General features: G+C 42.5%; 1 protein-coding gene and 1 long non-coding RNA gene across 3 annotated transcripts; one reads left to right on the top strand and one right to left on the bottom strand.

Annotated features, from left to right (window-relative positions):
- Positions 1–6582: 6582 nt before the first annotated feature.
- On the bottom strand, positions 6583–9229 carry LOC113617811 (uncharacterized). The gene is made up of 3 exons (XR_003431777.1): positions 9101–9229; positions 8955–8989; positions 6583–8611 (listed from the first exon to the last, which is right to left on the bottom strand). It is a non-coding gene; the product is annotated as an uncharacterized LOC113617811 (long non-coding RNA).
- A 1178-nt stretch (positions 9230–10407) lies between these two features.
- On the top strand, positions 10408–111675 carry UBE2H (ubiquitin conjugating enzyme E2 H). Of its 2 annotated transcripts, none has more exons than XM_027101940.1 (7): positions 10408–10898; positions 67356–67432; positions 68018–68092; positions 85063–85102; positions 86411–86463; positions 101062–101190; positions 111149–111675. In XM_027101940.1, exons 1-7 carry the CDS (start codon positions 10846–10848, stop codon positions 111349–111351), a joined length of 630 nt encoding a protein of 209 aa, XP_026957741.1. In that variant the 5' UTR covers positions 10408–10845; the 3' UTR covers positions 111352–111675. The 2 variants fall into 2 exon arrangements, with proteins under 2 accessions (XP_026957741.1, XP_026957742.1); XM_027101941.1 differs by lacking the exon at positions 111149–111675 and adding an exon at positions 106087–110350 and having other exon boundaries at positions 10411–10898.
- Positions 111676–144179: the final 32504 nt, after the last annotated feature.

Consider the following 144179-nt stretch of genomic DNA (forward strand, 5'->3'; position numbering starts at 1 on the left):
GAAGCCAGAGGTTCCTGGAGGCCAGCTGGGTTGGACTTGGATGCTGTGCCCTGGCTCCCTTGGGGCAGTTGAGGTCACACCTGACAGGACAGCACAAGGACAGCAGCTGTGACTGCAGGGCTGCAGAAAGAAGCCAGCACCTCTCTAGCTGGGAGGCAGGGCAAGACGAGGCAAGATGAGACTGAAGAAAAGGTGGGACTTAGCCAATCTAGGAAGGTATATAAACTGGGTCCAGACAGTAACTCAGGAAAAAACTGTCTTTGATTCTGAAATTGCTCAGGCCCTTGATGCTCTGGGCAGTCAGATGTCTTTTGACTGCAACTCTGGTAAGCGCTGGTTGAAAAAAAGGATGTGCTCTCTCCTCATGATGAAATGATGCAACTGTCTGCAAGGGCCCAGAGGCCTTGCAAATTAGAGCTGGGCCTGCAACCCCAGAGAAGCCTGGACCATTGTTCTAATCGCTGACCCGACAGCCAAAAACATGGCATTGGAACAGCATCAGTTTTATTTTTTTATGTGTGTTGTGTCTTCGTTGCTGCGCGTGGGCTTTCTCTAGCTGCGGTGAGCGGGGCTACTCTTCGCTGCGGTGCACAGGCTTCTCACTGCGGTGGCTTCTCTTGCTGCAGAGCACGGGCTCTAGGCACGCGGGCTTCAGTAGTTGTGTGGTGCACAGGCTTAGTTGCTCCGCGGCATGTGGGATGGAGCAGCATCAATTTTAACTTATTTATCTCAAGCTATATATGGTTTTATTATATTTTTAGATATAATTCACGTACTTTAAAATTAATTCTTTTTTTTAATGATGTTGGGAGACTTTTTGTTTGTTTGTTTATTTATTTGTTTATTTTTTGGCTGCGTTGGTTCTTTGTTGCTGCACGCGGGTTTTCTCTAGTTGCAGCGAGCAGGGGCTACTCTTGGTTGCAGTGCGCAGGCTTCTCATTGCAGTGGCTTCTCTTGTTGCAGAGCACGGGCTCTAGATGTGTGGGCTTCAGTAGTTGTGGCACATGGGCTCAGTAGTTGTGGCACACGGGCTCAATAGTTGTGGCGCATAGGCTGAGTTGCTCCACAGCATGTGAGATCTTCCCGGACCAGGGCTCGAACCCATGTCCCCTGCATTGGCAGACAGATTCTTAACCATTGCACCACCAGGGAAGCCCCTAAAATTAATTCTTTTAAAATATACAGTTCAGTGGTTTTAGATCATTCACAAGATTTTGCAACGAGCAGCACGATTAATTTTAGAACATTACCATTAACCCCAAAAGAAATCCCATACCCATTAGCAGTCACTTTCCATTTCCCATTTCCCATTTCCCCCAGGAAATCACTAACTGACTTTCTTTCTCTGTGAATTTGCCTATTCTGTATGTTTCATATGAGTGGGATCATACAATATGTGGCCTGTTGTGACCGGCCTCTTTTGTTCAGCCTGTTTTCAAGGTTCATCCACGTTGTGGCATGTATCAGAACTTCAGTCCTTTTTGATGGCTGATTAATAGTCCACTGTATGGATATGTCACATTTATTTTTCCGCTCATCAATTAATGGACCTTTAGGTTGTTTACACTTTTTGGCTCTTATGAGTAGTGCTGCTATGAACATGCATATACAAGCTTTTTGTGTTTTAATTTCTCATGGGTACATACCTAAAAATGGAATTGCTGGGTCATACATTAACTACACGTTGAACTTTTTGAGGAAATGCCAGACTGTTTTCCAAGTGGTTGTACCATTTTACTTTCCAACTGGCAATCTCTGAGGCTTCTAATTTCTGCATATCCTCACCAATACTTATTGGTTGTCTTTTTTTTTTTTGCAGTACGCGGGCCTCTCACTGTTGTGGCCTCTCCCGTTGCGGAGCACAGGCTCCGGACGCGCAGGCTCAGCGGCCATGACTCACTGGCCTAGCTGCTCCGCGGCATGTGGGATCTTCCCGGACCGGGGCACGAACCCGTGTCCCCTGCATCGGCAGGCAGACTCTCAACCACTGTGCCACCAGGGAAGCCCTTGCCTGTCTTTTTGATGATAGCCACCCAAGCGTGTGAGAAGTGATACTGCACTGTGGTTTTGATTTGCATTTTCCTAATGACAAATAATGTCGAACATCTCTTCACGTGCTTAGTGGCCATGGAGAAATTTCTGTTCAAATCATTTTCCCATTTTTTGCTGTACACCTGAAACTAACACAACATTGTCAATCAACTATACTCCAGTATAAAACAAAAAGTTAAAAAAAATCATTTTCCCATTCTTAAATTGGGTTATTTGTCTCTGTATTGTTGAATTGTAAGAATTCTTTATATATTCTGGATAGTGTTTATGTCAGATACGTTTGCAAATACTTTCTCCACTCTCTGGGTTGTCCTTTCGCTTTCTTGATATGTCCTTTGAAGTACAAAACTTTTAAATCAAAAAACATATGTTGGGCTTCCCTGGTGGCGCAGTGGTTGAGAGTCCGCTTGCCGATGCAGGGGACACGGGTTCATGCCCCGATCCGGGAAGATCCCACATGCCACGGAGCGGCTGGGCCCGTGAGCCATGGCCGCTGAGCCTGTGAGCCATGGCCGCTGAGCCTGTGCTCCACAAAGGGAGAGGCCACAACAGTGAGAGGCCTGCGTACCGCAAAAAAAAAAAAAAAAAACCATATGTTGATGCATATCTTTTTATTACTTTATGTATGTATATATCAATGTGTACTGTTTAAAACTGAGTTATAATTGACATAGCATTATATTCACTTCAGATGTACAACATAGTGATTTGATATATGTATATATTTTGAAATGTTCATTTTAACCAAGAAGAATGTGATTAAATCAAAGCTATCATGGTAGAGTTTGGTAACATCCCTCCCCACCTTCTGCCATTGTGGGCCAGTCAGCTGAGGGCACATTTCCTGGACCCTTTGCCATTTGACCACTGGAGTAAGGCCAAGGCAGCCAGAGCGCCCTAGGGAAAACCAAACTGCTTCCTGAGACATTGGGAGAAAGTCAGAGGAGGGATATTTAGAAAGGAAAAGGGAACAGGAGCCCCATTTGCTCACTTTTTTCTTTTTCTTTGCTCAACTAAGCAAATTCATACACCTCACTTTCCCCTAATGCAACTTCTTCATTTCTCCCCCTGCATAGCAAAAGAGACTTGGCAGGCATTGAGAGGAATAAGAAAAAAATGGCTAAGTCTTTTCAGACTTAACCAAAAAATTTTAAGGTCCTGACTCAATGTAAAGTATCCCATGTGTAACCTTCCTGGTATTAGGCAGTTTTCCCCACAGTCTATTGGGGGCGAGCTGATGAGTTCCCCAGGTGCCCCATGAGAGCTGGGATTGGAATTCAGAACCCCAGATTTTGAGGCCATCTGCCTTAGGGCCAGAGCCTCTCCCTCCCTTCCCAGAGAGCCAGATCGGGGCGCTGCGTGTGGAAGCCTGGACTCCACACATTCTGCCTTTTTTAAGAGCAAATGTCTGTTTTAGGCACAGAAAATACAAAGAGGAATAAGACAGCTCTTACCCACAGGGCAGTAGGGAAGCTGCACCAGAAACAAGTAGCCACTCCAACCACGTGACACACATGAAATAGAAGTGCTGGGTACACATGGGCCCTGGCAAGCCTGCCTGTGACTCCAGCAGGTGGCCTCAGATGGGCAGCTGTGTCTGCCCTTGAAGGGGACCTGGACGTGCTGCAGCCCCACAAGCTGCAGGAAAGGGCTAGCCCCACATTTGTTGGGGCAAAATGGGGTGTCTGCCCCAGAGAGGGTAAAGTAAGACATTTAGTGAAAAGAAAAGTTGTGGCTCTTCAAGGAGAGGAGAGAACAGAGGGTGCGAAAAGATGGGAGAGGAGGGAAGAGGATGTTTGGTCAACAGTTGTTCCTGCTGTGACTCGGAGCAACAAGGAAGAGTAGGACTTTTTTTTTAATAATACTTTTATTGAGCTATAATTCATATACCATAAAATCCACTCTAAGTGCACAATTCAATGTTTTTTAGTATATTCACAGAGTTGTGCAACCATCACCAGAATTTTAGAACATTTTCATCACCTTGAAAAGACACCTGTGCCCCTTAGTGGTAACCCCGCCCCCCACTCTGCCTATTCCCCCAGCCCTAGACAAATACCGATTTACTTTCTGTCTCTATACATAGTTCTATTCTGCACATTTGACATAAAAGAAATGATACAATGTGGTCTTTTGTGACTGGCTTATTTCTCTTTGCATAATATTTTCAAGGTTCATCCAGGGTGAATCAATATTTCATTTCTCTTCACTGCTAAATAATATGTCACTGTACGGTTACACCACATTTTATTTATCCATTCATCAGTTGATGGACATTTGGGTTGTTTCCACTTGGCATCATGAATAATGGTGCTTATAAACGTTCGTGTACAAGTTTTTATATGGAGGAGTAGGACTTTCCAGTTAGTCCTTATCAATTATTTATTAACTGCCTCTTGTGTATATAGCACAGTGATAGGTGTAGGGGTGAGGGAAAGGATGTAGGAGGGCCGAGACCCAAAGAACTATAAATATAATTCCCCAACTGTCCTCTGACTAAAGAGATATAAAATCAAAATACATTAGGTGAACCTTCAGTGGATTCTGGCTCAAAAAAAAAATACCGTAGAGGGGACAGTTAAAAACATCTGATTGTGGACTGGAAATTAGATGACATTAGGGAATCATTGCTCATTTTCATATGTGTGCTAATGATATGGTTATAAAGGAGAATGTCCTGATTTGCAGGGTATGCATGCTGAAGAAGTATGTAGGGTTGAAGTGTCATGGTGTCTGAAGGTTATTTTCAAAAATTTAGCAAAAAAAAAAAAAAAAAAAAAAGGTACACACTTGACTACATGCAAGTAAAACAAATATGGCAAAATGTTACCAGTTGTTATATCTGGATGGTGGGTATTTGGGTGGTCATTGTACTATTTTCTCAAATTTTCAGCGTATTTGAACATTTCCAAAATAAAAATCTAAAAAAATTACAAAGCAAAAAAAACTGAAAGCAAGGTAAGGACATAAAAGTAAGTGGCGTATCTTTTAAAACAAGGTAGTCGGGGAAGGCCTCTGAAGGCAGGACATTTGAATAAATGCAGGAAGGAGGGAGTTGGCCATGAGGACCCAGGGGAAGGGCATTCCAGGAAGAGGGAACAGACATCTCAGGGGCCCTGAAGTGGAAACGGGCTTGGTGTATCCCTGGACACAAGCACTGAGAGAGGCTGAGGGGATGTGAGGGAGGCAGGAGATGAGGTTGAAAAGGTAACCTAAATCCAGATTACACAGCATCATAGAATTAAGATTTTAGTTTAAGGAGGACCTACTAAAGGACCATGAGTGGAGAGTTACTTGGGTCAAATTATATTTTAAAACATCTCTCTGGTTCCTGGGTGGAGAATAGGCTGTGAGGTGAGGGTGGGGGTCATAGTGGACAAGAGTGGAAACAGAGAGGCTGATAAACAGGACTTGTTGCAGATGAGCGTGGCGTCACAGATTAGGTGATGGCACAGGGAGAAGGGCTTAGTTTTGGCAAATATGTCCCAGAAGGGGAGTTCTCACGGAGTTTGTTGATGGACTGGGTGTGGGAATGAGGGGAAAAAACAGTCAAAGGAGACTCCAAGGACAGTCTGAGCATCTGGCCAAATGGTGGCGCCATTTGCTGAGACAGGGAACTCTGGAGGGGAGGCACAGGCTTTTCCTTTCTAGAGGAACATTACTTTGGTTTAGAATGGCCTGGAAGTCTTTGTCGTCATGGAGGAGCTGGAATTGGGGTTGGGCCTTCAAAATAAGTTCATCAATGTCAACACATTAAGGTTTTCATGTGAGTTAACAAACAGGGTGGCACAGCAGGTTTGAATCCCGATGCTGCCACTTACTGGCTATGTGACCCTGAACAAATTACTTAACTTCTTTGAACCTGAGGTTCCTCATCCATAAAATAGGCAAAATAACAACTGTCCTGCCAGGTTGTTAGGTTGTAACACACCTTGGCACAGCGCCTGGCACAGAGTAGGTGCTCAACATATAAGGTTTCCTGCTACTCTATAGAGACCATTAGGAAGAACTAACTTTCTGAGCACCCAAAGTACTGCTTTAAGCTGTTTATCTTTTGTTGCCTTTTCAGCTAGAGTCGTCCTTTCTTCCTTTTAGTCGTGTGGTATTTGAGTATTTACTGTGCAGTTCTAGCATTTACCACGTGCAGTTCTAGGCATTGGATGTATTGCAGTGAATGAAACAGACAAAACCTCTGCCTTCATAGAGTTTACATTCTGGTGGAGGGAGAAGACAAACATAGCTAAGTAATATACAGCATGTAATATATGAGATGGTGATAAGTCTTAGGGAGAAAAGCAAAACAGGGGAGGGGAAGAGGAGGCACTGTGGTGGAGCCGGGACTGCAATTTTTTAAAAGTATTTATTTATTTATTATTTATTTTATTTATTTTGGCTGCGCTGGGTCTTCGTTACGGCATGCGGGATCTTTTAGGCATGCGGGATCTTTTAGTCGCGGCATGTGGACTCTTAGTTGTGGCATGCATGTGGGCTCTAGCTCCCCGACCAGGGATCGAACCCAGTCCCCGTGCATTGGGAGTGCGGAGTCTTACCCACTGGACCACCAGGGAAGTCCCTGGGATTTCAATTTTAAATCGGGTGCCCAGAGAAGGCTCTACAGAGAAGGTGACATCTCTGCAAAGACCTAAAGGAGAGAAGGGAGGAAGCCATGTTTTTAATCTAAGTGAAGAATGTTTCAGACTGAGTGGCAAGTACAAAGGCCCTGGGGCAGGAGCATACTTGGTATATCTGAGGAACAGCTAGAAGGCCAGTGTGGCTAGAAAGCTGTGAGTCAGGGAAGAGGGTAGGGGCAGCTCCTATAGGACCTGGGAAGCCCGCAATGGCTTTGGCTTTAACATAGAGTGAAATGGGAAGTCCTTGGAGAGTTTTGAATAGTGGGGATCTGATTTATGGTTTAAAAGGATCACTGGTTTCTATCTGAGTGAATTCAGGGATTAAAGAGAGGAGGCCTGTTGGAAAGTGAGTGTATATAGTAATGATAATGGCTTAGTAGAGGTGGTGGGGAAAAGATTGTGGATATATTTGATAGCAGAGCCAACAGGATTTCCTGATAGATTCAAGGTACAGAATTAGAGAGAGGGGTCAAGGATTGTAAAGTCTAAGGCCTTTGGCCTGAGCAGCTGGAAGGAGGTATTTGGTTGAACCAAATGATGTTGCTGATACTTGACTGTTCTTGACCTTAAAAAAAAAAAAAAGGTTATTTCATATATTCTAACTTAATAGTGGCCATTTACTGAGAAGGGGAAAACTATGCGAGGAAGAGGTGGGGAGATTATCAGAAGTTTATTTTTGGTCATGAGAAGATGTTGAATAGTCAGCTGTATATACATGTCTGGAGTTCAGGAGCAAGGCCCCAGTCAGCAATGTATATTAGGGAGTCAGAGCATAGAGGGCAGTTAAAGCTCTGAGACTGGATGAGATCACTTAGGAATTAAATGTAGATAAAGAAGAACAGAGGCCTGGAGACCAAGCCTGGAGCCTCTAGCATTTCCAGATCACGGAAATGAGGAAGCAGGAAGCCACGACTGGCAAAACAAGGGTTCCAAACAGGGGTGCTGGCCCCGAAGAATAATGTAGGTGTGAAAAATTTCCCCAGCCTTGCTCTCTCCTTGAGCCTTGGCATTAGAGTATGTGTGTGTGTGTGTGTGTGTGTGTGTGTGTGTGTGTGTGCGGGCACCTGTGTAAGGGGGACATGATAATATCTTATCCATGACTAGATCTTTAGAAATTGCAACATCTCTTCTCCTATTTGATCTAAGCAAGGGTAATGTAGGTGCTATCATCCCATTTTACAGATGAGTAAACTGGGACACAAAGGTTAGGTTACTTGCCCAAGTTACAACAATAACAGGTAGCAGCAGATCTGGGACTATGAGGGGGCATCTGTCTCCAAGTTCCACACTCTCATTGAATCACACTTGTTTGGGGGAGGTTGGTGCTTCCTCAGGGGGCCAGCTGCCAGAGGGAGCAAGCAAAGAATCCCATGGGAATGATAGCAGTGAAGGAGATACAATCTTTCCATCCTTTCTGTACAATCTTTCCATCCTTTCTGCTGCTGGCTGTTCTTGCACCCCACTGACTGCTTCTATGGGGAAAAATTATAACAGGGTTACATGGAGATGACTTGAAATGAGTTTTAAGCTTTTATTTCTTGGCAGCAAGGAAACTGCTGATATTATTGCCCTCTTGAGGGGTCTGGACCTGTGATCTCAGATACCAAGAGCTCCGGATTTAAAATGAACCTATTTCTCAACAGAAATGGTCAAATGGAATCAGGAAGCCTTATTTGGGGGACTTTCACATTTGGCGGGGATACTGATAAATTCACTTTAGTTTTAGAGCCATTGGGTTAATAGGGACCTTTCAGAGATAGAGCAGCTTCTGGGCTGGGCTCTTCGACTCACTCCACCGAATGATGGGTTTCATCTTACTCCCTCTTAGTGTCTTGCTCAAAGCAATATATTCTCTGCAAACTTGTTTTCTTGCCTTTGAGAAGCTGCTCCTGAGATCAGAGGCTCCATTGGTCAAGCTTGGCCCTGCCCTGGGGAGAGATAAACAGGCCTGAATACATTTCCCAGATTGCAACACTGACGCGTCAGGCAAGGCTTGACAGCTGTTCCCTCACAGGGCCCCTGGTTGTCCCCGATAAGGAAGAACATGGCTCATTCCAGGGTACTGCCTTGTGTGCACACATATAAACAGACACTCCCAGGTCCCGGTGTTGTTTTAGAGCAAATTATTGACATTCTGAGTGGCTGAGACACTGGGGGGAAAGGTAAGCACAAACTGACTCCGCTCAAGGGAAGTTCCAGGTCCATAAGCAAAAAATAAGTCAAACCAAGACTGTCATTTGGCACCACTTTGGAGCCACTTTTTGAACCTACCTGGTCAAGGGCAGGCTCAGGAGTCCTCTGAAGCTCTGGAAAGAGGAGGAAAGGGGGAGGAAGTCAGAATAAGGGAGGTGGATTTATGAAGGAGCAGACGTCGAAATGCCCAGAGAGAAAAGTGTCTGGTAAAAATGTGAACATACCTTCACCACAAAGATCGACACTGTGACGTCTTTAAAAAAATACCAAAAATGGGAATTCCCTGGTGGTCCAGTGGTTAGGACTCTGCTCTTCCACTGCAGGGGGGCACAGGTTCGATCACTGGTTGGGGGAACTGAGATCCTGCATGTCGTGTGGCACAGCCAAAAAAAAAAAAAATTAAATTAAAAATACCCTCCCCCCCAAAAGTGAATGCTCTTCTTCTTAAATGACATACAAGTGTATAAGGGGTGGGGCAAATGGGGGATTAATATTAATAATACCATCAGTAATATCATCACACCTTGTAATCAACACTTCACGTTGTCTTCATAAAAAGCAATTTATAGTTTACAAGGGGCTTTCACATTCATCTTTTCCATTTATTCCATCAACCCACTCAAGTGGGTAGGGCATTATAAGCCACATTTTACAGATGAGAAAACTGAGGCTTGGGAGGATATAAGCAATTAACTGAGGCATAATTAAGAGCTGGGGAGGAGCAGGTTTGTCCTAAGTAACCCAGGGCTAAGATACTTACTAGGAAGGGTGATTCCTTTTCAATGACTGCTCAGAGGCTAAATCACCATGGCATTCTTAAATAGAGCAGCCTCACCTTCCCCAGTGTGGTCCAGAACAAGTCTCTCTAACTAAACACTCCTCTGATGATTTTTGCTTAGTACTTAGACCACAGCATCATAACATCTGTGAAGATTAAAGCATCACGGGAAAATCTCTATATCCACCCTATGCCCTTCTTTCTCAAGTGTCCCATCCTTGACCAGCTCTTTCTGTTCTGGAAAAAATAGCTTCAGATCCTTTAAGTCTGCTACCTTGGTCTCAGGTGGGGAGGAAACGTCCTTATTTTCATAGGACATTATGGAAGCACAGGACCCACCTGGAGCGGTCAGGCAGGTGTTTTGAAAGTGCTGATGCCTACTGGAATCTTCCAGCAGTGGTTCTCAAACTTTGGCCTGCATCAGAATCATCTGGGGAGCTTGTTAAAGACTTGGATGTCCAAGGCCCACCCCAGACCTTCTGAATCAGAATCTCCTACCCTAAAACACATGAATATAATAATACTTCCATTCTTTAACCATTATCGTTTATGATGATGATAACAACACTGGCAGTTGAGCTATTAAATGAGTGGGGGAGTTGGGGGAGGGGGCAGAGAGCTGGGAGGGCAGGAGAAAGAGGAACTACAACTCCCAGAATCCCTCGAGAAAGCCCACGCTACGGCCGCGGCGGCCCACCCCTTTCGACAGCTGGGCCCGCCCCCTCCGATGACGTCACAGAGGTGACGTCACGGCGCCCAGAGCGAGGCTGGGGTAGAGAGGCCGACTGAGCTGGAGTCGTCCGCTTGTCGTGGGGGCTGCTAGGGAGCCGGCGAGAGGGTGAGCGGGCGAGCAGGCGAGTGAGCTAGCGCAGGCAGGAGGGAGAGTCGCGCGGCGCAGAGGAGCGCCGGGGCCGGGCAGCGGAGACTCACAGCCAAAGAGGGGCAGCCCGAGCCGGGCGCCGCGGGGTCCCCACCCCCACTCGGCCGGACGGTGCCCGGTGTTCCCCCGTGCGGGGGGCGGCGGCGGCGGCTGACGGGACCGGTCAGGACCGCGGGGGTGTTGCCACCTCCACCGAGGAACCGGCGCGGCCGCGGGCTCCTCAGAGCCGGGGCCCGGGGCCCGTGACAGACGGGCCGAGGAAGGGAGAGAGGCGGCGGCGGCGCAGGCGACGGGGAGGCAGCGGCGACACCATGTCATCCCCTAGTCCGGGAAAGAGGCGGATGGACACGGACGTGGTCAAGCTGTATCCTTCGTGGACTGGGAATTCGGGCTGTACGTGGGGGGCGGTTTGGGGATGCCCAGGGCACCCCCTGAAACCTAAGCAGGGGCCCAGGGGCACTCCAGGCCACTGTCCGAGGCTCCCTCCCCCATCTCCCTCCCCCTAGTGCCTACGGAGGCTCCTTGGCACCTCCCAGGAGCCGAGAGCCTTCTCAGCTCCCCCTTTATCTGCAGCACCCCGAAATGTGCGTTGTTCCACGCTCTTTCCTCACCCCCAGTGCCCATGACTTTTCTTCACGACGTTTGGACTCCCAAGTAGGCCTCCCCCCCCCCCCCCCCCCAGGACCAGCCGCCTCTCTTCACCACCGAGCCCACCTTCTTTTTCCTGTTTGCTCGCTCTGGATTTAGGGACTCGAGGTAGAAATTCCCGAGAGCGAAGAATTCCCTTTCTCCTTTTCTTGAGATGCCTCCACTCCCTCCACTCACAATGCTTCTTGAACTGGGGTAACTCAAGTGACCTCCTTTATCCCTAATTCCTTTCTATATTAGGAAGAGAGTAGTCTGCTCAGTGCCCCCTCTTGTAATAAAGAGCTCTGAGTGTTTTAAACCAGAGACCCCTATTAAGCTTTCTGGTTCTTAGAAGAACCCCACTGTTTTTCTTCCTACCGACAAAGCCTCCCACCCATAGTTGTATATGGTGAGGACCCCCAGTCTCTCCAGCAAGCCACCCTCCATATTGTGGCTATGACAGCTGAGGGGGAAGGAGAGAAAGAGGATCTCCTTGACCAAATAGCCCCTGTACTAGCCACTTAAGCAAACTCTCCATATGAGAATAAGGTTCTTGGGGAATAATTGCTCTGATCTTGCCAAGTGACACCCTCTATTTTTCTACTCCTCCCCCGCCCCCCCTCCCCAACTTTATGTACTTTGAAGGTAGCAGTGGGAAAGCTATAACTGATAAGAGTCCTTCAGGCAGTGGTTTTGGTTGGAGTCCAGGCTGATTATTTCATGACTAGCTTGAGAAATTCGCGAAGGTTCCTGTGACAAATCGAGACATTTTTGGAGGGGTAATTTAGAGAGTGGGGGGAGAGAGGAAATGAGCCCAGTGTTCTGAACAACTAATCCCTGGGGAGAGGGGGACCCGGGGGTGGGGAGTGGTAGTGTGTGAAACGCAGTTAAAAAGTCCTGTCTCCTGCTTCTGTCTCTCCCTCACCCCCATCCCCCCACCATTTCCCCCTGTTGCAGGGTTTTGTTTATATAACTCAAGTTGTTTGGCTAGATTCTTCAGGTGAATTCCTTCTTTATTCCTTTTATTGTTGCTGTTTTTGATTGGATGTTTTACCTGTTTGTAGAGATCAGTGATTATTGTTAGATACTCAGTTATGGAATTCGCTGAAGTTTTTAAAAAGTAGATTTTGCATTTGGTTTGGAAGTGGGGGATGGGAGGGAAGTTGCCTGGGCAAGTGATTTTTTTTTTTCCCCCACCATAATCTTTTCAGGAATAAGGTGTTTTTCTCCTCACTCAGCAAAACTTGATTAGAAATTAGGAACAGTAGATGAACTTCTAAGTTTTAGGGTTTGAAGTTGAGAATTTTGGGGAGGTGGGAGTGGGGATTAGAGAGAAGAGCAAGTAATAAAGTATATATTATGTACCAAATATATGTCTAGGCACAAGTGAAATTGACTCTTTATGAGCTGTTTGTGGCTGTGATTGAGTTTTGTCAATGTGTGAATGATACCAGTAACATTGGCTTTTCATAAGGTGGCAGGATAACTTGTAACTATGGCTGTGTGTACAGTTTACACAAAGCAATATCGGGTTTTATTTTTGTTTAGAAACTAGGAAATGACATGGTGGCAGAATCTGAGTTATTTTTATCTTGAATTGAGACTTGCTGTCACACCTAATGCAAATTTCTACCTAATGTTTAATTGGGATGGGGCTGGGAGAGAGAATTCCAGCTGTCTTTGATCAATGTCAGGTTCTCAAATTGTAGACCTATATATTTTTTAGAAGACTGAGGATAAAGGGTGAGGCCTAACTTGACCTGATGCCTTTTCCATACAGTGCCTTTTGTTCATTTAGTAGTTGAGGCATCTAGAATGATTACCGTATTTAGGAGTCTGGGTGGGGGGGGGTGGAGAGGGAGAGGAAAACAGACAAAGAACAGCAGGGTGTCTCTTTTTTTTCTTTCCCTAAGTGGCTTATTTCATAGCTTATTTTTAGTAGAAGATGAAGAAAGGCATAGATGCATTGGCCTTCTGTGCTTCCCCACCTTCCTCCTTTCTGACAAAAGAAAGCAGAGGCGCTTTAAAATCATAGATGTCTGAGGTAGGAGGGCAACAGTCTCGGGATTTAAAAGCCAGGGGTTATCTTTGTTTCGTGTTTGTTATTTTCTTGTCTAAGTTCAATTTTTTGTATTTCCTTTTGTGTGTGCATGTGTGTTGTGGGCGTGAGAGATTTTCTGGCCTCCTTTCTCTGTTGAATTCACATTAGTAGGCCCAAATGGAGACAACAATTTTTGAGCAAGGTACACTTACCACAGAATTTAAGCAACACACTACTAAAATGAATACAATGGTGTGAAAGGGCTGAGGGTTGAAAATGAAGGAAGGTGTAGAGGAAGTAGAAAAGGTCTGAAGGAATGTACTTGCTTTTTGCCCCTCAGTGCCCCTTGATTTCTTTGGTGTGGAGGCTGATAGCTGGTTTCCTTGCAGTCTCCTGTTTCAGCCCATTTTTGGATGTCTCCTGAGTGTAATTATGCCACCACGATTTACAGCCTGGCAGGGAACCTGTATAGTAGGAAGGTAGTGGTGTGGGGGGTAGGGAGAAAAGAGGATGTGTAACTAATTGGCCACCGCCTTCCACCACCTCGTTAGGTTCTTTTGGTCTCTGGTTGTTGTTTGGAGTCGGTGATATTTCTTTTGTGACGGGTTGGTGGGAGGAGAGCTGACTTCCAAGTTATGGAGGGAGTGAGTGTTTTGCACCGATGCACTTAATAATCTGCTGGGCGAATATGTTCTGAAACTCTGACTCATTCATTGTTTCTCTTCTGATCCTTTGCTGAGGGTTGTGCAAACCTCAAACTGAGGTACATGACTTGGGCCCTGTAGGAATGTGTCCCAATCAAGAAACTTGCAGTGAGCCCAAATCCTGTGGAATGGTGGTTGAATAGTGTTGCCAGTTGTTTGCAGAGTGAGGTAGATTGGTGATAACTGTGCTGTTCCCACCCTGGCAAGCTTTGGGGTTTCCATCTAGAACCCGGCTGATTATTTAGATTGTCTGAGAACTGGGACTCTGGTGACCTTAAAGCGTGATTTGCCCTAAAGGAATATCGGTTTAAGTTCTCCTGGGTGGAGGAACAAACAGCTCAGATTACACGGGTTTCCTTGTTGGTGGGGGTTACTCGTCTCACCCTGTTGCACAGCCTGGTGATCCTTTTATCTGTGAACCAGTGGCCCCTGCTGAAGGCTGGAGCTGCTTGTTTTGGAAAAGCGTATGCAGGCAAAAGGCCGCAGGCACAGCTCCTCACAGCTCATTGGCTGCTCTGTTACTACCCGGAAAAGGAGGAGGGGCGGAGCTACCAAACAGCTGATGGAGTGTGTGACCAGAGTGTGTTTATATACAAAAGAAGCAGGGGCTGGGGAGGCCTTGTGAGTGGTGTTACAGGATCAAGTGTGTTTTCAAGGGGTAAAAAGAGGAGAGGAAAACCTGACCTGTTAGAGTACAAGAAATGTTCAAGGTTAAATCAGAAAAGTGGATCTGATAGTAATGGGGACTTGGCATACACTGTATTTGTTATTGGTGTGAGATATTGGAACTTATTTTTATAATACCAAGAGTTTTCAAAGAGTCCCTTTTTTAGAGGGAGTGTGGTAACTTAAACCTGGATGGCTACCAATTTAAATTTATTTAACTGACTCCTGCAGGAATTCAAAAGTATGGTAGAAATGTAAGCTTCCCCTACAAAAGCTTTAAGAGTAATAATGGTCGGGAAAGGGCAGTGTCTTATACTAAATTCATTAACAGCGTTAGTGAATCTTACAGAATGCTGGTTGTCTGCCTTAGGGTTTCAGAAGCTTTCAGTAGTAAGTTCATCCCCTCAGACGTTTCCGTGCCCTCTTTGTGCCAGGCTTGGGGCTAGATGCTGGGGGTTTAGTAGTGAAAAATTTGGTGTGTGCTTATGTAACTAGTTAAACAATTTTTGAAAAAATCAGAGTACAGACTGTGTTTATAGCAGGTGAGCACTGTATGTATCACCTTGCCTTTTGAATAACTTGTATTTACTTTCAGAATTGACTTCAAGAAATAGAAAGTTTAAAGTGACTTTTATGTTGATGGGATGTATGGGGATCTATATTTCTGTTCTTTAAAAGATTGATGTTAAAAACTGAAACAAAAACAAACATTAAAAAGTGTAGCCATTTGTCTTTGACTTCAGCTTTGGTATTTTGCTGTTAATCAGTAGTTTAGTAACTATCCCTAAATTAGTAGTCTTTGTTGCTCTTTAATTTGTGCTCAAAGTGTAGACTGTTCTGTTATCTTTTAACTAGCTCCAGTGTCAATTGGGAACCTGTGGTTTGCCTTTTATTTCCTGTGGTCTCTGTTTTACTGAGATGATGAGATGGAAGGTAGAACAGTTTTATGGTCTTCAAGCTAAAAGTTAAAGCTTTGTCAACTCCCAGTGTTCTGAATTTGTCTTCTCTGCCTAGATTTTGGTGACAAATATAACATACTGGTACTTATTTTGGTTAAGCAGGAACCTACATGAGTAAGCGTTCACAGGTTCAGAACATCTGATTCCTGCAGTACAGTTCTAGTAAACTACACACAAGCCTAAAAATTCAGCTTTTAGGGGAAAACAATCTTTGCAGATGTGACCCATAAAAATCCCTTACCCTGTGTGTGTGTGTGTGTTTTAGAAGAACCTGGATTTGTTGATTTTCTAGTATTGTGCAGTTTCCCCAGCACCTTGACCTGCATGTTATATCTATATATTAAATGTATATATAATTATATATATAATTTGGTATCTTATCTCAGTCTTACCAGATTTGATGTTTCCAAGAATCATGGGAGTTTTAGGCATGCAATTCAGACCTGCAAAAGTGCTTACGGTGTAATAGCTTTTTAACTGTAGACCTACAGTGTACATTTTAGTAAAGTACTTTAATGAAAAACTTAATTGGATTGTACAAGTAGTAAGATAATTGAGGAAAATATAAGTTACAAATATAGGTTCCCCCCAGGATGTATTATTGTCAACCTGTTGATCATACTGTATGTGCCCTGTTTTTGCTTAATATTTTTGCAACTATTTTTCCCATTTAAAAATATCAGATTTAATAAATAGCTCATGTAATATGCCATTCCATGCCTGTGCCATTGATTTAATTCTTTGCCATTTTTCTGTGATAAATAAGATTGAAATTAACATCTTGTGCATAAGGCTTTTCTTGCCATTTTGGATTATTTCTATTTCCCAGAAATGGGATTCTAGATCAAAGAAGGTAAGCTTTTGAATTAAAATATTTAATTAAAAATCTTGGGGCCCCACACTCAGTGGGCTCTCACTTTGTTGTGTTTTAGTTGGTCATTTCAACACTGAAGCAGTCAGCCTGGCGTGGTGATGAAAGATGAGTTCTGATCTCTATTTATTTTCACGTTTTTTTGTGATAATAGTGATTTTTGAATTAGGGATACTTTTGTACTTCTCAGAGTGCCTACTGTGAGTTGGTAGGTTAGACATAATACATTCATAAGCAGATAGATCTGACTGGCAAGAGCTGTAGAATTAGTTTTGGTGACTTGATTTTTTTTTTTTTTTTTTGCTTTTGTCTTTTATTGAAGTATAATTTGGTAAGTTTTGACATAAGTAGCACCCATGAAGCCTATCACCACAATCAAGATAGTGAACATATTCATTTTCCCGAAGTTTCTCTTGCCCCTAGGTAGTCTTTCCCTACACCCGCCCCCATCAGATCAGTGATCTGATTTTTGTCACTGTAGATTATTTTGCATTTTCTAGAATTTTATATAAATGGAATCATACAGTATATACTCTTTTTGTGTGAATTCTTTCCTTTGTGTGAATTTTTTAGATCCACCCATGTTGTTACCATGTAGTTCTTTCTTTTTTACTGCTGAGTAGTATTTCATTGTATGGCTGTACCACGATTTGTTTATACATTCACTTCTGTGGACATTTGGGTTATTTTCTGTTTGGGGCTATTACAAATAAAGCTGCTGTGGATATATGCTTTCTTTTCTTTGGGGTAAATATATAGGAGTGGAATAGCTGGATCATGTGATAGGTGTAGGTTTAACTTTTTAACAGGTAGCTTGAATTTAACTTTTACTGATGATGGTCTCTATTTCAAACACAATTATGTTGTGACATTGAATTCCTGTTTCAATTGTGTGTTTTAAAGGAATCCCATTAAATAGCATGATCCTAAGCACTGATTTCTAACCTAACTGTCAAAGCTAGTTTTGTGGATGCTCTTCCATTTCCCCCATTCAAAATTACTGAATTAAATTTTCATTGTGAAATATTTTTGTTTTGTGGCCCTTTGAAGTGGTACTTCAAGAATTATGGTCACAAATAACTTTTATTTTTGCATTTGCTAGTAAGACTATACTTTCTTGGAAAGGTAAGCACACTTTTTGTTGATGGTACCCTTTTCTTGCTTTTTGTAGAGTATTGATAAGAATTTTTTAACATTAGTTTTACTTAGCACCTCCAGTTACATTTACAGCAGTTTAAAAATATTTACATAGGACTCTGTTAAGGTCTGAATAGTATCTTCAATTTTCATATGGACTAAACTCGGGTAAAAGGAACCCACAGCGACTCAGTGGCAGAACTGGAAACAGATTCTAAGAGGGCATCCCTTAATATGTATTCCTGGAATCTTTTTTAAAGTTAATATTTAACAAAATGGTGGAGCTTTTTGTTTTGCTTTTTTACTTTTTGGCATCCTATGTAAATTATTTTATAAGTTAATTATTAGACATCACCATAATGAAAAATTAGACATTGCTTTGCAAAACTTGTTACTGTCACATTCTTATAAATTACAAACATTTGAATTTAGATATAGGAGTTTACATGCATGTTGCTTAAAAAGTTAGGAGTTTACATGCATGTTGCTTAAAAAGTTAACATCTTATTACTGACAACTGGAATTTTTAGCTTGGTTAACAAGAAGAAAGACAACCTGTTTAATGTTGGAGTCAGTGACAGTTTATTCGGTGGGTAGACTTTGGTTCAGTCCTCAAACACGAGGATGGTGCTCTGAGCATATATATATTAGAGTGTATTATTTCCAGATTGCTGAAGTGTAATTCAAGTGCAATGTAGAAATCTTTGAAAACACAGAGAAGTCACTGTGTACTTTTGAGAGGCTGTTGTTACTTTAGTGATTCTCAGGTGGGGTATGAGAGGAATTGTTATACTTTTATGGGGGTGCTAAGGTTATTAAGGTTTCTTCTCGTACCTCATCAGATGCTTGGGAAAGGTGGCTGGTTGTTTGCAGACTGGTGCTTGTGGGGGCACCTGCCCAAGCCTGGCAGAACCCAAATCCTCAAGAGCCTGTGGAAAGCCCCACAGGGCAGTTCTGTGCACATGAGGGATGAAGGATCCTTTCCGCCTTCCGGTGCATTTTAGGTGTCTAGGGCATTGGGTAGGTGGTTTGAATAGGTGCTACTGATCTTTTGACCTGGCCCTGCAGTGAAGTGAGGGAGGAGTAGGAAACCCATGTGAAGTGGAGAGGCTTGACTGGACTTTGTCATTATCAGGACAGGCATGGCTGGTGGGTCTGTCTTTGGGTTCACAAAAGGTACCTGGGCTGTAGCACTTGGAGGGACCATATTTAGGGATCAGGGAATGGAATCTTTATGTCTTTATGTTCAGATTCGTGGAGGCATTATGTATCAAAGTAAGAGATATTCCCTACATGTGAAATTGTTATTAATGTTGTAAATTATGCATTTTCTTTTTAGTCTTAGGCAAAGTATTTCTTTTTTCATGTATTATGTTTTTATCATGCACACTTTTCAAGGTTTCTTGGATTATGAAATCTTAGTTGATATAATATAAATAGAAAATTAGATACAGTGTGTGCCTGGTTCTTGTTACTTCATAAGCAATTGGGTTACTACTCAGCTTAGTGAATATAGATTTAGTTGTTTTGTTCAAATGGTCCAGTATAACTTTGGTTATCTGAATATTGCTTTTTAATCAGTTGACTTTCTACTGTGTAGACAGTTGATTAATTCAAAAATTCGGGTAAACATTTCCATTGTAGTGTCTATCTGTAGAACGTTGAGTCGGTTAGACTTGTGTTCATAAGAGATCACCAGGCGTGATATAGTTAGATATATTGTTTTATGGTCTTATAGACTACTGAATGTTTAGTACCCTTTGGCTAATCTATTTATCTAAATCTGTAAATAAATTAGTAAGTCTCCTTGGCAACAAAGCTTGAAACTAGATCACACTTTTTGTTTCACTCCAAAGGAAAGAAACTGGATTGGCTTTTTTTCATTAACAAATGGTCACCTTAAGAGTCTCACAGCTGGGAATTGGTACTTGGTCAGTTCACTAATCCACACTAAGGCTCCTACAATGAAATCATCCCATGATGATTTCTTGGGCATTTTGGATCTTTATTACAAATTATATTTACATTGAAATGGATGAACACAGGAGGGAAATGCATTTTAAATGCTCGTGGCGTTTTCTGACAAGAGGAGTTTTAACTGTTTATCTTAATTTGGTCGCTGATCTCAATGTTGCTTTAGAGTATATTTAAGTAAGTATATTAAAATATAGAACATAATGTATATTTGATCACAGAATTACTGATCTTGGCAACACAATTTTGACATTATTAGCATCTGTTGATTTTGCCAACTAATTCATTCAATTCACCAGAGCTGCCATCTTGATGATAATAAGAAAAAAAAACCCAAAAAACCCTGCATTTTGCCTTTCTATTCATTTGTATCCTTAGAGACTAAAAAAAAACAAGGTACTTTTAAATCAGGTTTGTTTTATGAGTGGAAGAAGGAGAGGAAGTACACCTTTGAGTGTGTTCTTTTTTTTTTAACAACTTTATTGGAGTATAATTGCTTTACAGTGCTATATAACAAAGTGAATCAGCTATACGTATACGTATATCCCCATATCCCCTCCCTCTTGTGCCTTCCTCCCACCCTCCCTATCCCACCCCTCCAGGTGGTCTCAAAGCACCGACTGATCTCCCTGTGCTATGCAGCTGCTTCCCACTAGCTATCTGTTTTACATTTGGTAGTGTGTGTGTTCTTTAGTCTCATTATCTGGATTGCTGCTCTTGAATGCTGGCTTTGATTATCAAATGACATATATTTGAGTATACCTATATTGAGTCATTCACCTTTTTGTGAATACTTAACTTGCTTTTCTCTTTCTACAGGCTCTTGGGTTAGAATAGTTATTAGGTACCAGATTCTATCTGTCTTTGAGTAATTAATGTGGCTTTTCCTTTGAGACTTAGCTAAGAGTTTTGTAACATGTTAACAGTTATATATCAGGAAGACTATATTGGTGGCTCATAAAGACTAATTTCTTTTCATATATTTCAGTCTGTATGTCTTTTTTCTATTAGTGTGCCTAGCTTATACTTTGACTAATTTCTAGAAATCAAACAAGAGAGTTAAAATTACTGGCAGGAAAGTACACAAATAAACCTTTGGAGAGAAAGTGTTTCCTTAATTAAAAGTAGTAGTGAGGTCCGGTTCTTTTTCCTAGAAGTTTGAAAATCAGACTATACTTGGCCTATTTCACTTTGTGCAATTTGGCAATTATATATCAAACTTGAACTTACTTATGCTAAAAATGTATAGTAGCTTACAACTTTGGTATCCATTCTCTGAATGTAAAAATAGGCTATGCCTTAGATTTGTCTTAACTCTCTGTTCAGTGAAGTGAGACATGATGGACCTTGGCACCTGAATCTTGCATTCTTACACTTTAAAGGCCCTTGTCTCTCATTGCCTCCGAAGAATTATGTTTTTCTAAGCTGAATTTATACAGTCTAGCCAGTGTTTCTGAGATTCAGGAGCTGCTAACTGACTGTATTTAAGTCTTCAAGGTGGGAAATCTAGAGGTCTCTCTCACTCAGCATTCTCCTGTGCTCTTCAGGCAAGGTAGATAGGAGCAGTCCCCTGCCCCATGGGAGCTTATTCCTGGGATTAAGTTTTAGCCCCTTTGCCTCTTTTTCTTTTCTTTTGGCCACGCTGCATGGCATGCAGGACCTTATTTGCCCAAACAGGAATCAAGCCCGTGCCCTCTGCAGTGGAAACGTGGAGTCCCAACCACTGGACCGCCAGGGAGTCCCCTCCTTTGCATCTTGTAATTCAGAGAATGACTAACGAAATACCACATCTGCTTGTGCTTACTCTCCATTTTGCGGGGTGATCCGGTATATATGCTCAAGCCTTTGAACTAGATTATCTTAATTGACAGAGATACATGTCTTATCTTTCTATTTGCTTAGTGAAAAATAGAGTTAGAAATCCTATTTTTTATAGAATCAAAAGTTAGTGTATGATTTATGCTTTTAAATCAGGGCTTATTACTCATTTGAAAGAATTGGGTAAAGCGTAATGGCTTTAGTCTGTCAGTTCTGGCTGGTTTATTTCTTAAATGTCATTCCTATAGTGTTTTGCCAGCTCTGTTGAAGTTCTGATGACATTTTATTATTTGAAGTTAAATTTTAGTAGGTATTACACTTTCATAGATTTTTAGCATGTTTTTCTACTTGGAGAAAACCTGGAATGCAGATAATAGTATTATAAAGCAATGGTTGCTTTCTGAATATAAGGGCTCCTTGAGTTGAAATTAATAATTATATTCTTTTTAGGCAATATCGTTTGTGGCCTCAAGTAACAGTTTGAGAAATACTAATGCTTGGCTGTACTGCTTCAGATTAGGAGACTAAACTCTGGTAACTTTGTTTTCATTATTGATAGAAAAAATAGAAGCCAAAGTTGAAATAAGGAGTCTGCTTTTCATCTGTGACTTATAAAATCAGTTTTACTTCTTAGTAATCACATTTGTTATGTGAAAAATAGAATAAAAGCAGTATATAGCCTAATGCCTTAGTTAATTCTATTTATGAATGTGTCATAAAGAAAAAATAAAAATGACTTTAATAGGTTTTAATATAAATGTTATGTTTTCTCTTTACAACAGTAGATTAGATGGCATTGCATTTGGTATTCTTGAGATGTCTGAATTATATATGCCCTGTCAATAATTTTTAAATAAAGTAAGCCTTGTAAAAGTGCCTGATTTATGAAAGCTTTTATCAGGATAGAATGGCAGCATGCTGTTCTTTCAAAATTTTATGTATTTAATTACCTAAATTATATTTTGGTTTTTAAAAGGTAAAGTTAGGGAATGTGAGTATAATTGAGTAAAAGAATATGCCCAGAACCAGTGAAGGATCCTATCGGAGTTTGAAACAGTTTGGTACTTAAGCATCTAAATATTTTTTACCTTTGTCCTTTTTTTCCCCCCTAGATCATATTTTAAATTTTGACATAGAGATATTTCTGTTATAATGCCACAAATGCATTACTAAAATATCTTGCATTCTGCAAAGTCATGAAGTGGAAATAATAGTGCTTATAGATACCTTATATCTTCTAATACTCTCCAGATATTTAAAATACATCTTTTGAAGAAAATTTAGTTGCCTACATTTTTATTGATATTTAAACTGAGTGTCTCTAGTGGATCAGTTTTGCTTTGTGTTATGGTAATTTTAATTATTAGTCTCAAGACAGCCAAACATGTACTTTAGATGCTTAGTTTCTTAAAAGTTGAGATGATTTTTATAACAGAAAGCTTGGGATATAAGCTGCCCTGCCTTTTTTCTACTGTTTTTGCCTTAATATTTTGATAACTTTTTACTTTTTTTAGGTAAACTTTTAATTTTAGATTTACAGAGACATTGCAAAGACGATAGAGTTCTTGTACCCCACCCAGTTCTGTTCACCCCTGTTATTTATATTACTGAGATGTGTTTCAAAACTAAGAAACCAACATTGGTATGTTACTATAAACTAAACTCCAGGCTTTGTTCAGGTTTCACCAGTTTTTCCATGAATGTGTTTTTTTTCTGTTCCAGGCTTCCATGTAGGATAACACATTAGTTAGTGGTCATGTCTCCTTAGCTTTCTCTAGTCTGTGTCAGTGTCTCACTCTTTCCTTGTTTTGCATGACATTGACAGTTTTGGAGTACTGGTCGGGTATTTTTTGGAGTGTTCAGTTTCAGTTTATCTGATTTTTTTCCCCTCATGATTAGACCTCATAATAGCGAGGTATTAAAATTTAGCCAAGGGACTTCCCTGGTAGTGCAGTGGTTACGAATCTGCCTGCAGGACACACAGGTTCGAGCCCTGGTCCGGGAAGATCCCACATGCCACGGAGCAACTAAGCCCGTGCGCCACAACTACTGAGCCTGTGCTCTAGAGCCTGTGAGCCACAACTACTGAGCCTGCGTGCCACAGCTGCTGAAGCCTGTGCACCTAGAGCCTGTGCTCCTCAACAAGAGAAGCCACCGCAGTGAGAAGCCCGCGCACCGCAACGAACAGTAGCCCCTGCTTGCTGCAACTAGAGAAAAGCCTGCGCGCAGCAACGAAGACCCAACACAGCCAAAAAAAAATTTAGCCAAACTCATTGTGGGTTTTGGAAAGAGTACTGCAGAGGTGAAGCGCTCTTCTTATCACAAGTCGGGTGTGTGTGTGGGGGTTACCTGTGTCCTCATGACGTTACTGGTGATGTTAACTTTGATCCACTTGGTTTAGGTGGCACTTGCCAAGTTTCTCCACTGTAAAGTTACTATTTTTCCCTTCTGTATTCTATTCTTTGGAAGCTAGTCACTAAGTGTACCTGACACTCAAGGGGGCCAGAGGAGTTAGGCTCCACCTCCTGGAGGGAGTAATTGTTTTTGACTTTTTTTTTTTTTTTTTTTTTTTTTTTTTTTTTGCTGTACGCGGGCCTCTCACTGTTGTGGCCTCTCCCGTTGTGGAGCACAGGCTCCGGACGCACAGGCTCTGCGGCATGTGGGATCTTCCCGGACCGGGGCACGAACCCGTGTCCCCTGCATCGGCAGGCGGACTCTCAACCACTGCGCCACCAGGGAAGCCCTGTTTTTGACTTTTGATCATAACGTAATAGTGCATTAATCTTAGTTATTAGTGGATTTTGTACAGAACTTACACTTGATTTTGAATGAAGTGTAAATTGGTACTGCCTTTTTTGAAATAAAATGGGATGTAAAAATATGAGGATGTGGTCTAGGAGCACACAGATTTGATGGGTTGGTTTGTTTAGCAGTTTGCATGCAAATTTAACTTTCAGCATTTGGCTGATTTTAGATCTATAATAACATGTGAAAATGAAGATAAACTTAAGATGAGTTGCAAAAATATTAGTTAAAAGCCTTATAACTCAAGGAATTCTATCATCTTGAAGAGTTTTAGATCAGAAAGAATTTGGGAATGGGGTAGTGATAAAATGCCATTACATTCTGTATACCTTCTTAACTAGTTATATAGTTAACTTAGAAGAATATGTTATTAGCTGTGAATTCTAGCAAAGGGTCATTATTTTGGCCCATAGACACGTTTTATTCTATCTTAAAGGAGCATATTTTTCACCATTTTGATATCTGGTTGTTTTTTCTTTGTTTTTGGCAGTTCTATTTGTAGTTTCAGTGAAAACCTTGACATAATTGTAGTTGGCGATATTAACCAGAAATTCAATTATTATGGGAAGATTAACTGTGTAGAACTTCACTTTTTCTTCAGAATTTTCTAAGCAATTGAAGCTTACTCCTTTAAATGAGAAAACTTGTTTACTTTGACAGTTTTTGGTGTGTTTTTATTTTGGCTGATTTTTTTCTCCTTTCTCCCTGGGATAACACTAACTGATTTTCATATGATGAAAGTCTTAAAGTATATATAAAACATTGTTTTCTTGAGCAGAGTATATTTATAGTTGAGGTTATTGGGTAAGTGACCTCTGAAGAAGTATTAGAGGTTAAAATTTGGCCAAACCCATTTGGTTTCTAGGCTAAAAACTTAAGCCAAATTATTTATGTCTCAGGGGAGTCCTTGAAAATAGTGAGGAAATTGTGGTAGCAAGGTAGCAAGAATTACTATCTTGCTAGTAGTAATATATTCTTTAAGACTGTAGAGAATAGTTCAGAATTTATGAATAGTTCAGTATTTATCAACTCATGGGGACACCTGGGTTTTTGTGTGGTATGTGAGTCAGGTGTTTGTAACCAGCTGTTTACTGGTTTAGTGACCCTGGTGGTGCATTTTTAGACCTTTGACCTTAAATAATGCGAGCACCTGGATGTCATGTCAGTGCTAAGAGTCAATAGTGTGGCACTTAGTGCCATCTTACTGGCGTTATGACTCTGGGCAGATGTTCAGCTGGTTCTTTTGTATCCCTGTTTCCTTTGCTCACTTTCTTAAGTTTGAGTGCCCTGGATGGCTTTTTTTAAATTAAGACTGTTTCTTTAGAGCAGTTTTAGGTTCACAGCAAAATTGAAGGAAAGGTACAAAGATTTCCTATATCCCCTTGCCCCACTCATGAACAGCCTCCCCCATTATCAGTATCCCCCACCAGAGTAGGGTGTTTGTTACAGATGATGAACCTACACTGACACATCATTATCACCCAGAGTCCACAGTTCACATTAGGGTGCACTCTTAGTGTTGTACATCTGTGGGTTTGGACATATGTGTAATGACATGTATCCATCATTATGGTATCATACAGAGTATTTTCACTGCCCTAAAAATTCTCTGTGCTCTACCTATTCATTCCTCCTTACCCCACCCCCTGGCAAGTACTGATCTTTTTACTGTCTCCATAGTTTTACCTTTTCAGAATCATACAGTTTGTGACCTTTTCAGATTGGCTTCTTTCACTTAGTAATTTGCATTTAAATTTCCTTCCTGTCTTTTTTTTTGGCTCATTTCTTTTTAGAGGTGAATAATACTCCATTGTCTGGATGTACCACAGTTTGTCCATTCACCTTGGTGAGCCATTTTTTTGTGAACAGAGCTAATAACTCTTTTAGTGGTTTCTCATTTTTCCAGATTAGCCTTTGTACTTAAAAAAAAAAAATCTCTTAGTAGCAAGTAGCTGAATTTTATACTGCTGCCCCATTCTATCGTCAGTTCTACCTTTCTTATCCCATTATACTTGTTCTGTAATGTGCTACTTCTCATTCTAATATATTTCACATTTATTCTGGTACAATCCTTGCTTTGAGATATTACGACTCACTTTATGTAAATAAGAAACCTGAGTTACAGAGATTGGTTGAAAGTGCTGAGATCACAGAGTTAAGTCCTCCTTGTGATGGGTCTGGAGCCTATGAGAGTTTCTCATGCTTTTGTCCCTTCTAGCACATATTTATCTTTGCATATGAAGTAGGTGTTCAGGAAACACCTGTTAAATGAATTTTGATAAATAATATACCACAGGTTTCCACCAAGTCCTTGGATCAGTTTTAGACTGAATTTTGTTTCTGTATAGAAACAATATGGAAACCTCACAGGAGAGAGGCAGATCTTCCTTATATGATAAGAACTTCAGTTCTTTTATGTGCAGATGCCATTTGCCATTTCACATACACTGTTCATTTTTCCACATGTGACGTGTATTTGTGTTCTGAAATTGTCCTAAATGCTAGTACTTTAGTTTATCAAATGCCATTTTCAGAGGAGTTCTTTTTAAAGATTCCTTGATTGCTGGTTTTATTTAAGATCAAAGGAAATTATTAAGATTGGGGATTGGGGAAAGAAACAGCTGAAACTTTTGTTACTTCACTTGTAAAATAGAATACCTTAAACTCATCAAATCATTTAGCTTACTAGTACTCTATTTTGTACTTTGTAAAGTGTCTCAAGTCCCCCCTTACAAATTAGTGGTTCTGAAGGTGACTTTTACTAGCTTAATATTTGGTACTATGAACTTCTTGGTTTGTATAGGATTTTATTGAGGACCTTACTTTATTTTGTGTTTATTTTTACCTTTTACCCATACTCTGTGAGGAAAGGAGATTTAAGAAATGCTTTAACAGCTCACACCTGCTATAAAAATTATATGCCGTCTATTTTTAGTTACTCAGAATAATGCGGGAAATGTAATAGCCAGATATTTAAAAATAATTTTTTTTTAATCGAAGTATTAGTTGATTTACAATGTTGTGTTAGTTTCTGGTATACAGCAAAGTGATTCAGTTACGTATATATACACACACACATATATATGAGTGTGTGTGTATATATGTATATTCTTTTTCAGATTCTTTTCCATTATGGTTTGTTACAGGATATTGAATGCAGTTCCCTGTGCTATACAGTTGCTGTACAGGACCTTGTTGTTTATCCATTTTATATATAATAGCTAATCCCCAACTCCTAATTTATCCCTCCCCCACCCCCTTTCCCCTTTGGTAACCTTGTTTTCTATGTCTGTGAGTCTGTTTCTGTTTTGTAAATAAATTCATTTGTGTCACATTTTAGATCCCACATATAAGTGATATCATGTATTTGTCTTTCTGACTTACTTCACTTAGTATAATCTCTAGGTTCATCCATGTTGTTGCAGATGGCATTATTTCATTCTTTTTAATGGCTGAGTAGTATTCTATTGTATATATGTACCACATCCTCTTTATCCATTCATCTGTCATTGGACATTTAGGTTGCTTCCATGTCTTTGTAACAGTGAGATATTTAAAATCTCATTTTACAGATGCAAAACTTGAGGTTTAGTGATATATTTAAACTGTATAGACACGAGTATATTTTTTTTCTTTCTGTGTGCGTGCACAGGCTCTTAGGAAAGAACAAATTTTTGCTCCTTAGGTTTTTGGTAAGTTCTTCAGTCATTTGAACCCTCTAACAAAGGTTGGAGGTTCCAAAGTTGCCTGCAGACCACTGGGGATCCCCAGGATACTTTCAGGGAGACGGTAAGGTCAAAACTTGTTTCATAGTTACATTAATTAATTTTTTTGCCTTTTTTGTTTATTCTGTAGTGACATTTGTACTGATGGTGCAAAGGCCAAAACCAACAATGGATAAAACTATCAAAGCTTTGGGAGTTCTCTGGCGGTCCAGTGGTTAAGACTCCACACTTCCACTGCAGGGGGCAAGGAACTAAGATCCTGCATGCCTCGTGGCCAGAAAAAAAAAAACCACACACACACACAAAACTCTCAAAGCCTTAGCACATCAAAACCTTATTAATAGTCATTCTTCATCACAACACATGTAGAGTTTTTTAAAAAGACAGTTTCAGTTGAACATGCTCTTGATAAGGAGTAATGACAATAACTTTTGACCCTCAAGTACGTCTCTTTACTCTTCTGTGTGTTGAAATGGGGAGCACCTTTCCTGCATACTGAAAGTATGGTGGTGGTTTCCAGAAAAAGCACTTAGGGCAACCAGCTGTTTGTTTGTTTTTAATTGAATGCCATTTGAACTTGAAAGTATGACTGACTGACAAACTATGGTTATTCAGACTTGGATGTTTGTCAGACATTTTCTCAGAAGGGAACAAAGTGAGCCCATCACTTTAAGGAAAACTGATAGTGTGTGTTGCTGATGATAATATACAAACTTTAAAGTGAAAATCAGAATTTGGGAAAACTTGTATCTGCCACCACATGCTTGACAGTTGTCTAATACTTAGACATTTCTGATGAGATCAGTGGTGATATTAACATAATTTTTTGATATTGTGTGATGAAATGTGCCAGTGTTTGGAAGATCTGTATAAGTCAGTGAACCAGTATTTTCTGAACAGCTAATGCATGATAGAAAAATCATGCTTGGATAAAAGATCTGTTTAAAATACAAGGTGGACTAGTGGATTTTAATGTAACAATATGAAAATTTCATTGGTACTATTTCAGATGCCACATTGCAGTTAGCTTTTAGGAATCTACCACTTGTCAAGTTTTGGTGTAATATCAGTGAAGAACGTCCAGAATTTTCTGAAAAGTCTGTTGAAGTATTCTTCTCTTTCCTAACTACATTCAAAACATATTGTACCAGATTGAATGCAGAAGCAAATTTGAGAATCCAGCTCACTTCTATTAAGCCAGACATCAAAGAGATTTGTGAAATTGTTTTTTCTTTTGGAAATTAAGTTATTTTTTCATAAAGATGATATGTTAACGTGTAAGATTTATTAGTACTTTGTAAAAATATTTATTTCTTTATTTACTTATTTGGCTCCGCCGATTCGTAGTTGTGGCAGGAAGGATCTTCGCTGCGGCGCACAGGATCTTTTTTTTTTTTTTTTTTTTTTTTGCGGTACGTGGGCCTCTCACTGTTGTGGCCTCTCCCGTTGCGGAGCGCAGGCTCTGGACGCACAGGCTCAGCGGCCATGGCTCACGGGCCCAGCCGCTCCGTGGCATGTGGGATCTTCCCGGACCGGGGCACGAACCCGTGTCCCCTGCATCGGCAGGCGGACTCTCAACCACTGCACCACCAGGGAAGCCCGCACAGGATCTTTTAGTCACGGCATGCGGGATCTAGTTCCCTGACCAGGGGTCAAACCTGGGCCCCCTGCATTGGGAGCGCAGATTCTTAACCGCTGGACCACCAGGGAAGTCCCTTATTAGTACTTTTAAGTGAATTAATGTTTTAAATTTTTTACGTGGTAAATATCAATAGATATTTCCACATAAAGAAGCTCTTTGGGGTCATCAATTTTATAAGTGAAAAGGGTGCTAAGACCAAAAAGTTCGAGAACTGCTACTCTAACAAATGTGTGTCAGTTGAGAGGTTGTCATGTTGTTATGAAGTCTAAGATGCACTTTATTTGTATATAGCATAGTGTTGGCAAAATAGTAGGTTCTCTAATAACATATTTGAATCAGATTGAATTGTACAGTAAACCATGTAAATACATATTTAGCCAAGAAGGAAAATTGATGTGTGAAGATGGCAAGTGATTTTATGATAGTAAAGAATGTCAGGTTTACATCATATTTCACAGATTCTAAGACATTTTTTCCCTTAACGTCTTTGAAACTGAGAAGTCTTAGAATTGGTCGTGAGTCGGTTTGATTGTCAGCTGTTTTCTTTCTTGGTGTGTCGTAGATGTGATGAAATAAGGTAGTGCTTGTTGTGTGGAGATGAGGAGGAAACACATTGGATAGCAGTTTACTTCTTGGGCTACAGTATATGCTGCATTAAATGTTTTTGTCAGGCACTGAGTTGACTATGGGCAGTTGACAGTGGGCCCATTGTCAGAATATTCCATTCATAAAGCAGTTATCTTTATTCCAAGCTGGAAGACTAGACTCTAATGCTGGAATTCAGGCTTTTAAGATAAAACGTAGAATATGATATAAATTTGGGGGTTTTTTATATTTAAATTTTTTGTTTTTCTATTTAATCATATTGTTGATGGACCATAATGGTGAGTATTGAGTTATTCCCATTTCTGTTGTAAAGCAGGCTTTGGAAGGTTTTACTGTGTAGCTCTTAGAAAATGAATGAAGAAGAGTAGCAGAATTAAATTTTTTAAATTCTTTTGATTAAAAAAATTTTAAATCTATTAATACTTTACTGAAGCTTGAGGAATTCACAAGTTCACTTTTGGCGTCTGTTATTCTGAATCTGAACGCTGTTAATATTTATTCTGCATGGTTTTATCAGGACCTGGGAGGTACAGATGCTCATTTCTTCATCTTTAGAGCTTTTTCTGTTCTCTTGAATAGGTCTAGTAAATGATAAGTTACTGGGTTCTATTATTAACCTTGTGCCTCTGTTTAATTCTATAAAAAAAAGAATAGGACCATAATACGAAGATTAAAAGATACTGTACAAATAAATAACAAAGGCATCCTTAAAAATAAGTTTAAGGCTTCCCTGGTGGTGCAGTGGTTAAGAATCCGCCTGCCAGTGCAGGGGACACGGGTTCGAACCCTGGTCCGGGAAGATCCCACGTGCCACGGAGCAACTAAGCCCATGCACCACAACTACTGAGCCTGCGCTCTAGAGCCCACAAGCCACAACTACTGAGCCCGCGTGCCACAGCTACTGAAACCTACGTGCCTAGAGCCCATGCTCCTCAACAAAAGAAGCCACCACAATGAGAAGCCCACGCACCACAACGAAGAGCAGCCCTCACTCACTGCAACTAGAGAAGGCCTGCACGTAGCAACGAAGACCCAATGCAGCCAAAAATAAATTAATTAAAAAAAAAAAAGTTTAAAAAGAGGGTAGGAGCTTGGAAAAGTAAGGAGTTGAGTCTATTCAAGAAGGCTTCTGGAGGAAGCTGAATTTCATAGAGACAGGAGGTAAGTAAGCAAAAAGGTACCTGTGGGGATGGCAGGTGGTTGGTGGCTTAGACTGATGAAAGGATCAGAGGTTGTAAATTATTTGTCACTGTAAGTATGTATGTACTAGAGTGCAGTGTGTGTGACCATGATTACGTGGGTTGCTGTAAGGTGAACAGGCTGAGTCTTGTTGCTTTTTATCATCTAATGGACACTCTGGAACCAGTAGGGCCACACCTGTTATTTGCTGGAGGTATGATCTCTCATCTTTAGTCAACCAAAGAAGGACTCTTGGTAAAGAATTTACTCACATAGGTTGTTGAAATCTGGTCATGGATTGGCAGGATTTTAATGGTGTTAGTAGAAGGGAATGCATGGATTTTATGGCAAGTTATATAAGAATGATTAAGATAGTATTTTGAAATGCATATACTTTTTTTTTTTCTTTTCGTGATACGCAGGCCTCTCACTGTTGTGGCCTCTCCCGTTGTGGAGCACAGGCTCCGGAAGCGTAGGCTCAGCGGCCATGGCTCACGGGCCTAGCCTCTCCGCGGCATGTGGGATCTTCCCAGATCGAGGCACGAACTCGTGTCCCCTGCATCGGCAGGCGGACTCTCAACCACTGCGCCACCAGAGAAGCCCCTAAGCTCAGCTTTTAAATTAGAGTTTAAATTAGCTGTTACAGCTGCACATCTTTTAAAAATTCAGCACTTAGGGCTTCCCTGGTGGCGCAGTGGTTAAGAATCCATCTGCCAATGCAGGGGACGCGAGTTCGAGCCCTGGTCCGGGAAGATCCCACATGCCGCAGAGCAGCTAAGCCCGTGCGCCACAACTACTGAGCCTGTGCTCTAGAGCCCACGAGCCACAACTACTGAAGCCTATATGCCTAGAGCCCAGGCTCTGCAACAAGAGAAGCCACTGCAATGAGAAGCCCGCGCACCTCAGCAAAGAGTAGCCCCCGCTCGCCGCAACTAGAGAAAGCCCGCGTGCAGCAATGAAGACCCAACACAGCCAAAAGTAAAATAAATGAAATAAATAAATTTTTTAAAAAATTTAGCAGTTTACATAGAATTAACTTGAAGTGTACCCCCATATTCATTGAATTGATTTTTTAAAGCAAGGTGACCAAATGGAGCCTAGATTAGCATTCATTGTATATGTATTTTTTTTTTACACAAACTGCAAAGGTAGGATACATTTTAGTAAAATTTCAGCTGGATGTGATTTTGGAATAGATTCTTTGGATTAACTGAAAATTGAGCAGAAGAAACCCTTTTGATTTGAATCTATATTAAAATCTTTTAAAAATAGATTAATCCATTTTCTGCCCTCAGAAAATGTGGAATGGTAAATACAATTGGACCCTCAAGATTAAAGACCAGAGGCAGTGATATAGTCATCCTAATAGAAAAATGATAGTGGCTGCCACAGAGGCTGTTGAATCAATTAAGTGAGACTGTGTACCTAGAGCTTAACACAGTGTCTGATATGTAAGCATTTCAAATGTTAGCTTTAAATAAAAATGTGTACGTATTGATTTGGAGCTATAGACACCAGGACATTTGCAAGATTACTTTTTTTTTCTTTTGATTTATTCTAGTTATTTACTCATTTAGAATGTTTTTAAAATGACGAATTATTTTGAGCACCACAACAAATATGAGGAGTAAGATAATGATAGTAAAAGAGGTTTTGTCAGGTCTTAACATATTGCCTTATTTGCTTCAGAGAATTCATTTTTTTTTTTTTTTGCCGTACGCGGGCCTCTCACTGCTGTGGCCTCTCCCGTTGCGGAGCACAGGCTCCGGACGCGCAGGCTCAGCAGCCATGGCCCACGGGCCCAGCCGCTCCGCGGCACGTGGAATCCTCCCGGACCAGGGCACGAAACCGTGTCCCCTGCATCGGCAGGTGGACTCTCAACCACTGCACCACCAGGGAAGCCCCAGAGAATTCATTTTTAAAAAGAAGTAAGACCTGAAGTTACATTGAATCCCCCTGTGAAATACTCCCAGATTCTACTTCCTTCCCTCGCTTATGAAATAGAGGTAGCTACTATGTTGAGTTATCTTTCCAACCATTTTAAAAGACTTTCTTATATATGTACATATCCATAAATATGTAGCATTGTCTTGCATGGTTAAATAAATGATAGCATACATTTTAGTTCAGTATTACTTTTGAGATTTGATGTTGATAGAAGTAGATCTACTTCATTTGTAACTCATTTTTTTTTCCATTATACCGTTTATTACAAATCATCATTCTTGTTGGTACTCTTATTGCTGTCGTGATGGTCAGGGGGAGCCATGCATCTCTGGTGGTCTCCATTTGTAACTCATTTTTAATTCGTTTGTAAAAGTTACATGCATATACCATATTTTACTTATCCATTTTGTTAATTTTCATTTAGGTTATTTCCTGATTTTCACCATTATATATAGTGCTGTAAAGAACATTTTTGAATGTCTTTTTGAGCGCATATGTGTTTCTCTACGACAGTGTTTTTAGACTTTTTTGTTCATTGGACACAATAAGAAATATACTTTACAGTGAGACACAGCATATGTATATATATATATATATATACACACACACCATATATATATATGTATATATATATATATATACACACACACACACACAGAAATTTTACTTTTGTAATAATATTTACTCTGAAAAAAAGTTTAGGCATACACCCTTGGGATATCTCTCTGAAAAAATGCTAATCATGCTCTACTTTTGACAAATAATGGCCCAGTGTATTTAACCTGAAGTAGAATTGCTGGTCTTAATGGTGCACATCTTCAGCTTTGCTAGAGATGAAAACATTACTCTTCGAAGTGGTCGTACCAGGCTTTACGTTTCAGCAGCATGTGAGACTTTCTGTTTACTCATATCCACACCAGCACTTGTCTAGCTTTCTAATGTTTGCCAGTCTAATGAATGTGATATGGTATCCTAATGTTTTCTCAGCCTGTTTCTAATCAAATATTTTGAGTGCCTTTTCTCTGTCAGACCTTCTGCAAAGCAGGAAAGATGCTACCAAGACAAGTGAGACATGGCTTCTCTGTTCTAGGAGAGAGAGGTGAACTTTGTCGATCTATGAGTAGCAGAGGGACACAGAGGAAGGGGCAATTTGCAGCCCACTTGGGTATTTTTGTTGCGAGGGATGAAGCTTGACCTTGGTCTTGAAAGGTGAGTAGGCATTTTCAGACAGCACATAACAGTTGAAGGACATTACACGTGGAGAGGAGGGAACTAGGCAAAGGAATAGAGCTGTAAAACCACATCATTCAAAGAACTTAGTGTTAATGACTGTGCGTAGAGTCCCAGCATTGGGAGGCCAAGGGAGAGGCAGAGGAGAATCTGCAGACGTATGGGCAGGCTGAAGGAGTTAAGTACTGCAGGCATCCATAGTCACTGGTGAAAGTTTTAAGCGCAGGGTATTAGCAGGAGATTTTTTTAAGTCTAGAAATGAATTTGTGTATTTTAAAAGTTAATCTAGTTTTTGTTTTAATTTCAGTTTCAAACTCATTAGCTTGTCTCTTTTTTTTTTTAAGATCTTTATTGGAGTATAATTGCTTTACAATGTTGTGTTAGTTTCTGCTGTATAACAAAGTGAATCAGCTATATGTATACATATATCCCGATAACTCCTCCCTCTTGCGTCTCCCTCCCACCCTCCTTATCCTACCCCTCTAGGTGGTCACAAAGCACGGAGCTGATCTCCCTGTGCTATGTGGCTGCTTCCCACCAGCTATCTATTTTACATTTGGTGGTGTATATATGTCTATGCCACTCTCTCACTTCTTCCCAGCTTACCCTTCCCCCTCCCCGTGTCCTCGAGTCCATTCTCTATGTCTGCGCCTTTATTCCTGTCCTGCCCTTAGGTTCTCCAGAACCACATTTTTTTTTTTTTTTTTTTTTTTAGATTCCATATATATGTGTTAGCATATGGTATTTGTTTTTCTCTTTCTGACTTACTTCATTCTGTATGACAGACTCTAGGTCCATCCATCTCACTACAGATAACTCAATTTCGTTTCTTTTTATGGCTGAGTAAAGTTCCATTGTATATATTTGTGCCCCACCTTCTTTATCCATTCATGTGTCAATGGACACTTAGGTTGCTTCCATGTCCTGGCTATTGTAAATAGTGCTGCAATGAACATTGTGGTACATGACTCCTTTTGAATTATGGTTTTCTCAGGGTATATGCCCAGTAGTGGGATTGCTGGGTCATATGGTAGTTCTATTTTTAGTTTTTTAAGGAACCTGCATGCTGTTCTCCATAGTGGCTGTATCAATTTACATTCCCACCCACAGTGCAAGAGGGTTTCCTTTTCTCCACACCCTCGCCAGCATTTATTGTTTGTAGATTTTTTTGATGATGGCCATTCTGACCGGTGTGAGGTGATACCTCATTGTAGTTTTGGTTTGCATTTCTCTAATGATGAGTGATGTTGAGCATCCTTTCATGTGTTTGTTGGCAATCTGTATGTCTTCTGTGGAGAAATGTCTGTTTAGGTCTTCTACCTGTTTTTGGATTGGGTTTTGTTTTTTTTTTTTGATACTGAGCTGCATGAGCTGCTTGTATATTTTGGAGATTAATCCTTTGTCAGTTGCTTCGTTTGCAAATATTTTCTCCCATTCTGAAGGTTGTCTTTTTGTCTTGTTTATGGTTTCCTTTGCTGTGCAAAAGCTTTTAGTTTCATTAGGTCCCATTTGTTTGCTTTTGTTTTTATTTCCATTTCTCTAGGAGGTGGGTCAGAAAGGATCTTGCTGTGATTTATGTCATGGGGTGTTCTGCCTATGTTTTCCTCTAAGAGTTTGAAAGTGTCTGGCCTTACATTTAGGTCTTTAATCCATTTTGAGTTTATTTTTGTGTATGGTGTTAGGGAGTGTTCTAATTTCATTTCTTTTACATGTAGCTGTCCACTTTTCGCAGCATCACTTACTGAAGAGGCTATCTTTTCTTCATTGTATATTCTTGCCTCCTTTCTCAAAGATAAGGTGACCATATGTGTGTGGGTTTATCTCTGGGCTTTCTCTCCTGTTCCATTGATCTATATTTCTGTTTTTGTGCCAGTACCATACTGTTTTGATTACTGTAGCTTTGTAGTATAGTCTGAAGTCAGGGAGCCTGATTCCTCCAGCTCCATTTTTCTTTCTCAGGATTGCTTTGGCTATTTGGGGTCTTTGTGTTTACATACAAATTGTGAAATTTTTTGCTCTAGTTCTGTGAAAAAGGCCATTGGTAGTTTGATAGGGATTGCATTGAATCTGTAGATTGCTTTGGGTAGTAGAGTCATTTTCACAGTGTTGATTCTTCCAATCCAAGAACATGGTATATCTCTCCATCTGTTTGTATCATCTTTGATTTCTTTCATCAGTGTCTTATAGTTTTCTGCATACAGGTCTTTTGTCTCCTTAGGTAGGTTTATTCCTAGGTATTTTATTCTTTTTGTTCCAATGGTAAATGGGAGTGTTTCCTTAGTTTCTCTTTGAGATTTTTCATCATTAGTGTATAGGAATGCAAGAGATTTCTGTGCATTAATTTTGTATCCTGCTACTTTACCAAATTCATTGATTAGCTCTAGTAGTTTTCTGGTAGCATCTTTAAGATTCTCTATGTATAGTATTATGTCATCTGCAAACAGTGACAGTTTTACTTGTTTCCGATTTGTATTCCTTTTATTTCTTTTTCTTCTTTGATTGCTGTGGCTAAAACTTCTAAAACTATGTTGAATAAGAGTGGTGAGAGTGGGCAGCCTTGTCTTGTTCCTGATCTTAGTGGAAATGGTTTCAGTTTTTCACCATTGAGAACGATGTTAGCTGTGGGTTTGTCATATGTGGCCTTTATTATGTTGAGGAAAGTTCCCTCTATGCCTACTTTCTGGAGGGTTTTTTATCATAAATGGGTGTTGAATTTTGTCAAAAGATTTTTCTGCATCTGTTGAGATGATCATATGGTTTTTCTCCTTCAGTTTGTTAATGTGGTGTATTACGTTGATTGATTTGTATATGTTGAAGAATCCTTGCATTCCTGGGATAAACCCCACTTGATCATGGTGTATGATCCTTTTAATGTGCTGTTGGATCCTGTTTGCTAGTATTTTGTGGAGGATTTTTGCATCTGTGTTCATCAGTGATATTGGCCTGTAGTTTTCTTTTTTTGTGGCATCTTGGTCTGGTTTTGATATCAGGGTGATGGTGGCCTCGTAGAATGAGTTTGGGAGTGTTCCTCCCTCTGCTGTATTTTGGAAGAGTTTGAGAAGGATAGGTGTTAGCTCTTCTCTAAATGTTTGATAGAGTTCGCCTGTGAAGCCATCTGGTCTGAGGCTTTTGTTTGTTGGAAGATTTTTAATCACAGTTTCAATTTCAGTGCTTGTGATTGGTCTGTTTATATTTTCTATTTCTTCCTGGTTCAGTCTTGGAAGGTTGTGCTTTTCTAAGAATTTGTCCATTTCTTCCAGGTTGTCCATTTTATTGGCATATAGTTGCTTGTAGTAATCTCATGATCCTTTGTATTTCTGCAGTGTCATTTGTTACTTCTCCTTTTTCATTTCTAATTCTGTTGATTTGAGTCTTCTCCCTTTTTTTCTTGGTGAGTCTGGCTAATGGTTTATCAATTTTGTTTATCTTCTCAAAGAACCAGCTTTTAGTTTTCTTGATCTTTGCTATTGTTTCCTTCATTTCTTTTTCATTTATTTCTGATCTGATCTTTATGATTTCTTTCCTTCTGCTAACTTTGGGGTTTTTTGGTTCATCTTTCTCTAATTGCTTTAGGTGTAAGTTTAGGTTGTTTATTTGAGATTTTTCTTGTTTCTTGAGGTAGGATTGTATTGCTATAAACTTCCCACTTAGAACTGCTTTTGCTGCATTCCATAGGTTTTGTGTTGTGTTTTTGTTGTCATTTGTTTCTAGGTATTTTTTGATTTCTTCAGTGATCTCCTGGTTATTTAGTAGCGTATTGTTTAGCCTCCATGTGTTTGTATTTTTTACAGTTTTTTTTCCTGTAATTGATTTCTAGTCTCATAGTGTTGTGGTTGGAAAAGATGCTTGATATGATTTCAGTTTTCTTAAATTTACCAAGGCTTGATTTGTGACCCAAGATATGATCTATCCTGGGGAATGTTCCCATGAGCACTTGAGAAGAAAGTGTACTCTGTTGTTTTTGGATGGAATGTCCTATAAATATCAGTCAAGTCCATGTTGTTTAATGTGTCATTTAAAGCTTGTGTTTCCTTATTTATTTTCATTTTGGATGATCTGTCCATTGGTGAAAGTGGGGTGTTAAAGTCCCCTACTATTGTGTTACTGTTGATTTCCCCTTTTATGGTTGTTAGCATTTGCCTTATGTATTGAGGTGCTCCTATGTTGGCGCATAAATATTTCCAATTGTTATATCTTCTTCTTGGATTGATCATTATGTAGTGTTCTTCTTTGTCTCTTGTAATAGTCTTTATTTTAAAGTCTGTTGTGTTTGATATGAGAATTGCTACTCCAGCTTTCTTTTGATTTCCATTTGCATGGAATATCTTTTTCCATCCGCTCACTTTGAGTCGTTATGTGTCCCTAGGTCTGAAGTGGATCTCTTGTAGACAGCATATACACAGGTTTTGTTTTTGTATCCATTCAGCCAGTCTGTGTCTTTTGGTTGGAGCATTTAATCCATTTACATTTAAGGTAATTATCGATATGTATGTTCCTATTACCATTTTCTTAATTGTTTTGGGTTTGTTATTGTAGGTCTTTTCCTTCTCTTGTGTTTCCTGCCTAGAGAAGTTGCTTTAGCATTTGTTGTAAAGCTGGTTTGGTGGTGCTGGATTCTCTTAGCTTTTGCTTGTCTCTAAAGGTTTTAATTTCTCCATCGAATCTGAATGAGATCCTTGCTGGGTAGAGTAATCTTGATTGTAGGTTTTTCCCTTTCATCACTTTAAATATGTCCTGCCACTCCCTTCTGGCTTGCAGAGTTTCTGCTGAAAGATCAGCTGTTAACCTTATGGGGACTCCCTTGTATGTTATTTGTTGCTTTTCCCTTGCTGCTTTTAATATTTTTTCTTTGTATTTAATTTTTGATAATTTGATTAATATGTGTCTTGGTGTGTTTCTCCTTGGATTTATCCTGTATGGGGCTCTCTGTGCTTCCTGGACTTGACTATTTCCTTTCCTGTATTAGGGAAGTTTTCAAGTATAATCTCTTCAAATATTTTCTCAGTCCCTTTCTTTTTCTCTTCTTCTTCTGGGACCCCTGTAATTGGAATGTTGGTGCGTTTAATGTTGTCCCAGAGGTCTCTGGGACTGTCCTCATTTCTTTTCATTCTTTTTTCTTTATTCTGCTCTGTGGTAGTTATTTACATATTTTATCTTCCAGATCATTTATCCATTCTTCTGCCTTAGTTAGTCTGCTGTTGACTGCTTCTAGAGAATTTTTAATTTCATTTATTGTGTTGTTCATCATTGTTTGTTTGCTCCTGAGTTCTTCTAGGTCCTTGTTAAACGTTTCTTGTATTTTCTCCATTCTATTTCCAAGATTTTGGATCATCTTTACTATCATTACTCTGAATTCGTTTTCAGGTAGACTGCCTATTTCCTCTTCATTTGTTTGGTCTGGTGGGTTTTTACCTTGCTGCTTCATCTGCTGTGTATTTCTCTGTCTTCTCACTTTGCTTAACTTACTGTGTTTGGGGTCTCCTTTTTGCAGGCTGCAGGTTTGTAGTTCTGTTGTTTTTGGTGTCCGCCCCCAGTGGGTAAGGTTGCTTCACCGGGTTGTGTAGGCTTCCTGGTGGAGGGGACTGGTGCCTGTGTTCTGGTGGATGAGCCTGGATCTTTCTGGTGGGCAGGACTGCATCTGGTGGTGTGTTTTGGGGTGTCTGTGAACTTATTATGATTTGGGGTAGCCTCTCTGCTAATGGGTGGGGTTGTGTTCCTGTCTTGCTAGTTGTTTGTCATGAGGTGTCCAGCAGTGGACTTGCTGGTCATTGAGTGGCACTGGGTCTTAGCATTGAGACAGAGATCTCTGGGAGAGTTCCCATCGCTTGATAGTACATGGGGCCAGGAGGTCTCTGGTGGTCCAGTGTCCTTAACTTGGCTCTCCTACCTCAGAGGCTCAGGCCTCACACCCGACTGGAGCACCAAGACCCTGTCAGCCACACGGCTTACGTGTAAATGGGTTAAATTCTCCAATCCAACGACACAGGGTGGCCAGCCTTCTGCACTCTGCTCGGTCTTCCAGCCAGGTGTTGTCCTCCAGCCCTAGTCGATAATGGAGAGCCTGCTTTGGATCCAGGTCCAGCTGCATTCCCTAGTGTCTAGAAGAAGCAGCTGACGCCCCCATCCTCCCCTGTCCCTGCTGCAACTCGTCATGATCCTGGAGTGCCTGAGGCTCCACCCCCTCATGCTCTAGCTTGTCTCTTATTTATTATTGCCCATTTGAAACAGAAAGATGATAGAAATTGATATTTTTTCCTTCGAACTGGAGTTGGTCACTTGCTTTCCAAAATAGAAATAATTATAGCGTAGCACATGATGCATTTGCTCTCATCCATGCTCCTTGGTTTTAAGTGGGACAGCAGATGGTCTTCACAGTATTTTATTTCTGTTATCAAATAGGTATAGGTTTGCACAGAGATGGTAATTTTAAGAATTTGTGGTTTTGGACAATGCCTTTTGTAAGGAATTTTCAGTCTTCATGTCTTTCGCTACATCATAGCAAATATTGTATAGTTGAAAGAACTTCTTTAGGAAGCTTGAGTGCTTTTTGTCAGCCAGCTCTGTGTGTATGTGTGTGTGTATAGGTGATCTGAGAGGTCTTTTGGGGGTCCTTGCCGCTTTTGGCATTCCTCGGCTGCCAGTTCTTTTTCATGGGAGTATTTGTCTTGCTTTAAGGCATGGAAGTTGAGGCCTCCCAGCACCTAATTTAAATGGAAGCGATTTTAGAGACCAGGTTGGAGAGAGTTACAGTATTTTGAAAAACTCCCTGCCTTAAAAGAATGAATGTTAAACATCTAGCACAGAACAGTCAGCACTTGTAACAGATCTCACACTTGTGTTAGTTTTAAGGAGAGTGTTCAGAGGTATGTTCATTGAGTTGCTGGGGCAACACTGAGTACTGCATAGATATTATTTTTAATTTAGGAAAATCATTTGCAAGTAGATTCTTAAACGAACTTTTCTAAACCTTACAGTTCAAAGTCTTAGTTGTCTTTCCTAGCTGCTTGATACCCTAAAAATACCCGGTTCCCTCCATGAGATCTCTAAAAGGGCTTTTTATTAGTATAGGACTTAATCCAGGGAGAACTCTAATGGAGAGGACCATGCCTGGGATTAAAAGAACTAGAAGTTTGTGTTGCCTAGTCATCCTGCTTGTGTCCTTTCCTCTCAGAACCTCCCACAGTGTTGATTCTCTCAGCCTCATCATCTCTTAATCACCCACCCAGCCTCCAACACACATACACACACAGTTACAGGTGGGGAAGGAGTAGGGATATGAGGGTCTGTCCTCGGGGTAGGAGCTAGGTCTGTTGTATTTACTTACCGCCTCTAGCAAATGTAATACATGTTAACATCTTGGCAGCAGAAGTAGGCTGGGTCATTTGGATACAAGGTGACTGTTCTAAAATAAACAAAATGAAACAGCATAATCTTGAATTCGTGGGCAACATGTGAGACTGAGCAAATGAGACTTTTGCAGGTGGTTTGGCCATTAACTGTGAGCATGCTAGGAGTATGTTAGGCAAGTGGATAGGATGTTCTCTGTGTGTACTGTATAACCTTGAAGACTTGCATCTATTTCCATTTCCCCAGGAATGAAATCTAAAACAGAAAAGCTACTTCTTAGCTTTCAAAACAAAAGTGAAGTTTATAATCTGAACTAGACTGTTGCATAGTGCTGGAGAGGATGACTCTGTTCCCGGGTTTGATTTTTGGTGAGGATTTCCCTTTTTAAAAAATTCTGTTAGAAGTTGAACATAGATAAATGGTTTTGAAAAAATGAGAGGAAAGCCCAGGACATTGATCACTGTGCATATTCTATAGCAAATGGCTGAGAAATTTAACCAAATCTGTTGAGGTCTGTATAAGCTGAGCATTTTCTTTTTTTAATAAATTTATTTATTTATTTATTTATGGCTGCATTTGGTCTTCATTGCTGCACACGGGCTTTCTCTAGTTGCGGTGAGCGGGGGCTACTCTTTGTTGTAGTGCGCGGACTTCTCGTTGCAGTGGCTTCTCTTGTTGCGGTGCGCAGGCTCTAGGCACGCGGGCTTCAGTAGTTGTGGCATGCAGGCTCAGTAGTTGTGGCATGCAGGCTCAGTAGTTGTGGCTTGCGAGCTCTAGAGCAGAGGCTCAGTAGTTGTGGCGCGTGGGCTTAGTTGCTCTGTGGCATATGGGATCTTCCCGGACCAGGGCTCGAACCCGTGTCCCCTGCATTGGCAGGTGGATTCTCAACCACTGCGCCACCAGGGAAGCCCAAGCTAAGCATGTTGATTTCTGTAGTAGATAAAGCCAGTGTCATATCTGAAGACTGTTTTCCTATTTTTTTTAGATCCCTTTGGAACTGGATATATTTAATGGCAGAGGATTTCTACGTTAAGCCAGTTATAGTGCCCATCGAAACTTTGTGTTTAGAGTATGAGAGTTCTGGACTAAATAAATGTGATTATCTGCCTATAAAAAAATCGCTAAAGTCATTTGAAGAAAAATGAACAGGTGCAGGAATATAAGCCATTTGAAAATGTAAAGTGCATTTGAGAAAGCTTTCTGAGAGTCAGAGTGTTTTATGGATTTCTTGTCATTAATAATTGAACTTGGTGTGAAAGACACATTTTAGTTGGATGGACTTACAAGGCTTGTAAAGGACAAGGAATTTTTATTATAGAATGTCTTTGCATTGCCTGTGATCTATTTCTGTATCTTGAGCTAATGATTGAAAGAAAAATCTGTGGAACTCAGTACTATTATGGCTTTTGAGTTGGGGGTGGGACTTAAAGGTGACTGCGTGTTGGGGGCAGGGGGAGTTCTTTTGAAAGACAGGCAGACTGGGGTCGTGGGCCACTTAGCCTGTTTGCTTCTGCTTTGGCCACAGGTGCAGGCAGGCTGTTTTACAAAGAGTTAAAGTTCTGCTTCTAAACAGATGCCTTTCCAGTGTTTCTTCCTGGCCTTCTGAAAACCATATGTGGGGGGAAAGAGTCTTGTTCTGTTTAAAGGTTAAGGGCGTTGCCTGCCTGAAAGCACCAATAATATTATTTGATATTTATTTTAAGGTTTGAGGCAAGAGATGAAGAAAACTTCCCGACATTAACAAAATGGAGCCAAGCCACCGTTTTTTTTTTTCGGGTGGAGGGAATGTTTTTCTACTACTACTCCTATAAAGCTGTAAAAGTTAATTTCATATCCTCAGGGAAAGATGTTGCTTCCCTTAAAGATCTGTTCTAGGAGGGTTGGAAGTTGACTTGTCATTTGGTCTGTAACTTAAACTGATAAAAAGGTTTTTTGAGTGTTTACTGTGTGCCAGGCCTTGTGCTTTAGCACTTTGGATATCTTGCTTAATCCTCAAAAAACCCCAATAAGTAGATCCTATTGTCATTTTTCCTGTTTCACAGATGAGAAACCTGAGGTTTAGGCTCCAGTCTCATGCCAACTAAGTTGCAGAGCTGGGTGATAAACTCAGGCTCTCTGACTCTGAGCCACTAAACTCACACTGTAGTACTGGTATTTCCCCAGACCACGTGGCAAGGAGGGGGTGGTCTTATTTCCTGGAGGGAGTGGACTCAGAGAAGATACGTAATTTACTGTCATAAGGCTGGTGTTGAAACCAGAATTCAAACCTGGGTCGGTTTGAAGTGAACACCCGTGTTCTTTCCACTAAGTGTATTGTATTACCTCTTAGAGTACATTACTGTAATATCTGATTTACTAAGATCTTTTTATTTCTTGTGTTGGCTGCCCTCAGTTTAGAGAGGGAGTTGTTTAAAAAGTTCATTTGTGAGGTGGTGGTTTGGAACTCAGAATACATTGTCTGCTGGCAACAAGTGTTGTACCTGGTTATGGTTCCAAGGCCAGAGCCCCTTGGGACAATCGATATGCTTCACCTTCTTTACGCTGTGATACCAACCGGGGTTCTAAGACCTGCTTTGAGTTCCAAGGGAGTAAGAGAAGCAGATATGTGTTCCTAGTTGTTTCCAGGTTCCGTTTGTCCCTTTACAGATGTTATCTCCCTTGGTGTAGGTAACAAACTATAAAGTATGGGGTTGAGGATAAGTGTGGAGCCTCTGAGGTCAGACCTGGTTCTGATTGTGACTGCACTAGTTACTGGTTCTCCCACCCACTCTCTACTAGGTGACCTGAGATGAGCCTTAACCTTTCTAAGGCTGAGTTTCCTCATCTGTAAAATGGATGGGTACTGTCATTGTAGGGTTAGAATGAGACAAAGCATTAGGTGCTCAGCATAGTGTCTGGACATGGAAGGTGTTCTGGAAATGATGGCAGTGGTGATGGAGATGGTGATGATTTATTCTCCTTCGTGGGCCATCTCTTCTGTTACCAAAGGTTTTTGTAGTGGTGAATATTTTCTGGAGTAGACTGTGGTGTAACATTCTGAATTGGGTATAAGGTAAAGTTTGGGATTCCCTTTATTTTGTAGTCATGTAAATCAGTAAATTGCCTCGGAATTTAAATACTACAGTATTCTCAAATTATATGTTGTAAATTTTTGTATACTTTAAAACCTTGATTTTAATTGGAAATACATTGGTTGATGAAAGGCTTTGATACTAACAACTTTCATGAGCCTTTTAAGTTTTTGTTGCATTTAAATATAAATATAATGGACTTTTTTGTTTTTCAAGTGGAGAAACTGAGGTAGGAAGTAGGGATGGACTTTTGTCCAAGGGCCAAAAAGTAAATATTTTAGGCTTTGTGGGCCACACAGTCTTTTTTGCAGCTCTGCTCAACTCTGCTATTGCAGCACAGAAGCCACCATCAACAATTCACAAATGGATGGGCTTGGCCTGGTACAATAAAATTGTATTTATAATAACAGACGATGGGCCATAGTTTGTGCACCCCTGGACTAAAGAAACATATTCAGTTCTATCTCATTGTAAAGCCCTACCTTGGTCCTACATCTCTCTCTGTAGGCTAATGTAGATTTATTAAAGGTTGGTTTTCCCATGGGCTTTATCCTCATTCTTCTTTTCACATAACACTTCCTTTACCATAAAATGATTCATATATACACATCTTCAGTTGAATTGTTTCCCAATCTCTAAATTAGTATAGCTGCCTGCCTTCCAACTTCTCTCCAAGAATATCCCAACAAGCCCCTTAACATGTCTGATACTGATTTTAGTACTGTAGCCTTCAAAATCAGACTGTAGTCTTTTTATGTGTTCACTCATCTGTTACCCAAGTGGGAAACATAGATATTCCCTTAACTCCTCCCTCATCCTCTTTATTCTGCCCCTTTGAAATCTCTACTCTCTCCCCTTCTCTCCATCCCTACCACCACTTCTTTATTCAGGCACTCATCATATACGTGGACTGTTGCAAATCATCTCTCAACTTCAGAGCTCCCTATGTCTAGCCTCTGTCTCCTTCCAGTCTGCCTCTCGTTTTGCTGCTAGAGTGATCCTGTTTTTAGTACATTTGATCATGCCACTTCCTGCTTAAAACCCCTCAGTTCTTTAGTCTCTGTGGTTTAAAGCCTAACCTTAGTATAAAAGTCAATTCAATAGAGAGGTATTGCCTCCTTACTTGACAGTCTGAGATGTGGTGCTGCACCCACCCTGCAGTACGCCAGCCTTCTCAGAAGACAGTTCCTAACTGTTCTACATAGTTCCTTTCTCTTCTTCTGGCTAACTTTGGTTTATTCTTTAGTTTTCACCTTAGGCTTTGCATCTTTCTCAAACACCCCATCTCCATATTTGCCTTAGATGCTTTTCCTGCCTTCTACCTATTTTAATAGCACCCTTTATTTTCCCCTCAGATGAGCCGTTACCACTTTATTATCAGCTGTGCTTGTGGCTCCAACTCCCACCTCTTTCAAGCTGCCCCTTGGAGGATATATCCTGAATCTTTTATACCTTTGCCCCTAGCTTCTTGTACATCTGGGTTTGGACATTTTGAAGAGTGGTAAATATTCATTAATAAAGAGGTGGGGACACATGTACATTTTTCTTTCCTTTTAGTGGGGGGGTTCTTATTTCTGCTCTTCCAGGGGAATTAAAAGCCTAAGGAAAGTGGCAAAAGGAAAAGATCCTTGGGCTAGGGTCTGTGGTACGAAGAATGCACAGTGGACAGGCCTGGGGCTTAGAACTGTCCCCTTACATGTTCTTCATGGCCTGGCAGCTCACTCCCTAGAGCAGTGGTGCTTCAAAGAATGTATGCATGTCTGATGAATACCTACTGCCCACTATCCCCACCCAGTTAGCAGTAGGGGCAGCGGATGTTCATGTCCTGTTGATTCTTCTACATGTATATTTCTTCTTTGCATTTCCAGTCATTTCTCCCACCTGACATTTTCTCCCTGTTCCTTCCATTTCAGAGTTCTTCATGATGATTCTTCTAATGTCTTATTTCCCTTCTTCTGAGAGAGGGGCTCTAGATGCAGCGAAGTTCAAATGATGATGATGTTAGCATCTCAGTGTACAACTCTGGATGCATTGGTACTTTCTAATAGAAATATTGATATAGATGAGGATTAACAATCCAAATAAAATAGTGTACTTCAGATATGAGTTAAATTGGCTTTTATTTGTGAGAAATTACATTCTGAGTTTTAAGAAATTTTGAAACAAAACTTAAGTCTGTTAGTTAAGGGCTTACCTGCTGTGGTGAAGTTACCATCATGCTGTACCCTTTGCTGTACCCCCCCTCCTTTAGTACCCCGATTTCTTAGCTTTGCAGATAGTGACCTAGAAGTTCTATAAAGGCAGCATTTCTTGGGAGGAACTCCAAGTTGGCCCCTCTGGAAGGTGGGTTGGAAAATGGGGAGGAGGTGCACATTTGTATTTCTCTGCAGTCAAATCAGAAAGGTTCAAACAATTATTTGCTGTCATATTTAGAGTACACTTTGCTGGTTTTGAGATTGAGTTTATGCAGATAGTTAGCTGGAGCCTCTAAAGAAGAAAGCTCTTTATTCTTAAATGACTGCTTAGTAATCTATATAACAAATGAGCCATTTTGCTTCAGAGATGTGAAATAGGCATCTATAAGTGAATAGTTTTTGAAACTAAAGTTGTTAAGACAAAGTTCATCTTTTCACAGTAGGGTTTCTCCAGAAAACCCTCTTTACTCTATTGAAATGCAGCTAGTTTGAACTAGGAAAGCATATTCCAATAATAGGCCCATGCAATTAGCCTTTACTATAATGGAGTGGATGCTGGAATTTTTTTGTGTATTATTATCATCAATTGATGTTAGTCCCAGGGGAACTGCATAATAGCTAGAAAACCTTGATTGAGAGATGCAGACAAAGGTTTCTTATTCATAGGCGTGCTTTAGTTCTTGAAACTAAATAAATGTTAGGCTCTTAAATCTTATACTTTTTTAGTAACCATCTGTCGATGGTTAAGATTAAGAATTGGTGCTTCAGAACTATGTCATTATTTTGAATTAGAAGAAAATGTTGTCACTTCATTTAGTGCCATATTCATACGAGACCTTGTGTAGAAATGACACAGTGGTGTGCTGGTGAATGCTGAACAACCACCTATGGGGGGATAAAGCCCTGATTTGTAGCATTTACTGATTTTTGAGGTATAAATATACTCCACCATGCCTGATTTCAGACTACAGATGGTGAGGTCACTCACTGAACTTGAAGTTGGGAAGAGATGCATATAATCAGTTGGCTTCAGCACACTGCCAAATTCACCTCAGCCACTAAATGTTTAAAATCTTACAGCCGGTACTTTTAATACTTGTCTCATTCCTGACTGTACTTTTGTCCTTTATTTTCTAAAAACTAGCCTTATGGATGTATAACTTACGCACAACAAAATGTAGCAGTTTCAGATGTACAGCTTGATGAGTTTTGACGAATGTGTGCCCCGCCACAGTCTTGACACCTATTGCCTCTTCTGCGTGCAGTCGCCAGATGGATTTCCCCAGATCTTGCTTTGCATCCACTGCTCACCTGTGCCATATACTGTTCATACGATAACGTGCAGAATTCCGTAGCCTGGCGCTTAACCATCTTGCCTCTTGTTGGCTTCTCTGGCCTTGTTTACTATGGCTTGGCTACGTGAATCTCTTATTAAAAAACAAAACAAAACAAAAACTGTTCAGCTGGTTTCTAACACAGTTCCTGTATCTGTCCCTCTGCTCGTGTCTGTACCCTGCTTGCAACACTACTGTAACCTCACATTGCTCTTCTCTTGACTGTCCTGCCTTTCCGCAAATCTGGCTCACATCCCATTTTCTTCTTATACAATCAAGTCTTTAGTGATTACTCCCTCATCTGACCTATTGTACCACTGTTCGGCACTTAACTTTGCAACTTATATTGAAGTTCCAGATTTTTTATGGAGTAATTTGGTCTTCCCTAGCAAAGTTGTAAACTATGATAGGGTAGAAAATGTCGTACAGCTCAATTTTTAGCACGTGGCTTTATTTAAAAAAAAAAAAAAGACTTAAGCGGTTCTTCTTTTTTTTTAAATTTATTTAGTTTTGGCTGTGTTGGGTCTTTGTTACTGCACGCAGGCTTTCTCTAGTTGTGGCTGTGTTGTGGTGTGCAGGCTTCTCATTGTGGTGGCTTCTCTTTGTTGCAGAGCATGGGCTCTAGGCGCGCCGGCTTCAATTGTTGTGGCACGCGGGCTCTAGAGTGCAGGCCCAGTAGTTGTGGTGCACGGGCTTAGTTGCTCCGCAGCATGTGGGATCTTCCCGGACCAGGGCTCGAACCTGCGTTCCCTGCTTTGGCAGGGTGGATTCTTAACCACTGTGCCGCCAGGGAAGCCCAATAAATGGTTCTTGATGACAGTAACCTTTTCAGTGGCTCTTCCAAATCAGCTACCAACTCAGTGACACTGTTGGGGAGAATAGTACTGTGCTATATCATAGATCTCTTAGGGGATGAAAGTTTGGTTTGTCACGGAGTATAAATTTATAAATGGCCAGTAAAGTCTCTCAAAACCAGTGTTAGTCATTAAAATGCACAGTGGAGCTTTTATATCTGCCTTGAACATTCATCCAAAGGTGGTTAGCATCATGGACTTTGAACTTTTGGCAAGATTTAAACATTTAAAGTAGGTCCCAAAAGAAAATTCTTTGTTCCTTTCAACCAGCTTTATTTCACTTTTTGGAGTCCTAGTAAGAAGTCAGTAGGGTGTATCTCATTGATTTCCTTCCTGTTCCAGGAAGCCATATTATGGTATTCTGAAAGAACTTTTGTGTCTTTTTCAGTAACTTTACTGTAAGATTGTTTTTCTTTTTCTTTTACTTTCTCTGTGCAGATGTGCTTTGTAGAAATCTGACGTTGAAAGATAACCTAACAAATATTTAGGACAATTATAGGTGCCTTTCTCTATTTCACAGCCTACCTTGCCGGTTTCTTTTCTTCCATCCTTTAAATAATGGATTTACTCAGGTTCCTCATGTTTTGGTAGCTGCCATGCCTTTCTTGGGTGATTTCATCTATTGGTGCCCAAATACAAGTGTCTCCAAATTTTAAAAATTCCATATCTCTTGAGTTCCAGTCTTGGATAGGCAAATGCTTACTGGATATCTCCAATTACCTGGCCTTCAGAGACCACAGATTCAACATGTCCTAAATGGGACATCTTCTACAAGTCTAATGCCCTCTCTTACTGCTGATGCTGTCTTGCTGAATGGTATCACCATCCCCAAATAACTGAAGCCTAAAACCTTGGAATCATCCTTGGCATGTCCCTCTTCCCTCACCTTCCATATCAGTCAGATTCACCTCAAACATTTCCCTTAAATCCTTTTCCTTAACTCTGTTTGAAGTCAGGCTAACCTCATGCTTTGTTGGGAGGGTGACTTCCCCACCCCCCAAGTCTTTAATTGGTGAACTAAGAGCAGATCCACTTCCCTGGCTTCAGATTAACCGAGCTCATGAGTCTGAAATTGGAAAGCTAGTATATAATTTTCAGTGTGTTCTCTCCTAGACATAGCCAGGAGCCCATACCATAATTAGAGAAGGTTATCTGAGAAGGAATCAGAACAAAAGCTAAATCAAATGTTTAATGGCTTGTCACGATCAGATGATACGATACCACTGTCTCATAACAGGGAGATCCCTTGTGACCAAAAAACTCATCTATGAGCAAAGGCTCCTCCTCTCCTGCCTAGTTGCTTCACTGGCCCCTGCCAGCCTTTCTCTTTTTTAATTCTTCTTCAGTGCTTGCAGGGGAGACCATTGCTGTTGAATACCTTGTTTCTTTACATGTATGAATACATTCTTTCTGGCTCTGCTTGAATCTTGTTTTGTGGCAAACCAGGCTTTCTCTTTTAGATGGCTTGCACCCCTCTCTTACTAGTCATTATTTGTTGATCTTGAGTTGAAGTTTGAGGGCCTTCTTATTTCTTGTGTTTGGAGAAAACTTCATTGTAGCTGCTGAGAGCAAAAGGCTAATCTCCCCTTGGGTTCAGCTGGCAACGTTACCTCCTGAAAACACCCTCTCCCTTCCCCACCCTCCTGGGTTTGGAGCATCCTCTGTATACCTCCTTCGCACCTCTGGGTAACCCTTATCATAACACTCATTTATTTCACCGTTTGGTAGTTGGTTGCCTGTCTGTTTCCCCATAAGAACTTGAGCTGTCTGAGGGCTGATCCCACTGTCTAGCATGGTGCCTGGCACCCATTTACATAATTCACTTTAACCAGTGTTTGTTGAGCACCGACCATAAGCCAGACAAAGAATAAGTCAGATAAGGTTCCCTGCCATCTTGGAACTTAGATTTTCTGGAGGTGAGGGAGGATGTAAACAGACAAAATAGTACTGTGGTAAGACATACAAGGAAACAGACAGTGGGCTGAAGTAGAGAATAGTTGGGGGTCTGTTGGGGTATGTACTTCAGGTGATAAGAAAGATTGCTGAGGAAGTGGCATTTAAGACACACCATAAAGGATAAGAAGAAGCAAGCTATCTGTAGAAGTAAAGAAGTCAGGGCTAGCCAGAAGTAGCCATTGCAAAGGCCCTGAGGAGGGCAAGAGCTTGTGTTTCAGGAAATGAAAGACCAGTGTAGCTAGAAACAAAGGAAGAATGGGCCATGAATGTACTGTGTCGGTCATATTATGGGCTCGGATGAGTGAAATAAGACAACTGTTGATACAGTGATTCACATAGGTTAAGATTTGTTTGGAACTAGAACTTGGTTATTTGTTAGAACTTGTGATTCTAAGTTTTCTTTTTGCATATTCCTTTCTGGAAAGTGAATTTTCACAAATAATGATTGAAAGAGAACTGAGAATTTCAGTCTTCTGTGAAACATAGCCTACAATTGGCCAAACACTCATAGGAAGTTCCTTTTTATGCCTAAGTTTCTATCCCTAGGGAGCCTATAGTACAGCCAGATAAGCCTTCTATATCATACTGAGCATTTTCACTTAGTCTTACTGACTGTCATTATTTTCTGCTGGTTGATCTACTATTTCAGCACAACTCTTGAGATAAATATTATTAATTTAATATGATATCCTCATCTGAAAACCAATTCAGGATAAGCATAGCTGATTTAAACTTGTATGAGTACATTTTGTTTTGTACTCATGAATTTTGAATTATAATGATTGAGGTAACTTTAAAATACTATTTAAAAAACTATATTTTGGGGCTTCCCTGGTGGCACAGTGGTTGAGAATCTGCCTGCCAATGCAGGGGACACGGGTTCAAGCCCTGGTCTGGGAAGATCCCACATGCCGCGGAGCAACTGGGCCCATGAGCCACAACTACTGAGCCTGCACGTCTGGAGCCTGTGCTCTGCAACAAGAGAGGCCGCGACAGTGAGAGGCCAGCGCACCGCGATGAAGAGTGGCCCCCGCTCGCCGCAACTAGGGAAAGCCCTCGCACAGAAACGAAGATCCAACACAGCCAAAAATAAAATAAATTAATTAATTAATTAAAAAACAAAGAAACTGTATTTTGGGGGCTTCCCTGGTGGCGCAGTGGTTAAGAATCTGCCTGCCAATGCAGGGGACATGGGTTTGAGCCCTGGTCCGGGAAGATCCCACATGCCACGGAAGAACTAAGCCCGTGCGTCACAACTGCTGAGCCTGTGCTCCTGAGCCCACGTGCCACAACTACTGAGCCCACGTGCCACAACTACTGAAGCCCGCATGTCTAGAGCCCATGCTCTGCAACAAGAGAAGCCACCACAATGAGAAGCCTGCGCACCGTGACGAAGAGTAGCCCCGGCTTGCTGCAGCTAGAGAAAGCCCACACACAGCAACAAAGACCCAGTGCAGCCATAAACAAATAAATAAATCTATATTTTTAAAAACTATATATTTTTAAAAACTATTGTTTGGATTTTTGGTAGGTGCAAGACTACTTTCCTTCCCTTCTCATCCATTTTGTGCCTTTCTCTGCCCAGGTTGCTTAAGCACTATTGGGCTTAATGGGGAGCAGAATCCTGAGTAGGTAGACAATGAGTAGCAGCTCTACCACTTACCTTGGAAGGCGTCACAGACTGGACATACCTTCATCTTTATAGTGGAAGAAGTACCTGCATGATAGGCATTGAGAGGATTAAATGAAGTAATATATGTATGACACTAACATCTCTTTGTAGAGGCTTGGTAAGTATTTGGCACCTATTAACCTTCAACTACCCTGTGCATAAATATGATTATCTCCACTTTTGTACAGGCGGGAAAAGCAAGCCTTAGAGAACATTCACTTGCTCTAGGCTGGTGCTTCTCAAACTTTTATGTGCACACAAATTAATGGCAAATATTTTTAAAGTGCAGATACCGGTTCAGTTAGTCTGGAATGGGACCCAGTTTCTGCATTTCTAACAAGTTTGCCACCTTGAGTAGTTAGACCCTAGGCTACTTACCTAGAAAGTGGTGGAGCTGGGCCTGAAACCCAGGTTTGCTCTATTCCAAAGCCTTCCACCACCCAGAGAACTTCCCTAACTCTCACCAGTGGAACAAGAGTTTTATTGAGGGACCTGTAAGTTGGTTATTTAATAATTTCTTAGACTAGTGAGAATCTGAAGTTGTATTTTATTCATTAGTTCAACATTTACTTAGAATGTTTAATGTGCTGTATCCCCTTTTTAAAGAAGTGTAGGGCTAGATTAAAAATGGGGAAATATTACTTCATATTGTCTATTGGACAATTATTTGGTGTCTCATCACCTTACACTTAAATGTCCCATATTGCTCTTACCCCACCCCCAATCTGCTCCTCTTCCTGCCTTCCCTTTTATTTATGTTAGAACAGTGTCATCTACCTCAACAGATACTCTTGAGTCCTCTCTCCCCTCACGTATAATTAGTCACGAAGTTCTTTCAGTTCTCAGAATCTTGTTGAAATGTGGCTTCCTCTCCAGCCCCCTGCTCCCTGTCAGCTCTTACCTGTTCTTGCTCATCAGGTCCCAGCTGGCCTTCCTCCCATCATGGTCTCCCAGACTGCTCCGCAGTCTCTCTGGAGTTAGTCTTCCTAAATCAAGACAAGTCTGAGCATGCTACACCCCTTTCCAAAAGCTCTGGTCTGTGTAGACAGTGCTGGATGGCTAAGAGCACAGACTTGAACTAGCCTGCCTGGGTTTCATCCCTAACTCTACAACTTACTGGCCGTGTGAGCCTGAGCAGGTTACTTAGCCTGTCTTCGTAATAATAACTTGTCTCCCTGGGCTGTTGTAAGGGTTATAAGTTAGTACAGAAGGCTTAGAATGGTGTTCAGTGCATTGTAACTGCTGAAAGGGTAGCTGTTGTTAATATTGGTGACTAAAGGGGAAGTAGCAATTTTTAAAATTCGGAAGGGGCTGCACCATCATGGAAGTTGGGCTGAATGCTATCTTTGGAACAAATTATAGGTTAATAATCCCCTCATTGGCAATTGCTAACGTCAATATATTAAGGACCTAGGCATATTAAAGGTAAAAAGTCATTGTGTACTTAACTCTTCTCAAAATTGAAGAGCCGTAATTTCAGCTTTGTAGGTTAGTAACTAAGGTAGATTAGACTAATAGATGTACCTTGTTAAATCTGAGGTTATTGTTTTGGAAGTATTAATGATAATAGCAAATACTGAGCCTTTCCTTAATCTATGATATATTTACTATTACTCCCTTTATACATTGAGGAAAACCAAGGCACAGAGAGGTTAAATGGTCTGCCCAAGACCCATATGGCATCTTGAGATTCAAACTAATGAGCCCACTCTCTAACCACTAGAATTCCAGACTTACTGTGAAATCTTTGTTCCTGGGAAAGAGCCGTCTTCCTTTGGGGAAGTGGTGCTCTGCAACTGGGTGATCTGGTAAAACCGAGTGGCAGAGGTAGGTAGGACTCCTTTGCCGTCCTGTCAGTCTCCAGCATGTGCCCCTGCAGTCCTGGATTTTACTCTGTAAATAATGCTGATGTTGGATATTCTTTTTCTTTTAAAGTGATGTTAGTGGTTTTAGCAGAAAAATTCTTAATTACTCTTGGGCAGAGTGCGGTCAGGTACTGATCCCTGTCTGGCTTCCTTCTGTCAGCTGGGATGTTCATGAGTCACCTTCCTTGGCTGTCCAGCCAGTGTCAGCTTGGGGAATGCATGGTACCTGATCAAGCCAAAGAGTGAGGCAGGTAAATTTACGAGGGGAAACATTCAAATACAGATATTCATCTTGATGGGTTTAAACATCAAGAGACAGTTCTGTCAGAGTTGAGGGACAAATAATGATAGATCCATTGGTTTCTTGTTTGCTTAGTTATTTAAGGCAGTGATTATTTCCTTGAGAAAAAATACTGAAAAGAAAAAATCTTATAGTACTGTATGGCTCAGCAGTGAATAATATTTACATGGTCATTACTACAAGATCTCTCATTTGTTTTAAATAGGGGTAAACTGTGTGGCTTTTAGTAAGTTGGAGACTAACGTATTTCTTTAAATGTTAAATATCTGTTGTTGAAGTATTCAAATCTGTAATTCTTTTGTGAGAATTCATTATTTTGTATGCTGTAACAGCAAACGTAGTTTGGTCTAAAGAGAACTATTTAAAATATCAGATTCACCCAAGAAATAAGAAATTAACTTCACATCCTAGTTGGGGCATAAGTTTAGACGTATGAAAGATTTAAGCATTTAGAGAAGTAGGTAAGCATTTAGAGAAGTAGAAGTAGGTCATTTAATTGAGTGATGCCATGTCAGACTAAACTTTCCTTGTTTTCAGCTTTTTCTGTCCAGGTTCTGGAGTTAACCTATTCGATGAGTTAAGTGAGATTTAATTGGCTAGCTTTGTCTTTGAGATAGTTAGTGAAAAGGGCTTCATATCCTAGTGTGTTTTTGTTCATGAATCTTGGAGGGCCACCTTCACAATCAGGTGTTGTGTTGGAGAGGCAAGAAGGAAGGTCAGCAGAGTGGGAAAAGCTTTAATGCCAATATTGTTGAGAGTATGAGGAAAACAGGTTGGCTCATATGACAGTGGTTAGAAAGTGACTGTATGCACCCTTTTTGAAACATTTAGGCACTATCAAAAGTACAGCAAGGGGCTTCCCTGGTGGCGCAGTGGTAGAGAGTCCGCCTGCCAATGCAGGGGACACGGGTTCGTGCCCCGGTCTGGGAGGATCCCACATGCCGCGGAGCGGCTGGGCCCGTGAGCCATGGCCGCTGAGCCTGCGCGTCCGGAGCCTGTGCTCCGCAACGGGAGAGGCCACAACAGTGAGAGGCCCGCGTACCGCGCAAAAAAAAAAAAAAAAAAAAGTACAGCAAGATACGCATACTGAGATGTTCATTGTAACCGTGTAATAGCAAAACACTAACAGCAACCTACCTGCTCACTAATGGATGCTTAGTTATTTAACTTATGGTACATGGACATTGCACAGGCATTTTTTTTACGGGAGCTTAGATCTATGTGTACTAATAAAGAGGTCCTCCATATATAACCTGAAGAAAGGTGTTTACAGAAGAGTTTACACCTGTCTGTCTGGGTGTACATGATGATGTTAATGTGTGTATATATAAACATTAATATAGACAATAATAATATCTGGGCTGTGGGATTAGAGCGTTAAGGGAATGGGGAGGCTGCTTTATGCCCCACACACATTTTAAAAGACAATTTTTTAAAAACCTAGAACTCAGTGCTTCACCAGATGAGGTTATTTAGCTGTACTGTAAGGCGTTCTCAGAACTGCACTCTTGCCCTGTGACTGTGCCGTCAGCAAACTGTTTGTCTCACTTAGTGGCACCTGAGCCTATCAATCCTACTTCTCCCCATGGTACAGACGTGGGAGAGGGAAACCTAATAGTTTTGTCACCTTTTCAATGCCAAATTTTCTTACTATATATATACCCACTGTTGTGTATGTCTAGGTTTATATTCTCTTGTTTTGCTAAATAACCAATTTTTTTCCCCTCATTGTTTAATTATTCAGGAAACACTCCTAGTGAGAACCTTGATTTTTTAACTTCTTAACCATAACTCATAACAATACAGCCTTTATTCACTTTATTGTGTGTGTATATTTAAATCTCAAATTTCTGTTTACTTTAAATTATTAGGCTAGCTTATCACATATTTATCACTCCCATGTCTCTTAATTGTACCTGACAACCCATTTCTTAGTATGTATTAATCATTTCTGTTGGTCTTGAGCTAGCAAGTTTACTAACATAGGAAGAAAGCTTCCTTTCTCAGCTCTGTCACCTGTTACTTGTATGATGCTTAAAATAGCTGCAACCTCCCTTGTTGTATCACATTGCACACCTAGTTTACAGTCCACTTTCACCCCACATCTCTTGACTTTCCAGGGTTTTCTACTTAACTCAGTCACATTGGGGTTCTTTTTCTTAGGGTAGGATGTTTCTTTAAAAGAAACTTTTTTTTTCTATTTTAAAATATTATTTCTTTCGCTTATTTTCCTTATGGACTTTTTTTTTTAAAGCAACATTTAAAGTTTCTGGTAATTTTTTATCCCATTTTTTTATCCTAATTATTTATAAAGGTAATAAATGAAGGCAGCTTATAATGGCTACTTGAACATATCAGATAGAGTATTTGCCTACCAACTACCCTTGGATATAGTTTTTAAGCAGAATTTCAATCAAGAAGACACTGCTATTTTCTGTATCACTTTAGATTACTTTTTAATCCTTTTTTATACTGTTTAGCCAAGCCTTTATTAAATTTCCAACAGATACTTGCTATGTTACCTCTCATAAGTCTTCCAAATGGGTAATAGAAACTGGGCCCAATTGAATAAAAGCATATTCGTTTGTTGTGGAATGCAGAGTTCTCTACATGGTGGATTGTGCTTTAATTTAGCATCCTATCCAGTGTATTCATCTGTAGTTGTGCTTTTTTCAGTATAAAATCTTGACAGTGATCTTGAACCTGCCACTTATTCCTTTGTACATGTATTGCTTTAAAAAAGCCTGAGTCTGTGCTGCACACTTCCCCCTTATACTTTTTATGAAATCAGGGTTGTTATTAACATTTGACATCTACTCTGCCTAATGAACATGGAGTAGTAAAGGGAATGGCAGGCATTGGTCATTCATGTTCTGGGAAAGAACTAGGGAGTGAGGAGGCACTGAGACCAGGGCTTACAGAGCAGTGATTTATAAGGGCAAGCCAATTGTTATCTTTCCCCCTTTGTTCTGGGTTTACAGGCATTTATATTTGAATTTTAAAGAGCTTGCTGTAAGAAATTTTCCTTGAGATTATTGAAGTCATAAAATTACGATGAGGAATCATTGGTCTCTAGAGACACAAACTCGTAATTAGCCAGTGCAGAGAAGGAAAGGAAGAAGAGCCATGGCCTGGGTCGCGGACCTGGGTCTTTCCATCAGTAGTTCCATGACTTCAAGGTGTGTTGATTGTTCTTTTTTTTTTTTTTTAAGACTATGACCATATATCTAAGATCTCCTTCTCATTTCTGTGATCCACTGTTTTTCACTCTTCCATAATCTTCATCTACTAAATGGGTACCACTGCTTGGTATTTGTTCATTTTCATGGTATTTATTAATTTTCATACATCACCTTGCATTTGTAATGTACTATATTTCACTTGGAGACTGGCAAAGAAAATATTTCCTTTAAAATGTCACTGCTTACTGTGAAAGACTCACATATGCCTTGATTAGAATATCTGTGGATAGGGATTATCAAACACTTAGCTTAATTCTATTTTCATTGAGTGGCATTGTAGTCTGCATATCAGGTGTTAGGGTAAAACCTGGTCTGCTATATTTAAAATGAATAAAAGAAGTAAAATTCTCAAGGATTTTCTGAGAAGAGAAGAACACTGGAAACATGATTACAAATACACTGCATAGATATTCCATAAAGCAGTATTAGCTTCTTACTGAGAAGCTGCTTCATGATGCACTTTGCTCTGCACTGTGGATGGCTTGGTGAAGTAGCCCAGAAGGGGAGGTAGAATGTGTTTTAAATAGACGTTTTCGTTAGGATTTTGCAGATGGCCACCTGACTGTGGGGAATTCATCTCTGGGGAAATTATACGTTGCCTGGGACTTTGAAGTTTTCAGGTGCTATTGTCATCTATAAGGTTGTGATTCATGTGTTTTTCTTCTCCAGCCTTCTGTGATTAGGTAGTCTGCCTTTGGAATGACAGCGTTCTGTCTTTTAATATGTCCTATCTTCTAAAAAAATTTTTAACAGATTTTCTAGATCATTGGTTTGGATTTTCATTGTCAACTTGATGTCTCTGGGGTATCCTGCATCTTGAGAATTTTGCAAGTCTTTATTTTTTCTCAGCAGTTCAAAGTTGTATTCCAAGTTTACACATTTAAACTGGGTGTTTGACCAGCTGATAGTTCTTTAGCAGTGAGTGTCCCCTATGTACATAAGTAGAGTGTAGTTAAATATATACAGTCTTCTGATTTTAAAAAAAAGAAATGATAAGTATTGGAAATTAAATAAAAAGAAATAATGTCATTAAAATTTTTAAGTGTACACAAGATTAAAGATTACTTTAGGGCTTCCCTGGTGGCGCAGTGGTTGAGAGTCCACCTGCCAATGCAGGGGACACGGGTTCGTGCCCCGGTCTGGGAAGATCCCACATGCCGCGGAGCGGCTAGGCCCGTGAGCCATGGCCGCTGAGCCTGCGCGTCCGGAGCCTGTGCTCCGCAACGGGAGAGGACACAACAGTGAGAGGCCTGTGTACCGCAAAAAAAAAAAAAAAAATTAATGAATCCCCATTATCCAAATTAAAATTTTACAGTTATCAGTATTTTCTCTCACATCTGTTTCTCTTCTTTATGAAATATTTTAGGGTAAATCCCAGACATTGTTGTCATTTAACACCTACATATATCAGTAGGCCCCTCTTAAAAATGTGAACGTTTTCTTAAATAAGCATAATGACATTATCACACTTAAGAAAATAAGCAGTTTTGGGGGAAGGTGATTTATTTTTAACGTACTGTGAATCAAGCTGTAACAAACCAAATTCTGAAAAGTAAGCTTTTCATTAACCTTTTATGAGTTATTTAAGAGTAATAATACTATTTAAGTAATACACTGTTAATTTATGTACATGGATTTGTATATTTTTAGTTAAAAATAGGCAATGCTTTGTTGCCATAAAATAGCAAAGCATCAAAGTATATTAGGGACATCCCTGGTGGCGCAGTGGTTAGGAATCGCCTGCCAATGCAGGGGACACGGGTTCGAGCCCTGGTCCGGGAAAATCCCACATGCTGCGGAGCAACTAAGCCCGTGCACCACAACTACTGAGCCTGTGCTCTAGAGCCCGTGAGCCACAACTACTGAAGCCCGCGCGTCTAGAGCCCGTGCTCCGCAACAAGAGAAGCCACTGCAGTAAGAAGCCCGCGCACCGCAACAAAGAGTAGCCTTCTCTTGCCGCAACTAGAGAAAGCCCACATGCAGCAAAAAAGACCCAATGCAGCCAAAAATAAATAACTAAAATGAAAAAAGAAAGTCCTGGGCTGCAGTTGTCCAACTTGAAATAAAGATCAAAAAAAAAAGAAAAGTTTGTATGTTAAAGAGCTGTTTCTATTTTATCAATAGGCTTCTAAATATTTTGAGGTGTTTAATAGGAATTTGAACTTTTTAGAAAATGTAAATCTTATTTCTGTTTTGAGTATTTTCTTGGTCTCAAGATGGCCTTATTGTTTTTCCATATTCCCCTTGGCTTTTCTCTCTCTCACTTCTTCTGCAACTGGGTCATTTCTGACTATCTGACTTTGTAAATCTGCTGTATAAAACATTTTGTTGGGGTCGAATGGCGCTTAGATTTCTTATGTATCTCTCTGATACACTTCTTTTTTCTAAAACCTATTTGAAAAAATTATTTTCCATAACTTATGACTCTTAATTTTTCTTTTGAGTTTTTTACTTTATTATTTGGGAATCTGGTAGCAGAATAATGCATCTAGGGAAGAGCTAAGTTATAATGATTTTCCCATTTAACATTTACTTATATCATGCCAGTGTTTACTTTGGTTTCTGACATGGAAGCTTTAAATGAAAGCATAAACTTGAGAAGAGAAAAAAAAAAAAGCCCCAAAACTCCAAAGGCTAGTATGATTTACTGTCTGCTGGGTGGTAATGAACATGCTTGCTGTTTAACTTAATTTTTGCACTATCTTTGTAAAATTTAAGAAATACATGCATGCTACTTTTTACCCCTTAGTGAGTCTTAAGTGTTCAGTATATCATAGTAAGTTGTCAAATTGTTTGCTTTACTTACTTCTGGACAATACGTATTTATTTTGAAGAGGCTATTTTTAAATAAGTGATAACTTCCTCACTCTGAAGTTGTTTAGTTTAGTTGTAAACCTGAAAACATACAGCTAAAAATTATGTATTTTATTTACTGGAGAATGTCTTGCTTAGAATTATTTACCCTTTTAAAAAAAAAAAATTCCGTGAACTTTGGTTATCTGATTTTTGCATCCTACCATAGATACATTTGAAGGAATGGTAGCCCAGTGACGGCTCTCAAACGCAGCTAAAGAAGGAAGAGAAACTAGGAAAAGAACCTGCCAATCCCTTCAGCCTAAGAGTATGGGAAATTTCTACTTCAGGAAATAAGTATATCCCTTACGGTTCCTAAGGGCATCATTGTATTTTGTAGTACTGTATAGCAACTATTATTCATAATGATGACTTAACATGAAGAAAGGCTTAAGGGGCTTCCCTGGTGGCGCAGTGGTTGAGAGTCCGCCTGCCGATGCAGGGGACACGGGTTCGTGCCCCGGTCCAGGAAGATCCCACATGCCACGGAGTGGCTGGGCCCATGAGCCATGGCCTCTGAGCCTGCGCATCCGGAGCCTGTGCTCCTCAACGGGAGAGGCTACAGCAGTGAGAGGCCCGTGTACCACAAAAAAAAAAAAAAAGAAAGGCTTAAGGATATAGAAGGAAACTTAATTTTTTTAGATATTGTAAAAAAAAAAAAGTGTTGCTTAAGTAAATTTTAGTCATATGGAAATTAGTCAGCTTGTGTATTTATTTTATGTTAAAAAAATTGAATTCCTGGTTCTGTCTGACGCTGAGCCAGGTAGATACCTTTGTAGATAGATCATTTCATCTTCAACAATTCTGTTTGTGAGGTAGTAACCCCTCCCCAAAGTAAAGCCCCCCCCTTTTTTTTAGAGGTTAAGAAACAAACTCCGAGTTAAGCAGTTTACAAGGTGACTCCTTTTAAATCGCAAGTTTCCCAAGCTGCTTACAGTATATTGCCTCTTGGTTCGTCCATTTATACTTCAGATTTAGCATGTTCAGAACTGAACTTAGCATCTTTGTTCCACTTTGCCCTTAATAGTATCACCTCATCTCTCTGACAAACCTAAATCTATCCTTAGATCTCAGACTGGCAGCCTCAGTCTATGCCTGCCTTACAGCTTCATTCATGTGTTCATTTTATACATATTGATTGGGTACCTACTGTGTGCCAGGTACTCTTCTAGGTGCTAGGAAATGGCAGTGAACAAAATAGACAATCCTATTGGCGCGCGGGCTTCAGTAGTTGTGGCTCGCCGGCTCTAGAACACAGGCTCAGTAGTTGTGGTGCATGGGCTTAATTGCATGCCGCATGTGGGATCTTCCCGGACCAGGGCTGAAACCTGTGTGCCTACATTGGCAGGTGGATTCTTAACCACTGTGCCACCAGAGAAGGTCCCTCATAAGCTCTTAAGAGAGCTGCAGTAGCTAAGTTCTTCTAAATTGTCATGCTTGTTAAATGCTAAAGTTCTGATAACTGACTACATTAATTTTTCAGAACTTTTATAACGAAAAAATTCAAACTAGAGAGAAAAATATAATGAAAACCCCATGTACCCATCACTCAGATTCAGTAATTGTTGACTCAGGACCAATGTCCTATCTTCTGTACCTCTCTCTCCTAACTCTTCCCACACTGGATTATTTTGAAGCAAATCCTGGACCTACATTTTAATTAGTAAATATTTCAATTTATATCTCTAAAGGAGAAGGTTTCTTTATAAACATAACCCTCACAGTATTATTTTTGTGATATTTTGTTCGTTAGTGGATTAGTAGACATACCATATTTTTATCAAGAAAACTAGGTAGTGAAGGTTGCCCAGTTTCTTCAACTTTAGTGATGTGATTAATCTCAAGGAGAGTTTAAGCAGACTGGTCTGAACATGTGGATAGAAAGCCCACGCAAATTGCTTTTACCTTCTGCACAGAAGCAACCCGTTCTTTATCCTAGTCCCTTACTGCCATGGGCACAGCTCAGGGAGGCCACCTTCCTTTATCTTACAGACTCACTATCAGCAAATTTAGGAAGCAATGCTGTCTGAATCCTTGACCTGTTAACAGGCTTAGCCCTTGGCTCCCTTTCTGGAAAATCCCAGAAGTATATAAAAATCATTTCTAAAATCCCGACAGACACGTTTTGCCAAGAATGTCAGTTATCTCTTGACGGCTTGGCATTAACCTTTAAATATTACATTGTGTAATCATAATGCCATTCAGGGAAAATAAGTTGGTGGGTGGCTGGCATTTTAAAAGTGAAATGAACTTGGGTTCCTGGGAATGTTAATCATTATTCTACTGAAAATGCTGACATTCCTTAATAGTGAAATGCTAAGCAAGTAAAAAGCAGTATTTTACAAATAACTTAGAGGTGAGTAAAATGTGATTTTTATGGGTTTATTTAACATATTTTTACCAGAACAGTATCTGAAGGATATTTTATATTTTCAAGCTTTGAAAGTGAGAAAGTAATGAAGGAACCTTCTAGTGAGTTCCCACCAGGCTACTAGCCTGACCAGCACATCTCAGAAATAGATCATTGTAACCTGTCATTGTAACCTGCCTTCTCATTTGCCTTCCTTGCCCTTGACTTTGCAGCAGGGAGCAGAAAGAAACTCGTGGCCTCTACCATAAATATACATGGTAACAGTAGTCAAGTAATTTTATATTTTTTGTGGGTAAGTCATTCATTCATGGTGATGGAATGGCTTATTTTTAATGCAGTGTTTTTCTTTCAACTAAACTTAAATTCTTTTTTTCCATCTGATTTAGTGTCTGTACCACTCCAAGGCAGCATAAATTTAGTACAGCTTCTTCATTTTACCAACTTGGTAGAAGTTTTTAAAGGTTTCATTCAGTTTACTTTTAGCTTTTCATGTGAAATGGACTATAATAACACTTTAATTTACAGTATAATGTGTAATTTAAGACAGACCCAGTGTATCTGGAATGTGGGTTATACCAGGGATCATGGGAAAGAGGAGGTTTGGAGCATTAATTTCTAATCTCATTTTCACATGACCTTTTCAAAAGGAGAATCTTCTTTGAAAAGTAGGTAACAGCATGGACTAAATCCCAAACAGATCACAAAATGGAAGAAACCCAGACTTAACTGCATCTACATAAAAGATAGAAAAGATATCTTCAGTTTTCTAGAGGGGACATTCATGTGGATAACTTATAATTTTAAATGATTAATTAAGAGTAATTGCTGTAGATTAGTGTCATTCATAGCAAGTTAGGTCTGATTGATAGGGAATGCTGCTTTTACAGATTCTTATATTGTAAAATTAGTTTGACTTCTTTTGTTAAACTCATTTAATCCTCTACCTTACTTCATTATTATCCTTGCAAATTTATTTAGTTTAATGTCTGAGATATCTTTATATGTGGTACTACAGTGTATTCATTTTGACTACTTCTGGATACCCCAAGTTAAACAGAAACATACATTAGAGGAGCTCTGGTTGGGGAGAAGACACTAGTAAACAATAATAGACACTAGTAGCAGCCTGTTGCATAAATGGCTTATAATTCTTTTTCCTATTGATAAATACTTAAATTATTTTCATTTTAAAAATTTAAATAAAAAATATCTGTACATGTATCAGATAGTCTTATATTTAGTAAACTTCTTTTATTAAATAGTAACATATGTATAAAAAGTGCACAAATCATTTTTGTAGCTCATTGATAAATGGAACTGTAAATAAAAGTGTAATCGGCACTCTAGAAGTCCCTCTCAAACCCCTTTCCAATGACCAGGCCCCACTAGAGGGTGACCACTATCCTAATTTCTAACACCTTGATTCATTTAGCCTGTTTGAAATGTGTGTAGATCTTTGGTATCTGCTTTCTTTGACTTACTGTAATATCTTTGAGACTCATCCATTTACATGTACAGTTAATTTTTTATTGCTGTGTAATATTCTGTTGGGTGACTGTACCATAATTTATCCTTTTTACTGTTGATGAACTTTTGGGTTGTAACCTAATTTTTGGATATTACAAGTAGTGCTATATGAACATTCTTAAACGTGTTTTGGTGAACATAGCTATTCCTGTCTACTGGGAATAGTGCTGATGAGTGTGGGACATGCATGTGTGCAGCTTTACCGTGCCAACAGTTTTCCAAAGTGGTTGAAACCGTATCACACTCCCACCAGCAGTGTCTGTTTTTTGTTTTTTTAAAAATAACTTGAAAGAAGTGAAATTTGAGTAAAAGAGTAAATTCATTTTAAGTAGTATAGTGCTAAATTTGTCCTCAGGAATACCAATTTATACTCCACTGAACACTGGGTTTTATCTAGCTCTTTCATCTTTATGAATTAATAGTGGAAAATATCTCATTTTTAAACTAATGAGTTGGACTTTTTATGGCTTAATTTCAATTTTCTCAACTTGGCTCTTCTGGTCTTTTCTTTTTAGTTTGTCCTTTGTCCTGACTTTATTTTTTATAATATAGAAGTTTTAAATGTGTGTGTGTGCTTGCATCTGCTGATTTTTCCCTCTGTGGTTTCTGGCTTTGGTGTCATTCTTAAGAAAGCCTTTTATCCCCAAGGTTTTTTTTGTTTGTTTTTTTTGAGAACTTAGTTATTTGTAATTAACTTTGTTTATTGTAACTAGATTTGACTTTTACTAACACAAGGGAGCTTTTTTGGTTGTTTTTGTTTTAAAACAATTTAAACATGTACTTTAATTTATTACATTAGCATTAGCTTTGGAATATTTTGTAAGGAGGTGCCAGGAAGAATTTAGTACACCAAAGCATGCATGCATGTTTCGTTTGACCATGAGAAATGAAGCCAATTTTCCAATGTGGATACTATTTGAATCCTTTCAGTGTGCATGTTATTAAAATAGTTTTCAAAAAGAATGAGATCAAATAGGCTGAATTATCTTATTATTTAATATCTCTAGTGGATACTGTTCATTGCTCTTGAGCAAGGACTTTGCCAAAAATACACCTGGCCTCTGTTCTGTGGCCTACAGGACAAAGGATTGGAGAGCCAAATACTTAATTTCAAGCCTTTAAAACTAACATTTTTCTCTATTTAAGAGATCACTTAAAATTTCTTTGGCTTTTTTTCTTTTGTATAATAGTACACATAATTAAAATGTAATTTGCACTGGTGGTTGAGAAAGATGAGACCAGTGTGTCATATCTGGTTGTTGTTGGTGGTTTTTTTTAAGGTTACAGTGGGATTTGAGAGCTCCCCAAAGCCCCCACCATCTAAAATTTTTCTCAGTAGAGTCATTATTGGGTTAGACCACAAAGCAGAGACAAAACAGATATTAAGCCAGTAGCCCTCTCTTCTGCTGATGTGGGTTGGTTTGGTTTCTATAATCAAATCTTAGTACCTTAAAGGGGTGGGTCTCGGGACAAGTAAATTTTTGAGGAAGGGCACACAGAAGTGTTAGTGCTCTGTGATTCCAACCCCGAGCACATAAGAACCTAGAGGCCAGTCTCAAGGGGATGGAAAAGAGGGAGGAAAAGAGTAGGTGAAAATAAATACTACAGATAAGATTTAAAAAAAAAATTTTTTTTTTGCTTGTCTTTTGCATTTGGCAATGCTACTTATAGCAAGGTTATATCACTAGTTATTTTGATTATTCTCTAAGCCAGGGAGAAAATTATGGGGACTTCCTTAGTAAATGTGTAATTTTAGGAGCACAGCATTTCCAGTTCAGGAGAATCGGTGTTTTGCTGAGTGCTTGAATTTGACTAAAGGGAATGCTGGATTTATGTTAAAGGGTCATTGGGGATAGGATGGGGTGGGGACAGTACAGAGGGGAGAAAAACTAAAATTAAGTGCCTATTTTTCATACTTATATATACAATGTGGTCTTACACATTTTACATACTTAACCCATTTAATCTTCACAGAGGTCTGTAAAGTGGTGTTTTCCTGATTTGCAAAGGAGAACAAAAGGCTCACGGAGTGAGTTTACATTATTTTGTCTAGGCTCAAATTCAGTATATGGCAGTTCTAGGATTTGAACCCCAGCTTCTCTGAACCTAAAGCTCATTCATATTCTTTTCACAAGAGCGTATATTGCCTTTTAAATTACAAGAATTATTATTCATGTTTTATATTTTATTGCTTTCATTATAAAATGTTGGTAACACTTTAAATGGCATATCTTGAGGAAGCCATCTTTAGTTCTTCTGGGTAATATAAAGCCTGTGTAATTTCCTTTACCTTCCACCTTAGCATCGAGAGTAAGCATGAGGTTACGATCCTAGGAGGACTCAATGAATTTGTAGTGAAGTTTTATGGACCACAAGGAAGTAAGTATATGTGTTGGTATGTGTTTTTTATTACAATCTTTTACTCTATTCCTTAATAGACAGTGAGAATGTCAAGGGAGATGGTGATATGTGTAGTTTTTGAAAAGTAAATTTAATTTAATTCTAGAAGCAGTGAGGAAATCTTGCTCTTATCATAATTACTTTATATGCTTTTCTCTTTTATCTCTGTGTGACAGTATTAAACATGAATTGTGAATTCTGGGTTTTGTGGAAATGTTTTTTGTTGTTTTTTGGGGGTGAGGTGAGCATGGTATAGATTGAGACAGTAGGCTATTACTTACCAAATAACTGAACAGTGTTTGATACTTTAAAGAATCAGGTAAATTTGGGGGAGAAAATGAACCTTTGCTAACTCTAGATTTTTTAAAGAAAAGTATTATAATTGAACATAGAGTACCTACTAGTTATAGTGGTTAGTTAGTTATAAGAGTTCCCTGACTCTTGAAGGAATTAATTTGCAAGGTTCTCAAAACAGGTTAGGATTTAATGTTTAACTTACATTCAGATTTATCTTCTGATTTGGAGGCACAATCCTAATGTTTAACTTTTTTGCTTTTATTTCAGCACCATATGAAGGTGGAGTATGGAAAGTTAGAGTGGATCTTCCTGATAAATACCCTTTCAAATCTCCATCTATAGGTATGTAACTACCCAGTTTCTCTCCTTAGAGAGTTTTGAAATGGAAAAAAAAAAAAATCCTACGTTTTATGGGAGATCATTAATTTCAGAAATATTAACTTAACTGAATTTTTTCCTTTTTTGGCTTAGGTTAATTAGTAATTTGGTGGGGAGGGTACTTCCATAGTGTGATAGAAAATGTTTAAATATACCCTTTGCATGCTTGTAATGACTATAACTCTAGATTTTTCTGTCAGGGTCAGATTAAACAATTTTAAGACCCACTGTCCATTCAGGCTATTAGCAGTAAAATAATAAACATCTTAAATCTCATTTTAAATGCCAGATTGTTGGAATTCATATTTTACAGTGCCTATTCTAATTCTGCCATTTAAAAATCCTGTGTATATCCTACTTTACTTTTGTTCACTCCAACTCTGGGTACCCTTTTCCATTCTCTACATTCCTAATCTTTTTAGCCCTCTAAACAGCTAAAGAAAGTAGAGAAGAAACCTCAGTGGGGTTGTATAAAGGGTATTTTTTTCCTCACCTTCATCTTCTGCCCTAATTGTTGATATTAACCTATTACCCCTATTAAAGCATTTAGTGACAATTTAGGTATTTTAGCATCAGATGCTATAGAGGTATATTTGATTGAAGATTGATAACCTTTAAATAATTTGAGACTGTAGAATGGTAGTAACTTAGCTAACTTAAGCCCACTTTTAAAAATTTCATTCTGTAGATGATTTTAAAATGCTATAAAATATTGACCAATTTTAAGAAGGAAGAAGAAGATAAAATTGGAATCTATTAGAGCATTCTCTGTCACACTGAACCGCATGTTCAGAATTGTTAGTTTCAGATATCTTGCTACTGCTGTGGGCTTGTCTTCAGAGCTAATGCCAGAACTCTTGGAATTTAGACTGCCCCACCACCCCAAAAGGGTTTTTTAAAAGAGGTGGACCAAAGACATTCTGAGCTATATGTTTTGATTCTAGGCCCCCACATTTCTGTCTCGGATAAATAATGCAGGAACGTTAGAATAGTCACAGGCTAATTCCCAGTCAGATGCAACGGCCTAGCCCCCTGACATCTAGCTACTTTATATGTTTTAGAATTTCATGCTATAAAAATACTACAGAGCATCTATAATCCCTTCTTAGACTGGGATTCTTAGTGCTCATTTTAAGAATAAACTGGTGATTTCCTCTTAAGGGCCCTAAAGTTGAGTTTTTAAACTCAGTAATTGAGAAGATACTTTATGGATAATTGAATTACTATAAGGGCCTCCAAGTTTTAGAGTTATCAGCTGGTGATGTAGGAAGAGTGCTGTGAGGTGCTGAATCTTTGAGACAATCCCTGAATGTATCTGACTTAATACCTTAGCATACTTGGGACACCAGCCCTTTCTCAGTTCCATTCCAGTGTGGTGGAATGTAGGTTTCACTCAGTTCGGGAGGGCTTTTGTGTCACATTGGTTCCCTATCCCCCATTTGTCTTTTAACTTTAGGGTGTTTCTTTCTATATAGGCATTTAAAACTTTTATGTAGTTGAGTGGTATGATCTTTAAACCTTTACAAACAGAATGTCCAAACCATGTAAATTCATTCAAATATATTTCATACATAACTATTTACTTAAAGACTAAAAATTGGCTTGGTAAATCTAGTTTTGTTACCCTAGACTCCTAGTCAGAAAGGAAACAGTATAGCTTGTTGAAACTAACAATGAACCTATAGAAATGCAATTACATATCCTGTAGAAATGTAGTTTTTTCTCAAGTCTTGTCTTAACATATATTTCCAGGTAATATAATTATTTCATCATAACTTTCAAAGTGTAAATATCTAAACTTCAGACATTGTTTATTAACTAATGACACAACAGAAGCCTCTGTACTTTCTTAAATTAATGATGTAACATGAAATTGGTTAGGACAAATGACTAGGCAAATTTAACTTCTTTATAATTTTTCCTTTGCCTTTCTGTGTGCTTTTAGAACTTGGTAATACCTGCAAATGTGTACCATATTCTCTTAGGGAAGTAGATCTAGTTGAAATATTTGTACAAGCTGTCCTTGTTTCCTCCAAAGGAAGATTGCATAAGAGAGTTTTAATCAGTTGTGTGGGGTGACCCATTTTCAGGTCGTCAACAATGTAATTACTGTTAGAATGTGCGTTAAACATTTTGAGAGGTGGTGGCTCATGTAGAATAGGCAAAGATTCCTTTTTGAATTGTATAGATAGTTGCAGAATTATACAGAAGGGCAAGGAGATAAGATAAATCCAACTTCACTGCTCTTTTTAAACCCTGCCTCTATAGTATCTAGGCAGGCATACCCTTCTTTCTGAGCCAAATTTTGAGATGTGCAAATTTAGATTAAGTATTTTAATGTTTAGCTCTTGGAATTTTAAAATGTATATGTATATACTTTTTTGTTTAATATTACTATGTATTTTTTAAATTGTATAAATGCTCCATATCCACAGTAGGAATGTGAGAAGGTCCAGGTGAGCAAAAGTAAAGAAAAATTAAAATGTCTTATAGTCCTATCCCTCAATAGATATCATTATTTGCATAAAGTGCATAAAAATGTACTTTAAAACATTTTTCTATGCATATATAAGTGTATATGCAATGTAATTTGACAGGCTCATCTTTGATATATACTCCAAATACAGTTTTAGAGAGTTTTCAGTAGTTACATGATTGCATGAGGTATAACTACAAAAGTCCTTTCAGAAACAGTTTACGTCTTTAAGTAAGTTTTTACCCCCAAATAGCAATAAACTCCCTCAACTCCTCTGTGGAAAGAGAAGGAATATAAACAGACTCCTGGGGAAGTTATGAGCTTACTCTTACAATGCCATCATTGTTCCAAACATCTTAAGCTCATCTTTTGGAATTTTACATTCTCTTTGAATATCATGAGTGATGGCAAATCTTGATGCTTTGAAGCTGGATATAAATTTTTTGAAATGGCTAAAGGTCATTTAATTCTAGAGAATAAGATGAATTGAAAACAAAGTAACATCAGTTGAAATCTAAAATGAAATATGGTTGTGAAAGTGACTTAAGTTTAAGGATTATGTTTTCTTTTAAACTGGCCCTATGGGCTCTGTCAAAAGGAAATTATAAAACTCCTTTAATCAATTGTAATGTCATTGAAATATTTGCATTGTTTTCCAGAGAGACTGCTTTGATGTAAATTATATTTGAATCTTTAAGTTCTGATTTATTTGAAAGTACAGACTTTTATCTTTTTCATTCAGAAACATTCCTAGAATGCTAGCAGTGCTGCTGGGTGTGTCACTGTGTAGTTAGGCGAATGTGATTGGTCAGTGGACTGGTTCAGGAAAGAGTGGGAAAGAATGGTTCTGGCCCTGATTCTCCTTGACTGTGAGAATGATACTTATCAGAACTGTTGTTTCCTCTTCTAGAAAATGAGATAATGGAATTAAATGAACTCTGCATGTTTGATATTGACCAATGTATTAAATACTCAGAATACATGATATATGGCATTCTACCCAATAGTTAGGAAGGCTGTGTAAGGCTTTCACTAGTTGGGAGGAAAAAGTCAACACATACAAAATACTGCATTTGCTTTAGTGACAGCATTTCCTTGCTTTTTAGGAGAAGTGTGAATTAGCAGCTCAGGTGAGGAAGAAAGAGTATATGGAGGAGATAGGCTTTTACAAGAATTGTATTTCACATATTGAGAATGGTCTTTACAAAGCTTCAGAGATGTGAAGGTGAACGTAAGGACTTTACAAATACTCTTTCAAAACTGAAGTAATGCCCAGCCCATGAAGATTATGTTATATGCAGAGGAGTTTCTACAGAGACTGCCATATTCCATACTTCTCCAGATTCACAGTTTTCAGTCGTTACACGTGTGCTCATCTACTAAGGAAGAGCTTTTATCCATCAAAGATAAGACTTGCAGTTGCTGTGTGGGGAAATAAAAATGAGTGATCTCATATATACAGAGGTCACATGGAGCAATTTTTTATAAAAATTAAAAATAATCGATAAGCATAGGATACAAATGGTTTTGTGTCTAATCCAAAGAATGCAGATTAAAAAAATAAGAGAATATATGACTTATCAAATTGGCAGGTTAAACATTGTTGGCAAAGTTATGATGTAGCCAACCTAACAGTATATACTGATAAAATTTTGTATCCTTTGAGTGATTTTACTTAAAATAAGGAAATACCCAGAGGTGTACACTAAGATTTATATACAAGAGTATGTAAATTGCAGTGTTATTTTTAAAACTTAAAAGTTGGAAGCAACCTAAATCACCCAGTTGATAATAAAGTAGTTAAATTGTGGTACATTTTAATGGACAAAATGTTTCACAACGATTACTCATATTTTAACACCATCTTTAAAGGAACACATAGGAGGGAATTCCCTGGCCAACCAGTGGTTAGGACTTGGCACTGTCGCTTCCAGGGACCTGGGTTCAATCCCTGGTCAGGGAACTAAGATTTTGTAAGTCACACGTGCAGTGCGGCCAAAAAATAAATGAATGAATAAATAAATAAATAATGGAACACACAGGAAAATGTATAACATTATATAGTGTAACAATAATTTTTTCCACGCAAATTCCAAGTATGAATGCCAAATACTGGCTATAGTTATCCATGGCTGTTAAGGGAATTAAAACCATTTTTCTGTAATTCCCAAATATTCTGCAGTAAGTTCCCTTTTATTATAAAAGTAAATATTTAAAAACATATGGCAAGTGCATGTCTTTTGAGTGTCCTGTCTACATCTTTGTCTGAGTCTATGCTTTTCCTGTGTTTTGTTCTAGAAAGCCACCAAGCAATCCTTGGCCAGAATTCTTACCTGGTAGCTTGCTAAGGGCCTGTTGGCCCCCATGTTTCCCACCACCCTCCTTTCTTTTTTACCTTCAGTTTTAATTATTTGTGCGTGTAAGTGTACCTACTATTTCCTTTGTTTCTCTGCTTACAGTTTAGTTTACTCCATCTTGGAATAAACCTTTAAGTATAGCTATTCTACACTCCTTTTCTTCCTTTCCCTTTTCCCTTCCCTTGTTACTTGAGCAATTCTTATCTGCTTCTTTTTTCAGTCTGACTCCTCCACTTGTGTTTCCCTTTGTTCCATTTTTCTCTTCATATGAACCAAGAAGGCTCCCGTTTACAGCTAATAATAACAGTAATACTTTTTTTTTTTTAACAGAAGGGGAGGGGAGAATCTGTTCTCTTATTTTCAACAGGCAGAATTTTTATTTTTATTTATTTTTATTTTTTAAATTTTATTTATTTTTTGGCTGCGTTGGGTCTTCATTGAGTCACTCAGGGGCTACTCTTCGTTGCGTTGCATGGGCTTCTCATTGCAGTGGCTTCTCTTGTTGCGGAGCACGGGCTCTAGGCACACGGGCTTCAGTAGTTGTGGCTCGTGGGCTCCAGTAGTTGTGGCTCGCGGGCTCTAGAGCGCAGGCTCAGTAGTTGTGGCGCACAGGCTTAGTTGCTCCGTGGCGTGTGGGATCTTCCCGGACCAGGGATCGAACCTGTGTCCCCTGCATTGGCAGGTGGATCCTTAACCACTGCGCCACCAGGGAAATCCAGTAACAGTAATACTTTGGAAAAACCTCACCCAAGAGGGTAAAATTATGTCTTCTGATAAAATACAACATACAATATTAAATTTAAGCTTTTCAGCCTCTAAAGCAGCGGTCCCCAACCTTTTTGGCACCAGGGACTGGATCTGTGGAAGACAATTTTTCCGCGGGGGGCGTGGGGGCTTGGGTGGTTCAGGCGGTAACGCAGGCGATGGGGAGTGGCAGCTGAAGCTCCGCTCACCCGCCCGCCGCTCACCTCTTGCCGTATGGCCCAGTTCCTAACAGGCCGCTAGCAGTCCATGGCGGGGGTGTTGGGGACCCCTGCTCTAAAGGTCTTGAAAGTACCTTGAAAAGTTCCCTTCAAGATCTACAGTAGTCTCCATCAGATCTACTTATTTTACTTAAACACTAGCATTCAACAGAAAATTTTAAAGTTGTCATTTAATCTTATTTTTAAATGTCTACTGACTAGTATATTAATAGACATGTATTCTACTAATTTCAGATAGAACTATAGAGTATTTTAGAATCTTTTGTAGATAGCCTTAAGACCAGCCTGGGAACTCTGTCACCATTTATACTTTTTTAAAATAGAAAACTCTTTTGTAAGAGCCAGCTAACAAGTCTAGAAACTCACTTTTGAAATACTGCCTGTGTGTATCTCCATATTAACAGTGAGGAGGACCCTCTCAGGAGCAGGCTATATGCTATGTGTGTCTGGACTGTAATTTGATGATACCAAAGCTGACTGTGTAAGAGGAATGGTTGAGAACAAGATTCTGGAGAGACCACTTAATGTGTTTGCCGAATGTTGATAGAATGGCCAGGGAAAAACCCAAGCTCATTCTTCAGTGTAATTGATGTCAATAGCATATGACAAGAGCTAGCCAAGTCCATTTGAGTAAATAGAAACAAAATGAAAGAGTCATGGACAATAACAAAAATTAGAATGGTATTTTGAGCTATACCAGTGGCCTTTACAATTAGGTCAGACTGTCATCTAAATAGAATGGTTTTAGGTCATTCTTTTCCAAAGGAAACTAGACTAGATAACCTGTCTGAGTTCCTTCTAAATTTCCCAATCTGCCACCAGTTTTTAATTAAAAGATATTCTGATATTCAGTGCACCATATTCTTTTTACTTGTGCCAGTGATTAAAGGAAATGTTTTCACCTTTTTCATTGGCAGATTCACAGACTCTTCTGGCATAATACATTTTTTATTTCACTATGGCCAGAAATTACCTCACAGTATTTTTGGAATGGAGTTTTATAACATATGGTATGACTAACTGTAGAGTTTAGAATATTTACCATTTACTTTGTGTCTTCCTAGCTGGAAATATTGTACAATTACTCCCTCAGGAACTATTGTGAGTAACTTAACTGAGCCCTGCTTAGTCAGGAGTAGACCAGGATTGGGAGTAGAGAGGAGTGTGTCATGCATGAGAGGTTTGGGGTCAGTCATTTAACAAAGACTACTTGAACCACTATATTTCCACAAATAGAATGAATTCTTAGACTGAGGAAGCAAATTCCATTAAGATCACCTATATACTTCTCTACTTTTGCAACCTTGGGTTTGAATTTAGTTCCTATTTCAGTTACATTCTAGTAGAAAAGTTTCCTAAAAAAATTTTTTTAGATAATGCTATGAGAATGTAAGCCATTGTTAAAAGCTCTCCTTTTACTGGAGTTCTGAAAATGAGATTTTTCAGGATAGATTTTTGAAAAGATTATGTCTAGCAGCTGAGGCACAACCTGCTTTCTCATAAAATGGATACATCTTGCATCAGGTCTTCTAATCAGCTCCACAAATTTATCAGATACCAGCTGTGTGCAGGGCATTATTCTAGGTGCTAGGGATACAGAAGTGAACAAATTGCTCCCTTCACCCTTAAATCCTTTTGTGATGATGGGAGGGGGAGATAAAACAAAATTTTAAATGTCTGATAGCTTTATGCAGAGAACTGATGTGATAGAATTGACATGATAGCTATCTTAGATTAGGTATTCAGGAAGGGCTTCTCTGACAAAGTAAATTTAAGCTGAGGTTTAAATGAAAAGGGGAAAAAAGCCAGCCCTGATCCTCCAAGGTCAGGGATTGAGAGCATTTTAGGCAGAAGAAATTGTGAAGACAAAGACCCCGAGGCAGGAGCTTTGCATGCTCAGGGAAGAGAGATGAGGCTGGGAGGCTGGGTCGAGAGTGTGAGATATGAGAAGCGGTCCAGGTGGTAGGCAGGGCGAGGTCCTGAAGAGCTTCGCTGGCCAGGTTAAATGGTTGAGTTATATTCTTAATGTAATGGAAAAAAAATCATTGCAACGTTTTAAACAGGTTCAGTGATCACTCTGCTGTTGTGGGGAAAGAGTAGAGATACTGGTGGTTTGGATCAAGGTGCCAAGGTTGAAAACTCTGGTGTATTGGGTTGGCCAAAAAATTTGTTCGGTTTTAAGTAAAAAATAAAAGACACATTTTTTATTTTCACCAATACTTTTATTGAACAATTATTCACTAACCGAATGAACTTTTTGGCCAACCCAATAGATACACATTACTTGAAGAAACCTATCTATATAGAGGAAAGCATACAAATGAGGCTGTTACCTAGAGGAAGATAAAAGGAAGGCTTTACTTTTTATTTCTTGAATAGAAGATTTTGCTCCTTGCAGGGAGTTGTCTAGAAGAGAGGGAAAGCTTGGTGATGTTGGACGTCAGGAGGAGAATTAAAGGAGCAATGCCTTTGACACTGTAGCAAGGGACAAGATCAGAACACAAATAGAAGACTGGTGCTTGAGAAGACCATGAACATGAGCATTTGAGCAAGCTGTTGAGGCAGGAAAAATTAGCATGTGGGCGGCTGGATTTTGTTGGGGATGATGAGGGATCCTGCCAATTGGCACCCATTTTCCCAAAAAAATGGGCAGGGCTATTAAGTCAAAGTGAGAAATGGAGGGGCAAAGGGAATGGGAGATTTGCAGAATAATGGTAAAATGTCCAAGTCATTGGAGAATGGGGGAGCAAGCTACTAGAGAAAGAAGAGAGGAAAATTATAGGGGATGTTGAATCCACAAAAGTTGTTATAGAGCATACTTTTTAAAATTGATACATTTGTTTACTTACATCTCTCCTCCCTGCCAACCCAATAGATATAAACTCCATGAAGGCAGTTCCTGGGTCTGTTTTACTAAAAATCCGTCTCCCCACCTCCAGGCTTTATACATTGCCTGTTCTGCGGAAGAATATCTGTTGAGTGAGTTAGTGAATAATGAGTGAATGCCTATTTAGAGACATCCTCAAGTCCAAGAATTGTGAATGATTGGTTTTCTCCAGTTGTAGATGGGTATTTTGGAGGGGAGAGGGCAGGGGATTTGCAGAGAATTGCCAGAGAGTGATGATGGTGATAACTCTTAAACCTAGTTAGGGGAAGACATGAAAATAAGAGGGTGGTAGGTAGGAATAAAGAGGGAGGGTGAGTGGATTAGAGTTCACAGGTGAAAGAATTGTTCATGGGGTGGGAAGCTCTTTGACAAGGATAGGAGACCGTAGTGGGAGAGGGTATGTCTGAATTTGTGATTTTGGAAGTGAAGCTATTTGTAGGGATGCCAGACTTCAAGGCATGTCCTGGGAGTGTGAATGAGATAGAACTGAGGAAAGATCATTAAGAAGAAGCTTAGAGAACTGAGAGGCCCCAGGGTGTGAGGAGGGTGGTCTATGTAGGTAATAATGTCACTAAAAATGACAGGAGTTGGTGGGGGAGAGACTTGGCTTAGGTGCTGAAGTTCTCAATGATGGAAGAAGTCAGTAGTCAAATTGGCCCTGTCAATGAAAAACCTGTTGTTAGCAGTTTGTAATATCTAAATTTATTCAGCTTCATCTTGCTGTATAGCCAGAGTAAAAATAATAGTCGGCTTTGATTTCCCTTCCCCAGGCCACCTCTAAGGGGTAACCTTGCTTTTGCACATGCTTGCTTCTGTGAGAAGGTTTGTGCATTTCCTTCTTGAAGCTGGCTTATGTCAGTTTTAATTCTGCCTTTGGCAATTCATTATTATATAATCTTCCCATTTGCTGTATAAAAGTTCCACCTAACTTGCTGTTTAGGTTAGTTCCTACTTGAACTTTAGTTCCTCTAGCTTTTGAGCTGGTTGGTTATTCTGACATCTTCTGGGCATAAAATTCATTTTCCCTTTAGGATTGGTGTTATAATGAAAACATATTCTTAGCTTCATTTTTCTTTAGTTAAACTGAAATTCTTTTAAAAACAAATAAGAGTAATATCTTAGTTCCCTTGGAAAAGCTTGTTCACACAGTTCAAGATTTGTTCATATTCTTGGTGTTGGTGAAAACCATATTGCTAGAAGGAACTTTGGAGATTATATCATCCTGTTCCGTTATTTGAAGGATTGTAAAAATGAGACTCAGGAAGGCGGAGATATATTATTACTAATTAGTTGCAGAGTCTGCCTTCTAGCTTCCAGTCCAGTGTTTTTTCCATATGCCAAATACAATCAGAACAATCTTTTTAATAGTAAATATTAGAGTAACTGTATTTGCCATTTCCAGTGTGATAGGGTTATTAAAAAAAAAACTAATATCCCATAATCAAAATACCTTCTAATGCTCTTGACAATTGCTAAAGGATTAAGAGATGGATATGTAGGGGCAGATATTTTCATTTTTAGGATGAGAAAAGTGAGATGAAATTACTTGCCTGAGCTCATGAGTTACTGGTCACATGCTGTGCATATATATTCCTTAAATCTTGGTGACAGTCCTGTGATATGTGGATACCATTATTTAACCCAGCTTTATGAATAAGGAGACAGAAAGGCAAAGAGATACAGTAGGTCTAAGTGGAACTTAGGCAGTCTGACTGGAGCCTGATCTTTTAACCATGACTTTGTGTAGTAACAGTGGCAGAGACTTGAAATTAGGTCTCGAAATTTCAAGTCCAGTGTGTTCTGTCCATACTCTGCTGCCTCTGACCATGAAAATAAATCCTGCCTGATTCAGACAGTGTGGTTATATGAATGACCAGGAGAGAGAAAGATAAACTATGGAGATAGGAAAGAGATTACAGTCTTCCAAAATTGGATGTGCAGGAGAGTAGATTTAAGGCTGCAGGCTTTGGTAATCTGCTAGGTTGGTAGAAGAGTTACACTGTTGAAGGATAACACTTCACCTTTTCTTAGTTATAAATGAATAAATGAACTTTTCTTATCCATCCAGCCCATTCCTCAGACTCCATATTATCAGAGAGAAAGGAAGAAACAGAAAAGAGGACCCCTTGTTGAGTTTAGATCTCCTGAACACACACAGGATCAGTTCAGAAGTTCCCATGACACAGGGCAATGAGAGTGAGCTCCTTGCTTGGTTCCTCACCCAAGAAGAGACCGGCCCAGGTCCATCTCTCCTGAGTAGGAAAGGCTCAGCTCTCGGAAGAGACTTCTGCCTGGGTGCAGGCTGCCACGGGCTGGGCCTGGCTGTCTGAGGTAAGATGAAAATCTATCTGAGAGTGCACTAATGCACAAAGCTGGCAGTATAGCTGTCACCAGTGAAGCTGGCAGCATCCCCACCCCTTTTTATCTGGAACACCCTAACTCTGATCACCTCCTGCATGCTTGGAATCGAGATCCAAGTTATTGCCCTTAAAAAATTTATAGTCTGAGATACTTCTAGGAGAGATAGGATTTAATCTTTAATAAATATATTTTAAATAATTATATCTACTTTAAAAATAGAGAATTAATCAGTTTCATTCTGAATGGTCTACTTTATGTGGGTATTTGTCCTGAAGATAGAATATCAGAGTAATTAAATATATTTATTTACTGTTTTCTCACAGGAATTCATAAGCTTATAATTAAATCATATCAGCCACAGCTGCCTCAACCATCTGCAGTCCAGGTTCATTTTATCTCTGGGATAAAGTTTTCATTTTTGCCTTTTGTGCTTTTCACCCTATTACCTTAGGGTGGATTTACCTTGTTTCATGTGTCACCTTGTTTGACCTCATTTCTTCAAGATTATTCTGGATGAAATTTCTGGATAGATGACTGGCCCTTAGGTATTTCATTGTATCCACAAATTTGATCACTAAAAATATCCCCACTTGTAAATGGAACAAAGACGGAAGTATAATTATTTTTTGCCTCTTTCATGTACATATTGACCCCAATATCAGTTATTCGAAAGTGTACAACTTTGTATAGATCCCCTCCTGGGATTGGACACAGAAACAGTCTGAAATAAAAAACAGTTTTCAGCATGACTCGGCACAGCGTTATTTACTTTCTCTCTTTATTAGCCTATGGGTCAAGAGATTTGTTATTCTAGAGCAATTGAGTATTGGAGTGGAACAAGCAAAAGCATGGCATATTTTTCTATTTTAATAATCTGTGCTCTTGTTTTCTAAGATATGTAGTTTTTCATCAACTAAGCATGGTTTGGATTCCTCCTCCAGAATTATAAATCTCCTGATTCCCTTCTGATAAAAGACAGAGGACAGAGGTGGTAAGATTTTTAGCTAAACCTTTGTACCTGTTGTCCCCCTTTTTTATAAATGCTTGATCCATGCCAGAGAATAATTGTCCCAAAAATTTAAACAAAGGAGTTTTGAATTTTATCTGATCAAATCACTGAAATGTTATCATTAGAAAATGTCTGGTAGTGAAAAAAATCTTAAATCATATGGATTAAATGTGACTTGCTGCTTCCACTTATCATGTTTCCATAAAAGCAGTTTTCAAAATATGTTCTCTTAAAATATCTTCAAAATAGTTCCTGGTCAAATGGAAACAAGTGTTGGGAAAATTCTCTTGTTGCAGACAAATTCATTAATGTGGTGATAGCATTGCCAAGAGGAAGGAAAACATGCCAGGGCAAACACACTCAGTCCTGAGAATGTTCCTTCTCTGAAATCCTAGCCTGTTCTTTCTCTCCTCCCCTCCTTGTGCAGAAGTTCCATTGTTGCCATCATTATCCAGAATGTAAATAGCTTTGCCAGAAATGCGGCCCACAGCTTGTCCAAGGACAAATTTAAAGGAGATATATATATATATATATATATATATATATATATATATACACACACACACAGATATAGATAAATCTACCCCTTTCCATTTATTTGCGTTGGGTATTTTTCTAACAATAGAAAAAGCCTGGTATAGGAAGAGATGATTGTAGTGTGGAAATTGTTTTTTAGTAGAAATGGTCTGGTTGTGCTTGTTGCTCAATGGCAAGTTTATAAACTCCATTTCTGCCTACTTTGGAATAGTCAGTGGATTTTGTGTCTCTTTGTGGTATTTTAGCATGTTAGTAACTTTGTATTATATTCTCCAGAATACTTATGTACCTAAAAATGTGCCTCACAGAATTAATTTCCTTTATGGACTTAACCATTGGCCATTTCCCCTTAAGTCCTCTGTTCTCAGAGGTCTGGCCATTGTTATTAAATCCCAGATTTTAGAGCTGATGGTCCTTTTACAAACAGAATAAGAGTGGAGGTTTTGGAGGTCATGTAGCCCAGCTGTTTCTCTTTGCAGGTAAAGAAGCAGACCCACAGAAGTATAGTGACCTGATCAAGGCCTGCAGTTAATAGCAGAGTTGGGACTAGAAGCCAAATCCCTATTAGTACTTTTCTCTTTCCAGTCCGATTCTGCTCTCCACCTCAGAGCTCAGATGGGGTTTTATATTTATCAGGGGCACTGGGGACTGGGCTTCAACCCATTTATTACTAAAGAATATGTTTACTAAGCCCTTTTTGGCCCTCTTTCTTATATAGTCTTGGAGTCAACCAAGCCAAAATCTAGATTAAATTGAAAACAGTGTGGAAACTATATTGATTCCAAATGTAATCTCCAGACCTTGTACAAGGAGGGAGGCAGGAACCTTAATCTTTCAGAGACAGTTTTGATAAACATTTAAAGCTTTTTTCACCATAGCTATTTCCTTGACTTATACCTTTGAGGTTCCCTGTGACATCAAATTATTGAAGCTTCATTCTTTTATTTTTTTAATTTTTTGTTGAAGTATAGTTGATTTACAGTGTTGTGTTAATTTCTGCTCTACAGCAAAGTGATTGAGTTATACGTATATACATTCTTTTTTCATATTCTTTTCCATTATGGTTTATCATAGGATATTGACTATAGTTCCCTGTGCTATACAGTAGGACCTTGTTGTTTATCCATCCTGTATGTAATAGCTTACATCTGCTCACCCCAACCTCCCACTCCATCCCTCCCCCAACCCCCTCGGCAGCCACCAGCTTGTTCTCTACATCCATGATTCTGTTTCTGCTTCGTAGATGGGTTCATTTGTATTGTATTCTTTCTTTCAGACTTACTTCACTTAGTATGATAATCTCTAGTTGCATTCACATTGATGCAAATGGCATTATTTTGTTTTTTTTTATGGCTGAGTAGTAGTCTATTGTATATATGTACTACATCTTTATTCATTCATCTGTCGGTGGACATTTAGGTTGTTGCCATGTCTTGTGAATAGTGCTGCTGTGAACATAAGGGTGCATGTATCTTTTTGAATTATAGTTTTGTCTGGGTGTATGCTCAGGAGTGGGATTGCTGGATCATATGATGATTCTCTTTTTAGTTTTCTGAAGCTTCATTCCTTCTAACCCATTTCCATTGCTGCGATCCTACTTCTGGTATGGGGTGGGGCTGGTTTAAAAAGGATAACGGAGAAAATATCCCCACCACTAAGAACTAAGCACTGTTGATATTTGTACATATTTGTTACCAGTTTTTTATCTATGTGCACACTTTTTAAAATACCAGGGCAAATAATACACAAGCACATATATCTTTTTAGTATGTGAGCTGCCGAAGCAAGAGCTAGCTCTTTTTTAAAGGAATATAGTTTTACAGATAAATTCATCTTTAATCACCATTCCTCATTCTGTTACCTATTCCCACCATGACCTTGACCCTGCACCCTCACTAAAATACTCTTATAAATTTGGTATATGTTGGTCCAATACAGTTTTCTGTACTCGTTACCATAGAGAATATGTAGTGTTGCTTTGTTTTAGTTTATGTAAATGGTATCATGCTGTAAATATATCATCCTGCAACTTTTTTGTTTCCCCTCAGCTTTGGCTCTATACATACTGACCTAGTTCACTACCTTGGCTGTATAGGACTCCCAGTATAAGGATGTACTACAGTCTCTCCCATCCCTTGTTGATGGGGTTGAACTTGGTTCTTGGCTTTTATAAACACTGCCGCAACAGATATCCTCGTAGGCCTTCTTGGACACATGTATTAGTGTTTTTCTAAGGTTCGATAGAATTTTTATTCTGCTTTTTTTTCTCTTAACGTTAAGGCATGAACATTTCAATTGGCTTAGTATAATCGCCTCATAAACACATACCTTGTACATCTAGACTTTGAAACATCTTGAATGAAAAATGAATGTGAAATGGTAATTGGACACAAATCTTTTTGCGTCAGAGTAATTTAAACGTTGCATGGGCTCTCTTGATAGTAGTAAATAAAACATTAAGCTATTTCAACACAAAAGATTAAAAAACAAAAATTGGAAGCATGATTAGTACTTGGAGTGGCTAGAGCACGTGAGGATTGGAATGTCTGGGATTTCATATAGTCTCATCCCCGTTTTCTAAGTTTAGAGAAGTTTCTTAGCTTTTCGGAGATGACCTCTGTCACACCTCATCCTTGAGGATCTTCCTTTGATGCCACTTGTCTGCATCTTTCCTGACATCTTCCTCTCCTCATACATGCTTCCCCTGTCACCTCTTTTTTTTTTTTTAAGGGCTTCAAAATGTTTGGCTTTTTTTTTTTTTTTTTTTTTTTTTGGCTGTGTTGGGTCTTCATTTCTGTGCGAGGGCTTTCTCTCGTTGTGGCAAGCGGGGGCCACTCTTCATCGTGATGCGCAGGCCTCTCACTATTGCGGCCTCTCTTCTTGTGGAGCACACGCTCCAGACGCGCAGGCTCAGTAGTTGTGGCTCACGGGCCTAGTTGCTCCGCAGCATGTGGGATCTTCCCAGACCAGGGCTCAAACCCTTGTCCCCTGCATTAGCAGGCAGATTCTCAACCACTGCGCCACCAGGGAAGCCCCCTGTCGCCTCTTTTTGCACACTGCATTATTTCTTTGTGTGTCTTGTCCCATTGCTCCAGTGACCTCCTCGAGAATAGAGTACTGTCTTTATTTGGTTTTGTACCCTAAATAAGCACAGTGCCTGACACATAGATGTTGACCAGATATATTTTGAATGAATGAAAGAGAACATGTAAGGTGGGGGTGGGGTGAGGGAGGGTGGGATTGGGACGTGGTGATAGCCACTTAATAAGGAACTTCAATTTATTGAAAGGAGGGTACGGAATAAGGAAGTCTAAAAAGGAAGTAAGGGGACTTCCCTGGCGGTCCAGTGCTTAAGACTCCGTGCTTGCATCGCAGGGGGCACGGGTTCAGTCCCTAGTCAGGGAACTAAGATCCCGCATGCCGTGTGGCACAGCCAAAAAATAAATAAATAAAATTAAATTTAAAAAAGGAAGTAAGGCGATAAGGATGACAAAATGAGGGCTTTGACAGTGGATCTCTGCTTTAGAATACTGTCATTTGCTTGTATACAAACTGATTAACTCACTGGTTTTGAGTTAGAAAATAATTTCTTTTTGGAATTTAAATATCAATATATTTGTTTAAAAGTCTATACATACTTGTTTTTCTAGGAATAAATCAAAAAATTTGAATCCCTGACAGATAACAGCCATCTTACAGAATTTTTTTAAACACCTTGCCTAATTTCTTGGTTGCCCCAATTTTAATCAAAACTGGGTTTCCTGGAATGAGTAGACTAAAGTTAAAGGAAATACTTTGGTCACTGTTCTTATGAAATCCTTTGCGGTTTGGAAGCAGTACTTCTTTAGCATTTCAGCAGCTTCATTCATGTTCCGCACACGGTGTAGCACAATGATACGAGTAACTGAGCTTCGGAAGGAGAAGTTCAAATGCAGAACCTCCACATTTAGTGATTGAACAATAAAACTTTGGGGAGGAAAGTCAGAGTAGCTTTCTTAACTTTTATCATGGCACTAGTTATAAACCATTTAGTACTATAAATTTTCTTGGCAAGTACCTTCATAGCTCAGAAAATAATTTCTTGTAATGATTATTTTGTATTAGAAGCTGCATTGCTCTCAGAGTTTGCTCATTTGATTAGTAGAACTCTGATGTATTTTAAGTAATTGACACATTCAGGAGAATATAGTCTTACCAGTAACCAAAGATCTAAGATTGAAAGTAATGAGTTATCCTAATACTGAAATTGTTTCCGTACTGAAATACTTTTAAACTAATTGTTCTCTGGATACTTTTTGCTGCTAATTAACATCTCTTTTTACAGGATTCATGAATAAAATTTTCCATCCCAACATTGATGAAGCGTAAGTAACTGTTTAAAAATGTTTAAATCTTAGCAGCAGCTGCTCTTGGTTAGAGTTCATCTCTCTGTTATTAAAAAAACCTCAATTATCTTTTTGGATTTTAACAACAGATCGGACTGTAAGAATGGTCACTTCCATTATAGAATCCAGGACTACAATATTCCACCTTAGTTCAGGGTCCACTATTGGACTCCTTGGTTTTTTCCACTGTCATGAATGGATCTTTCATTTCCCTTGATATCCAGCTAATATTTGTAATATTCCATATCTCTGTTCTCTTTGTATAGACACTGTCCAGAGATCTGTCTTCAGTGTACAGATTATATTATTTTCAGCCCTTAAAGTATTTCTCAGTCCTTGAGAGTAAAGCAAACAGTTAATGAATCTTAATTATCCCTTTCTTTCCTTCTAATATTTTATTAGTGATATTTTAAAATGTGATATCGGTGCCTCCTATTTTATACTTCCAGTGCTATTTAGAATATTATTTGTCCTGCAGTTTTTCCTTGTCATGGCACTAAATTTTGATATTACACACACGCACACACGTGCATACATATGAAGTATTCTGAACTCTGAGAGGTTGTATGTACATATATACATCATGCCCCATGGTCCTTTAATACTTTCATGTATCAGTCATCTTAACAAGGATGTTCTCTTATGTAACTGCAGTATAGTTGTCAGATTCAGGAATTACATATTAATGCAGTACTTTTTCATCTACTGCCATATTCTGGTAATGGACTTTTTAGCACTTTTTTTTTTCATTCATTAAAGGATCCAGTCCAGTATCATCTACTGCATTTAGTTGTCATGTTTCTTTAAACTACTTCAATCTGAAACCATTCCTCAGCTTTTTATAAAATTGACATTTTTAAGGAATAAAGACCAGTTATTTCATACTGTCCCTTAGTTTGGGTTTGTCTGATTTTTCCTTATAATTAGGTTCAGAGTATGCTCTTAAGGCCAGAAGACCAAAAAGTGAGATTGTGTCCTCCTCAGGGTATCCTTTTTGGAGGCACACAAGTTTGTCTGCCCTGATAACCAATGGTAATTCTCATCACATGGTTAAGGTGTTGTCTGGTTTCTCCATTGTATAGTTACTGGTTTTCCCTTTCAATCTGTAAGTAGACACAAGACTTTGTGTATATTCTGCTCCTCATCATGTTTTCCCCAATTGGGATTCTTTGGGTTTTTTTTTTTAATCTATTAAAAATATTTTTCCTGATGATTAAACTAGTTGCCAAATACATGCAGCTAACTTTCTAATTTTTTAAAAAATGCCATTCTTTCCATCTGTTTCAGGTCAGGAACTGTGTGTCTAGATGTAATTAATCAAACTTGGACAGCTCTGTATGGTGAGTTTGGCCATGGAATATTTTTTAGAGATGTTGAGACACTGCCTAAAAAAATGTTGCTTGGATTTTCTTCTCTGGTTTAAAATGTTTTGTTGGGAATGGGAAAGGATTTTGAAAGCCGGTGGGAAAGTTTAATCAGTGAAAAAAACGTTTTCTCATGAGTACAGACTTTGGTTTAGTAGTGGAAGTTTGAAATTATCTTGTAAGATTCTGAAATTAATGTACAGTGTTACACATATGCAGACACACAAATACATACGCAGACATTTTATATATGTGTTATTCTGAAGCACATTGTATACATGTTTATCTGTAATGCCTTTTAGTTTTGGAAAAACTCTTAGGAATGTCCCTTTGAAATGAGATGGTGTATTAAGAGGTTTGGGGGATCATCATCTGTTTCAAAGGTGAAAACTTTGTTATGAAGCAAAGAATAATTTAGCCTTACCTTCAGTGCTGAAATTGACATATGATCTCTTACAGCGAATCAGCATGTAAATTGAGATCACAGAGAGAGAGAAGCCTTATCAGGCCTTGTAACTTGCTTGGGGAGCTAAAAGTATTTTTAAATATATTTAAAGTTTATTAGGGATACAACAAATCAATCTGTTCTCCCCACATGTCCAAGTTCTCAGGCTTCACAGACTCTCCCTCCTCTCGTGCACCCACCTCGTGAAGCTTCCCCTGATGCTCCAGCTGGAAGTAATCTCTGGACATGCCTAAATTTTATAGCTCTTTTTTTGTGGCCTGCTTTTACTTTCTACCTTGTGTTTGTTGTCTGTGCCTACATTTTCTGTGCTACTGGATTATTTCCTGCCCTAAGGGCTGTCAGGGTGCTGGTCTGATTTGTGTTTAAGTCCTGGCACTCCTAGCACGGTGCCTCGCACCAATGTGTTTGTAAGAATGAGTGGTACAGACAACAAACACTTGCTGAGAGGTGCAGAGCGGGAAAGATCACTTCAGGCTGGGGTTACCTAGAGACGGCCTCCCCTTGTTGGAGAGTTGTGAGACCTTTTAGCGGTCTTAAGGTACATAAGACCCCTTATTCCAGCCACCATCTGCAAGTCACCTTGTTTGTACTAGGATGGTGATAAGAATCACAGAGGTTGGTCACCAGCAGCACACAGTTAATCCTTTTTTTTTTTTTTTCCTCCTCCTAATTCCTTCAAGAGTTATTTCCTCTGCCTGGAGTTATCCTCCCTGATCTTTGTGTAGCTGGCACCTTCTTTTATCATCTCAAACATGCTTCCTTAGAGAAGCCTCATTTCCTGGCCACTTGATCTGAAATAACGCCCCTCCATAGCACAGCACCCTCTTTAAAAACCTTAAAATTTATTTATTGTTTATCTTGTCCTGTCAGATTGTAAGCTCCACAAGATCAGGGACTTTGTCTCATGTGTGCGCATGCGTGCATGTGTGCGTGTACATATGTACAAGTGCCTAAAGCAGTAGCCCATGTACAATGAGGGTTCACATATTTGTTGAATTAATAAGTGAATTAATCATGCCCAGTACTGTTTAACATGAGAGTTTTAGGGAAACAGCAGCTTATAAGGAGATGAGGCAACAAGAAAGGACATATACACTGAGGTTGGTTAAAGGGATTCCTTTTAAGATGGTTTTTCGGTAAAAATGTCTTGTGGCAGGTTGCCTGGAATATCTGATGTAATAATGTATTTTCTTAAACTGCATTCACATTGTAGAAATATACATAACTAAATGCTGCAAGCTGGTTCCAATGACAATAAAGTAAATTGGACTTTAGTTTAACTAATTCTTTTACTACTGACCAGAAGAGCTTTGTGGAAGAGGTTTGCTGATTGTCAAGTACCTCACATCTCAGAACAGATTTTTTTTAAATAACAGTTTTATTGAATTATAACTCACATACATAAAATACACCCATTTAAAGAGTGTAATTTGATGATAGTTTTTAGTATATTCACAGTTATTTACAACCATTCCCACATTGTTATCATAGAATATTTTTATCACCTCAAAAGGAAACCCTGTACCCTTTAGCTATCATCCCCTCATTTCCCAGCCCCATCCCCCAGCCCTAGGCAATAACCAACCTTCTTGTTGTTTGTATAGATTTGCCTATTCTGGACATTTCTTGTAAATGGAATTATACGATATGTGGTGTTTTGTAACTAACTTTTTTACTTCATATAATGTTTTCAAGATTCATCTATGTTGTAGCATGTATCAGTACTTCATTCCTTTTTATGGCCAAATAATACTCTGGTCTACAGATATCATTTTTATTTGTCAGATGATAGACATTTGGGTTGTTTACACCTTTTAGCTATTATGAATAATGCCTCTATAAATATTTGTGCACAGGTTTCTCTGTGGACATATGTTTTCATTTCTCTTGGGTATGTACCTGGGGGTAGAATTGCTCGGAGATATGGTGACTTTGTTTAACCATTTGAGGAACTATTTTCCCAGGTGGTACCATGTTAACATTCCTGCCAGCAGGTGTATGAGGTTCAGAATAGACTTTCAAGCAACAGGCCAACGTGACTAAGGTTTCATCACATCTATAAAATGTTAGAATATGTTCTTGTATTACCTTGCAAAGCATTTAGTAAGTAACAAGAATTAAACCACATTGATGAAAGTGAATTTTGATTTCTGTATTACATGTGTACAAGTTACCACTAAGTGTTCCATAATACAAGAACATGAACACACTAACAGGTAAGTGTAGGAAAGCAGGAAGAAAATATTTTTATAGTATAGTCAAAATTATACTCAGCATGGGAAAACTGTTTTGACATTTTTCTCAAGTCCAAACTATTCCTCAAGAAAATTCAACATTTCTTTCATGGAAAGATTTAGGAGCAGGTAAATACAATCTATATGAAAGTACTGGTAGAAAGGGTTGGTTTAGATGACCTTGAAGTTTCTTTTAGACTTATCTGATCTTGAGATCTAAACTGAATTTTTATTACAAGCTGCTAAACCCTCCGGCATTGAAGGTTAGTTTCGTCATTGGTGAATTTTGAATCACTCAATTTCCTGCTGTGATTCTTGAATTTTAGTTCAAAAGACAAAAACAAATCTAACTTAATACGAAACAACTAATAGGAGAAAGTTGGCAAGTTAACACAGATATTCAACTGAAAAGCAAAAGGCTTAGCTTGGTAACCAAAACTTGTTTCAACTCTACTATATAATATGGTAAGGAGCAGGGAGTTACTTGTGAAATTTCCTGCAATTACCTTTGCCCCAGGGCATGCATGTACTGTGCAATAGATATACATATTTTTATTATAACAGCAATTCCCAGATGAAATTCAGATTTATACTCATCATAACCTGATAATAAACAATGTTTATGTTTATTCCTCCACCACCCCTCACCAACTCCACAAAAGAAAATTGATTTCTGGCAGCCCATTTGACTCCTTGCCTCTGTTCTCCTCCTGTTTTCCTTTGCCAAGTGTACATGCAGTTTGTTCATTCAGAAGCTCAAAATTGGTATAATTGTAGTTTAATCACCCAGTAATTTAAAATTTTATATTTAATCTTGAAAGAGAGCATATTATAGTGGTTAATTTTGTAAAGAAGCTTGTCATCAATATGAAGCTATCTATTGAGTTTGAAGTTACTATTGTTACTCTTTGTGACATTAAAAGGAAAGTAGCAGATGCCATCACAGAATTGATTCATTTTGGCTTCCTGTATGATGGCATCTTTTTTTTTTTTTTTTTTTTACATCCCTTCGTGCTCTTCCAGACAGGAATGATAAAAGCTCTGGAAAACTTAAAATTCAGCCAAGGGGATCTGGATTTCGATTTCAAAAACAACTAATTTTAAAGACTGATGAAAGGAAAGTTCATTAAGCCATAGGTAGCTTGTTTTCTGTTTTCCTTTTTACTCAAATATATTTTATCCATAGTTGTGTTTTCACCCCACACTCCTGGAAGCTCAGGTACCTTCAGTGCAGTACAGCTTCAGTTTCCCTCCCGCCATTCTGAGCCATGCATACTTGACCGTCGTAAATTGTGTTTCTCTCTCCGACTTTCGTTTCACTCATTTCTCGACTGACTTGGTAAATTACTTATTTGTGGACTAAGTTGTGGACAAGTAATGTAGAAGACAATTTTCATATAAAATTGGGCAGTTTATAATTTTATTCTCACCTTTAGGGTTGCTAGCCAATGGACTGGATAGTCCTCTTATTTTGCTGGTGAGAAAAATCAACATTTGGGAAATTATTTCCCCTAGAGTCATTTGGGGGGGCGGTCAGTAACAGACAAATGAGTTTGACTACAACAAAAGGAATGCTTCAGGAACTTTGGGATTAGAATTAGGAGAAACAGTGCTTCTTTTTACTAGGCATTTAGAAAAATTTTAAATCATAAATTTACTTAATAGTACTATGCTGTAACCTAATGATTTTAAGCGGCTAAATGAATTTAAGCCTTTTCATGTTGGAAGTACATTGTTATTACATACCTCTTTTCAGTCAGGTAGCCTGTGAATCTTTCCAAACAACTCAAATTTTGGCTGAGGGTAACTTTATCTTAAAATAATGCTTTATGCTGCATGAGTGTTTGCTAGCTATGTTTCTAGACATTTTAGTATAGTTGCAGAGATAAGAGATACATTTATCTATCTGCATGGATGATTGAGTGGCCAGCAACCACTGTTTCAACAGGCTTGAGAACTCAGTATTGATCCATCCATGCTGGAATCACAAACATCATCCTGCTTTTGGAACAGCTGGATGTCATTATGAGTCTCCTAGACAGACCCAGGTAGAGCAGTTTCTTTCTAGTACTATGGAGAAAGGTCAGCTGTAGTAGATAAAGAAGAAATATGCTGAGTTTGGGATTTGATGGTTTCCACAATGCTAGCTCCATGATCCACCTCCTTTGTCTGCTTGTAAATATTTAGATTTGGTGTTGGCATGTGCCCCAGGAGTTTAATTAGCTATACATAGAAAAATGGGGCTTTCTTGGGTTGAACAACCTAGCAGAAATTCGTTAAAAACACCACATTCACTGACAGTCAGCATTAGAACCATGGAGTGGTCCAGGCTTTGTGGATCGTGGGATATGAGCCAGGCTATGGTCCTGAAAGACAGCCACAGCCATGTTTTTCTTTCTTTGGGGCTGTAGCTTCAGGGCTCCATTGTGATTTTATGGATTTGTTTTGTCTTCATTTGCTTGTGATCACTGTGTCTAGGTAAAGTCTTTCCCCATGCATGGTCATTTATCTTATAATTGCATGAAGTTATCTTGTTCTTTTCTGACATTAAAGACAAACTAAATTATTGCCTAGTAATTTAAAACTTTAATAATGAATTTTAGTATGACTGTAAGAATACCCAACTAGCTAATTATACATTAACTGCCCTCATTTCTAGAAGGGTAATAACAAATCCTACTACCGTGTTTTAGCTTGCAATCTTTTAAGGTAAGCAGGGTCATACCAGGTTTAAACCAGGATGAATTGACCTCTCAAGAACACCTAAGTAAGGTGGGAAGTGTTTTGAGATCGACATGGCAACAAGGGGAATGTTTTTTGGTGAACAAAAGTCTGTTTTCTTCATTCTGATCTATGTAGTAGCATTCATTTCCTTCTGCAGATCTCTACGGTTTAAATACATTGTGGAGAGGGAGTTGCAATTAGGCAATGGATGGAAGATGATTTTCTAAGACAGTGGAATGCTTTAAAACGTTCCGTGTTATAAAACTACACACCTCTGGTTGGTGACCTGGTGATCTGGCAGTTAGGATATATCTGGTATTCCACCAAGTTTTAATTAGTACCCTATGTCTTTGACATTGCTGTTTCCCACATATAACAGGAATACCTATTTTTAGCTTGGAATACTTAAAAAAGTGTAATGGTAGTGTAGTGAGATTAAGTATATCTCTCAGGAATATTGCAAAAATTCTTCAAGTGTTTGCTGATTCTTATTAATTCCTGCTGATTGCTCTCTCTCTTTTTTAAGAGGTGTGAGGAGAGAAGAGTTTTGTTTTTTGCATGCATGACCCTCTTCATGAGACTTTATTCTATCTTTAAAAGATCCGCATGGACTAACACGAGATCACGTGTACATCTAATGAGTTTCACACCCTTTGTATATTTTATCCACACAGAAGACCCTCTCAGTTAAGTGATTGGACACATTCTTGAATATGTCATCTGGGATACTGGTTTGCTGTATGTATTATTCCATTAAAACATGTTAGCATTCAGTGGCCAGCTGGTTCTGTGTCACAGCACCACACAAGTCTTTGTGGTGGTCTGCTTCAGCTTGCCACATGTGTGCCCTCAAACAGCTAGTAAGAGAATATTTAATCTCAAGGCCATTTCTTTTTTCAAATCTACCTGCCTATCTGAAGGCATTCCTCCTAATTGGCTTTATTGAGGTTTTCCTCTAGGGGATGTCTGTCACCTTTTAGGGCCCACTGCTTACTCAGTCTTTCATACATAACAACTGCTTGACTATATGCAATGCTGATCCTCCAGCTGAAGAGAGGTATAGGTTTCTGGCTCCTCCTCCTTTTAGGGGGTAGAATTACACTGTGTTTAGTATTCACAGACTACAAGCAGAAGAAAATTAAAGTAAAAGACTCAAATTCATCATTAATAGTGCAACTTCTTAAGAGCTGACAAGAGTAGAAAAGTAAAGATCTATTAATTAACCCAAAATTCTTAGATAACCTGAAGAAATCTGGAAATTTTATTTGTCCTCTTTCAGTCTTGTAAACTTTGACCACATATATGTCAGTGTGTTTTCATACATATAGTTAGATACCACCCCCCCCAAAAAAAAGGACAAAAAAAAAAAAACCTTGAGCAAATGAAATGGAATTCTATGATTGTTTTTATTTTGAACATGTAACTATAAATTCATGGCTTGCTTAGCAATATGATGAATTAATTACAGTTCCTTATAAGATGAGCAAAGTCAATCAATGGGATTTTGAAAGGTCAGCTGATGATTTTCTCTAGCAAATCAAGGATAGCATGGGTTTGTTTGGTTTTTTTAAAATTATTGTATTTTTGGCTGAGTTGAGTCTTGGTTGCTGCGCGCGGGCTTTCTCTAGTTGCGGAGAGCAGGGGCTACTCTTTGTTGCGGTGCGCGGGCTTCTCATTGCGGTGGCTTCTCTTGTTATGGAGCACGGGCTCTAGGTGCACAGGCTTCAGTAGTTGTGTCACGTGGGCTCAGTAGTTGTGGTTCACGGGCTCTAGAGCACAGGCTCAGTAGTTGTGGCGCACAAGCTGAGTTGCTCCGCGGCATCTGGGATCTTCCTGGACCAGGGATCAAACCTGTGTCCCCTGCATTGGCAGGCGGATTCTCAACCACTGTGCCACCAGGGAAGCCCCGGATAACATGGTTTTAATTCCCAGGTGATCTCAACTTATTTAGCCATCAGCTTCAACTATAATGGCCAAAAGCCATGGAAAGAGGAGGTCGCAGTCATTGGTTCTGGTTCACTAGAATCTACTTCTTGTGGGTTTTTACCCAGCTTTTTACCTCACTGATTGTGAGCAGGACTTTTCCTTTCTTCCTCTCCTTTTAGCCCTGCTCCCTATTGAATTACAAAACAGTTAAATACCTTAAGGAGTCATGGCTAACTCAGTGATTCCGAGCTTTGGAAGCCAGGAGTCCTCCAGGAGGGAGAAGGTCAGAAAAATGTAAGTTTGTTTGGATAGCATGCTTCTGGAGTACGAAGTTTTGTAGGAAAAGAAAAGGAACTTGCTCTTGATGGGCAATGACCTGAGTGTTTTAAGGAAGTGTTCTCTGCTTCCAAAGGTAAGAGTTTGGAGGCTGGAAGGCCATCCAGAGATGGTTGTCCTAATCCAGGTCTAGAAAGATACATTGGGCTTGATGTAGTTACATGCCAGTGGAAACAGAAGAGGAACTAGAGGCATTTCACTAGGATTAATAGTGAGTCTGGGAAATTGACTGAGTACATGGAATAAAGGAGGAAAGCCTAACCAAGGTCCTTCCGGAGGTTTGGAGCCGTCGATCTAGGTTTTAGGAGAAAGGAATAGGTGTTCAGGGAAATAATTTTAGGCATGTTTAAGACCAGAAATGTAAAGGACCAATTAGAAGGATTTGCTAGTTATCAGCATAGACTTATTTCTTTAAAATTGTGAGATGATGAGCTTCCTGGAGTAAGAGTATAAAATACACTCTGTATTACAAAGACCACAGAATTCACATTGCTGAGCAAGTGGCTGATGTCTTTCCAAACAAGTTTTTTTGTATGTTTTTTGTTTGTTTGGCTTTAAAAAGAAGGAACCCAGGGCCTCGGACATCTGGGGAACAAGGAGTGGGGTGAGAAAAGGGGGGAAGGATAGGTGGCATTGGAGAAGGGAGAAGGGCTATGATGGCTGGTGGTACCTGGCCGTGACTGTGCTGTACCATGGTGGTGTTTCCTGAGTCACAGCATTTGGGGTGTTAAATCTGAAAAACAAACAAAGATTATGCAAGTTCAAGTCTCTGAGAGGACTGCTGGCTTGGTAATTGTGGTTCCTGATGGGGCTGACCAAATCAAGCTTTGGCATCCACAGGGTTTTAACCTGAAGATAGCAGTATGCTTTACAAAGGTTTCCATTTTAATGTTCAAAGGAAATAGAGGAAGAAGAAATAACTTATGGTCACTGGTTCATAAACAGCCAAGAATAAAACATGAGATATGTGATTCATCCCCTCCTAAGTGTCTTCTCTTTTAAGCCATGTACCCATCTTTTTGTGAGTCACCTGGAGTAGGGTGGCTTTACTTTAGGAATTGGTGCAGGGTGTCCTTGATGGCACAGTGGTTGAGAATCCGCCTGCCAATGCAGGGGACACGGGTTCGACCCCTGGTCCGGGAAGATCCCACATGCCACGGAGCAACTAAGCCCATGCGCCACAACTACTGAGCCTGCGTTCTAGAGCCCGCGAGCCACAACTACTGAGCCCGAGTGCCGCAACTACTGAAGCCCACGTGCCTAGAGCCCATGCTCCACAATGAGAGAAGCCACTGCAATGAGAAGCCCGCGCACTGCAATGAAGAGTAGCCCCCCGCTTGCCACAACTAGAGAAAGCCCGCGCACAGCAACGAAGACCCGACACAGACAAAAAAAAAAAAAGAATTGGTGCATTTTTGTGTGGGTGACTCATTTTAATTATTAATAAGTATTCCTTGAGGGATACAGGTAGCTGTAATTTCTTCTGAGAAGATGGCATATTTGTATTAATATTTTAGTCCTTTGATGTAGTTTGAAGCCTATTTTATAGTCATTTTTAGAAATGTGTATTTCTTCTTGTAAGGAGCTGCAGTATTCTCTTTTTGCAGATGAAGAAATTGAGATGCAGAGAGGAAGAGACCTGCTTTCCTACCTATAGTTTGGAATACCTCCACCTGGAGTGAATGATGGTGACAGCAGTGTGCAGAAAAAGGACAATGAAAGGGTCAGGGAGGGCTACTAAATTAGAGCCTCTTCAGCAGCTTAGCTGTCAAGACCTAAACATTTTCTTGAGCTAGAGAACCCACAAGCACATAGCTCTTCCCATTTGGTCTCTGGGGTTAGGAGTGTGTAGAGTAGGCAGTGCATTTCTGCACACGTATCACAAACATGCAGATGCTAACCAATCCTAAATCAGAAACCCTGGGGTAGGTATGCATATTTTGAAAAACCCTGTGGGTAATTTTAATGGACGAACAACCAGGACCTAGACTTGCCCAAGAACCATTGCTGTAGACTGAGTGGGGTAAATGCTGCTTTTGATGAGAGATAAGTATAATTTGAGTGTTTTTAAAAATTAAATATGGATATAAATCATTAGTTTATGTGCCTAAGCTGAACTATGAGTGTTGTAATATTGTTAACATTAATACTGTAAGATCAGGTTGAAGAATCAGTCCTAATGGACTGCATTTTGGTAAGTGCTGATTTAGTCCAAGGCAAAAGTAAGAGCTGTTTGCTCATGATAGACCATACTTATCAGGGTTCTTGGGACTTTCTTTAAAAATTAAGGTATCCAGGGCTTCCCTGGTGGTGCAGTGGTTGAGAGTCCGCCTGCCAGTGCAGGGGACCACGGGTTCGTGCCCTGGTCCGGGAAGATCCCACATGCCGCGGAGCGGCTGGGCCCGTGAGCCATGGCCGCTGAGCCTGCACGTCCGGAGCCTGTGCTCTGCAATGGGAGAGGCCACAACAGTGAGAGGCCCGCGTACCGCAAAAAAAAAAAAAATTAAGGTATCCAGTAATGGGGGCACTGACTGTAATCTCTAGATTGTGTGATCCATGTCTGGTTCTCTCCCTTCCAAAAAGTGGAAGGTCAGTGTTTTTTAAAAGACTTTGGAACTGATAGATGTTTTATATTATTAACAATTCTAGGGGGAAAAATTTTTATTATGATGGATTTTTCCAAAGATGAGTATCTTTATTTCATTCTTGGTTTATGGTTTATGTCTCTTCTGCTAGAATATTTATCTTGAAAGAAGATTTTGTGCACATCTGCATGTTTGAGAGATATTTCTTTGGGGAGGAACCTCTCAATGGTAGTCATTCTGTTAGCCACTTTCAGGAATACTTTACTGCTTTAAAATGGCCATGGCAACAACATCCTGGCCTTCAAAAGCTGTCATCTTTACCCAAAACTGGGCTGCGTACTTTTCCTTTCCTGCTCTTCTGTTTTAGAGGTGTGACTCAGCACATCTGTAAAGTGGATCAAAAGTATGTTGATGTCGGAAGACAGTAGACACAGGAAAGGAGAAACCAATAATTGAAGGTTCTTTTTTTTTTTTTTTTTAATTGAGGGTTCTTTTATTTGTTTGGAACAAATACATAGGCAAAGCCACTTATTGGTAGCTTGAAAAACTTAAAAGTAATGGTGAGGGGTATAAAATCTTTTCCTGGAACACATGAAACACCTAGTTATGAGACATGTTGTCTGCAGTATTTCTCAAGTCCTGAAGTGCTTCTGAACTTAAAACCTGCACTTTATTTTTTTTTCAAGTTTTTTGTTGTTTGATAGGAACATTCAGCTGTTAATCTTTTGGGGGCAGCACCAATAATGCTGATGTGGCAGGAGAGGCCCCCAGTTTACTCCTGAACATTCTCTGCTTAGAGACCATCCTGTTGGCCTTGAACATGTGAGAAAGAGAAACTTTGGGGAGGAGGGTGGCCATTTCTGAGGATATACAGTTTGATGCAGAGATGTGGGGAGCTTTTGCCATCATGGTTGAGACAGTGTTCCTTTCATCCACTAACAGAAGCAGTGTAGTGCATAAGCCCAGGTTTGAAACCCAGCCCCTTGGACAAATTACCTAACCTCTCTGTGCCTCATTTTCCCCATATGCAAAATGGAGATAGTAATGGTACCTACCTCATTGGCTGTAGTGAAATTAAGAGTGTATATAGGGGCTTCCCTGGTGGCGCAGTGGTTGGGAGTCCGCCTGCCGATGCAGGGGGTGCGGGTTCGTGCCCTGGTCCAGGAGGATCCCATGTGCTGCAGAGCGGCTGGGCCCGTGAGCCATGGCCGCTGGGCCTGCGCGTCTGGAGCCTGTGCTCCGCAACGGGAGAGGCCCGCGTACCGGAAAAAAAAAAAAGAGTGTATATGTAAAGTGTTTACAGGGCCTGGCTTGTAGTAAGGGCTGTGTAAGTGTAAACTCTTGCTGCCATTACTATTACTGTTACTATTATTAGTGTTACTGTAACTCTGCTTTGGGATCATGTTCAGTTTGTAAAACTTGGGGTTCACACCCCTTTTCTTCTTAATTTGCTTACCTTTTAGCATTTTCTACCATTGCCTTGATAACCCACCCACTTAAGGGTAAAGAGAGGAAAATTTTTTTCAGACTTTCCATGTTTTATTAAATGTTTCAAACATATGCAAAAGTAGAAAGGACACATTTATATGCAAATACTATTTTTAAAGGCAAAAAAAGTAAAGTGTCATTTGAAGTGTGACATAACTTTTGCTTTGACATAACTTTTTTAAAATTTTTATTTACTTTTAATTTTTCCTTCTTTTTTTTTTTGGGCTATGTCAGGTCTTAGCTGGGGCACACAGGATCTTCATTGAGGCCTGTGAGATCCTTCATTACAGTGCGTGGTCTCTTCGTTGTGGCACTCGAGCTTCTCTCTAGTTGTGGCCTGCGGGTTTTCTCTCTCTAGTTGTGGCGTGTGGGCTCCAGAGCGCATGGGCTTTGTAGTTTGCAGCACACGGGCTCTCTCGTTGAGGCATTCAAGCTCGATAGTTGCAGTGCACGGGCTTAGTTGCCCCACGGCATGTGGGATCTTAGTTCCCTGACCAGGGATTGAACCTGTGTTCCCTGCATTGGAAGGCAGATTCTTTACCACTGGAGCACCAGGGAAGTCCAACATAACTTTTAAAATATTCTTATGCATAACTTTTAAAATATTTTTATGCATCATACTGTGTACATCATTGTAATTCTAGAGAACATAATATTTTACAGACTTTCTCTATTCAGCATTAGAACATAAGCATTTTTCTCTGTCCCTTAGCATTTACAAATAGTTTCAATGATTTTGTACCATGAATAGTTATTGGTTTGTTAAATATGTTGCTTCCTTTAAAATATATATATGTAAAACAGCAGTGAAAATCCTGCCACGGATGGTTGGGGTTATGTTGGAAGATCATTTTTGTTTTGCTTTTTTGATTAAGGATCTCTGCATTTGTTTCCTGGTACGTGGGAATTTTACTTTAATGTGGTTCTTTGGAAAGTTGGCCTTATCAGTAATACCAAGTCCCTAAGTTGGGGTTGAAGGTAAACCTGCTCTGTGTTAGTATCTGGTGCATGAGGATAGGACTGTGCTGGCTGTCATGAAGTACAGCTAGCACAGTCCATATATCACTCTGTAGACCTGAGTGGTCCAATATGGGATCTACTAGCCACATGTAGTTATTTAAATTTAAATTAATTAGAATTAAAGATGAAAGATTTAGTCCTCACAGTCAAACCAGCTATATTTCACGTGCTCAGTAGCCACATGGCTACCATATTGGTAGCAGATGCAGATCATTATCATCATTGCAGAAAGTTCTATTGAATAGTGCAGCTCTAGGTTTTTTTTGACTGCTCAGTTTTTTTACCTTATAGTGACAAGGATGATCTGCTTCTCATAGGATTTTCTAGAGCAGAGGTCAGCAAACGTTGGCTGCCTGATTTTGTATATAGTTTTATTGGAACACAGCCACACCCATCTGTTTATCTATTATCTATGGCTGCTTCTGTGCTAGTGGCAGGGCTGAATGTTGAGTAGCTGTGACAGACCAAATGTGGCCCACCAAGCCTAAATTAGTATTTACTCTGGCCCTTTACGAAAAAGTTTGCTGACCCCTTTTATCTAGACCAGGGTTTCTCAACCTCAGCACTATTGACATTTTGGTCCCAGATAATTATTTGTTGTGAAGGGCTATCCTGTGCATTGTATTGTAGGATGTTTAGCAGCATCCCTGGCCTCTGTCCAGTAGATGCTAGTGGCACCCCTGCACCTTCCCCCACCCGGTTGTGACAACCAGAAATTTCTCTACACATTGCCAAGTGGCCGCTGGGAAGCAACATCACCCCTGGCTGAGAATCATTAATCTAAAGTGACATGGCTTGACAAAACATTCACTTACAATACTGCATGAGAGCACTCACTCTAAAACAAAATCCATTAGAAAAGCAGAATAAATTGAAGAGTAGTTTCTATGCTACTATACTTTAGCATTCCCTCTTGAAACAGAAATGTTTTTTATAAAACATGATGAGTAACTAGAGTGGGCAGAGAGATGGAAGCGCTAAGGTTCCACAGTTCACTGTTTGCTAACTGAGCAGCGAATAGAATGGAAGTTAGAGCATCTCTGAAGTTATGTGGTTGTGTGGTTTATTTTACAGGTTTTCAAGCCCTACTTCCTTTATAAAACACTAGGTAACTGCAGGGTTTTTGTTGTTTTTGCTGTGTATGTAGATGTGCACCCAGCACCTTGTGCTGAATCTAGTAAGAAGGGAGTTGTTAATGTTTATTAAAATGATTATTAATAAAAGCAGTAAATTGGTACTTATCTGTCTTATGATTATGATTTTAAGTGATTCATATAGGTTCCTACCCTCATTACCTAGAATAATTGAAAAACTGGTTATATTTACCTCCATTAGAAGTTAGGAGAATTGAATTAAATGTCAAGGCTTATATAATTGTATTCAGTTCTTTTAAGATCTGGTGCTTGAATACTTTCAGAGTGGGGATTTTCAAAGCTGTAGAAAATGGCGATGTTAAGAAATTAACTGCTTGCTTTGTAAGAATGTAGAGTGCTGTACAGTATTGGGGTACAAGTTTTAATAAACCATGTAGTATTTCTAAAATCTCAGTTTACAGAGTGGAGTGAATTCGAATTGGGACAGTTGCCTTTCAAAGAGAATACCAAGTGTACCTGGTTCTTCAAATTAAAATTAAATTTAAAAATTGGTATTGAAAGGAATATATAAGTCACATGTAATGGACCACTGTTTTATGAAAAAATATCAGTGTAGTTAAATATGTTGACTACTGAATTCAAGTGAATTTTAGGTGAACTTGCTTGTTCCGTGCATGATATATTTCTTGTTTGTTTTTCAGATCTTACCAATATATTTGAGTCCTTCCTGCCCCAGTTGTTGGCCTATCCCAACCCCATAGATCCTCTCAATGGTGACGCTGCAGCTATGTACCTCCATCGACCAGAAGAATACAAGCAGAAAATTAAAGGTAAGGCAAATAGCTTAGCCTTGAGACAGAAGAACTTAAGTCTGTTAGGTTTTGATCATTAAAAGCCCTTCTTAGTTACTCGTAATTTTTCTCAGGCCTAAAAAGAGACAGCTGTGGGCCAGAGCAGAGCTCACTAGCCTCTGTAGGTTCAAGGGTCAGAGACACCTTTAGAAAGCTGGAGGTTTCAGCAAGAAAGGAGAGAGAAAGCAAAAAAGGAAAGATGAGGAAATGGGTGACTTATTAGTTGGGTGGTAAGTAGACATAACCCTGCCAGAAATCCCTGTGACCCCCCTATATGAAAGAACCTTTGCTTTCATTTGCTTCCTCTTGTCTTAGAAAATTAGAAAATTGGACTGGAGAGTAAAGTATTAATTGAAAGGCACAGTCTCACATTGGTTTATAAATGGAATCATCCTGGCCCTTCAGGACAGCAGTTAACTTTGGGAGTTGGGAAATAATTACCAAATTCATCTTTAGACTTTGTTTTATTATATCATTTTACCTGTTGAATAAAAATTACCCAACTGGCTTCTTTTCTTGGTCCCCTACTGATTTGCTTACATTTTGGGAAGTTTACATCGAAGGCACATTTCTACTGCAGATACCTGGCCCCAGTGCCCTGGTGCTATGGATTTTTCTATTAAAACTTAAAATGTGCTATTAAAGTTTAGAAATGTGCAAATGGTAGTAGCACTAGTTAGCTCATCCTTTAAGATTTAGGATCCTGTTTTCCCATTCTCAGTTTACAGGCTAATGGGACACGAATTTCATTAAAATGAAAATGTGGTTGTGAAAGAACAGCTAAAGCTACACACAGGGTTACCAGCATTCACCACGTTGTCCTTTTACCTCTGTGTATGTTTGAGAACTTTCATAGTGAAAAGTCTAGATACATAAAGTTCCACCAGAAAGGAGAGGAGTTCAAAGTCCATGAAAATAGGCCTACTCTTCTTAACAAATGGCAGGCATTGGTATTTATCCAATTTTTAGCTTGACTCGTTCATCTGCACAGCAGCTCAGAACATGAGCTTCTGCAAAGTGTATAGCCCCTCTGAGTACATTTGCAGGAGATGGCAGTAGAAATAATTTATGAGAGCCCAGAATGCATAGGTCTTCACTCTTAAATATGAAAGTATGAGACAGGATGTGAGCATCTGGGCCTATTTGTTGAACAGTAGTTTTTCCTTTTCTTCGTCTTCTCATTCTTCCCTGGTCGCTTAGGGTATTGTTTGGTACTTTTTGTTGAGATAAAGTAAAAATAAATCTATTCTAATTAACTTACTTAGGTCTCAGGTGCTTTGCAAATTAATATCTAATTTATGTAACCAGACATAGCCAAAGAAACATAATTCAAGAAAACATGTATTTCATTTTTAACCAGATAAAATTCTGTTATGAGACTGTCTTACTTTGACATAAGAATCACTTAACAGTGTCTGCAACCCACAGATATCTCTGTGCAGAGCATATTTCTATAGTTCTTGTATTCATTATGCCTCTATTTAACACTATTCCTGTTTTAGTACATATCTGTTATAGTCCCAGTTACAAAAGGAACCTAACCTACGTTTTTATCTTTGAACAGCAAGCTCTAGCTTAGGGGGCTCTAGATTTCTGAAACATTAGTGTTGGCTATCACTTCCTTAGTAATCTGAGAAGATCATGACTATCAGACCTGAGCTCACCCCAGCTTCCTACCTTTATATATATCGCCCCCCCCCCCAACCCCCGCCAATCTTTTCTTTGTTTCTTACTACAGGAAATAAGAGATCTTATTTCTCGGACCCAGTCCCCCCACCAACATGATCTTGTTCTCCATTTATCCTTCCTCCTAGCACTGTTGGTCTTCCTTCTCTTCCTGGTTACCCACCACCCCCATACTCAAAGGTATCCCCATGTCGGAAGCCTTTATCTGTTTCTGTGGACTCCGTTAGGAGTCCTGCTGTTTGTTTCCCCTCCTCTCTCCTCTTTTTTTTTTTTTTTTTTTTTTGTGGCTGCATTGGGTCTCACTGCTATATGCAGGCTTTCTCTAGTTGCGGCGATCAGGGGCTTCTCCTGTTGTGGACCACGGGCTCTAGGCGTGCGGGCTCAGTAGTTGTGGCTCACAGGCTCTAGAGCACAGGCTCAGTAGTTGTGGCACAGGGGCTTAGTTGCTCCGCAGCATGTGGGATCTTCCCAGACCAGGGCTCAAACCTGTGTCCCCTGCATTGGCAGGAGGATTCTTAACGACTGCACCACCAGGAAAGTCCTCCTGTCTTCTTAATCATTTGGATTTTTCTCATGACCCATTTTCCTCTCTGCAGCTTTGGTATTTTACCCCTTACCTTTCTGAAAACTCTTCTCGTTCCATTCCTAAACGTGATCATTCTCATAAGATTTGGGTCCTTCGGCCCCTCTCTCCTTCCCCCACCCATTAGGGAGCTAATTCACCCCTTACCGCTTTAGATAATCCCCTCCAGGTAGTCAGTTTCCACGCCTGACATCTGAGGTCAATGTATGTAACCTTTCTTACCATGAACATGATTCATATTTAGTTGGTGCTATTTTATCTTGTAAATTATTGGGCTTCCCTGGTGGCGCAGTGGTTGAGAGTCCGCCTGCCGATGCAGGGGACACGGGTTCGTGCCCTGGTCTGGGAAGATCCCACATGCCGCGGAGCAGCTGGGCCCGTGAGCCATGGCCGCTGAGCCTGCGTGTCCGGAGCCTGTGCTCTGCAACGGGAGAGGCCACAACAGTGAGAGGCCCGCGTACCGCAAAAAAAAAGAAAAAAGAAATATTGGACTGTCTGTAGGATGGGGCACCATTGGAGCTGTCTAAAGATATGTCACTTCTCAAAAACCTTCCCTGAGTGGCATCTTAGCCTGCCATTCAGGGCTCTCTTGTTACTGTGTGTGATCTACATCTTTGCCTTTACTCCTCTAAATATATCAATATGTAATGCACAAATTGGATGAATTTTAGATACCCAACTGTATCTGCTTCCTTAGTTCTTCAGGGAAAGTTTTCAACCATACAGAAAAACAGAGTGACTTAACTTACGTACCCACTATCCAACTGTAGCAAAACCTGTACATTTTGCCTTACTTGCTTCAGATTTTTTAAAAGAAAGAAAACAAATATAGTTCTCTCTTAATGTGTTTTAATATCCCAGCCACTTCCTTCTCACCTGTGCTTCAGCAAGGCTGTCTATGCCTTTCCCCTGGAGTGGCGTCTCCTATGCTGCAGCTGCCAGAGCTGCTTCAAGGGTCAGTGCAGATACTGCCTTCCTGGCTCTCAGGAGCCACAGTCCCTTCCTCCTGCTTCCCATTGATGGCACTTAACCCCCTAACTGTTTTTATCTTTGTCTGTGTTTCCTGCTCATTAGTGACCTTGCTCTTCATTTTTCTATCTCCTGAAAGGCCTTATCCCAGTAAGCACTTAATACACATTGGTCTCCTTGAATATACTGAAGAAGGCTGATAGTGTCGACTTACAGTGTCCAAGAGCAGTGCCAAAGTGCAGCAACTTCTTTCTACAAAGGAAGCAAAAGTAGCCAACCCAATAGAGAATAAAAATACAATTTCTAAGACTTCAGTAAACATTTCTCTCACTCTCAAAAAAATGAAGGCAAGTTCCTACCTAGCCAGGGGCTTTTGAAATCTCATTATCTCAGCATAAAATTTTGCTCCAATGAATCTGTAGGGTTGTAAGTCAGAAGCCTGCAAACTTTTTCTGTAAAGGCCCAGATTTGGCCACATATGGTCTCTGTCACATACTCATTCTTTCTTTCTTTCTTTCTTCCTTTTTAACAGCCCTTTGAAAATATAGAAAATAATCTTAGCTGGCCCTGCACTGCATCATTCAGACTTGGCCCATATACCTTCTCTTCTAGTCCCTGCAACTCCATAGGAGGAAAAACAAAGCATTCAGACGTGAGGATGTGTTTTTCTGGATAGGATTCTGTCCTGTCTTTTCATATTGTGTGTAGGCTACTTACTTGAAAAACCATCTGCACCTAGAGTTTTAGGAAAACGTTTAATTGTGTATTCAGCAGTTCTTAACATTTTTTTCAGCTAGCAGATACAGCCTAGGCTATAGCATCATAAATCTTCAGGTAAATAAATTAATAGGTGGTAAAGTCACTCAGGCTAGCTGTGTCCCCAGGTAGCAGCTCATTCCTGAGCAGATTGAGAGACTGTCTTCACCAGCTGCTTCAAAAACCTGACAGGCAGGATCTGTTTAGACTAAAATCTATTTCTAAAATAATAGATTTGGGCTGACTGTAATTATATAACTGCAAATCTAAAAATGATGGGGGATTTCCTTATAAGTTACTATGGAATCATAACTAGTCCTGTTCTATCTGGGGGGTGAATAGTTTTATTAACATAGAAAGTAAAAGAAAATGTGAGGTTCACATTTCCCCCGTCCATCAAGTTTGGAGGAGTGCAGCCATATCAGTAGGCAACAAGGAGAGAGTGGGAGCGCCCTGGCTGGAGAACTGGGGCCTGGTTAACCCCAGACACTGTCCTGGACGTCTGCCGACCTTCCTGAGCCTTGCAGGCGAGGCCCAGGGTGCTCGGCTGTCTTGTACACATCCACGTGGGAGGTAATGGTCCAAAGAAGATCTAGCATGGTGGTGCAGTGTATCTGTTCCCCTGCAAATCAAGTGTTCAGATTTGCCTCTCTTACTAAGAGGGTGAAATGCATAAACTCCAAAGACACCTCCCTGCACAATTTTCCCCTTAGTTTTAGTGACTATAATAACTGTCATCTTTGTCATTGTCTGTTCCCTACTTCCCAAACCGAATAGGGAAAGCTTGAACCTCCCTGGGACTTGCCAGCTTTGGGGTCGCTGAAGCACATGCCTGCCTGCTCACTATCCTTGTGTTTTCTTTATCCCAACTCCCTGTGCAGAGTACATCCAGAAATATGCAACAGAGGAGGCACTGAAAGAACAGGAAGAGGGCACCGGAGACAGCTCATCGGAGAGTTCTATGTCTGACTTTTCGGAAGATGAGGCCCAGGATATGGAGTTGTAGTAAAAAAAGCACCTGCTTTTCAGAAAGACTATTATTTCCTAACCATGAGAAGCAGACTATAATATTCATATTTAAACAAAGCAATTTTTTTTATTACTAAACAAGGTTTTTATGAATAGCATTGATATATATATATTATATATCACCCTTTAGATCTTGATTTCTTGGTCATTTCTCAACCTGAGGTGCATAGCATATTCCCACATTCCATTTTGGTAGCAATATGCGGTCCGAATGCATGCATTCATAAGTCCATTTAGCCAAGTCAGCCTGTGTGCTACTGAACTGTCAAAAGAAACAGCCGCTCTGATAGATAGACATGAGTAAAAATAACAGGAAAAAGTTGCTTCTTTTATTGACGGTTCCAAAGAAACAAACCAAACCAACCAGCTCTTGGATGTGAAGATAGAATAGTACTTTTTCAAACTGGAAAGGAAGAAACTGGGGAGGAAAAGCCCTGCTTAGGAGCATTTAGAGCCAGCCATGTCAGAATCAGAGCTGCTTCTTCCTGTGCATCCTAGGTGGCCCCATTTCTGTGGAGTAACAGTATAAAACAGGGAGCTAATAATTTTTTTGACTTGGATTTTAAGTACATTTTTATATGTAGATTCCTGCCCTTCTCGCTACCAGGCCCTGCAGCCACAAGTGTTTTGCTTTGGAGAACCTTTTGGAAATGTTTTCTGAATCTGATTCTTTTTCTTGGGGGTAGAATTTGTAATCCAGACCTGTTTTTTGAGAGGACAGGACAGGAAGAGAAAAGTGACTGGGAAGATGTTTCCTCTCATCCAACACGTGCAGAGTCACATCCTCATCCTATTGTTGGCCACTGTGAGACTGCTACCCTGGACTCAGAGCTTTATATTTGAGGATGGTTGTGGGGTTTGGTTTTTTTTTTTTTTTCTTTTTGGTGTGTGTGCATTGTGCTTAGGTTGCAAATTTAATCTTCACCTACCAAGAGATGGCCTCCTCCTTGGACAGCCACTCAGTGGACCATTAGACTTGGGAAGAAGACCCTTCTGGTGGCTGTGACTCCTGGGTACTCTCATTCAGGTTTTGATTTTGTTTTCCCTTCTGCTGCTGCTCTTGGCAGCAGCCTGATCATCGTCTGCTCGTGGGAGTGGGAAATAGGTATTTTAGACCCAACTCACATTCTAAATTTAAAATGAGTAATAATTGGAACAAATAAAGGTTCTTGTACCCAAAGTGACTCTACGTGGGAAAAACAAACAGCTTTTTTTTTTTCAGAGTGAGACTGAATAGGAGGAAAGGATTCAGAAATATGATGTAGAACAGGTTTTGAAGGAAGAGAATTTTCTCTCCTGTATGTGTTAAGAGGAAATCAGTTTAAATGCCTGCTAATCAAATGTTTACTCAGCTAACCATATGTCCAGGTTGCTGGCAGAGTTTCTTTCAGATCTGAGTGTTGCCTGCTGAATTTGGAGAACTTCAGACATTAGCTGGTGGGGGGGTGGGGGGGTGGTTGACACAACCAGTAGGACAATAGCAAAATTAGCCAATCCTGAAATCTTCTCGAGATGATTTTTGAATGTCCTACTGGGATAATTTAATCCTTCTCTCTGTGTGTTTTTAGTTTATAAGTGCTATATTCCGCAAAATTTGAGTCAATGAGATTGAAGATACCCTATCTTTTTTATTCAAAAAGCACAATCTTTTCTTTGAAAATCTATATAAAGTACAACTTGTTTTTAGCATGATTATTTTCCTAAATAAAAACAAAGAATTTACTTATTTTATGTTAATTACGGGCATGAAGCAAAAGGTTTTCTTTTTTAAAAAAAAAATTAAAAGTGCAGTTATGTAGGGCTGTGGTTAGTTAACCGTACTGAGTTATCTATCTAGCATTTGTGGCTTGTTGGAAGGGTAGTATTAACTATTTAACATGTAATGGAGTACTTTAACTCTTATCTAGCACGTTGTCTTCTCATTACTTTGGGGGAGGGAGGGTCTCTGCTGGCACTGTCTAACTTGCTTACCTGCTGAATTAGCAGTTTGCTTGTGCTATAACCGTTATTTGTAGGTGCGACTTAGGGTAGGCTTAAAGTGCTGGGTGGTGATTTGAGTTCAAACAATAAAAAACTGTATTTTTTCAATATTGTATAAACAATAGTGTTCTAATTACCTTTCAAAGAAAATAATGTCCAGATAATAATTGCTTTTAATCTTGTCAAAAAACAAAAACAAAAACTAGTAGAACCAAGTTTAGGGATGGTATGTGAGCAGTGCCACAGCTCTGCTCCCTGACTAAATCCGTGTTTCTCTAACCAAAAGACATCAGCTTGCCTGTGATCGAGAACTCCAGCACTAGGAATCTGTTGGTGCAGAATTTCCAAATGAAGATTTGTTGGAGGTTGCAGGGGTTAAGAAGCAGATCTGAGTATGGCTACAGTGTGTATGCACGTGTGTGTGCGCCCATCCAAGTCTGTGTGATAAAGGTGTAACTAGGCTTCTCTGCTAGCACTGGAAGCTCCTGGAAATTGCTGCTCAGATCACACTGTACCCTCTCATTCTGTGCAAGTCTATCCTTTTGGGGCACTAACCTTGATCCCATGCATGTTTTTGGCTCTGTGTGGAGCTTTTCCTCTCCACTTGGAAATTGACTTTTGATATGTTGAACAGAATCCCTTCTTACACTAACTTTTCGTCCCTTCCCTGTGCCTGGGAGAGGTAGGAGTAGGAGAGGAAGCTGGAAGAGGGCCTGGCTGTGATTCTGAGGACTCTGGGCCCCCAGTAGTAGATGGTAGAGTGAGTCTGGAGCAGGGGGTGGTATGACACCAAAAGCTTTTCCACGTTGTCCCATCATAACACTCAGAGAAGCATTCAGAGCCCCTCAGAAAGGCTGCACATTATTGCTTTTAAAGGTGGTGGTGGTAGGTCAGAGCTGCTTCTGGCAGTTTCCCTTCCCTTCCCTTCCCTTCTTTAGTACCCATCATTTTTGAAATCCTGCCTTGTGGTTTACCAGCGCAAGCCATTCTTTGCCCCGTTCAAATGACTGAGCTCCAGCTCTCGCCAAACACCAACAAGCAAGATGGCTGCACCACAGCAGCCTGCAATCCGCTACCCTCCAGCCACCCCAGCACCGGGGCCTCGTGGGTTGCGTTTTAAGGTAGCCAACCTAGACACTGGCGTATTTGCTCTTTTGTCTTCAGTTGTATCGCGCTACTTGAGGTTGCTGTGCAGTTTCAACCAGCGTTTTATACTAGTGAGATAATTATCAGAAGTTGCCATATCTCTCTCCAGTACCTAACGTATTTCTTCCACTCCAAAAGCTGTTCTAATTGCCAACTGGCTGATCTAAGCTCCAGAAGAGTGTCTCCCCTCGAAGGAATTTTTTCCCTCACAAGGCTCCCTGAAGCCCTAGTTGGCCTTGGCCTGACACTTGCTTTTTATTAGGCCTCCTATTGGGATGGCTGAGAATCATGAAAGACAGATCCTCTGCTAGCCCCCGTGGTGAAGTTGTTAGATACCAACTTTCTGGGAACTAGTGTTTGACTTTAAATGGCATGTGACCCTTCTGTGTTCTAGGGACTCAATTAGAAAAGTGAAAGCCATTAACAAAAGTTAGAGTTTTATTCATCTCACCAACTTCCTGACTGGGTTCACAGCCTTGTTGACTGAAATCATTTCTGATTGAGCTCAAAGACCTGCATTTCTTTGGACTTCTGAATCCATGTTCATATTTTCTCTGGCCACTGAACACCTTGGTGATTCCATTAGGGACTGAATGGAGTGGAGGCCCCTTGGGGGGAAGGGAGAGTAAACCCTCAGGTATGCAGTTTCTCCACTCACCTGAGGAAGGGCCAGGACTCTTAATTCAGCAAATATTCATCTTGGCCGTGGGCTTGGGAAGAAATGGCCATTATTTACTGATTGTATTTGGTACATATTGTGTGATACTTGAAGAGATAAAAGGGACTTACCAGCCCTTAATTGAAATCTAAGCTTTTTATCACTTATTTTTTCCTTGCCCCCTCTCCTCCCTTCCACCTTTTACCTTGCATTGTGATGATCTAGTGGGCACTTCTGTCAACAGGACAAATGCCTCCTCTGACTATAACCTCTTAATAGTTGTGTATAATGAAAACTGTAAACTTTTTTAAATAAAATGTGTATATACCTTGGCAAATGGCTGGACCTTGATCAATAAGATAATAGCCCCCATGATTACTAAGCCCGATATTTTAGAACACCCTCCCTACTCATCCGGCTCCTCTGAGCAGCAGACGATGGCTTGCTTTTTTTTTTTTTTTTTTTTTTTTTTTAAACTGAGACTCTCTTACGAGGCAGGTGACTGGGTTAGTTTGGGAAGGGATTGTCATATGTAGGCAGTAGTAACTGAGAGGCCCTGCCTACAAGAGCCCTACCCCTATACCTGGAGTGGCAGGTGACTGCTGGCTATAAACAGGGCTGGCTCTGAGGCTTCTCTACCAGAGCCTTGAAAAGCCATCTGTTCTGTGAAGTCCTGTAGCCTGGAGGACCCCGCCTACCCCCATGTGGATCAACAGGTATGGCTCCTGTGTTGCTGTTCAGCCCAAACCTCTAGACTCTGTTAACTAATGCTGAGCAAAGGGTACCCACTTGGTCTGGAGTTCACAGACAGTACAGCTTCCTGCTGGGGCTGGTCTGCCTCAACAAGGAAGGGGGAAAGCCGTGGGTGTTGCTTCTGAAGCTGATCACTGCATTAGCCCAACATTTCAGTTCCTTTCTAAAAGCATATGTCCTCATCTGCCACCAGGTGGCGATGTTGCCTCATTAGTCTATTTACTTTTGCTGGATTTAGTTAGAAGAGACCCTTTAGACAAAGGGAAAAGTTGTCCTTGGGTCACATGTCCTCATTCCCCCAACTCTCTTCCACTGTTTTCTTCTCCTTATTCATTTCTCCCACACTCCCTTTTTTTCCTCACTGCATCCCGATGTAGTTGACTGTAGGCACAGCTTTGTATCTACCAGAGAGGAGGAGGGTAATAAGGCCACCCAGGAACCCTGCCAACAGACATCTCAAGCGCCCCTGGCTGCCTCCAGTGCTCAGAAACGAAACAGTCAACAGAAGGCTTTGCTGTTGGTCTTCACTAACTCCTCAGCCATGGTCACAGTGGACCAAAGGACGGAACCAGTGCTGTGAGTCCTGGTGCCATCTCTTCTGATAACCAGCTGTGCAGCCTTGAGCTCTGTGGGCCTCAGGTTCATCTCTAACATGTGGTCCCTAAACTAGTAGGTTCTGACTGACACTTTGTGACTCAGAACTCCATACAGGCTCTGAAATGAAACCATACCATAGGACTCAGTATCCTGAGAGAGGATATTATATCAACCTGAAAAACACCAAGGTTTCAAGACCAGAGGTTAGAGTTTTAGGACCCAAAGAGCTTTGGGGATTTAGAGCACCCATTTTCCAGCTGAAAGAATTAGATCTATGGGTCACATGAACAGTCATCCTATTGATCTCACGCAGGCAGCTGCTTTTAAAAACCCCATGAGGGGGACTTCCCTGGTGGCGCAGTGGTTGGGAATCCACCTGCCAATGCAGAGGACACGGATTCGAGCCCTGTTCCGAGAAGATCCCACATGCTGCGGAGCAACTAAGCCCGTGCACCACAACTACTGAGCCTGAGCGCCACAACTACTGAAGCCTGTGCGCCTCGAGTCCGTGCTCTGCAACAAGAGGAGCCACAGCAATGAGACGCCCGCGCACCGCAACGAAGAGTAGCCCCTGCTCGCCGCAACTGGAGAAAGCCTGCGCGCAGCAACGAACACCCAACAAAGCCATAAATAAATAAATAAATTCATTTTAAAAAAAAAACATTCCATGAGGAATCTCAGTGCATCCAGTGGGGCTTGGGTCCCTCCCCCACCAGTAATTTCTCCCAGCATCACTCTTACCTCTCAGCCTCAGTCCAGCTGCTTCCCAAGCAGCAGGTGGCTCTCCACTGCCTGCCCGAGGCACTGCCCCTTTCCTGAGAAGGGGAATGCAGGGTTTCTGAAACATATTGTCCTGGAACAGAAAGTTATGGGCTCAGAGCCCCAGAACTTTTACTTACTTTAAGCTCTTCTTATCTCTGAAGGCTGCTCTCTACCCCAGGGAATAAATTTCTATGACACTGGGCCCTGGTGTTTTCTGCTCCCTACCTAGAACGAGGGCAAAGAGGATTTGTTTGGCTCCCACAATCCTTGGACCTGAGGAGGCCTGGGGGCCACCTGGCAGACTGAGCAGCTTTGCTTATGCGGAGCCCACAGGCTTCTCAGGGACTCAGATGCCCGAGTGAGCCTGGGACAGTCTGCCTCGGGCCAACCCTGCTCTCCAGTGCCTCACATGGTAGGGTTTGTGCACCCAGAACTTCTTAGAACTGCAGAGTTACCCTTACTAGGGATTTAATGTTTGAAGGTAAAAGACACAGGGGCGTTTCCCCTCTCACTTTGTGTGTGTGTGTTGGGGGGGGGGGCGGGGTAGACGCATATATGTCTATAATGAAGGATGTTTAATTTTGAAAAAGGGCCAGGGCTCCTCAGAGCTATTTGGGGCTCAAACTTGGCTTCTGGTGTCAAATGACGGGGGTGGCAGGAACAGACCTGGGCTCCCTAAAAGACAAACTTGGCCCTTCTGGCTGCCCCATCATTAACAATTAACCTGGGAAGGGGCTGCTGGACAGCCGGTAGGGTTTGGCCTTCAGGTCTTTCTCAGCTCCCCTTCTCTTGGCTCCTACCACCTAAATCAGCCAGCACAGAGCTAGCAGCTCCCTTTGAGAAGCTTCAGCCTAAGTTCTGTTCTCTCCAGCTCTATAAACAGTGGATCAGGTGCCTGCCACAGTCTACTAACGTGCATGTAAAAGTGTGGAACAAAGCGTTTAAAAGATGCTCTTCGGGCTTCCCTGGTGGCGCAGTGGTTGAGAGTCCGCCTGCCGATGCAGGGGACACGGGTTCGTGCCCCGGTCCGGGAAGATCCCACATGCCGCGGAGCGGCTGGGCCCGTGAGCCATGGCCGCTGAGCCTGCGCGTCCGGAGCCTGTGCTCCGCAACGGGAGAGGCCCGCATACCGCAAAAAAAAAAAAAAAAGGTGCTCTTCTACAGATTTCAAAAAATTATGTGCTGGTAACAAATCAGCATTCCAGAAACTTGTGATCACAAGTCTTCCACAGTGCCCTCCTCCGCAGACAACCAGCATCAGCGGTGGCCGGAGAGGCCTTCCCCTTGTGATCCTCACACTGGCCCTGCGAGCCCCTCTGGAAGTGGACCAGGGCTTGGCCCCTTCACATTAACTCCTTGTGAGGTGCCAATACACCTGGGCACACAGAATTCGTGGCACAGCCAATGCTGGACCCACATCTTCAGGCCACAGATGAGTGTTCTTTCCATGCTCGACTGGGGCTGTGGGCACCTGTATCTGTGTGAGCCTCATCCTGCCACCTGGGGCTCCTACGAGATGCCTCCTGGTTGACCGGGTGAGCCTGGCTGACCTGCCCAGAGGCCCCGTGGGCTTGGTCCTTGAGGGTCAGGGCCTTTCCCTACACACATCCCCATTTCCACTGATAGCAGTGACCCCACCCTCTGGGCCCTGCAGTGGAGTCAGAAAATAAAACTCAGACTGAACCCTAGAGCAGAAATATAAAAATAGAATGCCATCTACATAAATAATTAAAACTTTCTAATAGCTACGTTTCTTTTAAAACAAAATTAATGTTTTTTTTAACTCAATCCATCCAAAATATTATTTCAGTGTGTAATTACTATTTAAAAATGAATGAGATATTTTGCATTCTCAATTTTGTACTAACTTTGAAATCCAGTGTGTATTTTACACAGCACATCTCAATTTGGACGCTTACATTTTCAACGTTAAAGGTAACACGTAGTCCTACCAAAACAAAGTTGGGTTACAGAAAAATGTACACTGCTTGTTTTAAAATTTAAGTTAATTATAATTAAATAAGATGAAAAATTCAGTCCCTCAGTCACCACCTGGCACGGGTCAAGAGCCACAAGTGGCTCGTCGTGGCCACCTACTGGACGGTGCAGCCCTGGAAGCCTCCAGGTAGAGCAGGAATTTTTAGGACACGCAAATAAACCACAAAAGCGACTTCTATGGGGGATCTGGCGCAGAACCCATAACCTCACCCTCCGCAGGGAATGTTCTGGGGTCGTGCAGAGCCCACAGGCCGCGGGCGAATCGGGGCCGGGGTTGGTGGGGGGGGCACCCTCTGGGTCCGGCCGCCGCAGCCCCCCGGCCCGGGGGCGTGGCTTCCAGGACGCGAGGGCGACCCCGACCGTGCGCCCCGCCGCGCGCTGCTGGCTAGAGCCCGCGATCTCACGCTACAGTCCCTCCGGGGGCTCGCAGGTGTCCCCTGTGGGGACGGAAGTGGCTCCTCCACGAGTCTGGGGACTCTTCCTCGAGCCGGCTGCGGCGAAAGGCCCGGGGCGGGCGCGGAGGGGCGCGGCCCAGCCCCGGCCATCTTAGCGCGCCCCCCCTTCCGCCACCAGGGGGCGCGCGGGTCTCGCGCTGCGGCCCTGGCTCCCGGGAGGCCCCGCCCTTCAGCCCCTGCGCCCGCCCAGCCGACCCGGTTGGGACCCGGAGGCCTCCGGGCGTCTCGCACGCGGGAGACACCACTTGGACCTGCCGAGGTGCCCTACAGTTGCCAGAAGGAAAACCAACGAGGTCACGCAAACACAAGCGTGAGACATGGGCCCCACCCGGGGTCCCCCATTAGTGCCGCAGAGGCCGCCCCCCGCCCCCCCTTCCCCTGGCCTTGACCCTCCTTGCCCGTCTCAGTAGGATCCAGAGCCTCCCAGCCTGTCTGCCCCCTTGGCCGTGGCTCCTGGTGGCCAGCGACAGATGAGAGTGCTTAAGTAAGCAGCGGCTTGTTGGAAGGTCAAGGCGGGGCCCCAGAATTCCTGGAAGGCTCTAAGACCAGACTTGGAAAATGAAAGGAGCTGAGGAACTTCGTCGGAGAACGGCCTCAGGAGCAACCCGGCCAGAACAAGTCCACCCCTCAGACTGCCCGGCCACCCACTGAATCTAACCATCCCTCCTCTCTGCTTCAAGTGCTGAAGACAGAAAAGTCCCGGCAGAAGCCAGGACGCTGTGCTAGTGGGTGGGGACCCGGAGGCGAGGGATGTAGACCTCTTCAACGTGAGGTTTCCCTCTAGGGAAAGAGCCCCCAGAGCAGAAAGGGAATTCAGCATATAGGCACCAAAGTTGATGTGCGTACTACCACTGTGCCCGCCACTCTACAAACCCTCTGTTACTCCCGGAAGGGGAGAGGCAACTTACCCCGCCTGACCTGGCCTCCCCAACTGACCTTTTGGGCAGGGAGGAATAAAGTTCTCAAAAGAACCACAAACCACAACGAGGGGGCTTCCTGGAAGAAGGGGTTTGATCACGGCCTGGCTGGATGGGAAGGGGTTGTATTTAGAGAGAAAGGCACAGGGCAGCCCAGGTAAGGGAGTGGCCAGGGATGTGCAAGGAGGTGCGAGTGGGTCTGGGGGGAAGGTGAAGGGGGTGGGCAGTCTCAGGGTTCTAGCTGGCCTGGAGGTAGGCAGGGAAAGGAGATTGAATGGTAGCTTGGGGCCAAGTCAGGCATCAGAGGCACAAAACAAAAATACAGAAAAGGAGAGAGAGAGACAGTAGTGGACAGGGGCCCAAAGTGTTCTGCAGAAGTGAGAGGATTGGGCAAGGAGGGACAATGGCACAGGCTGCAGGGGCAGGTGGGACAGGGCAGCAGGGCAGGAGCAATGGGGGTCTGGAGCACAAGGGCAGGAGAAAGGGGCAGGAAGGATAAGAGAGGCTTAGGGGGTATTGCTTCTGAGACCCAGTGGAAGACCACAGCCTCCACCTTGAGCGCCCTCTGTCTTGCTCCTTCTTTCTGTCTTGGGCCTCTCGCTATAGGGGGTGGGAGTCAGCTGATGGGTTTTGAGCTGCCCTTTGGAGAGACCCACATGACTGGGAATTGAAGCCCTAAACTACTGGCTCCTCCAGACCCAGTCAAGCTAGGAATGACTGCAGCCCAGGCCTCACGGATCCCAGATTCCCGACCCTCAGAAACTGAAACAGAGAAGCAGTGTTTGTAGTTTTAAGCCTCTAAGTTTGGGGTGTAGTTACACAGCCATAGATATCTAATACTCTATGACCTTGTGGAACCACTATATTAGCCCTAGACTGCTTATCTCAACACTTACATTATAGGAGAGAGAAAAATAATTTCTATCATATTTAAGCCACTGCTTTAAATTTTTTGTTTTGTTTTCTATTTATTACAACTGAACCTAATATTAAATTACTCAATAGTATAGACTAGAAATAACAGTGGAGTGGGAAGTTAGGTTCCTACTCTCTGTCATCCTAGCTTTGGCTTCCACTTTGCACATGTCCCCTCACAGTCCAGGAGAGCTGCTAGAGGTTCAGAAATCATATTCCAAATTCTAGGCAATAAGAAGAAGGAAGGAGGGAAGAATAAAAGGTCTTTATCTCCCACCTGACAACTCCTTTTAAGGAGTCTTCTTGGAAGCCTCTTCCACACTTCCACTTATACCTCCTTGGCCAAACTGAGGCACAGGGAAGAGGGGGAAATGTACTTCTTCAGCTGGGCACATTGCCCCCTTGAATAAAACTGGGGTTCTACTAATGCAATACGTGGACCTCGTGTTTTCGGAATCTGTTGGAACAGTCAGTTATTTAAAAAATTATGAGACAATTGCGGAAATTTGAACAATTAGTGGTATGTGATGATATTAAGAAATTATTCTTGTTTTTTATAGGTGAGAAAGGTATTGTTTTATATTGTGTGTATACACATGTTCAAAGACTGCCTTTTAAAAATACATATTGAATTTATGGATGAAATAATATGATGTTTGGATTTGTTTCAGAATAACCCAGTAGTGGGTGGGGATGTAATAGATGAAACAGGATTAGCCATGTATTAACAATTGCTGAAGCTGAGTGATGGGTACATGGGAGTTCATTATACATCCTCTCTACTTTTGAGTAGATAATAAATGTTTCATTATAGAAGTTTTTTAAAGTTCTGCTATTAGGTAAAAGTATTGTGATTTATATTTTAAAAATTTGGGTTCTAAAACGCTGGAGTTCTATTAGTAAGGAGTAGCTCCGGGGACACACTGGCAGTCTCTGCCAGTTCTAGCAACTTAGTTCAATTCCTACCTGGCAGAGATGGCGCAAATGTCCTATGATCTGATGTCCCTCCAGGCCATGATACCAGCTAGACACTTCTATTGGCTGGTATTTACTGGATCCTTCTGTGTGCCCAGATTTGCATTATGGGTCAGGGAGGAAGGGGGTGTAACTGAAGGCATATGAGACCTAGGCCCTCGTCCCAAACAGTTTGTAATTTATTTGAGCAGACAGTGCCAATGCAACGACACCCACATTCCACGTAGTCACTCCAAGGTAGGAGATAAATAAGTGACAGATTGTTCCATGTGTGTTCCTTCAGCAAGAAGGGTGAGGCCAAGGTGTGCAGGAGGGCTGCATGGAGGAGGATGCGGGGATGAACTGGGCCTTGACCTGACTTGATAAGGAGAGGAGTCCCATCTGACGAGAGGAGCATGAGATCTGGAAATGGATAGCGGTGATGGTTGCACAACATTGTGAATGTGCTTAATACCACTGAAGAGTACACTTCAGTTAAAACAGAACAAACCAGTTAAAATGGTATATTTTATGTTATGTGTATCTTAACCAAAAAAAGGGATGTAAATGAAAAATGTAAAAGAAAAAGAAAGAAAGAAAGAAAGGGTAGAATACCCGATAAACACCTAAGGAAAGGTAGATATTTATATTCCATACCCTGGTGGAAAAGACAGACACGGGACTGGACAGTTATAAACTCTGCGGAAAGGGCTGTGATGGAGACAGAGGCAGGGCGGCATGGGGCCATGGTGCTCAGGGAAGGCTCCTTGGAGGAGGAGACCTGAGCTGCATCTTCCGAGCTGAGTGGCAGCTGGGGAGGTGGAGGATGGGGGCGATACCCCAGGCTGAGGAAGAGGCCTAAATTAATGCTGAGAGGCTGGAACAGCCTGAGGGGGACCACACAGACATTGTTCCCAGATCCTGCAGTGGCGGGTAGGGGGAGTGAAAGGCGCAGGGGTGGAGGTGCAGGCAGGGCCCGGGAGGCAGACAGAGCTGTGGAACCACGGTAGGAAGCGGGACTTGATCCTGAGATGTGGGAACCGTGAATGCGCTGGAAGCAGGGGAGATGTGAGCAATCGTGCACAGGGCAAATGGTGTTATTCTGCAGGTGGGGAGCCCAGCCAGGGTCTGTCGGGGGTCGAGGATGGTGTTGGTCTGCACCAGGGTGGAGGCCAGGAAGATGGATCTCATAAAAAGGGGTTTCTGGGATGGAACTGGAAAGACTTGGTGACATGGGATGGGGGAGAGGGAAATGACAAAGATGGCTCTGGCAGGATCACAGCTGTGGGGAAAGCAGGGTGGAGGAGAGTTTTGGACCTGGTGAGAGAGCGAGACCCTCTGGGGTGTGGAGAAACTCTGGGGATGCCCAGAATCTGCTTCGCTGCCCAGGTGGAGGCCTATGGGGCCAGCAGTTGGCCTTCCACGGGGAATCAAGATACCCAGCGCTGCTGAATTATTCAACGGCTGCCTCTCAGCTGTGACTGCACGAGCAGGGCCATGACGGGCGCTAGAAACCCAGGCTGCTGAGCTGGCTGCCTGGGAAGCTGGGGACAGGGGGACCCTGAGCCTCCAGGGAGAGAGCCCACCCCTCGCTTGCTGCTGGGCCTCTGAGCCTGGCTGGGCTGGGGCACGCTCTCTCTCTCTGATACCCTCCCTCCTGCCCAGGGGCCTGGTGCCCTGGATGGGCCAACAAGAACCAAGCTCGGAGGGTGGGTGATGTCCTCACCCTGGTCCAGGGTCTCAGCTCCCACCATCTGTCTGCTTATCTCTCCAGAACCCAGTTCTACCACCAGGATCCCCAGGCCCAGGGTGTTGGTGCTGGGCAGCTGCAGCCACTAGGCAAGGTGGGCACTGGGGCGAGGCCTCTGGTCCTGACCCCCGGAGCCTGGTGTTGGGCAGTCAGTTGAAACTCTGGGCTCTTGTGAAAGCTTCAGCCAGAGAAGACCACTCTGGTCATCCTGTCCCGAGACCCGTGTCTCTGTCCCGGCCGACACCCATTGTGGACCCAAATGTCAGCCTCCACAGGTAAAGGTAGCTCTGTTCAGAGCCAGTCTTGAGATACGCTCAGGGCCGTGGGTGGGTGAGCAGGAAGTGGGCTGACTGCCCTCTAAGGTCACACAGCTGGTCACCCAAGGAGCCTGGGCTGGCCCCGCCCTCCCGCTTCCCTCTTGTCTGCACTTTCTCAGTGCCTTGGGGCTGCCCCAGACCCCCACTTGCCCACCTAAGATATACCCCCTCCCCCCAAAGTTTCCCTTCCTGCACAGGCCTATCCATCCTCTCGCCGAAGGCCTCATTTCTGGAGGTGTTTTCTTCGCCAGTGTGATATGTGTTCATGTAACAATGCCTTATCTCTCACAGGGAGAATTACAGGACTCCTAGGAGAAGCATTTTGGGGTGTCCAGGTCCTTCCCACCCAAGGACAGCTGCCAGAGACAGGTCACAGGCCCCAGCACAGAGCTGGAGTCCCCTGGGGACATCCCAGAGCAGCTGTGGGAGTGAAGGGTGGTGCAGGGGGAGGCAGGGCCCAAACCTCTGCCCCTGGGAAGGAAAGAGGAGCTTCCTGCAGGCCCAGGGTGAGAGAAGCTTCCCAAGGCCTCCTCCCTCCCTCCTGGGCCAGAGGATGGCTGAGGTGTGAGCAGTGCCTCCTGCACCCCGCCATTCTCCTTGACTCTTACCATCCTCCAGACCTACTTGGTCTAGGATGCCCTCTGAGGAGCCCCCGCAGCTGGGCCTCTGCTGCTCTTTGGCACACACAGTTACCCTGCTGTGGTCTGACTGCGGCCCTACCGTGTCCCCCACCATCCACTGCAACCCCCATTAGGGCAGGGACCAAGTCCCAGAACCCCGGAATCCCAGCCTCAGAACAGACGTGAGCACTCCAGGTGAGGAAACTGAGGCCCAGCCCAGAAAGGCCTTGCACTTCAGCCAAGGTGCCCTAAGAGTTCTCCCAGGTCACCTCCTAACACTTGCATCTTGGGGAAACCTCTGAAAGAAGTGACAATGTGAATAAGCAGTGCTCAGGATGTCGGAGGAGAAATAACTTCTTTGCTTTTCATTTTGATGCAGAGATCGAGGACCAGGAAAAGAAGAGGTATCCGATGGTCCCACCATAGGTTGGAGTCTGGAAAGCAGGGGGCACCTGGGCTCCGGTTACTGCCCCACTCTGGAAACAGGGCGCAGGGCCAGCAGGATCAGTGGATATTACTAATGCATGTGCTGGTGGTGGCCAAGAGGCCATCTCAGGCTCCCCAGCTGGGCCCAGGGTGCATGTGGGTGGAGGCTCAGGGGCCCATGTTCACCCAGCTCTGGCCCCAGAGACAGCCCTGAGGAAACGCAGGCTGGTCTGCGGAAAGAGCCAGCCGCCACGTTCTGAGAGCCCAGACCAGCAGAAAGGAGGAGTCAGGTGGAATCCCTGTGTAGCACTGTCATGTGATGCGATCACCTGTCCTCACAGCCTCCCCGGACACTTCTGTGGCCAGCTGTCTTCTCTGTACTGATACCACCTGAGATGTGAATTTCATTTTTGCAAGGGGAATGACCTGTATTCCTGCCAGGGCCTCCACCCTGGATAATCCTGACTCTTCCTGGGGTGCCCGGCACCCTGCAGGCCACTCTGTTCCACGCAGCTCCCCGCCAGACACACACCAGGCAGCTCTCTCCCCATAGAGCCAGGATGAAGATGCTCCTGGGATGCTTGGGTACATGGCTTTCCTGGGCTGGGCCTCACGCTCCACCCTGGACCCCGATGCCTTGGGTTTTATTGGTCTGTCTGTCTTTCTGAGTTTTTTGGTTTTGCTTTGTTTTAACTATTTATTTATTTATTTGGCTGCGCTGTGTCTTAGTTGTGGCACGCGGGATCTAGTTCCCTGACCAGGGATTGAATCTGGGCCCCCTGCATTGGGAGCGTGGAGTCCCAACCACTGGACCACCAGGGAAGTCCCTGTCTGTCTGTTTATACCCTGCCTTGTTGCAGAAAGGATTTTAGACATTGACATTTTGTACCTAGTAACCTACTCGGTCCTGTGAGATACAGAGGGCGGATTCCTGCCCTGTGGGACATGAGCAGCCACAGGTGCTTCAGCGCAGAGTTTAAGTGACTTGCTTAAGGCCAAACAGAACTCATCCAAAGTCACACACCAGCCTCCTTATCGCCAGCCCAGAGTTTTTTCCACCAGACTCTATACCTCCCAATGAATAATTTGTGCCTGGCTGGCAGGGCAGTCATCAACCACATCCCTCTTCTCACTTTTCTGGAGCATCAACGCCAGCCTCTCTGCTCTCCCTCTGACAGTTCCCCATCCACATCTGTGAGCAGGAGAACCCGTGTGTTCAAAATTCTTAGCCAGTTCCTTCCCCTCCAAATAATGTCTCTTTCCTTCTCAGGTGAGCCTCTCATCTCCTGAAGCAGCCTTGCATCATCCTGATTAGAATCTCATTCATAAAATCATTCATTCGGTTCTGGCCCACACATAAATATGAGACGTTCACACACACACACACACACACACACACACACACACACACTCACTCACTCATGGGAGAGGCCACAGCAGTGAGAGGCCCGCGTACCGCAAAAAAAAAAGAGTAAGAGGAAATGTACCTTTGCATTCTATATGCAAAAAAGTGTTGAGTAAATAAATAGCATAATTGAGAAAAAAGCCTTATTTAATATGCTACGAGGGACTTCCCTGGTGGCACAGTGGTTAAGAGTCCGCCTACAAATGTAGGGGACACGGGTTTAAGCCCTGGTCCGGGAAGATCCCACATGCCGCAGAGCAGCTAAGCCCATACGCCACAACTACTGAAGGCAGTGCACTCTAAGGCCCACGTGCTGCAACTACTGAGCCCGCATGCTGCAACTACTGAAACCCACGCACCTAGAGCCCGTGCTCCGCAACAAGAGAAGCCACCGCAATGAGAAGCCTACGCACCGCAATGAAGAGTAGCCCCCGCTCGCTGCAACTAGAGAAAGCCCACGTGCAGCAACGAAGACCCAACACAGCCAAAAATAAATTAATTAATTAATTAAAAAAAAATATATATCCTACGAGAATTACATGCACAGGGTTCTTCAAGTTTGCCTTTGGAGTTCATGGCAGGGAGACTGGCTGATGGGAGGATGTCTCCTCAGCTGCACCCTGGGTCCTGAGACCCAGACCTCTGATGGAACAAATCCCAGGACCATTTGGGTACAGCCAGAGCACTTGTGACCTTCATCCGTGTATGCCAAAGGAACTCATGCTTCCTGAAACAGAGGCTCTGATCGGATCCTTGGTCCCCTTCAACATGGAGAGCCCCAATTGGGGCTCAAAGCCTCCTCAAATGCTCTTGGCCTCCCTGAGGTCCAGTCTGTGGTCCAATGACTGGCACAAGCATCTATCCTTGGCACTGGACAGGCTGGTGAGGGGGATTTCTCCGAAATCCGGGGCATGTTCTAAAAGGAGCACCTGGTGGCTTATACAGAACAGGGCTGAGGGTACAGAACCTCTCAAATACCAAAGTCGATTGTTCCCAGGTGCTTCAGAAACATACCTGACAACTAACCATTTGTAATAGCAAAACAATGGAAACAATTCAAATGGCCACCACAAAGGAGCAATTGAATAAACCATGATATATTTACATATTGCAGCTGTTAAAAAAAAAGGAATGAAAAATATCTCTACTTCCATAGATAGATATAGATATGGAAGATATATTAAATAATTTTGTGTGTGTGTGTGTGTGTGTGTGTGTGTGTGTGTGTGTGTGTGGTACGCGGGCCTCTCACTGCTGTGGCCTCTCCCGTTGCGGAGCACAGGCTCCGGACGCGCAGGCCCAGCGGCCATGGCTCACGGGCCCAGCCGCTCCGCGGCATGTGGGATCTTCCCGGACCGGGGCACGAACCCGTGTCCCCTGCATTGGCAGGCAGACTCCCAACGACTGCGCCACCAGGGAAGCCCTAAATAAAAATTTTTAAAAATGTTTAAGGTGGAACTCTTTTTCTTCCTTCTTTTCCCTTCCCTTCTCTTTCTGAACAATTCATTCCAAAAGCCATGAAGTGGGCTGAACAAGGTAGACATGCATGCTGTGGTGCAGGTGGGACCCTGAACCAGGTAAGGAGGGCATTGGTGCAGGAGGGCGTGCAGCTATAAAAAAGAATGAAGATGACTTTTAATTTTATGAAATGATACTGTGCTGAACAATGTATAGATAAACCAATTATATAATAATGAATGTAATCTATATTCATATTTGCCTGCATTTTAACACACTCTGAAAGGATAATCAAGATACTAATAAAAGTGGATGGAAAGGGGAAAATGAAAAAGAGAGGCCGGAAAATATTTCATTGTATATCTTTTTATGTTGTCTCAGGTTTTGACTATGTGAATGTATTCCCTCTTTAAAAAAATTAGTTAAAATGCCATTTAAAAATGAAACGTAAGGGACTTCCCTTGTGGTCCAGTGGGTGGGACTTCTCTCTCCCAATGCAGGAGACCCAGGCTTGATCCCTGGTTGGGGAACTAGAAACCGCATGCATGTTGCAACTAAGAAGTCCACATGCCTCAACTAAAGATCCCGCAGGACACAATGAAGATCCTGCATGCTGCAGCTAAGACCCGGCACAGCCAAAGTAAATAAATAATAAATAAATAAATTTTTTAAAAAAAAATGAAATGTAAAAAGAAATTCCTAAAAATCAGAAGTGGACTAAAACAAAGGAACCCTTATGTCTAGTTAAAGGTCATATCCACGAAGAGAGAAACTATAGCAAGTGACTTTTATTTTTGTTTGTTTGTTTTTGGGGTTTTTTTGCCGTACGCGTGCCTCTCACTGTTGTGGCCTCTCCCGTTGTGGAGCACAGGCTCCGGACGCGCAGGATCCGGACGCGCAGGATCCGGAAGCGCAGGATCCGGAAGCGCAGGATCCGGAAACGCAGGCTTCGCGGCCGTGGCTCACAGGCCTAGCCGGTCTGCGGCATGTGGGATCTTCCCGGACCGGGGCACGAACCCGTGTCCCCTGAATTGGCAGGCGGATTCTCAACCACTTCGTCAGCAGGGAAGCCCCAACAAGCGACTTTAAAACACGGTACGTAACTTAACTGCATATTCCTCACAGAACATACTCAACAGACAAAAGAACTGAAAACACTGAAATTTAGCAAGCATGCTGTTGGTGGTGGGGTTAGCTTTGTTGCTCCGAGCTGCGTTGTGCATGAACTGTAGAATAAAACAAGTGAGCCGTTATGTTGGTGTCCTTGAGAACTGACATGGATTTGGCACGGTTAAAAGCAAACACAGAAGATCAATAAGGTTAAGTAAAAACACTTGGGTCAAAAAACAAACAAACAAACAAACACTTAGGTCTTAAATTTGAATAGAAATTTCTTGCTTGCTTGCTCGCTTGCTGTGTTGGGTCTTCATTGCTGCGCACAGGCTTTCTCTAGCTGCAGAGAGCGGGGGCTATTCTTTGTTGCAGTGCCCCGGCTTCTCATTGCGGTGGCTTCGGTTGTTGCCAAGCACGGGCTCTAGGTGCGAGGGCTTCAGTAGTTGTGGCACACGGGCTTAGTTGCCCCGCGGAATGTAAGATCTTCCCAGACCAGGGCTCGAACCCGTGTCCCGTGCACTGGCAGGTGGATTCTTAACCACTGCGCCACCAGGGAAGCCCCTAAAGAATTTCTTTTAAAAAATTATTAAGACGGGCTTCCCTGGTGGCGCAGTGGTTGAGAGTCCGCCTGCCGATGCAGGGGACATGGATTCGTGCCCCGGTCCAGGAAGATCCCACATGCCACGGAGCGGCTGGGCCCGTGAGCCATGGCCGCTGAGCCTGTGCTTCCAGAGCCTGTGCTCCGCAACGGGAGAGGCCACAACAGGGAGAGGACCGCGTAAAGAAAAAAAAAAAAATTATTAAGACAAATAATATTTCCTAGCTCTGATGACTGGAAAGGACTAGAAATAATGACCAATCCAGTAGCAGTGAGTACCCCCTGACATCCAGATTCTAGACTCTGAATATTATCTCCCACTAAAAAGAAACAGGTGTCATTGGAGGAATTGTTGATTCCAGGTCTGAGGCAGAAAATGTCCAAGATGAATCTAGAACTTGTCATACCAGAAAGCAAAGATGCTCTCAAGGAAAAATAGGACTGAGTCAAAAGGACTCAGGAGCCAGCCTGAATAAGCTGCTCGGCATCATTAGTTATCAAGGAAATGCAAATTGAAGTCACCGGTGAGACGATGTGAACATCATAAAGGATAATAGCTGCAGTGCTAAAACACATCAATGCCATTCCGTCCCTCGCACCACAACAAAGCCCTCTCTGATCAATGGAGGATGTTAGGGAACCACTTCATTCTGAAAACTGGCAAATAAAAAGAAAGAATCAAGTGTGTGAACTGCCTTTCCTATATGAACTGTACCAAGGAGCTAATCAAATCAAAGAGGGGAGACCCCTCTTTATGGAAGTAGTGCTGTGAATAAATGGAGAAGGAGTGATAGACGGTCACCGCTTTGAAACGTTTAATGAAGCAACAGATCTAGAGCAGCAGTTCTCAAAGTATGACCCTGGACACAGGGGGCCATGTGATCCTAGGATTTTCTTCATATATTTCAACCCCCAAAACATATCACAACAGATTGAATGCAGAAGCTGGTGGGACAGTCCAGACGTTGAAGACATTTGCAAAAATGTAAGACAATGCCATTCTTCTTCTTAAGTACTATTTTTGAAAATGGTTATTTTCATAAAATATGTTATTTTTGTTAACATGTAATACACTTACTGTTGTTATTTTTGAAAGAACTAATAGTTTTTAAATTTCTAAGTTTTAATTTCTAATAAAGTAAATGCAAATAGATACAACTCATATAAATAAAACCTCCTTGAGGCCCTCAATAATTTTTAAGAATAGAAGTATTCTAAAACCAAGGATTTTGAGAACCACTGATCTAAGCAAAATGTCATCAATGGTTGATAACATCTGAAGAAAGGCTTCGGTACAACCTACAAAGTATCTTGCCTAAATAAAACCTGAATATGATCATAATACCAATTTATAGGAAAAACAAGAACAAAAGAATGTATTAAATGACCTCACAGGGATGCAACTGAAAATATCCTGACTGTGAGAAACACTACAAGACAAATGACCAGATTTCTTTAACCAAAAATTGGAAAGTGGGACTTCCCTGGCGGTCCAGTGGTTAAGACTCCATGCTTCCACTGCGGGGGGCACGGGTTCGATCCCTGGTGGGGGAACTAAGATCCCGCATGCTGTGTGTGGCACAGTCAAAAAAAAGAAAATTGGAAAGCATCTACAACAACAAAAGGAAATGGAGGGCAAGCGGGTAGACCTCATGCTGTGTTCTTATCACAATAAAATAATAAAATAGAACATAAAATAAAATATTTTTTAAAAAGCAAATGAAGGGGAGCCTGTCTTGGGATCAATTAGAAGAGACAAGAGACATATCAACCAACAGCTATGTATGGACCACAGATGGATTCCAGTTCAAACAAACAGAGGGGGTGTTATGGACAGAATGTGTGTGTCCTCTCAAATTCATATGCTGAATCCTGAATCCCCAAAGTGATGTATTTGGAGGTGGGGCGTTTGGGAGGTAATTAGGTTTAGATGATGGAATGAGGATGCAGGTAGTGTCGTTATAAGAAGAGGGAGAGACCAGAGCTCTCTTTCTCCCTGCCATGTGAGGACACAGAGAAAGTGTTGGTCTGCAAACCTGGCAGAGAGCCCTCACGAGACACCAAATCTGCCAGCACCTTGATCCTGGACTTCCCGGCCTCCAGAATTGTGAGAAATGTCAGTTTTTTCAGCCACCCGGTCTGTATTTTGTTAAAGCGGCCCGAGCTGACTAAGGCACCAGGGGCCTTGAGGCTGGGGAGATTAGAAAGAACCTGCTAGCAGAGACAACGCTTGCTCTGCGTTTTGAAAGATCAGCAGGAATTATTCAGGCAAAGAATGTTCCAGAAGAGGTACAAACTATCCTCATTCAGGGAACTGCAGTAGTTCAGTGAAGCTGAAGTGTAGGGAGCATTGGAGAGTGGAGAGGTGAGAGGGTGGGATAAGCAGGGCCATACCATGCAGTATGTGAGCCCCAGTTCGGAGAGACGGGGTCAGCTCTGTTTCAGGAAGAGGGGCTGGGGTGCATCCCACCACCCCCCTGTGCTCCATCTCTCTGACGCCTGGCCATGCAGGGAACAGCCAGGTCCACATCTGGTCACGGTCACTGGTCACAGCGGACTGGGCCCATGTGACATCTGGCCATTGTTATAGAACCTTCAAATGGTGTGGCATGAGGCCCTGGTGGCATGCAAACAACTGTGCCGAGAATCCTAACCTTCAAGACGGGTGACTGTGCTTATGGCAGTTTGGGGATCAATATAAAATAATTATGCTGGAGTTTCAAGGCGATACACCAGGGGACTAGAGCCTTGATGAGCCCTCACTTGGGGTGTCCTATAGAACCTCCTTTGCGACAGGCTGACAGGTAGCCACCAACTGGAATATGTCCCCCAAGAACCAAGAGAGGAGCCTGGAGGAGCCGTATCTCACCAGCAGGTATCCTGGGAATCCTTTGCTGAACGTGGATCCTTCCCACTGGACACAGTAAGTTGCATGAGAAAGAAGTGTCTGAGGGTCACCTTCACCAGTCCTCGGTATTGCAGGGCTAATGTGAAGTGGTGGAGTGTAAATGGAGAGGTCAGCGAGGCAGTTACTCCCAGAGAGAACAGCCGGTGACCTGCGTGAGGGTGCAATCCTGGAGATGGAAAGACCTGGAAGGACTGGGAGCTATTTGGGTGGCCTGAATGTGGGGCAAGAAAGTTCTCCCAGGTTAGAGTGAGGTGTACCATTCATGCGAGGGGGAGCCTGGGAGAACGAGTGGGTTATGGATTTTTTAACATATTGGCTTTGAGATTCCTGTGGGACCCACACGAGGCTACTGGGAACAGAGATCTGAACCTCAGGCTGGAGATCCACTGAGAGAGACAGATTTAGCCATCGGCAGCCTACGGTGGGTGGTGGTGGGGCTCTGGGTGATGTTCCAGAACACCAACCATATTTATTTTGTGAGGCTGCTGTTAAAAATTACCACAACTGGATGGTTGAAAACAACAGAAACATATTCTCTCAGTTCTGGGGCCAGAAATCAAGTTGGCAGGGCCCCTGCCTCTGGAGAAGCTGGGAGAAAATCTGTTCCATGCCGCTCTCCCAGCTTGTGGGGGCAGCCAGCAACCCTTGGCCTTCCTTGGCTGGTATGGGCGTCACTCCAATCTCTGCCTCCGTCCTCTCACTGCCACCTCCTCTGCTGTGTCTGTCTCCTCTGTGCCTCTTATAAGGACACTTGTCACTGGATTTAAGGCCCACCAGGATGATCTCCTTGTCTCAAAATCCTTAACTTGAGGGGCTTCCCTGGTGGTGCAGTGGTTAAGAACCTCCCTGACATGGGTTCGAGCCCTGGTCCGGGAAGATCCCACATGCCGTGGAGCAACTAAGCCCGTGTACCACAACTACTGAGCCTGCGCTCTAGAGCCCGTGCTCCGCAGCAAAAGCCACCGCAATGAGAAGCCCACACACTGCAACAAAGACCCAACGCAGCCAGAAATAAATAAATTAATTTTTTAAAAAAATCCTTAACTTGATTATATCAGGAAAGACCCTTTTTCCAAGTAAGGTAACATTTGCAGGTTCTAGGGATTAGGACGTGGGTGGACATACCTTCGCGGGGCGGGGGCGGGCACCATTTAACCCACTACACCAGCCACTAAGGAGAAGAAACAGGCAAGAGCTTGGTGAGTGGGAGCTCACCTGGACCCTGCGGGGCTGGACCTTGAATGCCGCAGGACTGCAGAGGGACCCACTTGGGGATGGGAGAAGGTGGGAGTGGATATTTCTGGTTTGTTTGCTTTGATGCTACTTCTGCTCCTTGGATTTATTTCCTTTGGTGTTTAACGAAGTCTCTTTTGAAAGTTCTAGTCTGTCTTGGCTGTGTTGCAAAGAACCTGGTTGTTGGACCAGAGTAACAGAGGGGGCTCAGCTCACCTGGGCCAAGGTGGTGTCAGCAGCCCTCAAAGGGAGACACTGGGGGAAAGGAAATGAGGGCACAGGCAGCTCCTTGAGGCCAACGGGCCTGCCCTCCTGGAAGCCTCCTCTCAGAGCCGAGCCTCAGAGAGCCAGGGTTCTCTTCCATCAAGGAAGTGGTGTCCTTTACACAAGGCCTCCAGCCTGGGAAGCCTCTGGACGCCGGTGGTGCTGATGGAGAAATACAAAAGGCAGAGAAGAGGCAGGAGTTGGGTGGGCTGCGGAAGGGAGGGGAGGGAGGTGGAGTCCAGACTCTGGAGGTTCCGGCTGCCCCCCGTGCCCGGGGAAAAGAGCCTTCTAGACCGTGAGCCCCAAGAAGGCTGGGAGAGCCCCTTCCCCACCCCCGACGTTAGCCACACGGAGGGTGGGCCAACGTGGCCCTGCGCCATGAGCAAGCGGTCCAGCGTGGCGTGAGGGAGGGCAGGCGCCCGGGCCAGCCCCGCCAAGGTTCTCTCTGAGCCGGAGGCTGGAGGCAGGCGGGGGAGGGGCTGACACTTGAGAACCTGGAGAGAAACGGGCGGCCCACCTTCCAGATCGCCCCCCCCCCCACGGTCGCCGGTCGCCAGCCAAAGGATATAATAATAGTGCCGGTCTGGAGGGCGATTGTTGCGCGAGTGAAATAGGCTGTTGCTGTGAAGCTTTTAACACACACCTATTCAGTGGTCACTGATGGTATTAACTAATGGTCAGTGGTCGTAAGCACATGGGAGGTGGCAGTAGACCGAGGTGGCTCGCAGGGAAAGTCGAGCACCTCTGCAGGGACAGGGTGACAGGAGCAACGGTTTGGGGGATGGCGCTGGGAACGTCTGGGGTGATAATCCATCTCTCTGAGGTCCCCCCCTACCTAGAAAAGTGGGAGTTCATGTCCTGAAGGCAGAGAAGCCCCTTGAAAGAGGAATATCTTAGTGACTCTCACAACTCAGGTCATGGGGGCATCATCCAAATTAGTAGGTACCCTAGGGGAAGACCCGTTGGTTCGATTCTGGTTCCCCAGGCCTGAGAGTGCTTTCCAGAAGAACTTAGGGAGGAGGTGCCACGCCCTTCCTTACCTTCCAGTTGCCTGTCCTCAGGAAGTTCTGCTTGGTATCTCTCCGAAGGCTCTCGTGCTGCAGCCCTGGCAGATGTCCTGTGTTGGGCTGGGAGACGTAGGCAGAGGGTCTTCGGGGGGCAAAAAAAGAAACACACAACAGAATTGGAGAACTCTGCCCAGCTCCATGGTGACAGCTATACACCCTTGGCTTTGGGGGGCAGGCAGGTGGGGAGGTGCCTGCCCGCCTGCCCCCCAGGGACTCAGTCTCTGTCAACTTCAAGAGCAATTTCCTTTATTACCAGCACCACTGGCTGGAACCCTGGATGAGCAAATGAATGTTGGAAGCAGGTGGGCACAGTTAATGCCTGTGGACGGCTTTATGTTCTCTCAGTGGTAAACAAAGATAATCTGAACTCTAAACAGCTAGTCCAGGCTGCCCACGCAGTCCTCGCCACCCACAGCAGCCCTTGCTCAGCAGATGATGGGCTTGTTTGTTTGAAAGACGCCAGGGCCCTTCCTTAACTCTGTCCAGATTCAGGGCGGTGGAATCACAGGATTCCACGAGGAAGGGCCGCCCTCACCCTGCCAGGGCCGCAGCTCTGCGAGGAGGATCCTCCTGCCACTCCCCGGCCCCTCACCTACTCCAGCCTCTCACTGCCCCGCAAACAGTAAGTCCTGCTGTGCTGCAACCGCCACGATGATCTTGTGACACCCAGAGCCTCCAGGCCAGACTGGCAGAAGGGGTAGAGGCACCTGGGCACCCCAGCCCCGACTCCCCCAACATCTGCTGGGCAGGGTCTGCTCCCTCTTTCTGCTGGGCCAGGACTGGCTGGGCTCCTGCAGCCTGCGTTCAGGAATATCTTAGTGAATCTCACGCCTCAGGTCATGGGGGACGTTGTGCAGATTAGTGGGTACCCTGGGGGTAGGCCCCCTTGCTCGACTCTGATTCCCCAGGTCTAAGAGTGCTTTCCAGAAGGACTTAGGGAGGGGATGGCACGCCCTTCTCTGCTTTCAGGACCTGAACTCCCACCTTCCTAGGTGGGGGGGCCTCAGGCTGCTTACTGCCCCAACTCCCCTCTCCCAGACCCCATGGCTCCGAGTGCAGGACACTGTCATAGCTCAGCAGGCCTTTCCAGGGGCCGACAGTGCAGAGCCCCTTAAGGGCACCCTGCAGCATCCGAGGCTGACCGCATAGGGGTCCCAGGGCAGGGCCCCCACTACTGATGCCTGGAAGTAAGAATACCCATTCCTAGCTTTTGAGCACTTACTACATATGTGCTGAATTGCCTCTCATACTGGGGCTCACACAGATTTAAGGTGGGTTCTGCAGGAGAGGTGGTCTGGGGGTGGGTCAGGAAGCATTGAGGCAGAAGAGTTGGCGTGGGCAAAGCTGAGGCAGGAACAGGGGGTCTGGGGACCTCTGGCCAGGAAGGGGAGTCAGAGCAGCCCCTCAGAACACAGGAGTGGACACTACCCTCCCTAAAACCCTCAGGAGGGGCCTGGAAGCCCTGGAATGGCAGATGGGAAGTGGGGTGTATTAAGGGGTTGCAGTATTGACAACCTTCCCTCGGGTGGAGGTTTCGAAATACCTGAAGGGTGATTGAGTGTCATAGTCTAGTTCCATCACTGGGTGTTACTAACCAGCTGTTACCTAGGTCACGTCATTCTGGTCGCTTAGTCTCAGTGTTCTCATCTGTAAAATGGGGGCATAGGTTGGGGCAAACTAAACCACTAGTCATTTTTCCAAATTTTTTTAGCATTAGAGCCTGGAAGCTTTTCCTTAAAGGAGGTCTTTCTTGGGAGGCTTAAGAACAATGGATAAAAATGGAGCTGTGCCAACTGACAGTGGGAGGGAGAAGCCCAGGGTCTGATCAGGTTCCCCTCTTGTGTCTGCCCTGGGAGGCTGTTTGACAATCTCTGGATTTGGTATCTGTCACGATAGCGACTCCATGGTCCTGACCCCACCCCACGATGGTCCCCTGACCCCCACCACACATCCCCAGCTCAAGCTGGTGACCCCGCCTTCACGCTGGCCCCTCCCGGTCTGTTGCTGGCTTTGGAAGAGAAACAAACGCCCTAAGTCCCAGTCCTGGAAAAAAAAGGAGAAGTTGGCCCGGCCCCCAGTCCCCTGGCATTAGTACTGAACTGTCCGTATTTCTGTGCGCCCAGAACCCCTGCACCCCGGAGCAGGGGAGGGGAACAGCCCTCCAGGGACCTAGGATGTAGTCGCAGGACCTGCCCGGCCTCTGGAGCCGCCCTCAGCCTCGCCCCCAGCAGACCCCGGTCCAGGGGCAGTTGTCCGATCTCCCAGGGCTATGCCCGAGCACCTACTACATACACGACTGGCTCGTTGGCATTTATGACACTGTGTGTGGCTTCTGTGATATGAACCAGTAATGTTTTAAATTTGCACACCCTTTGACATATACATATATATATTTATCAAAATATATCTTTTAAAAAAAATACGAGGGGGACTTCCCTGGTGGTGCAGTGGTTAAGAATCTGCCTGCCAATGCAGGGGACATGGGTTCAAGCCCTGGTCCGGGAAGATCCCACATGCCGCAGAGCAACTAAGCCCGTGCGCCACAACTACTGAGCCTGTGCTCTAGAGCCTGCGAGCCACAACTACTGAGCCCACATGCCACAACTACTGAAGCCCGCGCCCCTAGAGCCCGTGCTCCACAACAAGAGAAGCCATGGCAATGAGAAGCCCGCACACTGCAACAAAGCGTAGCCCCTGCTTGCCGCAACTAGAGAAAGCCCACACGCAGCAACAAAGACTAGTGCAGCCAAAAATAAATAAATTAAAAAAACCCAAAATACGAGGGACTTCCTGGCGGTCCAGTGGTTAAGACTCCGTGCTTCCACTGCAGGGGGCACAGGTTCATCCCCAGTCCTCGGGGAACTGAGATCCCGCATGCCACGGGGCACCACCAAAATAAAAAATAAAAAAAAAGAATTTGTGTAATAGCGGGAAATTGGAAACTGCCCGAATATCCTTAAGCTGAGCTTGATAAATTAAGGAATAACAATAGGATGAAATACTGCAGCAACTAATCGTCATATAATGTAATCTTCCCAAGAGGGAAAGCTTACTCAGTGAGAAAAGTGAGGTACAAAACAGTACATACAAAATGGTCTCTTTTTTTAAATTATTATTAAAACAAAATGCACGGTGGAGAAAGACAGGGCGAGCCTGCATTGGGTGGTGGTCCATGGGTGGTGATGGCGGCTTTCTGGGATTCCTCTTCGTGGTCTTCTCTGTCTGCAGTCTAGGGGTTACTTCTATAATGGAGGGGCAGCAAACAGTTTTAAAAGAAAATTAGAGAAAAAGGAAAAAAACAAAACCCCAAAGCCTCCAAACAAATTCTGCCAGGAGGCACACCCATGGGCCTGGCATTTCTGTGGCTGCCCTCCCCTCCCCTTTTTCCTCTGCCTCTGTGTCACTCAGGTAATGTGACCCTCCTGGTGAGGAGGGTCTCCATTCCCTGGGCTCCTCTTTCTGAGGCCAGCTGCTGTTTCCTGGGCTCAGGGCTCAGGCCTGAAGAGGGAGATGCTGCCTCAGGCTGTACAGCGAGCCCAGGCCGTGGCTAAGAGGAAGTTCCTCTAGTTCAACACTCACTGCGTCCAGGAGTTGGACTGGGTCTGCAGGACCTTCTGAGTTTGTGTGGGCGGTCCTGTCTGCCAAGGGCTTCTTGCCCTTTGGTTAGTTATCCCGTAGTGAGACACTGGAGATGGCCCCTGGCCTTCAGAGACAAAGAGGAGAAACCTATTTCAAGGGTCTCCCATTCCTGCGCCCTGTGCTCAAAGCTCTACATAGATCACTGAAGTTAAGTCTAACGTTCCTATGAGGGGGATAAACTTTTATCCCCATCTTCCAGATGAGGAAACTGAGGCTCACAGAGGTGAGGTAGCTTGTTTCAGGTAACAGCAGCCACAAAAGCTAGCAGACGCTCCTAGCGCTGGCAGGGCTCAGCCCCAGTCTCCCAGGCTTGTTCCAATGGGGCCAGGTCTTACCCCCTTTCCTGGGTCAGGAAGGCAGTGGGAGGTCCCTTCTGCTGCCGCTCAGCTGGGCCCCCGGGTGGGACACGTCTGACTAGGCCCTCTGCTCCCAGGCCCAGCCAGCTCTGCCATAGGTGGGTGGGGCCTGGGAGCCTGGCCATGCACAGGCTGTTCCTGCTGCCTGCCCCTCACTGGGTGCAGAACGGACAGTGTTTACCCCTTTAGGGCGCGTGCCCAGCTGCCCTTTGGATGGGCACCAGCCTGTTCCAGTGTGAAGAAGGGTCTCCCAAGAGGCTGTGGGTGGTGTGTGGCCTGGAGGCCCGGGTTTGTGTTCCTCACATCACGGGGAGCCGGGCCCCCGTACTCCCTTCACCCTCCGGGGTCTCGCCTTCCCAGCTGTGTGGACTGCCCTTTGGGGCATCTTCAGCAGCGGTGTTCTTCGCTGTGCTGTCCAGCGTCACCTAGGAGGGCAGCAGGGTGTGTGCGAGGGGGGCCGAGGGGGGAACGTCTGAGACAGACTGCAGAGGACAGGAGGGCAAGATGGAGACAGAGCCAGCAAGAGCAGGCAACAGAAAGATTCAGAGAGGCTCAAGGAGAACACGGGGACATCCACTGGGCCCAGCAGCTTTGGGGACTGGGGGTGCAGTGGGGGATGGAGGCCAGGTGGAGTTGCCAGATTTAGCAAATAAAAATATGATTCCCAGTCCAATTTCAATATCGAATAAACAACGAATACTTTTGGGGGGTATAAGTATGCCCTATGCAATACGGTTGACCCTTGAACAACATGGGTTTCAATTACATGGGTCCAGTTACAGGCAGATTTTTCTTTCCCTCTTCTTTCTGTGGTACGTGGGCCTCTCACTGCCGTGGCCTCTCCCGTTGCGGAGCACAGGCTCCGGACATGCAGGCTCAGCGGCCATGGCTCACGGGCCCAGCTGCTCCGCGTCATGTGGGATCTTCCCGTACCGGGGTACGAACCCGCGTCCCCTGCATCGGCAGGCAGACTCTCAACCACTGCGCCACCAGGGAAGCCCTACAGGCAGATTTTTTTCAATAATAAATCCTACAGTACTACACCATCTGTGGTAGGTTGACTCCTCAGAGAACCTCAGATATAAAGGGCCAACTATAAGTTTTCATTGGGCGGAGGGTCGGCGCCCCAACCCCCAGGTTGTTTAAGGGCCAACTATATTTGGGATGTATTTATACTAAAAAATGATTCATTGTTATCAGAAATTCCAATCTGACTGGCATCCCCTGTTTTATCTGACAACCCTAAAGCCAGGGCCTCTGTTTTCTTCAGCTGAAGAGGCCACTCAGAAGGCACTGAATTGCTCCCTCTGGCCACTGACCCCCAACTTCACACAGCCGGGAAAAGGCCTCCCCATCCTGGGACGTGCTCAGTCTCATGGGGGTCAGGCCTTCCCTCAGGGTAGGGATATGCTGACCCACGACAGGGCGCTCCCTTCAAATGCCGGCTCAGACTCAGAAGCCACTTTACCCTGACCTGTGACGTAACATCCTGAGCTCCCAGAAACCATGCTGTGGAGCCCAGGTGGGCTGAGGTGGGTTCCTCAGGGATGAGTGGCAGCAGATGGTCTGGTGCAAGTGCCCAGAGGATGCGCAGCTTCTGCGAAGGGTATCCAGGGGCCCAGGCATGGGCGCGGAGACCAGGGAAACACCCCAGCCCGCACCAGGCAGTCTTTCAGGACAGCATAGAACACCTGGGCTGGAAGGGAGTTCCAACTCTGCTTTAGGCATGAGTACCCGGAGGCCCAGAGAGGCAGTTCTGGGGGCAGAGCCCAGGCCCCTTGGCCCTCACAGCAGTGCTTTCCACTGCGGTGTGGAGTGTCACCACACCACTGTGGCCTGTGGCCATGACATATTACTGCGCCTCGTGGGGATCCAGCATTTTCTACTTAGCAAAACAAAGTTCTCTCCCCTCCTTTGTCTCATTTGGGGTGCATAGCCACCCTAGATGCCGATGGAACCACCAGCATTGGCCCTGTTTTACAGATGCAGACCCCGAGGCACGTATATGAAACTAGCCCAAAGTCTTCCAGAGAGGTGGTGGTAGAGCTCCAAGCAGAACCGGAGCCATCTTTGCTGCAGGCAAAGTGAGGAACCCCAGGGCGACTTGTTGCTCATTCTTCAGCCAGTCTGGGTAGGGACCCAGAGAAGTTACCTAGCTTCTGTAGACAGAAACTCAAGTTAATGGGCATGCTTGGATGACGGAATATTTTGTGTATTTGCAAACAACTTCACCCAACCCCGAGAGTCTTGGTAGATTCCAATTCATGCAAGAAGGGACTCTACAAACTTTAGAAACATAGCAGAGGTGCCTCCGGCAGCACCTCCACTGCCCCTCGCTGGCAAGCTGAGCCCCCCCCCTGCTCTCTGCGAAGGTGTGGGCTGGCCTTGGAGCCCAGGGCTCTGAACTCCCCACTGCCTGCTCGGCTTGAATGGATTACTTCTGATCCTCCCCTGCACCTCAGTTTCCCCACCAGTGAAGTGGGTGGAAACACGCTGTCATCTCAGGCTCGTAGGGGCCCAGAGTGATGCCCTGTTTGATTACAAAGTGGATTAAAAGTCTTGTGTACTTGATACAAGTAATTCTATCCTGTACATGGATAGTTTCATTGAAAAGCAGCCTCAGGTGGCCTTTCACCAGCCTCCCTGCCCCTCCCTTCAAGCCCCCATGGAATGGGCTGTGAAGGAAAGAGAGAAAGATGATAGGCTCCTCCTGGTGCCCTGAGGTATCACTGTTGCTGTTCTTTCTTGCAGAGGGCTCCCAGGAAGACCCGGGGGGCTGGGTGTCTAGGCCAGGCAGGCCCAGTTCATACCTCGTTCCTCCCAAGCTGGAAGTCTGTCTCTCCCAAAAAGGGCCATAATGGCTGGACAATGGGCTTAGACCGGAGGGCCAGGGTTCCTGCAGAACACATGGAGGCGCTCAGGTGCCCAAATGCATAGCCCAAGCTCAGATCTGGCCTCTGGCCAAGACCTGGTCCCTTCCTGTCCCCCGGACATCTAGGTAGAGGGAGAGTGTAAGCTGCCCCAGGGGAAGCTGCAGTCCTGTTGCAAGGCCACCCTTACTCTGTTCCTCACAATGCAAGTAGGAAGGACTCAGCTGAGGCCCTGAGGTTGGTGCCTAGGTAAGCGTTCGGTCACCACTACATTAGCTGTTGGTTCGGTGTGTTTCTGTCCCCCTCCTTCTGTGAGGGTTTTGCTGTTCCTTTTCTGTGCACAGCTCTTCTGCTGACGGTCTTTCATCATCTGCTGCTTCTGGAAGCAGGCCTCAAATCAACAAGTGCATAAATGATATGTGTCCCGGTGGTTTTCAGGAAGTTGGACGTTAATGGAGCAGCCTCCCCATCCCCACCATGACCACCATCTCCCCCTCCCATAATGCTGACACCCAGGCCTCTGGTGGCCTTGACCAGTCGAAGCCGCAGGCGGCAAATAGCTGTTGTGTGCAGCCCGCTGCCTGCACGAGCTGGAATGGCTGGGCTGGCCTGTTTGATTTCAAATGGATAGAAAGACTCCTGGGCTTTATACTTTGGAGCAGAGTGATATTCTCCTTCGTTACGGCTGATGCTGGATTTGGAGACACAGCTCTAGAAGAAAGTTTGAAACTCATAGTTTTGTGAGCAGCGACTACCTTCACTGGCATAGTTGGCGAGATGGGGCCAAGGCCCGTCTGGAGCTCAGGATGTGGGGCTGCCTCTCTGCCCACTGGAAGCCAGAGGGTCCCTCCAGGGATATCCACACTCACTCTCACATAATGGCACTCAGACAGACTTGGTCCAAGTCCTGGCCCCACCCCATCCTGGCTGAGAGACCAAATTCCTGAACCTCTCCAGCCACAGTTTTCTCATCCATAAAATGGGCATAATAAGGCTAACCTCACACAGCTGTGGGGAGGAGTGTAAAGCGCCCACCCAATAAGTGTGATTTCCTACCTCCTGGGTTTTTAAATAAATTACAGATCAGAAAAAGAAACCATGTTTATTAACAAATGCCATTTATATATTCAACAAACATTTAACGAGTGCCTACTATGTGCCAGAAAGGTACCGTTAGCACCTGAGCTCTCAGACAATTGCGGGGTGGTGCCTGAGCTTGCAGGTAGGAAGTACACACAGGGACACATAGCCTGTGTGGTCATGAGGCATTTTGCGTTTGGATTTTCATGAGGGAAATGGAAGGTTCAGCAAATGTGACAAGAGTCTTTGGGAGGAATTTCATGGTTTTCTAACCTCTAGACTGAGGGCAACCTGAAGCAAGATGTCCAGGCGTCTTCAAGGCAAGGTCAAAGCCACCATGTTAAGAAAACAGTTCTATAAATGTGGCTCAGCGAGAACTAGCTTGGGGCTGGCTGGGGCCTAGGGCAGATGGCCTGAGTAAGCCCCTATTGAGGCCTCCAGTAGACTCGAGTGGGGCAGAGTGGATTCCTGGGATCCTGACAGCCAAAAATCTAGGGTTCAAGTTTCAGCTCTGCCACTCACTAGCTGTGGGACTTGAGTAAGCCAATCTCCTGGAGACTCAGTTTCCTCATTGGTGGAATAGGGTTGTCCTGAGAATCCGATGAGATGAAGTGTGTAAAAGCTGTTTGTAAACAGCCAAAGTGGCATTATCGGGCTTGGGAGTGAGAAAACCTGGGTCCGAGCCTTCGTCTGCCAAGGGCCCTCTTAGTGAACTTGGAAAAGGCACAGTCTCAGCAAACCTCAGATCTTCCCATGCCACCGAGATCTGAGGAGGAGAATTCTGTAAGCCGTGATCTATCAGGTCGCAGTCAATCCGTGGCCCAGGCGCCCCAGGTTTCCCTGGTGGCTCCAAGGTGCCTGGAGCCCTTCACTGTGGCGCTGCACTCAGAACATTTCCTCAGTGTAGAGAACAGATCTGTGGTTTCCAAGGGGGACACAAGAGTGAGGGAGGGATGGATTGGGAGTTTGGGGCTAGCAGATGCAAACTATTGTATACAGAATGGATAAACAACAAGGTCCTACTGTATAGCACAGGGAACTATATTCAATATCCTGTGATAAACCATAATGGAAAAGAATATGAAAAAGAATGTATATATAACTGAATCACTTGGCTACACAGTAGAAATTAACACAACATTGTAAATCAACTATACTTCAATTAAAAAAAAAGAAGAGGAACATTTCCTCAAAACACAGAGCCAGGGAGTTCCCTGGTGGTCTAGTGGTTAGGATTCGGCGCTTTCACTGCTGTGGCCCGGGTTCAATCCCTGGTTGGGGGGAAAAAACACAGAGCCAGGTCCTTGTTCCCAGCCCCCTCAAAACTTACCCGTCCAGGCCAACAAGCACATGAAAAGATGCTCGACATCATTAGTTATCAAGGAAATGCAATTTGAAACCACAAGGAGATGTAGCTTCACACCCTCTAGAAGGCTAAAATGAAAAAGACTGGCCAATCAAGTGTTGGCAAGGATGCGGAGCAACAGGAACTCGCAACTGGTGGCAGCACGTTGATAGTTTCAAATTGCCATGATGGGAGTACTCATACCTCAGAAACCAACAGAGGCTGCAAATCAGGGCTTCCCTCCATTCCAAAGAGCTGGTTGTTAAACATTTACCAGCATAATTTCTGATGGAAACATGCCCATAAAGAGACTTGTACATGAATGTTCATAGTAACATAGTATTCATGATAGCCTCAAATTGGAAATAACCCAAATGTCCACCACCTGGTGAATGGATAAACAACCTGTGGTACATCTAGGCAACGGAATATGACTCAGCAATAGAAAGGAGTGAACTAGTAACACACATAACAACGTGGATGAATCTCAAAGGCATGCTAAGTGAAGGCAGCCAGGTTCAAAAGATTACATATCATAATGGCATTTAGATGAAATTCTAGAAAAGGCAAAACTACAGTGATAGAGAGCAGATTAGTGGTTGCCAGGGGTTGGAGATGGGGTGGGGGTAGGGAGGCAGGGGAAGGAGGTTGACCTGGAAGGGGCATGAGGAAAATTTTAGGGGTGATCAAAATGTTCTATATCCTGACTGTGGTGGTGGTTACATGGGTGCATATTCTTGTCAAAGCTCATCTAATTGTATGCTTAAATTGATTAATTGTACGAAAATTATACCTCAACAAAGTTGTCCAAAAAAAACCAATACCAAGACTTACCCATTCTGTGTCCCACTGCTTTAGGTCCCTCTCTCTGCTGACATATATGGGATACTGTGGGTTCACGGGCTGCAGGACCAATCTTAGGCAAAACTCCTCACCTGATGTCTACAGGATAGGCCGATGGGAAAGCGATTCTGAAGCAGGAGATGTACCTCAAGTTACACCTCCTCCGAGGTGGGCCAGGGCCTGCTGGAGTCAGGGAGGGCAAGACTGGGCACAGGCTGCTGTCCCTTTCAGTGGGCGTCCTTGCCACCTTCTGCCCCCCACATGAAGTCACTAACCTGTGGAGCTGACTGACAAAACTTATGTTTCCCCCAAAGCCTAGTGGAACTGAGACAACTGGGGTCATTGACGCTAGAGGAAAGATGATGGGAGGGGGGTGAGGGCAGGGAGGGACCAGGACCATGTCATTATTTAACACGTGTGCTTAGAGGGTTAGCATATGGCAGATAATAACCAGCTGTTCTCTGTCGGTTCCAGATGGATTCAGAGAAAAATGGCCTTCGTTGGTAGCATGAAAGATTTAGGTGGGCCACAGTGATGAACTTCCTGAGAGAGTTCTTGAGAAAGTGGACACGTGTGTGCTCACTCACGTAGGTGCGTGAGTGTGTGAGGGTGCATGCGTGTTGTAAAACCAGAGCAGGGGAAGCAGGCACTGGGTGTACATAACTCCTTTCTCTGCAACACTTTAGGAATTGGAAAGACCAACCTCATTCTGAAATGAGCCTGGGTCCCTCTGGGCTGGGGACAGAGCGATGGCCTCAGACCCTTTCTCTAGGTACCTTGGAGGGCAATTAGCTAGCTTGTCCATCAGTAAGACCCCCAAACCAGAAGTCTGTGGAGCCAGATGGGTACTCACTTCCATGGCCCGACCCCCCTTCCAGACGGCCCTGTGCATTCTCTTCCCCATTAGTGCAGAAAAGACCATCCATCACCAGCAGGGATGGTGATGTCACAGCTGCAGGCCTGCGAGTGCACAGGAAGACTGCTCCAGCCCCTCCAAGGTGCTAAATCATTCATGGGGTAGAGAGCCTGGGTGGCAGGAGATTTACTGCTGAGGAAACACTTTAGGGACTAGTGGAAATCAATTCTTTAAAGAGATCCCATCAGCTAGCAGGTGGCCTAAGGCTGAGGCTTGAGCATGTGATAGGGACCCAGTGAAGTGGGAACTGGCAGCGGGCGGGGGCAGCTTCCCAATTCCAAAGCAGAGGATGGAAGGGAGACCAAGGCTTGGGGCCCAGGGTAGGTCCAAAGCAAAGGCAGATTCCCAGCACCCTGGGGCGGGGGTGGTGGTGGTGTAATGGGAGGGCGGCTCTCAGATCTCCAGCTCTGGCTCACATACTCCTCCTGTCACCCCCTATGGGGCTTCCGCGCCCGTACCCACAGGGACTCTGCAGGTCAATAAGACAGAATAAGGAACATTGTTGGAATGTGTTTGCTGAGACGCTTGGCTCTTCCATCTTGGACTACCTCATCCCAACCAGTCCCTGCCGGAAGGGGAGTTCTAGGCCAACTTTGGTTTCTCTGAAGTGGAAGTTGGAGCATTCCCTGGCATTCATCTTCTTGTCTCAAAGAGAATGTGAGCTCCTAGAATGCTCAAACAGTCTGTTTTATGATGTAGAATTCCAGGACTTGATTCAGCTCCTGGGGTACCATGTGTTAATTTATGTGACATCCAGAAGCAGCCTGGGACTCCTGCTGCCCCACACCATGCAGCACACAGTGGGAGCTTCATATCCAACACAGTAGGGCTCTTCTGGTCCAAGTCCAGCCCAGCTCATTTCTATAGCCACAGCATACTTCCTCCACGTGTCTGTTTTTTTTGGCTGTGTTGGGTCTCTGTTGCTGCGCACAGGCTTTCTCTAGTTGTGGTGAGCGGGGGCTACTCTTTGTTGCGGTGTGCGGGCTTCTCATTGCAGTGGCTTCTCTTGTTGCAGAGCGTGGGCTCTAGGTGCGCAGGCTTCAGTAGTTGTGGCACACGGTCTCAATAGTTGTGGCTCGCGGGCTCTAGAGCACAGGCTCAGTAGTTGTGGCGCATGGGCTTAGTTGTTCCACAGCATGTGGGATCTTCCCAGACCAGGGCTCGAACCGGTGTCCCCTGCATTGGCAGGCAGATTCTTAACCACTGTGCCACCAGGGGAGTCCCCCTCCATGTGTCTTGAAAAAGAAAAACGAAGGGATGAAGGAGAAAAGGAACAGTATTTTTAGATCAGCTTTGGAAAAGCAGACATAGCTCTAGGGTTTCCTTTACAGATAATGAAACTGAAGCCTAGAGGGGGAATGGACTTGTCCAAAGTCCATGAGATGGGAAAATGGAAAGAGAAAAGACCCCCAGAAGTCATGCTGAGCAGTTTCCACCTCCCTTGAGATGACCTTGGTCATCGCTAGCTAAAAGGGGTGATGTAGAGCAGGCAGCTGTGATGGAGAGAAAGAGACCGGGACAGGTTCTGGTCCTTGTCCTGCTGCCTGGCTCCTCTGCAAGATGGGTCTCACTGTGCTGCAGGGGGATTCCTGTGGGACCCTGGTTGTGACTGCACTCTGTACCCTGGCTCATTTATTCACTCAAACACATATTTATGGAGGGCCTTCCAAGAGTCGGGCATGGGGATACAGCAGTGAACAAGACAGATGTGGCCCTTGCCTTCCTGAAGCTTGCATGTTATGTTACCTGGGACTAGTGCTAAAGGCCGGGGCAGGTAATCTCCCCAATCCAATCCACCCAAGGAGGCTGGGCCCAGCCCTGATCCAGCTCTACAGGGTGCTCATAGCAGCTCCACATCCTTGACTCAGGCCAAAGGCTGCTTCCTACAGTAGGGACCCCACAGTTTTCAGGGCAGGGCTTCCACTTACTGTATAAGCTGCATCTTCACCACTTTGGCCAGCCCCTCCCTCAGCTGCCCTCAGTCTCAGGAGGGCCGGTCTGAACTGGTTCCCACAGGGCAGGAGCCAATGCTGGACTCTGGTTCTAGGTAGAGCTTTGTGTGAAAAGCAGACTCCAGGAGAATCAAAGAGATTCAGGAATTCCTGATCTGCCCAGTCACTACTCCCCACAGCCCTGCATCATCTAGGGCAGGAGGGAATCTTGGCTTGCAGCCCTTGTAGCTAGGGACCCAAGATACCCTCCTTCTAGACATCCCAGCACTTGCTTTGTGCCCACCACCCCTCAGGTTTGTCCCCAGGAAAATCTCTGCAGCTTTGCAGGTCCCCTCAGCCCCCCGCCCTTGGCTAGATGCCCAAGCCCACCTAGGGGACCCGGGTGTTTCTGAGGCCGGGAGCTCCGGCGGGCGGTGGGGGGGGAGTGCACCCTCAGTATTTCTTAACCACTGTTCTAGGAGTTCTCTCTGGATCCGCCCAACTCAGCCCAGAGGTAGACGCCCCCAGGCAAGCAGCCAGAGAAGTGTGCTCTGGTCGCGGCTCTGGCCCCAATTAGGGGCCTAGCTGGGTCTCTGATCCCTCCCGTGAAAAAACTGAGGGGTTGGGTCAGACAACCTCCACAGCCCTGGGAAGGTCGGAGGGGACGCGCG

The sequence above is a fragment of the Aethalodelphis obliquidens genome, unplaced genomic scaffold (genome assembly GCF_003676395.1).
Source record: "Aethalodelphis obliquidens isolate GAN/ISIS:26980383/991018 unplaced genomic scaffold, ASM367639v1 scaffold5, whole genome shotgun sequence".
NCBI lineage: Eukaryota > Metazoa > Chordata > Mammalia > Artiodactyla > Delphinidae > Aethalodelphis > Aethalodelphis obliquidens.

Coding starts and splice junctions, on each gene's coding strand:
- UBE2H (XM_027101940.1), top strand. CDS start 10,846: ATGTCATCCCCTAGTCCGGGAAAGAGGCGGATGGACACGGACGTGGTC. Junction 67,433..68,017: donor GTTTTATGGACCACAAGGAA/GTAAGTATATGT, acceptor CTTTTATTTCAG/CACCATATGAAGGTGGAGTA. Junction 86,464..101,061: donor AACTTGGACAGCTCTGTATG/GTGAGTTTGGCC, acceptor TTTGTTTTTCAG/ATCTTACCAATATATTTGAG.